The 127,289-nt window shown below is 35.6% G+C and overlaps 2 protein-coding genes, 2 long non-coding RNA genes, 6 other non-coding genes and 2 pseudogenes across 10 annotated transcripts; 4 read left to right on the top strand and 8 right to left on the bottom strand.

Moving 5' to 3' along the window:
- Positions 1 to 33,516: 33,516 nt before the first annotated feature.
- LOC136221539 (uncharacterized) lies at positions 33,517 to 35,230 on the top strand. Its single transcript, XR_010685167.1, has 2 exons — positions 33,517 to 33,726; positions 34,457 to 35,230. It is a non-coding gene; the product is annotated as an uncharacterized lncRNA (long non-coding RNA).
- A 7,749-nt stretch (positions 35,231 to 42,979) lies between these two features.
- LOC136224956 (uncharacterized) lies at positions 42,980 to 44,592 on the top strand. The gene is made up of 2 exons (XR_010686709.1): positions 42,980 to 43,249; positions 43,838 to 44,592. It is a non-coding gene; the product is annotated as an uncharacterized lncRNA (long non-coding RNA).
- Positions 44,593 to 74,040: 29,448 nt separating this feature from the next.
- Positions 74,041 to 74,139, bottom strand: LOC136225138 (U2 spliceosomal RNA; annotated as a pseudogene).
- Positions 74,140 to 75,011: 872 nt separating this feature from the next.
- LOC136225330 (U5 spliceosomal RNA) lies at positions 75,012 to 75,128 on the bottom strand. The gene has a single exon (XR_010687049.1). It is a non-coding gene; the product is annotated as a U5 spliceosomal RNA (small nuclear RNA).
- A 1,299-nt stretch (positions 75,129 to 76,427) lies between these two features.
- LOC136225325 (U4 spliceosomal RNA) lies at positions 76,428 to 76,578 on the bottom strand. Its single transcript, XR_010687045.1, has one exon. It is a non-coding gene; the product is annotated as a U4 spliceosomal RNA (small nuclear RNA).
- Positions 76,579 to 78,186: 1,608 nt separating this feature from the next.
- Positions 78,187 to 78,330, bottom strand: LOC136225270 (U4 spliceosomal RNA). Its single transcript, XR_010686994.1, has one exon. It is a non-coding gene; the product is annotated as a U4 spliceosomal RNA (small nuclear RNA).
- Positions 78,331 to 79,443: 1,113 nt separating this feature from the next.
- Positions 79,444 to 80,067, top strand: LOC136222725 (uncharacterized). Its single transcript, XM_066010456.1, has 2 exons — positions 79,444 to 79,495; positions 79,949 to 80,067. Exons 1-2 carry the CDS (start codon positions 79,444 to 79,446, stop codon positions 80,065 to 80,067), a joined length of 171 nt encoding a protein of 56 aa, XP_065866528.1.
- LOC136225235 (U4 spliceosomal RNA) lies at positions 79,955 to 80,105 on the bottom strand. Its single transcript, XR_010686961.1, has one exon. It is a non-coding gene; the product is annotated as a U4 spliceosomal RNA (small nuclear RNA).
- Positions 80,106 to 81,745: 1,640 nt separating this feature from the next.
- LOC136225224 (U4 spliceosomal RNA) lies at positions 81,746 to 81,896 on the bottom strand. The gene has a single exon (XR_010686950.1). It is a non-coding gene; the product is annotated as a U4 spliceosomal RNA (small nuclear RNA).
- A 1,611-nt stretch (positions 81,897 to 83,507) lies between these two features.
- LOC136225246 (U4 spliceosomal RNA) lies at positions 83,508 to 83,658 on the bottom strand. Its single transcript, XR_010686972.1, has one exon. It is a non-coding gene; the product is annotated as a U4 spliceosomal RNA (small nuclear RNA).
- Positions 83,659 to 85,965: 2,307 nt separating this feature from the next.
- Positions 85,966 to 86,102, bottom strand: LOC136225293 (U4 spliceosomal RNA; annotated as a pseudogene).
- Positions 86,103 to 119,723: 33,621 nt separating this feature from the next.
- LOC136224487 (uncharacterized) lies at positions 119,724 to 122,764 on the top strand. Its single transcript, XM_066012834.1, has 2 exons — positions 119,724 to 119,829; positions 121,934 to 122,764. Exon 2 carries the CDS (start codon positions 122,150 to 122,152, stop codon positions 122,654 to 122,656), a length of 507 nt encoding a protein of 168 aa, XP_065868906.1. The 5' UTR covers positions 119,724 to 119,829; positions 121,934 to 122,149; the 3' UTR covers positions 122,657 to 122,764.
- The last annotated feature ends 4,525 nt before the right edge of the window (positions 122,765 to 127,289 follow it).

Raw genomic sequence — 127,289 nt, 5'->3', positions numbered from 1 at the left:
TGATAATTCAAATTAAATGAATTTTAAAAATAATTGACTATTTTTTTATAGAATTTTAAATAAAAATGAATGATTTATTTATTTTTACAAAATTCAATTATTTATACTTTTTAGGAATTTTAATATATTTTCATATGGGTAAAGTATAAAAAAAACCCTATGGTTTCTGACTTTTGCAAACAAAGTCCCGTGTTTTAAAAGCGTACAAACGGGGGTCTGTGGTACCAGTCATTAACAAAGAAGAGATTTGTTATGGATGCCGTTAAGTTGGGTTGACCTGGCACTTTGACTGAAAATTGCACCAAGGGCAATTTCGTCCTTTCGCATCCCAATTGTGGTATAAAAGGCTTGAGAAATTCCATCCCCCAAATTCGCTCTTCCTCTTCTTTTTTGGTCCATACAGCCTCTGGTTCAAAATTTCCAGGATTGCAGTTCATTGTGGTATGTCTTTAAGTATTTATAATGGTTCTAAGTATTGAGTTGGTAGGCTTTGTTGGATTGCTATTGATGCTTGGAAAAGTTCTTTCTCAATTTTCTGTGCACTGAACTAAATTTGTCAAGTAAAATTTTCCAAGCATGATAGTTGCCCTCGGTGCAATTTTCAGTCAAAGTGACAGGTCAGCCCAACTTAACGGCATTCATAAAAAATACCTTCTTTGTTAACGGCTGGTACCACAGACCCCCGTTTGTACGTTTTTAAAACACGGGACCTTGTTTGCAAAAGTCGGAAACCACAGGGTTTTTTTTATACTTCACCCTTTTCATATTCCAAATATTTTGTGAAACAATAATAATAAAATAGCAGATTAATTAAGAAATATATTAGAATATAATAAAAAAACCAAAAAATGAATTAAACTATAATTAAAATTTAATATTATATTTACGATACAAAAGAATTACAATATAGGTTAAACAAAAATTGAATTAAACTACAATTAAAATTAAATGTTATATCTACGATACAAAAGAATTACAATCTATGTTAAAATGGAAGCAACATCAATATATTATTCTATAAACTATTACAATCAATACTTTTCTAATGTTGCATATGAAGAAACTTTATCAATTCAATATGTTACATATAAAAAAATAAAATTCGTAAGAATTAGTCACAAATTCATCTTGATGACAATTATTTTGGTTAATGGAATTTCATGATCACCAAGTATTCGAATTCAATTATTCATTCTGCTACAATAACCCAATATATCTAATTGAATCAGTTTAAGATGATGATTTCTCCTATTTTCATCTCGTAATATCTCATCAAGACATTCGATCAATTTGTTCTTCATTCTTTCACTATATAGAATATCAGCCATACTCGTAGATATCACTTATTTGACTTCATTAATATTTCCTAATAATTATATATTCTTGAATTTTGTAAGTAAGAAAAACAAATAAAAGAATTGAAAAAAAAATGAAGGGACGAAAAAAGATAATTAGGAGAGAACCATCTTCCTCGTTTTTTTATGTTTTTTAAAAATAAGAGAGAATGTCTAGACATAAGCATATAAAGAGGAGAGTGAAAATATTTTTTGCCCATTAATTAAACATTTTATTTTTTCTTAATAAAGTATTAAGTCCATAAATTAATTTTAGTTAAATAGAATTAAATCGCAGTTGTAACCACTCAGTACAAAAAAACGTTTTATAATTAATATGTGAAATTAATTATATTAATTAGAATCATTATGCTCAACATTTGAGAATTTGAAGAGATTCAAATAATAATATTTTCTTAATTAATATTTTTCAATAATTTTTCCTATGATCATATTTCATTTTCATCTGTTAAAAACTCTTGAAATACTAATTTTGTACGAACCATAATATAATAGTTAAAAATTATATAAGCCAATGTTGCAAAAGCAATTATCTCATAATCCATAATTAATGTACATTTTTAGGGCGTTTTCTTTGTTTGTTTGTTTTTCTTTCATTTCCTACCCAAACAAAATGTACATTTTTAGGATTTTGAGCATCAAAATTTATTTTTATTTACCTTGATTTTGAATTCGTATCTAGCATAATCCACATTCTTCAAGAATAAACATATTATCAAACGTATTAGACACTTACAATCTCCTTGTCTAGAAAATTGGGAAAAAATAACTTCTTGATAATAATAATAATAATAAAACATAATTTATATTGAAATAAACTTCATTGTAAGTATAATATTCCAATATCTCTTTAATATTTTATTTAATATGTCTCAAACTTCAATGAACAACTATCGTGTGAAACTTTATATCTATTTGTACCAAAATGCATAAAAATAAAAAATACAATCCATATCAATTAGCTAAACTCAAACTAAAAAAAATGAGTGGATTTCAACATGGTCCGAATTAGAAAAATTAATCTAACTTCAATTAAAACTAAAAATTGAGTTCATAAAAAGCCGAAAATCTAAATTTTAGTTAGAGTTAACAATCAAAACGATAACACCTAGGAACATATACTAAAAAAGAATGCAAATATACAAAATTTTTATTTTAGTCATTTTGAAAAATAAATAAATAAAAAAGAAAACATGTATAAGGTAGCGAGAGGTATGGAATCTGGATAACGACAGAAATGGAATTTCATATCTGAAAGATGAAACTATAACAACAATTGTTTAATAAAAATAAAACAACAGCACAATTGAGAAAGCCAAAAATTGAGTTCATATAAAGCCGAAAATCTAAATTTTAGTTAAGAGTTAGCAATCGAAACGATAACACTTAGCAACATATACTAAAAAAGAATACAAATTTACAAAATCTTTATTTTAGTCATTTTGAAAAAAAAAATAAATAAATAAAACATGGATAAGGTAGCGAGAGGTATGGAACCTGGGTAACGACAGAAATGGAATTTCATCTCTGAAAAATGAAACTATAACAACTATTGTTTAATAAAAAGAAAACAACACCACAATTGAAAATAAAAATAACTAGAACATATGAAAAAAATCGAATAATTACCTTGAGAAACATAAGAATTTCTTGTACTTTTGACACTTTTGTGTTTTCCGGTTTTAGTTGTTCATGCATCTTCTATTTCTGTTAGATTTCTTCAATTGAAGCTATCAGTTTGCAAAAAAAAGTCAAATAAAAAAGAAAACATGGATAAGATAGCGAGAGGTATAGAACCCGGGTAACAACAGAAATGAATTTGAAAGATGAAACTATAACAACTATTGTTTAATAAAAATAAAACAACAAAAAAATTGAGAACAAAATAACTACAACATATGAAAAAAATCGAATATTTACCTTCAGAAATATAATACTATCTATCGTGACCAATGAATATAATGGTGGAATACTATCTATCATGCTTTATATAGAAGTTTATTTGTGACTTTTGGATTTCCTTTGCTTTGTGTTTTTTCATCTTCCCGTAACTCTTACTTTCTTTTATTATTTTAATTAATAGGCTAGTAATTATTTAATATATTATAAATATAAATTTGTTATTTTTAATTAATTAAATATTTATTTTTAATTAATTAAATATTTTTAATTTGATTTTTTACTACGTTGACAACTCATCAAAAATACCTCTAAAACACTTCTTCTCATTTTCCTATGCTTCCGTAATTATATATAGTATAGATTTTATTAGTTTAATTTCTTTTATTGGAAGCTCGGAGGAAGAAAAAGGCAAAAGAAAGATAACCCAATATAGAATCCGAATCTAGGCCAAACCAATCCACTCCGAGAAGTATATAAAAAAATAAAAAATGAACAAATACAAATAGTTAAAGAAAAAAAACTCAAAAACGCAATCACAAGAAACTAAGAGAACTTATAGGATACCCTATTACAATAATTGTTGGGCTTGGCCCAATTATAATTTATGAAAAGAGCCCATGCTTTTGAGTTTTCAAGATGGAAAGTATCTCACATTTCTTTCAAAACACTTGGTGGAGATACTTATTAAGAAGGTCCTCACACACTTGGGGTGTGCCCCAAGGGGTACCCACTTTTGTGAAAGGGTGAGGACCTACCTCTTGTTTGACCACCACGCGCGCGCCGTCGTCGCCGTCGCCGTCCGTCCGAACCGAGTTGGTGTGGTGTAAAATCTATAATTTTTTTATTGAAAAAACTAATAATATTTTTATTAATTTCGTATTTAATTTTTATTTAATTAAATACTCTGAATTAGTCTTTTCTGAACGTTTTTCTTAACATCTATTTTTCTGAACGTGTCTCTCTCACAAACCCAGTCTCCCCCACCTTCCTGATTTTCCTCCCACCTTCTCCTCCACTGAATCAGAGCTCAACAGCTCTTTTTTCCAGTATAAATAGGTGTCAGAGAGACTGGTTTAAACACACATTAATTTGATTCATTCATTTTTTCGAAACTGAGCAAACTGAGAGTGTAGACAGAAACGCAATTGTACGGTTGCAATAAAATTTCGTATTACAGAGGGCTGTTTTATCCTGGAGGCGACCGGAGTTCATATTGCTTGCAATTTTCCGGCAGTTCCACGAACGTCTTAAAGAAAGCGACATTGTCCGCGACTCTGCCCATTTATTTATTTTTGTTCGGTCTCCTGCTGTTTTTATATTCCAGCTCCAACAATTTTAAGACGCTTTGATTACTACTGGTATGGCTACCAAACAATCAAATGGGATTGCTGAAATCAACAAACCATTCCGGTTTGAAGGAGCTCACTTCCGAAGGTGGAGACAGAAGATGCTATTCTATCTTACCACAACGAAGGTAGCTTCTGTTCTGAGTTCTGAAAAGCCGGTTGTTCCTGAAGATGGTGCTGAGGCAGATGTTCGTGCTGATATTCGTCCTGCTGAAAAATGGACAGAAACTGACTTTCTGTGCAAAAACTATATCCTCAATGGGTTGACAGATGACTTGTATGACTATTACACTACTGAAGAAAAAACTGCCGAAGAAATTTGGGAAGCTCTGCAGAGGAAATATGACATAGAGGAGGCTGGGTCGAAAAAATATGCTGTCAGCCGCTACCTCAAATTCCAGATGACTAATGACAAATCAGTGGAGATTCAATCTCATGAATTGCAAAAAATAGCACATGAAATCATTTCAGAAGGTATGCCTCTAAATGATCAATTTCAAGTTGCTGTAATTATTGACAAATTGCCTCCTTCGTGGAAAGATTTTAAAAATGTTTTAAGGCACAAAACAAAAGAATTTTTGATGGAAAGTCTGATTACACGCCTCCAAATTGAGGAGGAAGCTCGAAAACAAGATTTAAAAGAAGAAGTGCTTATTGTTTCTAATAACACTAAAAGATCCACTGCGGTTCTGAAACCCACTCAAAAATTTTAAGAATCAGAACCGCAAACCAATCCAAAACTGTAGCACCCGAGTTAATTTGAATTGGAACCTTCAAATGAACCAAAATAGGCCACAACAACAGCCACCTAGAAATGATGCTGCTTTCCTATGCTTTAACTATGGGAAACCAGGTCATATGGCACGTAAGTGCCGGAACAGGCCAAACACTACTCCTAGTGTTAACCTGACTGAAGAGCAACATAATTTTGTTGCTATGATTTCTGAGATCAACCTCATAGGTGGATCAGATGGGTGGTGGGTAGACACTGGTGCTTCCCGCCATGTTTGCTATGATAGAAGTATGTTCAAAACATACACTGCTGTTACCGAATATAAGAAAGTGTTGTTGGGTGATTCCCATACCACTATTGTTGCTGGAATTGGTAATGTGGAATTGAACTTCACATCTGGAAAAACATTAACTTTGAAGGATGTGATGCATACTCCATAAATGAGGAAAAATTTGGTTTCGGGCTATCTTCTCAACAAGGCTGGTTTCACTTAGTCTCTAGGAGCAGATTTATTTACTTTGACTAAGAACAATGTGTTTGTAGGAAAAGGTTATACAACTGAAGGCATGTTTAAGTTGAATGTTGAGATTAATAAAGTGAATGCTTCTGTTTACTCCTTGTGTACTTTTAATGTTTGGCATGCTCGTTTTGTCATGTTAATAAGCGTATCATTAAGAACATGAGTAACTTAGGATTAATTCCAAAATTTAATTTAAATGAGTTTCTTAAATGTGATTATTGTAGTCAGGCAAAAATCACAAAAACACCTCATAAATCTGTTGTTATGAATTCTGAGCCTCTAGAATTAATTCATTCTGATATATGTGAATTAGATGAAAAGTTGACTAGAAATGACAAACGGTATTTTATAACCTTTATTGATGACCGTTCTGACTTTACTTTTGTTTATTTGATGAAAAATAAAAGTGAAGCGTTTGATATATTTAAGTTGTTCATAGTTGAAATAGAAAATTAATGCAATAGGAAAGTCAATAGACTTCGTAGTGATAGAGGCACATAATATGGTTCTAGCTTGTTTATTGAATTCTATATATAAATCACATGGTATTATACATGAAACCATAGCACCTTATTCTCTAGAAATGAACGGAAAGGCTAAAATGAAAAATAGGACACTTACCGAGTCTGTAGTAGCTATTATGCTTAGTTCAGGTGCTGCATCACATTGGTGGGGAGAAATCCTATTGACTGTTTGCTATGTGCTAAATAGGGTCCCTAAGTCAAAAAGCAAAATCTCTCCTTATGAGATCTTGAAAAATAAAACACCTAGCCTATCATATTTTAGAACTTGGGGTTGTTTGGCTTATGTTAGGATTCCTGACCCAAAGAGAGTCAAACTTGCTAGTAGGGCTTGTGAATGTGTGTTTATTGGATATGTTGTGAATAGCAAAGCATATATGTTCTATGATTTGAATGCATATGTTATCTTGGAGTCAAATGATGCTGACTTTTATGAAGATAGATTTTCTTTTAAATTGAGAAATAGTGGGGGTGCATCATCTAGTAGCATGCCTGCTGTTAGACTTATAGTGTAAAAAGATATTGAGGAATCTGAACCTAGGAGAAGTAAGAGACCTAAAGTATCTAAAGACTTTGGTTCTGACTTTTATGCATTCACAGTAGAAGAGGGTCCACTTACTATACATGAAGCCTTAACCTCCTTATATGCTGATCTATGGCAAGAAGCCATTAATGATGAAATGGACTCACTTGAGTCAAACCAAACTTGGCACTTAGTAGACTTACCACCAGGTTGTAAACCAATAGGTTGTAAATAGATCCTTAAAAAGAAACTGAAACCTGATGGTTCAGTAGATAAGTATAAGGCTCGTCTTGTAGCTAAAGGCTTTAGACAAAGAGAAAATGTTGATTTCTTTGATACTTATTCACCTGTTACTAGGATTACGTCAATGCGTGTTTTGATTGTTATTGCTTCTGTGCACAATCTAGTGGTGCACCAAATGGATGTTAAAACTGCGTTTTTGAATGGTGAATTAGAAGAAGAGGTTTATATGGATCAACCTAAGGGCTTTGTAGTTTTTGATCAAGCCCATAAGGTATGTAAGTTAGATAAGTCTTTATATGGGCTAAAACAAGCACCTAAGCAATGGCATGCAAAATTTGATAACCTGATTATTTCAAATGGCTTTAAGGTGAATGAAAGTGATAAATGCATCTACTACAAATATGAAAATGGTGTTTCCACCATTATATGCTTATATGTTGATGACTTGCTTATTTTTGGATCTAATATTCATGTTGTGAATTCTGTTAAGTCAATGCTATGTGAAAACTTTGACATGAAAGATCTAGGAGAAGCGAACGTCATTCTAGGCATAAAGATAAATAGGTCTGAAACTGGAATTTCTTTAGATCAATCTCGCTACATTGAGAAGATTCTAAAGAAATATAACTACTTTGATTGTAAACCTGCATGTACACCTTATGACCCTAGTATAAAACTTTTTAAGAACACTGGAGACAGTGTAAGCCAATCAGAGTATGCTAGCATAATTGGCAGCCTTCGTTATGCCACTGATTGTACTAGACCCGACATCGCGTATGTCGTAGGATTGCTATGCAGATTTACTAGTAGACCTAGTGTGGAGCATTGGAATGCTATAGAAAGGGTCATGAGATACCTTAAAAGAACCATGAAACTTGGATTATATCATCAAAAGTTTCAAGCAGTCCTTGAAGGATATAGTGATGCTGACTGGAATACCTTATCAGATGATTCCAATGCTACTAGTGGCTATATTTTCAATATAGCTGGTGGTGCTGTTTCATGGAAGTCTAAGAAATAGACTATTATAGCTCAATCAACTATGGAATCAGAACTGATTGCACTAGCTGTGGCTAGTGAAGAAGCAAGTTGGTTGAGAAGTCTGTTAGCTGAGATTCCCCTATAGGAAAAACCGATTCCAGCTGTATTGATCCACTACGATAGTACTGCGGCTATTGCTAAGATTTATAATCGTTATTACAACGATAAGAAACGACAGATACATCATAAGCACAACACTGTGAGAGAGCTACTCAATAAAGGAGCTGTTAGAGTGGATCACATACGCTCAGAAGAGAATTTAGCCGATCCTTTGACGAAAGGATTAGCTAGAGAGATAGTCCAGAATACGGCAAAGAGTATGGGACTTATGCCCCTACGGTGATGAGTTATACACAATGGTAATCCAGCCTATAGACTGGAGATCCCAAGAAATAAGGTTCAATGGGTACTAACAAGTTGTGATGTAATATGTGTCAGATCATGTTTGAAGCATGAATATCTTGAAGCGATGTGAGGTTGAGATAATAAAAACTTATTATGAAGTCTATACTCCATTTGGAGTGAAGTACATAGCTACATGAGTACTTTTGATAGACTCACCTATATGAATGTGGAAGTGAGGCCGCTTCCTATGAGTTTAAGGCAAAACTCTAGAGCATTCATTATACCGGGATAGACGTGCATGGCCATAAACGCACGGGCTACTAGAACTACACTCTGAAAAGGTTATGGCGTGATATAATGTCAGAGATAAATTTCAAGACTACGAGTCACTCTAGTAAAATATGAACTATACTCACTACGCAAAGGTTCAAATCGAAAGATACCTCTGTTTATGTCTGACCTTATTTAACTGCTTAGTAAAACATTTTTCAAAAATTCTAGTGGGGGATTGTTGGGCTTGGTCCAATTATAATTTATGAAAAGAGCCCATGCTTTTGAGTTTTCAAGATGGAAAGTATCCCACATTGCTTTCAAAGCACTTAGTGGAGATACTTATTAAGGAGGTCCTCACACACTTGGGGTGTGCCCCAAGGGGTACCCACTTTTGTGAAAGGATGAGGACCTACCTCTTGGTTGACCACCACACGCGCACGCGCCGCCGCCGACGTCCGTCCGGGCCGGGTTGAGGTGGTGTGGTGTGAAATCTATAATTTTTTTATTGAAAAAACTAATAATATTTTTTATTATTATTTTTATTAATTTTGTATTTAATTTTTATTTAATTAAATACTCTGAATTAGTCTTTTCTGAACGTTTTTCTTAACGTCTATTTTTTCTGAACGTGTCTCTCTCACAAACCCAGTCTCCCCCACCTTCCTGATTTTCCTCCCACCTTCTTCTCCACTGAATTAGAGCTCAACAGCTCTTTTTTCCAGTATAAATAGGTGTGAGAGAGACTGGTTTAAACACACATTAATTTCATTCATTCATTTTTTCGAAACTGAGCAAACTGAGAGTGTAGACAGAAACGAAATTATACGATTGCAGTACAATTTCGTATTACAGAGGGTTGTTTTATCCTGGAGACGACCGGAGTTCATACTGCTTGTAATTTTTCGGCAGTTCCGCGAACGTCTTAAAGAAAGCGACATTGTCCACGACTCTGCCCATTTATTTTTTTTGTTCGGTCTCTTGCTGTTTTTATGTTCCAGCTCCAACAATAATCATTACTTGATAACTCATTACAAAACTCAGAAGCACCATGCCACCATTTGAAGGAGTCCGTTGAAGATTCATATTTAGCTAGGGCATCCGCCACCCGATTTCCCTCTCTAAAAACATGGGAAATGGAAAACTTTATTTTGGAAACTAATGATAAACAGTGTAACCAATCATATCGGAGACTCCATGGAATCACCATAGATTTAGATTTGAAAAGATTCAACATGTATGTAGAATCGACCTCAAGCTAGAGCTGATGTCAACCTCTATCCCAAACAATAAAAATGGAAAAAATACAAAAATAAACCTTGTGGTTACACCTGTTTTCGATTACAGTCTTGTGGTTTAAAAATTTATAAAATGACACTTTAAGGTTCATTCTGTTAGCAAACACATACCAAATTGACTAACGGTGTTAAAAGTCAAATGGAAAAGAGTTAATTTGGTCCATATATTTATTTATTTTATAAATTAACCCTCATTATTATCTAATATCATAAACGAACCCCAAAATTAAAAATAAAAATCAAATATACATTCTTCTTCTCTATCTCTCTCTAATTTCATATTTTTCTTCTCCTTTATCCATCTTCTCTCTCCTCTTTTTTAATCTCTCCCTTAAAAAATCATTACACAGACAATACGTTAACTATAAAAATAGCAAAGCATATGACGGAAAAGCTTCAAGAATTGGGAAACACTATCGAATGCAACCGTGAACCAAAATTCATCAATTTACATTAAGCAGATGTACAAGGAATTGGGATCAGAATGGTCGGTCAAACTAAGATATAAATATCAGATAAACGCTCCTCCACTTCCAATTTAAATTGACAAAATCAGAAACACCGTACCGGAGGACGCATAGCCATCGGCCTAAAGCTCTGATTAAATGCCGGAATCCCAGCCATAGCCCTCTCTGCAGCATCCATCATTCCGACAAACTGGGTCAGCCGTTCAAGTGCAGCAATCACTGCAGGCGCTGGTGGATTCATCCCATGTGGAACCATCACATTTCTGGAGCTCTAAACCGGAGGATAAGCGATCTGCTGGTGATGTTGGGGTTACTGCAGTATCAATTACATCAGCAATTTGCATTCTTTTAGGGCTTGATTGGATGAAGGTTATGGAAGGGTAAATAAAGAAAGGGTAGAGAATGGTATGGAAGGGTAAATAAAGAAAGGGTAGAGAATGGTAGGGAAGGGTAAAGAAGGGGAAGGAAGTATAATTTCTAACCCTTCAAAACCCACCGAATTGGTGGGTTGAAAATTGGATGGAATTTCTTAAAAAAAAATACCTTCAAAACCCTTACTAACCCTTAATCTTCTAATTTTTTTTTGTGTTCCAAACATGGGTTTGTAAAAACCCTTACTAACCCTTCCCCCTCCCAAACAAGGGTTAGTATCAACCCTTACTAACCCTTCCCTTATTAACCCCTCTAAACCTCCATCCAATCAAGCCCTTAGCGTTTGTTTGTGATAACTAGATAATAATGGGTTAATTAATTGGATGGTTCCGGTCCCGTGTCTCCAAGTAAATCTGCTGGTTCCTGAGGTATTAACAGAGATGCAGGGAAAGGGTAGTAGCAGAGATGCAGGGAAAGGGAAGTAAGGAGAGGAAGAATGAAATTGAGAGGAAGAGGAAGGTATTTGAGAGAGATGACATTGTTTGGTAATTTTGGAACCCTGAAAAATAATTTTTAACTCCAAAACTAGAGAAACATAGTATTCATATTTGACAAAGAAACAGAGGAAATGATAAGTGTCAAATTCAACGTTCAAATGTCCACTTTGGTGCTAGATTACTTAATTAATTTAGTGTTATTTCGGATATTATTGCTTGTTTTGGTATGATTTGTCTCCACAGGACTCAAATGATTAAAAGGAGCAGAATTGGACTTAATTTGAAGAAACTTTGGAGCTGAAACGAAATGGAGTTAGTCTTGCCCAAGATGAACTGAATCAAAGGAGCTGAAACGAACTGGAGTTAGTCTTGCCCAAGACTAAGACTTCCGAACTGATGATGTTTAGATTGATCAGGACTCTTTCCTACTCAAAGAAGAAGGCATAAAATAAGGGATATGAGAAGATTAGAAAAGATTTGTGATGGGGAAAGATATTATTTTGTTAGCTAATTTTTAGGGATATATTTTCTCTACAAAAACATTAGGTTTTAGATTAGATGATCTTCTCTCTTCTTGCCTAGACTGGACGTACATTTTTCTATCGTTCTTCATCCTGGGAAAACGAAAAACACTTATTTTGTTCTTTATGGCTATTCATAGCTAAACTCTTTATTTCGGTTAAGGGATAATTCAAAGGCAGGAATCTTCAAGTATTGTGAGATCGTTTCTCTTCTAGTATTTTCTCTTTATTCATATCATTTGTTTATTCACTGTGTTTAGGGATTTTACCTCAATTGTTAGTTTGCTTTTGAATGATACGGCCGATTGTTCATTTGATTAAACTGGCATATAGCTGTCTGATTAAACTAGATAATCAACGAGTCATTATTTAGTTAAATCTGAGTTAGTAGCAATTGATGCTATAAAGTTGAAATCTAGATTGTATTTGGGGATAATCAGATTGACAAATTGAGAACTCTCCATGTGACATTAATACATCTATTTTCGACTTTATCACATCAAGTGAATGAGTAATTAAGTTTCTGAATCGATATCGCTGAGAATCGGTTGGCTTAGATTAGGTTCTTCTAATTCATAACGCTGTTAACGGGCTGAATCTTAGCCGCTGAGGTAAGGTTATTTGTTAATTAGGAGTTAACTACAGTCTTACTTGGTTAATTCATTATTTAGGAAGAATACACCAAACTAGTCTGATATGTAATTTAGAAGAAACATCATTTCTGTCAATGATCAAGACTAACTAAATTCCTTGCCTGAGAATCCCTTAGCTGAAATTCTAATTAATCATTTTATTCAATTACAACTCAACTTCATTACTTTTGTTAATTTAGCAAACATCTATTCCAATCCCCCTTTTTACTTTTTATTTATTTGCTTGGTTATATTTACAAATTAGATCAGTATTAGTCCTTTGGGTACGACCTTTGTTTACCCTTGTGCAAGCCTGAGGGCTGTGAAGTTATATTTTATTTTTGGTGGATTCGACAATCGTCAGGAAACATAGGAAGTGTATTTTTTACTGTAATTTGCATAATAGGTAGTGTTAGAAAAATGGCTTTGTTGTTGAAGAAAATGGCTTTGAAGTGTGGGGGTATATTTGTCTTTAGGGACTTTGCTGAAGTAGAAACAATGGCTGAACGAACATTGAGGCAACTTCATGCACCTCAAGCTGATCAACAACCATTGTGCGTTACATATCCAAACCTGGATGCGGCATTCGAGCTTAAGTCAGGGCTGATCCATTACTTGCCTAAATTCCATGGGATGGAGAGTGAAAATCCGCACAATCATCTAAAAGAGTTTCATGCCATCTGTTCAAGTATGAGCCCACAAGGAATTACTGAGGAACAAGTGAAATTAAGAGCTTTTCCTTTTTCTTTGCAGGATGCAGCTAAAGATTGGTTTCTCAACCTGCCCTCTGGATCCATCACAACATGGACTGGCATGGCTCAAGCATTCTTAGAAAAGTATTTTCCAGCCTCACGTGCAGCGATGATCCGTAGAGAGATCAGCGGCATCAAGCAAAAGGATGTTGAAACACTCCATGATTATTGGGAGAGGTTCAAAAGGCTGTGTGCAAGCTGCCCCCAACATGGGATAACTGAACATTCCTTGATTCAATATTTTTATGAGGGAATGTTAGGCATGGAAAGAAAGATGATAGATGCTGCTAGTGGGGGAAGCCTCTTTGATAAAACGCCAACTGCAGCTAAAGAGCTGATCAAAAGTATGGCAGCAATTTCCCAACAATTTGGGAAACAACAAGAGCCTCCACGGAAAGCATACGAGGTAAACACCTCATCCATTGAGGAGAAACTTAATGCACTGACATCTCTTGTTCAAAATCTGGTTGTAGGAACAGCAGTTCAAGCTAAGGCGTGTGGGATTTGCACAGTTATTGGACATGCCACAGATGAATGTCCCACATTGCACGAAGGTACACCGGAACAGATCAGTATCGTGCTCGGATATCAGGGACATTCCCCAAGGAAGTATGATCCATACTCGAATACATATAATCCTGGACTGCGGGATCATCCGTACCTCAACAGTACCAAAGACCCCAACAATATAGACCAATTCAAACGGATCCAAGTTCAGGTATGGCGTCTAGTTTTATTGATCAGTCTGTTGTGTCTAACTTGTTGAAATTCCAGGAAGAGCAAAGCAAGGTCAATGCCAACGTTCAAGCGAACTTCCAAAACTTGGAAAAACAAATGAGTCAGATAGCAACCACTTTGAGTGCAATACAGTCCTAAGGGAAGTTACCTTCGCAAACTGAGGCGAATCCGAGGCAAAATGTGAGTGCAATCTCACTTCGCAGCGGAAAAGATTTAGCCTTGCCCAAGACTACATCTGTTCCTGAATCTGAACAAGCTGTGTCGGGAGAGTCCACGAGTAGAGAAGAGGTAATAGAAAAGGAAGATGCAGTAGGTAAGTCGTCTGGAGAGAAAACCATGAATCAACACACGCCTTTGGTGATTAGACCACCCTTCCCTGATCGTTTGACCAAGACTAAAAAGGAAAAAGAAGAAAAAGATATCTTTGAGACGTTCCGCAAGGTCGAGGTAAATAGTCCTTTACTTGATGCTATTAGACAAATCCCTCGATATGCTAAATTTCTCAAAGAATTGTGTGCTAACAAGATAAAACAAATTGGATATGAAAAGATTGTCATGGCTGAGAATGTGTCTGCTGTACTCGAAGGGAAAATGCCCCAAAAGTGTAAGGATAAAGGTATGTTTGCAATTTCTTGTCAAATTGGGAACACTAGTATTAAGAGGGCATTGTGTGATTTAGGAGCTTCTATAAATATCATGCCTATGTCTATTTATTTGTCTTTAAATGCTGGACCTCTTGAGGAAACGAGAGTAGTACTTCAACTTGCTAATCGATCTATTATTTACCCCGAAGGGTTGTTGGAAGATGTTTTAGTGCAGGTTGATGGTTTAATTTTCCCAGCTGATTTCTATGTCATAGACATGGAAGATGAAGATCACCCTTTAGATTCATCTGAAATCCTGTTAGGTAGACCATTCCTAACAACAGCTCGGACAAAAATTGATGTTCACAAAGGAACACTGACTATGGAGTTTGATGGTAAAATTGTTCAATTTGATGTTTATGATACCATAAAATTTCCTAATGAAGTGCATTCTGTTTGTGGTATAGATGTTGTCGAACCAATAACTCAGCAAGTTTTTGAGATTTTTAGGGAAGATAAATTGCAGGTGGTTGTTGAGGAAAGTCTGAATGTGTATGATGAAATAAAGGAGAAGGACGTGGAGCTTAGAGAAGATGTGCAGTAAGTCATGCCAGAAATGGCAGTGCTGAAATCAAAACCGAAAAATTCTGATGTTAAAACAATTTCTCGTGTTAATCAACGCCCATTACCTTCTATTTTGCAGGCACCAAAACCAGAACACAGAGCCTTATAGGCGATTAAGCAGTGTGACATGAATATTGATGGTGCAGTGGAAACTCAGAGCTTGAAGAATGGGAATGCGCAAAAAGTAAATGGCCACCGACTTAAGCCGTTTTATGAGAATATCCCAATTGGAGTCCTCGAAGAAGTGCAATATCTTGATCTAGGAGACTAGCCTTAGAGCTCAAGAACGTCTAGCCAAAGACGCTAACTAGAGGCGCTATTGGGAGGCAGCCCAGTTTTAGTCTTGCCCAAGACTGATGTTCATAATTTCATTTTCATTTGATTTATTTATTTTTATTTGCAACAACTAACTTAACTAACATCATCTTCCCCAAAGGCTTCAATTGTTGAGTTTTGATTTTTAGGTGTGAAGAAAAGAAAAGAATGGAGGAATAAAGGCCCAAAAAGATGAGTTATGAAGTTAATGGAAGCCCAAAAGTGTTTAGTATGAAAAATAGAGAAGTGAGGGGTAAAAAAAAAAGAAAAAAAAACACAATTAAATAAACCTAGCATTACCCTTCCGTCCCACTATCTCACAATCCTCACCTCCTTCAATTTCCAATTTCTTTCGATCCGTCGACGGCACTCATACCACTGCCACTCCACTTTCTTCATTCTCCCTCACAAACTCGCCTCACATCACCACTTCTTTTCCCTTTCTTCTTTTCCTAATTTCTTAAAAACCCACACCATCCACCACCGCCACTTCAATTTTCTTTCTTTCACCCTCACAATTCACCCGCCATTCACTTCACCCACCATCCCACTCATTTTTCTTTTTTCTTCACTCCCTCAATTTTCCACAAATTGGAACACCACAGCCACTTCCTTTAAATTCCCATTTCAATTTCATCTTTCAATCGCATCCTTCAAGCCACAACCTTTAATTCGCGACATCTTGCAACTTCACAGCAGCGTCAATCGGATTTGCAGACTCAATCCACCAAGCCAGGTATGTGTCTCTGAAAACCAAGCCTTTTGAAAGTTCACTTTGTGTAAATGATGCTATTTTGGTTTGGTTGAGTTAAATTTGAAATCTAATTTTGATAAATTTGTTAGTGGAACAGTTTGGGAGAACTTCTTTGCCATGAATTATCCCATCTTTGATGAGATGATACATGAATTTTATAGAATCTTTGAGTTTCAGTATGATTCGTGAAAATTGGATATAGGTTTTGAGTGTTTTCATTTTAGGTTGATAAATCAAGACCATCACTGGTCCATAACCGAGTTTTGCATTGAGATTGGTGTATTCCTGTATTCCTGATTTGTGAAATCTGATGCATATGTGATTTTGATGAACATATATATTTTTTTAAGGATTTTACACTTGAGTCTGCACCCAAGTTCAAGCCATCTAAGACCAAAGCTAGTTTTTTCTCAATCCTGTTGTTTGTTTGATGCATCTTTTCTTGGCCATTAATTACGCAGCTAGAAATAAGGATACGATGACCCAAGTATTTATATTTGGGATATTTGATCACGTCTTTGGCTGTGAATCTTTGTGAATGTTGCACAAACTGATAGACACATAGCCTGTACCACACCACCTCTTGATATAGAAGTTTTGAAAAATATGCATTTGTTACGCCGAAGAGGGCAATCTTTGTTTTTCTGATACAGGAATGTTAAATGAGATCAAGGAAATACGTGCAAATCAAGAGGCTTACTTCGAGTATGTGAACTTTTTTCAAACCTTCCCATAGAAAGATGAGACACGAGGTTCACTCCTCCAAAAAGGGCAGTAAGCACAATTTCTCTTTCACTTTATTTTTCTCCTGTTTGCTGCCCTTCGCCCCTAATTGTGTGAATTCCGCACTGAGACGGTGCGAGGATAAAGTGGGGGAGGGGTTTTTGATATAGAAGTGTGTTTTGTTTGTTTGTTTTGATTTTGTCTAACTTTCATGGAGATATACTGTTTCATTGCCTCATTTATTGCCTGTTCTTTCTAAAATTTCTGTCTATTTTTGTCTGCAATAGTGTGGGGTGTCCACCCTTTGTTTTGTCCCTAGAAATAACAATGCTAGCTCTCAGTTTTGCACTCGGTTGAAACTAGGTTGCCAACTTAGCACTGAAACCCCTTAGTCTTGTTTTGAGTAAAGCTGTCAATTTCAAAATGTCAGGGTTGCACAATTGTCTTGAGCATGCATATGAACCACTTGATTAATTTCCCATTACATGACAGACGTTTTGAATGAAACAACACCAATTTACCCCAATTTTTGGAAATTTTTTGAGCCTGAATGCAAGAACAAAAACATTACACTTTGTTCTATATTTTTCTGAGTGTTGTCCAATTCTAGTTTGAAATTCTAGAACTTGCCATGTTATGCATTTCGAGACCACATTGATGTATTCAAGTATTAAAAATGATAAGGGCAATAGGTTTTTTTTTCTGTTAGCCATTTCAAAATAAACTTTGCACCCTTAGTCTTGTCCAGGACTAATAAAAAATAACAGTACTAGCCCTTAGTTAGCCACATTTGAGCCTTTCCCCATTCTTGACATACCCCTATTCAAATCCCTTGGCCAGGGATGTTCTAGCCATCAGAGTCTGTACATTCTCTTGCTTATTTATGTGTTTAGTTGTTGCTTCAAGCAATCTCCGTATTCGAATTAACCACAAGCTCATCAAAGTATGAGGATTTAGCACAAGCCTGTTGCTTATATGTGGTTGTGCTTCAAAAGGTGTCTAAATGGACATTAGCTTGGAAAGTAGTAGCTTCCTTATTCTAGTTTGAAATATTATCTTTAGAAAAAAAAAGAAACAAAAAAAAGCCTCAAAGAAAAAAAAGAGAAAAAAGAAAAAATCAGAGGCACAAAAAAAAAAGAAAAAAACAAAAGCAAAAAGAAAAAAAAAGAAAAAAAAAATGTTTCGTTAACTTATTCATTTCAGTATGTCTATAGTTGTTTAAGTTTGTCTTAAACATTCATTCATTCTGAAGTTTAAGAATTGTGAGTCATTTGTAAATAATCGTGTCTTGATTCCATTTTGGCCATTTTCAGAGTAAATGTACATTTTTATTACTCTCGATTTCCCTTTCTCCCTCATTTCCTTTCCAAACCTTAACCCCAGCCTACGCTACACCCTATTTTAAGTCCCTTTGATTTAGTGTCTTGAATTCATACTAAGTGGTGGAGATTTGATATATTGGCAAGCTTATGGTAATTTCATTCTAGGTTGCGACTTGAGTGATTTCTTGAAATTAATTATAGCCTAAACACTTGAGTGCAATGAGCGATTTCCGTGAGGGTGTTGTTGATTTTAATTCATACCTTATGTACATGGTCAAAAGCTTGTTTGCTGAGATTTTTCAAGTGGTTACATTGTATGTTTAAACATGAATAATGTCTTGGCTTTAAGAGTTGATGGCTGATAATCTTTACATTATGAGGGGGGTCGGGAAAGGTTGGTAAACACGAAATCATAAGAGTAAAAAACTATTGACATGATCTGATATGCTTAGGGACAAGCATTGGGTAAGTGTGGGGTGTTTGATAAGTGTCAAATTCAACGTTCAAATGTCCACTTTGGTGCTAGATTACTTAATTAATTTAGTGTTATTTCGGATATTATTGCTTGTTTTGGTATGATTTGTCTCCACAGGACTCAAATGATTAAAAGGAGCAGAATTGGACTTAATTTGAAGAAACTTTGGAGCTGAAACGAAATGGAGTTAGTCTTGCCCAAGATGAACTGAATCAAAGGAGCTGAAACGAACTGGAGTTAGTCTTGCCCAAGACTAAGACTTCCGAACTGATGATGTTTAGATTGATCAGGACTCTTTCCTACTCAAAGAAGAAGGCATAAAATAAGGGATATGAGAAGATTAGAAAAGATTTGTGATGGGGAAAGATATTATTTTGTTAGCTAATTTTTAGGGATATATTTTCTCTACAAAAACATTAGGTTTTAGATTAGATGATCTTCTCTCTTCTTGCCTAGACTGGACGTACATTTTTCTATCGTTCTTCATCCTGGGAAAACGAAAAACACTTATTTTGTTCTTTATGGCTATTCATAGCTAAACTCTTTATTTCGGTTAAGGGATAATTCAAAGGCAGGAATCTTCAAGTATTGTGAGATCGTTTCTCTTCTAGTATTTTCTCTTTATTCATATCATTTGTTTATTCACTGTGTTTAGGGATTTTACCTCAATTGTTAGTTTGCTTTTGAATGATACGGCCGATTGTTCATTTGATTAAACTGGCATATAGCTGTCTGATTAAACTAGATAATCAACGAGTCATTATTTAGTTAAATCTGAGTTAGTAGCAATTGATGCTATAAAGTTGAAATCTAGATTGTATTTGGGGATAATCAGATTGACAAATTGAGAACTCTCCATGTGACATTAATACATCTATTTTCGACTTTATCACATCAAGTGAATGAGTAATTAAGTTTCTGAATCGATATCGCTGAGAATCGGTTGGCTTAGATTAGGTTCTATTAATTCATAACGCTGTTAACGGGTTGAATCTTAGCCGCTGAGGTAAGGTTATTCGTTAATTAGGAGTTAACTACAGTCTTACTTGGTTAATTCATTATTTAGGAGGAATACACCAAACTAGTCTGATATGTAATTTAGAAGAAACATCATTTCTGTCAATGATCAAGACTAACTAAATTCCTTGCCTGAGAATCCCTTAGCTGAAATTCTAATTAATCATTTTATTCAATTACAACTCAACTTCATTACTTTTGTTAATTTAGCAAACATCTATTCCAATCCCCCTTTTTACTTTTTATTTATTTGCTTGGTTATATTTACAAATTAGATCAGTATTAGTCCTTTGGGTACGACCTTTGCTTACCCTTGTGCAAGCCTGAGGGCTGTGAAGTTATATTTTATTTTTGGTGGATTCGACAACCGTCAGGAAACATAGGAAGTGTATTTTTTACTGTAATTTGCATAATAGGTAGTGTTAGAAAAATGGCTTTGTTGTTGAAGAAAATGGCTTTGAAGTGTGGGGGTATATTTGTCTTTAGGAACTTTGCTCTCAAGAGCACTTTTACAACCCCACATGGGAAACATACAAACATTTGAGTGGGTATATATAGAGTTCACTACAAGAAAATCAGTATCATTGACCCAATATTTTGTCGGTGATAACCTAAATTCCGTCGGTGATAGCCATCACCGACAGAATTCGACAGAATTGGGTGTGTCGGCGTTAGCCTCGTAGGTAAGCAGTTGCGACAATTAGTTACCGACACAAGAAATTACCAACACAATATCTAGTCGGTGACATGTGTCGGAAACTCCGACTCCTTTTGGTTGGAGACTTCCGTCGGACAGTTCCGACAACATCACCGACTCATATGTCTCGGTGATAAAAATTTTAGAATATATATTTAAATAATGTACCGACATAAATTGTGTCGGAAATTGCATCGGTAATTATGAATTATTTTCAGGATTATTTTTGTATTTTATTTTTCGTAAATTTATTTGGGTTGAAGGGAACTCATATATATATATAATGAGATCTATCTAGCCCCATTCAACAAAAAAAAAACTAGAATTTATAATGTGTTATAATAAACAGAAAAATCTATCTAGCCCCATTAAAAAAAAACTATATCCAAACCCCATCCCACAAAAAAATACAAAGTAAAGATAATAAATAGATATTATACTAATTAGCATCATATTAATATAAATCTTGATTATCTTTATCATTTGCATCTATAGGACTTTGCAACTTGTCAACATGATATAGCTGCATACTGACAATAATGACAATAAAGCACCAATTTGATTTCTTATGTTCACTTTAAGCTGCAATTAATCATGTGCACTTTGATCTCTAATACACACACCACAATGAAATATATGAATTTCACAGAACATGCAAACAGAAAAATTGAAGACAAAGAATTAAATGTTTTCTCTATTATTAGGGAGGTAATTTTTTTTATTTAGCTTTTTGGTCATCTATATCGTGAAGAGGCAAGAAACCAAAATGTAATTCAAAAGCTAAAAGAATTAAATATCACTTGCAGAGTAAGAGCAATTGCTTCTTCATGCATAGACATCATAGCTTGCACGCATTCTTTTTTGACAACTATGGCTATGCATAAAAAACACTTTAAGAGAGCAAAGAGATTTGAGTTGCCATTAATGAAAAAAAAAATCTTATCAAAATATGCTACATTACACACCTGGAAGAATTCTTGAGGTTTTCTTAGCAGCAACTGAGGGCTCTTGGAAAATTACATGTCCCAACTTCTTGTTTTTTATACCTAAACCTCCAAAATTTTCCACCATTACCTTCAACTTACTAGTTAAAATACCATTAATAAATAAGAGCTCGTCATTTGTTAAATATGACTCACTAACATTGTGTCAAAACCAATCAAATGCCTAAAACAGAAACTATAGGCTATAATTTAATTTCATCATCCATCATAGGAAAGACTACTACCTTTTGCGATTGTTAATCCCAGTCTCAAACTGCTCAAGTCACAGCTTCAACTTGAAGCCCTTCCATAGGAATTCATTCTTGAGAAAAAAAAACCAATAGCAATCAATAAAAATTATTGCTAAACAAACATATTTTGTGATATATGCATATTCTTTGAGAAGAGCTTCATTAGAACATTTATAGATATGCACATTGTAAGCAAAAGTACCTATTCATCTTATTTTTGTTTCGCTTGCTACTAGCTTTCTTAGTATTCGTTTGTCTGAGAGAAACAAGACTTTCATGAAAAAAATTAGCTATAAATATTAGAGTTACCACATAGGGCATCTCCATAACTTTGTTAGTCTTCTTTCTCGGATTGTACTACACAAGGTCTGTGCCCTATGTGTAGATATGCACATTATAAGCAAAAGTACCTATTCATCTTATTTTTTTTTCGCTTTCTACTAGCTTTCTTAGTATTCGTTTGTCTGAGAGAAACAAGACTTTCATGAAAAAAAATTAGCTATAAATATTAGAGTTACCACATAGGGCATCTCCATAACTTTGTTAGTCTTCTTTCTCGGATTGTACTACACAAGGTCTGTGCCCTGCCTTCTTATTAGAAATTCATCTGCATTATTCTTGGATAAAGGTGAGCTTCTCACAAAAAAATATATGTACAGAGAGAGAAGGGGGATGATCCTTGAGCTAAAATATACTAATAAAGATTTCCTGTTGCAGAAACATTATCAAAGCAACCTCAACATCATTAGAAATTCATACCTAACAACCAAAAATAGGCGACCAGCAAAAGTTCATGAGCCACCTTTAATGCACAGAATTTGGAACTCCAACTGCCTCTAAATTTCCTCTCTGGCCAGCCTTAGTCCTATTGAACACAAGAATCAAAAGTTAGAAATCAAATTTGAAATAATAGGTACCCATTTGCTAAAATCATAGTACTAGCAATTGAAATTTATAAAAGAAACTATTGTAAAACTCAAGAAGAGTGTGTGGATTATGTCTGTCTGTTTATTGATGCCAGAATCACCTCAGCTCTATATCAATTCGTAACAAGAAAACCACATACTTGTTAGGCCTAATGTTATAATTCCATGGCATATAAGTTTGCAACACAAGTAATAGGGGATATTACATAAACATACTCTGTATTTCCAAAATTCTACCTTCCCAAACAAATTCAAATAAGGTTATAAATTGTTTCACAAAATTCAGCCAAAAGCCAGTTAACAAAAAAGAGAACAAGACAAAAGCATGAAAAAAGAGATATAACCTTTCAAAATTGACAAGCATATCCTAGTATACACTTACCTTAATATCTGAATTGTTCTGCTTGAGAAATTTGCCAGCTCTAGTGACGGTTCCACCAGTTCCTATCCCAGCAACGGGTACATTAACTTTCCCTCCCGAGCCTTCCATATTTCTGGTCCGGTTGTTTGGTAATGAATCTACCTCAAATCACAATTGAAAAAAAAAAGATAATTATTTCTCTAGCATTATCTGATCAGGAATTACAACACGAAACAGATACCTTAGGATTAATAGGATATGCATAATTAGTTATTCACAATTAGAAAAGGATATGCACAACATATGACTGTTTTCAAATGTTCATTTACTTTCTTTTACAACATTTAGTTAAATTGAAACGTCCTTTAAAATTACTGCAGATGTTAATCAGTTCACAGCTAACAATTTCACAAATGATAAGGAAGCAGAGGTCATTATCTAGGGTCTTCACAATAGATCTATTTATTAACCTTGAACTTGGAGATCGAAGAGTCCAAGACGCATTTTAGTATATTTATAAATATATATGAAAGTCTACCATCATGAAGCTAGAACAAAGTGGAATATATCTGGCGGGCAGAGTGCAATCAAAACACTAAGATACCCTTGCCATTTAAATTTCTAATAGTCCTAAAGAAATTACCTTGTACAAATTGAAGAGTCCAAATCCTCAGAGTTTTCAGAATCACAGTTAGGAGATTTTTGCAGCAAATCCTGTCATGAGATATGTTAATAGTAAGTAAAGGTAGAACTAGAACAAATATAGAACAAAATACTTGTGGTTTAACATGCACACCCACCTCTTTCCTCACACTCTAAAACAACCTCTAGGATGCCTTTAAAATATCTGCAATTGATGTATAAATCATAATAACAATTTCCATGCTTTAGGAAGTACTATCATAAATTAAACATTAGCATAAAAGTTGTAACACTGAAGCTGAAGCACATAAGGCTATTTCCTTTGCCCAAAAGGATGAACATTTGAAAATATAAGAAATCTTGTAATTCATGAAATTTGAAAATAAGCTTCACACATACTATTACTCCAATTAACGAATAAGAGGTGGATTAAGGGGACAAAACAGAAGTAGCACATGATAATAATGAAGTTGGAAGTGTGAAAATAGGACTAATTAATTTAATAGTTTAGTCTTAAATAGGGTTAAGCTCCTTGAACATGACATAAAAGAGAGAAAGACATGTGATTATTTGTTTAAATACGAAACTAACACTTTTTATTTTATTTAAATGGGATAAGGTAACAAAATAGATCTATGGTTTTTGGGGAAGTATCAATTTAGGGCCCACGTACAAAATAACACCAATATAGGCTTAACTTTTAAAAATGGTACCAATTTAGGCCTCAATAACGGAACCTGACATGACATTCATATTACTCCGTTAAGTTTTGATTTTTCTCTCCACATACAATAGACACAACTTAACAGAGTAATATAAATGATTTGTCACATTTCGTTATCAAGGTCTAAATTGATACTTTTTTAAAGGTTAAGCCTATATTGATACTATTTTGTAAGTAGAACCTAAATTGATACTTACAGATAGTATTTTCTGAGATTGAAAGTAGGCAGGTCTTTATTACAACATAAACAGTAAATACAAATAATGACATGCATTCTGTTGTAAGTGCTTATAATTCCAATTCATCATGCATCTGAACTGCTTCACCTAGCAAAATGATATATCATCAGAAACATGTATAATTTAAAAATAGATTCATTTTTTCATAGAATAAGCATGACTCTCAAGTCAAGTAGTTCTGTGCAATGTTCTTCCCAGTTTGCAATAGAGCTAGTATGACAACACAATTTACAAGGATAGCCCGCTTCACACGATTATCATTTTTATGTATATAATCATGTAGAATATATAGATCACATAACACACGATTAAGAAACAATAACCCGTTTCAACCTTTTCAAAATCTTCAATATAATATGTGCTTTGTTTTAATGTAATCGTAGAGCAACATCAACAAACCTCAAATTAAAACAAAAACACAAAAGAGGGGATATATACCTGGAAATCAATAGATCGACGGCAACAAAGGAATTTTGGAGCTAAGACCTAGAAGAGGGGAAATAGCCAGACAGTTGGAATTAGAGGTTGGGAATTAAACAAATCTCAAACTAAAACAAAACACAAAGGAGGAAAAGGTATATACCTGGAAATCAGTAGATGGACGGCAACAAAGAAATCTTGGAGCTAAGACCTAGAAGAGGGGAAATAGCCAGACAGTTGGAATTAGAGGTTGGGAATTAAACAAACCTCAAACTAAACAAAAACAGAAAGGAGGAAAAGGTATATAGATCGAGCATAATAAATGCAACATAGAAATCTTGGAGCTCAGACCGAGAGGAAAGGAAATTGCCAGATGATGTGAATCGGAGGCTAGGGGAGCGGAGGAACAAGGACGGTGGTGCCGATGTTGGTGGAAAATGGTGCGGGTGTTGTTGCTAGAAGGAGTAACATCAAGAAGGTGGGCATGTGTTTATCATCAGGAAGAGTTGGGGGAAATTTTAGGGTTTACATTAAGACCCAAGAGAAAAGAAATAAGTGGACCGTATATAATATATTATTATTATTATTTATTTAAATAATATTTTATATTATATATTTTTTATAATATATTGGTTCCTACACAAAATTTGTCGGTCATAAAAATCGATTGTTGGTGACATCACCGACATTGAAAATCACCTACTAAAAATGTCGGTAATGGAGGCGGGAATAGTTCCGCCAAAAATCACCTACACATTCTCAGAATGTGTAGGTCAATGTGTAGGAGACTTCCGACACACAAATTGTGTCGGTGTTCCGTCGGTGATACCGACACAAAAATTTTGGTCGGTCCATTACGTCGGTGATAGCGTTTTTTCTTGTAGTGGTTGGGCTTTAGAAGCTTTTAAATTGTGTTAAGTGGTTTTTAGCAAATATACCACACGCGCTCGCTCGCTCGTTCGTGCGACTCCCGACTAGACTGGGCCCAAATTTTATTTTTATTTTTATCCATTTTGCTCCTTTGAATTTTTCTTCAACAGTTTATTTAGTAAAAAAAACGGAACCTTATTTTTCTCCTATTCTATCTCCACGTTCTAACGTGTCTATGAACGGTCTAACATTCTTATTTCTGAAGCTTATAAATACAGAAGTTTTCCAACTTTGAAAACACAATTTTCTTTTTAATCTTTCCTAATCAAGCTTTCTGGGCAATTAAAACTCTCTTGCTGTTCCATCATCTTCGACTTTGAGTGCACAAGTTTGAAGTCTCTGTGTTAACCTTGGGGAGCGACCGGAATTTCAAATTGCACCTCGGTCTGCCGAAATCACTTTCAAGGCAGTGGCCTCCACCACGGCACAGTTCGTTTCCTGTTCAATTTGCGATTTGTTTTTCTGCTACCCTAATTGTTTTCCTACAGTTTGAAAGCAAATTTCTCTGTTTCGTAATCATGTCTTCTCTGATTGCGAAATCCCTTCCTGACCTCTCCAAACTTGAGCCTCTGGACGATTTTAATTACAAAAGATGGTCGCAGAAAATTCTTATATTCTTTGAACAACTCGAACTGGACTATATTGTTGTACACGGTTCACTATCTGGCCCAAATGGTCCTGCCATGTCTTTGATTGTTCAGCAATACGACACCCAATCTGCAAAATACAAAAAAGACAACAAAACGGTTAGGGGTCATCTGCTGAATCATATGTCGAACCCACTATTTGATATTTTTGTCAATAAAAAATCTGCCAAAGAAATATGAGATACCTTGAAAGAAAATACGGGTCTGATGATGCTGGTAAACGTAAGTATGTGGTTGGAAGATGGTTCAATTATTATATGGTTGATGAAAAACCCATCATTGACGAGATTCATGAATATGGGAATCTTGTTGCTGAAGTTCTGGGTGAAGGCATGACTATGTTTGACCTACTACAAGCCAATGTCCTCCTGGAAAAATTTCCGCCTTCCTGGAGTGATTTCAGAAACCACTTGAAGCACAAGAAAAAAGACTTCAGTCTCTAAGAGCTTGTCAGCCACATGAGAACTAAAGAAGCAAATAGAATGAAAGATAAGCAACTTTCCTCAAAATCTGTTTCAATTAATGCTAATATTGTTGAATCTATTGTGGTGCCAAAAGACAGGACCAAAGGACAATCCAGCAAATTCCAGAAAGGCTCAAACCAAAACAAGCCTTTCAAGAAGAATGGAAGAATTCAGAAGAGGAAGGTGGTGGAATGCTTTGTGTGTGGTAAACCTGGCCACAAGGTATTTCAGTGCTACCAAAGGAAGAACCAACAGAACACCAATCAGAATCCAAACAACAGAGCTGTTCCACAATCCAATCTGGTGGAAAATGAAGAAATTATTGCTGCTGTTGTTGTTGAATCTAATCTGGTGGAAAACAAAATGGATTGGGTACTAGACACTGGAGCTACAAGGCACTAATGCTCAAACAAGGACCTGTTTCATCACTTTGAGGACACTGTTGATAGGGAATGCGTCTACATGGGAAACACCACTACTGCTGGTGCTGTGGGTAAAGGAACAGTTTTAATTAAGTTAACTTCTGGAAAAAGCTTGTCTTTAAATAATGTGCTGTATGTGTCTGCTCTTCGTAGGAATCTTATTTTTGGTAGCTTGCTAAATAAGGCTAGTTTGAGAATTATTTTTTAGGCTGATAAGGTTATTCTCACTAGGAATAAGACTTTTGTGGGAAAAGGGTACCTAGCTGATGGCCTTTTTATTTTGAACACTGTCCATGTGATTTTTTTTGGAATTAATGCAAGTACCCCTACTTCTGTTTACTTGAATGAATCCATTGATCTGTGGCATGGTAGATTAGGACACGTAAATTTTGCTTCCACTAAAAAGTTGGGAAATATGCATGTTATTAATGTTACTAATTCTGAAATTAATTCCAAATGCTCTATATGTGTGGAAGCAAAATTTGCAAAGAAAACCTTTCTTACCTGTTGAGAGTAGAAGTACAGAACTGCTTGGTTTAATTCACTATGATTTGGCTGATTTTAAAAATTCTGTTAGCAAAGATGGTAAAAGGTATTACATTACTTTTGTTGATGACTTTTCTAGATATACCAAAGTGTATTTATTGAAATCAAAAGATGAGGCTGAGCAAATGTTTATTAAGTTTAAATCAGAGGTAGAAAATCAATTAGATAGGAAAATAAAAAGACTTAGGTCCGATAGGGGAGGAGAGTATGGAACTTTTTTCCTTAAGTCCTTTTGTGAGAATAATGGCAGTGTACATGAGACTAGTGCACCGTATACACCTCAACAAAACGGTATAGCTGAAAGAAAAAATAGAACTCTCAAAGAGATGATGGATGCCATGTTAATTAGTTCTGGGTTATCTGATAATATGTGGGGGGAAGCTGTCTTATCTGCATGTTATATTTTGAATAGAGTTCCTCACAAAAAGTTAGACAAGACTCCTTATGGACTTTGGAAGGGGTTTGCACCCAATTTGAATTTTTTGAGAGTTTGGGGTTGTCTTGCTAAAGTTGCATTTCCATCCTTTAGAAAGTCAAACATAGGACCCAAGACCTTTGATTGTGTTTTCATTGGTTATGCCTCAAATAATGCCGCCTATAGGTTTATGAATCTGAATGACTACAGCATATATGAATCTAGAGATGTAGTGCTTTTTGAAAACGTCTTTCCCCTAAAGAAAGACAAACAGTGTGACGCAACTAGTGCTTCTACTTCATTACCTATTCCTACTCCAATTGTGCCTGTTTCATCTCCACCTCAGGATGAGAATGAAAATGATAATGCTTTTCAACCTAGGAGAAGCAAAAGAAGAAGAAGAATAGAAAATAGCTTTGGACCAGATTTTATTTCAGCCTTTCTATTAGAAAATCCAGATATCATTACTGATGAGATTATGTCTGCCTATCTAATAGAAGAAGATCCAAAAACGTATAAAGAAGTTGTTACTTCTATAGATGTTGACTTTTGGAAAGAAGCTATTAAGAGTGAAATAGATTCCATTATGGCCAACCATACATGGGAACTAGTTGATCTGCCAAAAGGATCTAGACCTATAAGGTGTAAATGGATATTTAAATGAAAATTGAGGCCTGACGGATCCATTGAAAAATTTAAGGCTAGATTAGTTGTAGTGGGTTATAGTCAAAAGAAAGGAATTGACTATTTTGATACTTATTCTACTGTTACTAAAATCTCTACTATTAGAGTTCTGATTGCAATTGCAGCAATTCATAACCTTGTGATACATCAAATGGATGTAAAGACGTCATTTCTAAATGGGGATTTAGAAGAGGAGATCTATGTACACCAACCAGAAGGACACATCATACCTGGACACGAGGACAAAGTGTCCAAATTGAGAAAGTCACTCTATGGGTTGAAACAAGCACCCAAGCAATGGTATGAAAAATTTAACAGTGTTTTACTTTCCAATGGGTATGTGGTTAATGGATCGGATACATGTGTCTATTCTAAGTCTTGTGATTCGAATTATGTGATTATATGCCTATATGTAGATGACATGCTTATCCTAGGGACAAGCTTAGATATGGTTAATGACACAAAATCCTTTCTATCTTCTCACTTTGACATGAAAGACATGGGAGAAGCGGATGTAATTCTTGGCATCAAAATTACTAATACAGAAAATGGGTTCTCATTAGGACAGTCACATTATGTTGAAAACCTGTTGAAAAAGTTTAACAGTTTTGATGTAGTTCCAGCTAGAACTCCTTATGATCCTAGTGTAAATTTAACAAGTAATAAGGGAGGAAATGGTGTCTCCCAAGAGGAATACGCTAAGAGCATAGGTAGTGTAATGTTCCTAATGAACCATACTAGACCTAGCATAGCCTATGCTGTTAGTAGATTGAGTAGATATACTCATTGTCCAAATAATGAACACTGGAGTGCACTTTATCACTTACTGAAATACTTAAGAGGTACATGAATTATTGTTTGCACTTTACTAAATTTCCTGCTGTTTTAGAAGGATATACTGATGCAAATTAAGTATCTAACAATGATAATGTGAGTTCCACCAGTGGCTATGTGTTTGTTCTAGGTGGTGGTACAGTGTCTTGGAAATCATCCAAGCAAACTTGTATTGCTCGATCAACCATGGAATAAGAATTTATAGCTCTTGAGCTAGCTAGTTAAGAAGCAGAATGGTTGAGGGCTCTAATAGCAGATGTTCCGTTGTGGGATAATTCTTCTGCACCTATTTCAATGCATTGTGATTCACAGGCAGCTATCGGTACTACAAAGAATAGTGTCTACAATGGAAAGAGAAGACCTATTCGTGTTAGACATGGAATTTTGAAACAACTCTTGAAGAATGGGGTAATTACCTTAGACTATGTGAGGTCAGAAAAGAATCTAGCAGATCCTTTTACCAAAGGTTACTTAGAAAAGTTGTACTTGAGTCGTCGAGGGGAATTGGTCTAAAGCCCGTTGAGTAAAGGAAATATGGTGGACACCACTCGTGGTCAAACGAAGCCATATTGTCCTCGGTATGCACTATACCTCTCCCATTCCTATAGCAAATAATAGTGCGTGTGTAATCCATAGCCCGTTAAGTGGTGGTTGATGATCATGGACTTGATGGATGGTTTTTAAGGTTGAGTTACGAGAAATTCTTAATGATCTCATTTTGAGATCACCTACTTGAGTGTGGAGGTGGGCCGCCTTCTATGAAAGACTTGGACAGTCTTTCTAGAGCACTCATGAGACCCAAGGTGTACGCATGACCTTTAAAAGCGTTGTAATCTTTTATCGCGAAACAACAAAAGTTTTTAAGGTTATTTACGTGTTGTGGGTGTCTCGGATGAAGTTTTAGAAGTTCAAGAGCAATTCACTTCTAAAACGTCACTCTGTTGCCTCATCTCACTACGTATCAATTCAATCGAAAGACATTGATACTTAAGTTTTTCATAACCTTATCATATTCCTTTTATTTGCCTAGAAAATTATCTTCTTTGTACTATTTTAAAAAATATTTTTTTTTATAAAGCCACTTGTGGGGGATTGTTAGAAAAATGGCTTTGTTGTTGAAGAAAATGGCTTTGAAATGTGGGGGTATATTTATCTTTAGAGACTTTGCTCTCAAGAGCACTTTTACAATCCCACATGGGAAACTTACAAACATTTGAGTGGGTATATATAGAGTTGGGCTTTAAAAGCCTTTAAATTGTGTTAAGTGGTTTTTAACAAATATACCACACGCGCGCGCTCGTTCGTTCGCGCGACGTTCGTCCGTCCCGACTGGACTAGGCCTGAATTTTATTTTTATTTTTATCCGTTTTGCTCCTTTGAATTTTTCTTCAACAGTTTATTTAGTCAAAAAACGGAACCTTATTTTTCTCATGTTCTAGCTCCACGTTCTAACGTGTATATGAACGTTCTAACGTTCTTATTTCTGAAGCTTATAAATACAGAAGTTTTCCAACTTTGAAAACACAGTTTTCTTTTTAATCTTTCCTAATCAAACTTTCTGGGCAATTAAAACTCCCTTGATGTTCCATCATCTTCGACTTTGAGTGCACAAGTTTGAAGTCTCTGTGTTAACCTTGGGGAGCGATCGAAATTTCAGATTGCACCTCGGTCTGCCGAAATCGCTTTCAAGGCAGTGGCCTCCGCCACGACACAGTTCGTTTCCTGTTCAATTTGCGATTTGTTTTTCTGCTACCCTAATTGTTTTTCCTATAGGTAGGTTACTTTTTGTAATTGTTTTTTTTTTTTTTTGAGTTAGAACAATACAATATAATTGTTTATTGGCATAAACACTTATTTGGTCCATTTTTTTTGTGGCCGCTCTAAATCTAAATTTCTAATTTTTTTTTGTCTGTTTGGTTTTCTTAAATCCAAATTTCTAATTTTGTTTGGCCTGTTAGACTCTCATTAAATCTGAATTATTAATTTTTTTACTTGTTTGGCCCTTCTAAATCCAATTTTTTTAACATGTTAGAAATCTTAAACAAAATCTAGCTTAATTTTGAGAAATGGTATATTAATACTTAAAAATTGGTTCTTAACCACTCAAATTATAACATGCATATACACCAAAAAAAATTGAGCAAGTTCGATTTAGCAAAAAAATAATTTCCGAACATACCTGTAAAATCGGCCCTCCCAACCGAATAGTCTTATATTCGCCATTGGGACCAACTTAACTCTTTTTCCTTTGATTTTTAACACCGTTAGTCAATTTGGTATGTGTTTGCTAACGGCATAAACCTCAAGGTACCATTTTGTAATTTTTTAACCACAATTGAATCAAATCGAAAATAAGATTAACCAAACCAAAATCGAAAAACCAAACCGAAAAACCAAACCGAAATCAAATCTAAACTAAGATTAACCGAAACCGATGGACTGGTCTACGGTTTTTAATTTTCAAAATAATGGTTAATGGTTACGGTTTCTTTATTCTAAAAACCGCGGTTAACCGAAACCGACCGAATCTTAATTAAATATAAAAATAAATTTATTTATATGGATAAACAATTATTTAGTCTCTATAGTTTTTCATAACTCATTAATCAATCCACTATTTAATTATAAGGTCTCTAAATTTTTTCGCTTTTAATGGTTTAGTCCTTCTATCAAATATTGACATCAAAATACAGTATGTAAATAACTCTCAGTTAATTTGTTACTATCTCTCTAATCTCAGTTTTTTGCGGTTTTTTTTTTCTTTTATGTTTCTGGATGTAGAAACAAGGATAAAATTTTAGTATTGTTTTTCAAAACTTTAAAGCCTGAAGTTTTATTAGGGGTGTATTTTGTGTTTTTTTAATCTGTTTAATTGTTCTTTAACACATTTTTAGACGAAGATTTGATATAGAGACTAAACAATTTAAAAGAATTAAAACCGAAGGATCATAATATACATACATCTCCTCTCCGCAGTTGATCTCTTCAACTCGCCACTAACCCGCCGTCTCCCTCACAATAAAAATTAGAATTCTTTTATTATTTTTATTTTAATTTACTAATGGTTAGAAAACGAAATAAAAGGTTAACCGACCGAAATAATTGATTAACAGATTAGTGGTTAACCGAATTTAATGGATTAAGATATGGTTAATGTTTTTAAAAAACTAATTAAATGATTAACTGATCAAATTAATCTTAATAGACTAATTGACCGACCATTTGCATCTCTAATTTTAATGCAAAAGATCACTTGTCAATACGAAATTAAAAAACTTTGAAGCTGAAGAAACAAAAAAGAAAAAGAAAAGAAAAGAGAGCATAATAGTACGGTGATTATCTAGGATTAGAAGAAGTGTCCGGCAGCCTAGCTTCACGTGTTTGGCTAAAAGCGGAGGGCTTGTAGACTTATCCAAATCTATAGGCGCGGTCATTCGCAGCCTCTAATCTATCAGTAGGCCACGTGTCACCATTTTCCAATTACAAAAATAACCTTATTTTCCACAGCTTTCCACTTACACGTCAGCCCTACTACCATTTCAAAATCTCCGCCGTCTGCCCTCTTGTTCTGCTTCGCTATTTAAACTCATCTTTGAGTTTGTTTTTCACTGTGACCATCTCTTCAGATCGCCCCCCTCTTTCTATTCACTGGTATGTTTTTCTATTCGATCCGCTTAGCTTCTTTTCTACTTTGGATTTCAACTTTGAAATTGATATAGTTCTGTATGGATCTGTAAATTCTTTGATCTAAAATGTCTATTCAATTATTCTGTTGGTAGTCGTAGAAACTCTGCTATCTGCAACACATAAGTCGAATCTTTCATAGTTGAATTGATTGTCATATCATATCAGGAAGTTAATTATTTTATTTTCTGTGTTTGTTCATATATTTCAAAGAATTGATTTATTTTACTTTGGAATACAAGTAGACAATACATAATTTGCCATCTGATTAAGCATATATATTGATGCTAGCGTGTAAATGTTCAATTTTGGAGAAGATTACCAGTTTTGGACGGATATTTACAGGTTTAGGGCAGTTCCTATACGATTTACAGCCTTGAGGTAATCAAGGATCTGTCCAGGAGTCAGAGTAGCAGATGGGATCTGTCCGCTACTTTCACTCGTGGACACACCTTTTGACTACCTCAAATCTATAAATAATTTACAAAATACACCAAAATGGTAAATATTTGATTAACTACCATAAACTTATATTTTACTCTTTTGTGTGCTTTGAAAATAACATTAGTATAGGCATTAGATATAATCTGGATGCTCAATTGAAATTGTGTCTGCATTTTGCTATAACAGATTTTGATGAGTGAATAACTTCTGTTGATAGAAATATTCATCTAATATGGATCTTCAATTTTAACAGGTGAAAATGGTGGATATTAATGGTATTTGATGTGATCTGCTGCAACCTGACCATTATCTGTCCCTAAAGCACAATTCCAGAGGGTGATAAACTACAAAGAACTGTCAAAATATTCTCTGAGTTGAGATATGAGATATAGTGTTTACTAATTTGATTAAATTGGGTTATATAGAGAGAGTTAAATTGTTGAACTTGTAGGTTTGTTTAGGAATATGGCGGTCTATGGTTATAAACCATGCTTGTACATTTATAATGTGATTGTCCAATGGTCATCATAATGAAGGCGGAAGAGGACAACGGCCAATTCTTTCAAGGAAAAGGAGTTAGGCCATTGGCAATTACATTATATCTGTACATATAGAGTTTATAATTCATAGCTGCTATTTAATCATGCAAATTTACTATTTTGGCAATCTTACCTTCTCTATATAACTCATTAATTAAAGTAGTGAATATTATAATTTCAAGCTGAAACCCAATTTTGAAAGTTTTTGGCGAGAATAGAAAATCCAAAATACACAGCTATCAAATGGGAAAATCAATAATAGATGTGTATTATGGATTTTCTATCTCGCCAAAAACTGTTAAACTTGGTTTTCACCTTGACATTACAATTTTTGTTACTTTGATTAGTTGGTTATATATATATAGATATTGTATATAGATTCTTGTATATCTAGTCACATTTTGTAAAAAGATGTTCCTTAAATCATGAATCATTTGTATCCAATACTCTAGTAAAGTTTATATACTGAATTAAGTTTTGGTTTTCAATTTGTATTGTTAATTATTTTCTTGTTCGTCCTTACTCATGCAAAATCAAGTGTGTATGTGAACAACTTGATACGCAATGCAAAGCCGCTTTATGCAAGAAGGTGTTGCCACAATTTCCTGGCAGTTTGTCATTTAGATTTAAATTTAATAATCATTTTGAAATTTAGTTATTTAACAAAGGCTTTTAATTTGTATAAAATGTTCAGTTAGTTCCTAAATTTGTAAAAAATGGTAATTAATTGATCATTCGGTTTTAAAAAAGTAAATTAAATGTGCATGATGTATTTCACGTATCTGAGAATGTTATTGTATAATTTAAAAATAGATTAAAAATAAAGTTATTACTTATTCAATTATAAAACTTTTTTTCTCTAATATTAGAACCGTATACCCCGATTTTGGTTGTTTTACTTTTTTTGTTTTTAAGATTCATGCAATACATCTTCCACATTTAACTTCCAATAAATTTTGTAACCAATGAATTCATGGCATGTCATATCCATTTGTTTTGATTTGTATACAAATTACGTATTTTTTTTAGGTTTAATACATATTTACATTCTTAAATTTATTAAGTTTTGTTGAAATAACTTATTATATATCTATAGTTCGTTTTAAAAATTTATTACACATTTATATTTTAGCTTATTTGGATTTCATGTACATAAAATTGTTATCGGTTTATTGTTTTTTTTTTTTTTTTTTGCGTTCTATAGAAAAAGAAAAGTATGTGATATTTGGCGCCTTATTGTTTTCTCTTTTGTAAAGATCTGATTTTACTATGATGATTGGTAGTGAATTCTTGATCGGCGTTCTTTCTTGTGGGGCGTCGTTGGGATCGGCGGGGGAAGCTCCAATGTTAAAGTTAGTAAAATATAGAAGAATAAACTATAAGCACGAAGTAGGGGCGTGGATGTGTACCTCAATAGCTTGAGATGCAAGCTATTTATACCCATATAGTTGTGATAACTGGCGATGAACTTTCGATCGGATTCCTTCGCTGCGGGAGGCGTCGTTGGGTTCGACGGGGGAAGCTCCGATCCCAAAGTCAGTATAAGTGTAGAGAATAAACTGTAATGACAAATGAGGGTTTAGGAGAGCGAGAATGTGTACCTCAATAGCTTGGGATGCAAGCTATTTATAGTTATGTAATTGTAACTCTCAGTAACCAGAAAGTCTCCATTAATGGCGGTTACTGATCTCATTCAAGTATGACCGTTAGCCCATTAATGGATCATTATTTGCCTTTATTGGGAATCGGCTCAACCGTTCGACGGGCGGATCGAGGCATGATGGCGGGTCTCCCGTAGGTTTAACTACGGATAGCGTGTGGTGGAATCTAGGTGATCTGCCACTCGGATGGCTTGCTTGATACGCCATTGCTTTCCGGATCGTCCGTATACGCGGTCGTTTTGGTAAATATCCTCTTTGATCCCGTAAATAATATCTTGATGTTATCAAGTTGTAACTTATGGTAACTAGAAAGTCTCCATTAATGTCTCATTAATGGCAGTTACTGATCTTATTCAAGTATGACCGTTAGCTCATTAATGAGTTATTAGTTGCCTTTATGGGGAATCGGCTCAGGCGCTCAGGGGGCGTATCGAGGCGAAATGGCGGGTCTCCCAAGTGTTTGACTATTGATGGCGTATTGAGGAATATATGTAATCCGCCATCCTGGTGGCTTACTTGATACGCCATAGCTTTCACGATCATCTTTATACGCGGTCGTTCGGTTAATTACCCTTTTGGTCCCGTAAATTATATCTGGATGTTATCATACTATAAGGCATACAGAATAAATTCACGTTTTTTTTTCTATAACATGTAGAAGTTTGGATGAGCTAACGATTTATGTATATGAGGTCCGAATGAGTTAACTACAGATGTGTGATAAGTTCTTAAACCCAATAATAAGTGTGTGATAAGTTATTTTAAAAATTCAAGATTCTTAATAGATAAAACTTATCTGATTTAATAATGTAAATATATATTAAGCTTTTAGTTTATAGTATTCATAAATAGATAAACATTTAATCATGTATTATTTCACATTTATTTTTTATATAATATAATTATCAATATTATTGAATTTCAATTTTGATTATGTGAGTAAATATTTTCATGATAATTTTATAATCTATTTTTTTAAATTTACCTTTAAATTCACTATTAATTGAAGAACAGAACGATAATTTTATTAATTTGAAGAATAAAAATAATAAAATTATAAGAAACTTGATATAATAATTTGAGGCATATTGAGACCAGTGCCCTTAATATAGATTGTGCTACAATATATAGTCTTTGATGATACAACAAAAGTGTAAGTTGAATTCTAAACGTTTATGAAATTATCAACAAAAACTAAAAAATAAGACGAATGAATTGAATCAAAATCTGAGAAAATCTTAAATGAACTGTTTATTTGTTATGAATAGGCAAAAAAGTCTTTAATTTTGCAAATGTGGTGCAAATTTTTAGAGAAAAAAATCATAAATACTGATCTGCGAAAATGTGAAACCTTGGACGCCGAAGAAATATGCTTGGTCTGAGCAACTTCAACTTCAAGGCCTAAGGGACCTTCGGTTGATGGTTCCATGCTCGGTCCTTAAGTAGGCAAAGAGGAAGCAATAACTTCTTGAGGCACTAAAGTCTTCTTTGCTTCAGTCAACTTTCGGCTATGATTTGAGAACGAAGAGATATATCATCTGAATCACTTGCATGCAACAAAATCATAAAACAAATAAGAAAGAGATGAAGTAAGGTCACTTTTTTTTAAATATTTCGAGTCTTTATAGACAATTTTCCTTTTTTTTTTTGTTACAAAGACCAAAGGCATGTTACTTTGGATCAGGCCAAGCATTTCATTGTAAGACCACTTCTTGCTATAAGATTGAATTAGAGGAGCTCCTTTTTCCCTAGAGTTCAATGCGCTGGCACATTTCCATAAGTCAGAATTACAAGGGGTTTTGTTCCATATAGTGGCAAAGTGAAATCCATGGGTGTATGGAATTTCTGCATTTGAGGTGTTTGATTTTATCCAAAACCATTCCAGTTTAAAATTCTTTACGATTTGTACTTTATTATTTAAGAAAAGGCAGGGTTGCGGATTAACTAACTAATAAACCATGTCTTTGTGACATTCTTGTTCAAGCACACCCAAATCCAAGCACACCTTTTATAAAGGGAGCAATTCAAGCTAAACATTTAGAGTAAATTCGTAAGGACTTAGGTAGAATTCATTTAAGGCAACAATGACTCCTCAGTGAAAGGGAAACGACATATATATTGAAAATAGCGGGTGAGAAGCTCTTTCATTTTCAAAAGGGAAACTTACGGACATCTGTTCTAACTAAGGGTACAAAGCAATAGTCTCAGCCATGTTTTTTTGGGTTAAGGTAGAAGGTTGGGAAAACACGTTTAGGTTCACCTTTCTTGGTTTGGTAGGAGCCTTTTTAGGTTTTTTTACAAGAGCAGATAAAGAAACCTTTTATGGTTTAGAAGAGTTAGCTTTTCGCGGTTTAAGAGCCATAATAGGAAATAGAAAAAATCTTCTACAAATTTCTCGAAAAAATTATGTAGAAATAAAGAAAAACCAAAAGAACTTACATGAGTTGCAGAGAAGAAGGTGCTAGTAGAAATCTTCACACATTTTCAAATTTATAAAGGTAAGTTAGAGGGATATCAAAAAACGAGAGGTTTTGTAATTATGGCCTACTTCGTAGGTCTTCTCGAGGACCGAAATCTACCTATTAAAATGACAGCAGTCAGACAAAAACTTCATTATAAAGGATAGGCTTTCAGGAGGAAACAATTGAGCCCATCATTGAAGGAAATCAATAATTAAAGCCCTAAAGAGCTTTGACACAAGCCAGGGGGACATCTGATATCATATGGAATTAAAGCCTAGACAAGTGTACTAATAAGGAACTTTAGACTTAAAGCATAATTACTTATACACGTGTACTAATAATAAAGTCGGATTCCAAACCTAATCCCGATGTCACGGCGTAAAACGCATAAAAGGGGAAGACACATGAAGCATAAGCCATATACACGTGGAAGGCTACTCAATGATAGGGACATTCACTCTTGAGATACCACAAGCTACGTAGCCACATATAACTAAATTCTACTTTCAAGTCTATTTACTTTCTTTAAGTAACATATTAACTTAAGCATTAGAGAAGAGACGTCGTACTCCGGTCGCTCTCTGACCTTTTGTTCATTCTGTTCGGGTACTTCAAGTTCAACCCGATCGTTGCATTCTGTAGATTTACAGACATCATTCGATATAAATATACAAATATAAAATAATAGAGTAACATGATAATTTGTATCGCACTATTAATGTCCTGAAAGCTAAGATATGCTTGGCATAAAATCTAAAAAATAAACAAAATGACAAAAAGTTAACAAAAGATAAAAACCTTACAATATAAGAAAACTAAAACGTAAAAGGTTGAGGATTTTATCCTAAAGTAATACTATGGTTGAATTTGGCAAATAACTATTATTTGTTAGTAATTAATTTATTATATTATTTGTTAACGGATTGTCTTTTTGATTAACTGATTTGACTAATTAATTTTATAAGTTTTTTTGATAAAATTTAGCTGATTTTTAATAATTGTCTATATAAAACCATAAATAAGAAAATGGTGAAACATTTATTTAAGTTTAAATTGTAGTAATTATGGGTAAAAATATTCTTAAAAAAAGATGAAGTAATAGACTAATTTAAAAAACCTCATAAAATCAGTTTTTCAAAATTAATTTTTTAGATTTAATAATCTTTTTTAAACATCTATTTATCAGACACCGTTATTAAAAATTGGGTAAATAATTATAAAATCCTTATGTTTTTGCTTAACATATCCATCCTATTATTATAAGGTCCTTAAGTTTTATTTTAATCAACTTTTTAGTCCTTCCATGTGTTTTTGTATATGAAAGTCCAAATTGTCCCTAGTTATTTACATAAAAAAAACTTACTTTTAATTTCAAATTTAATCGAAATAGTTTTAATAAAGTTTATGAAGTATATATATACCGAAATTTATGTAATTGTATATACTAATCATTAAAGATGTATTTTTATTCTCTTAAATTTTTATTTTTTTTAATAGAATGTCTTTAAACTAGCATTAAATATTAATAAATTTTTTAAAAAATCATATTTTTTTTTCATTTATAAAATTTATTAGAGATAAATAAAGATTATTTTTTACAATTTATATAGTTTTGCTTTTATTTTGATAATTTTTGAAATATTTTTCATTCATTTTTTTAGTCAATAAAATTTAGGCTACTAAATTAAATTTTTATAATTATATAAAATTTAATAAATTAATTACTCAATATTGTAGAGATTATGTAGGAAAAAAAATATTGTAAAGACTATGTAGGAAAAAAGGAGAAAAAAACATAAAATAAGAAAAATAGATGTTTTATTATTAGAAGGGAAAAGTACAAAAATAAACCTTGTGGTTACGCCTGATTTCGATTGCAGTCTTGTGGTTTAAAAATTTACAAAATGGTATCTTGAGTTTTATTCTGTTAGCAAACACATACAAAATTGACTAATGGTGTTAAAAGTCAAACGGAAAAGAGTTAATTTGGTCCTTATATTTATTTATTTTATAAATTAACTCCCCTTATTATCTAATTATCACAAACAAATTCCAAAATTAAAAATAAAAATCAAATACACCTTCTTCTATCTCTCTCTAATTTCTTATTTTTCTTCTCCTTTCTCTCTCTTCTATCTCTCCTCTTTGTTAATTTATCTCTCTCAAATCAATTGAATTTTCATCTCTTTCTAAATCTAATATTTAATTAGCTTACTATCTAATTGATTAAATTAACAAAGATGAACAATCAGCTTTCTCCTTTGATCCAACCCTTCACTTTCTCTCTCTAAAAATTCCTCTGCTTTCTCTTTTGATCACTTTCTCTCTCTAAAAATTCCTCTATTTTTCCTTTCTTCTTCAAGCAACGGAGACATACCCTTTTCGACTTTATCCCGTTCATCTCAAACCCTAAATTTTCTCTAGAGTTTAGTTGTTGAAATCCATTCATATTACCTATTCAATTTCAAAACCAGAAAAATAAGAAAGAGATGAAATTTTTCTGCCTTCTCTTTAATCTTATCTTTTCTTCCTTTTCTCCATTCCTTGAGCTTTTCCACTATTCCTTTCCAACTTTTCACCCATTCTCTAGATAAGAACTGCATCTTCCTCCTATGTAACGGTCTCCTTGTTTTCTTCGCTAAATTTTCTGGTTCAGTTACCTCCTCTTCTTCACCAAATAGTAATTCTAGCAGCATTGATGAATCTGTGAAGCAATATAATTATAATTACTATGATGCCCCTCTGCCTAATTCAGTTTTGGAGGAGAAAGAGATTGAACTTCAGCATACGAGTAAAGAAGAAGAAGATGAAGAAACTCATATAAATGCAGATGAAATTGAAGAAATTGACAATGAATTGTCGGTGCTTAGGTCACCAATTTAAGTTTTGACATATTTTATGTTACAATTTATTTGGGTAGTTTAATTTCTTATCAACCTTGTCATATGAAGATATTAAAAAATTGGCATCAAAATCAAAATATATTGGGTAAACATTTACAAGATGGATGTGTTTTTACGTTCCATCATATATATAAATATATTTATGTTTTGATAATCTTTAAAATATTTTACAGTTGAAATCCATTCGTATTACCTAAATTTTCTCTATCGTTTAGTTGTTGAAAGAGATGAAAATTCAATTGATTTTAGAGAGATAAGTTAATAAAGAGGAGAGAGAGAAGAGAGAGAAAGAAGAAGAAAAATAAGAAATTGGAGAAAGATGGAGAAGAAAGTGTATTTGTTTTTTATTTTTAATTTTGAGTTTGTTTTGTGATAATTAGATAATAAAGAGGGTTAATTTATAAAAATAAATAAATATAAGGACCAAATTAACTCTTTTTCCTTTGACTTTTAACACCGTTAGTCAATTTGGTATGTGTTTGCTAACGGAATGAACTCAAGGTAGCATTTTGTAAATTTTTAAACCACAAGGCTGCAATCGAAAACAGGTGTAACCACAAGGTTTATTTTTGTACTTTTCCCTCATTAAAATATAGAATAAAGGGTAAATTTGGTATTTTAAAATTTATTTGGTATAGTTTGACCATTGACTCAAACATAAGGACTAAGGAGTTGATGAAACTAAAAACTAAGAGACTATATAATTATTTCTAAAAATAAAGAGCTAACTAATATGTTAAGTAAAAACTTAAGGACTTTATAATTATTTACCCTTAAAAATTTAACTAGTTAAATCCATTAAATTGTTTCAAATCTCATCTTTTATTAAAAAAAAAAAAATTTACCAAACAGCCTCTATTTTTTCTTCTAAAAATTAATACTCCATTAACAGATAAATAACGTAAATTTAGAACGTGCATAAAAATCCCCAAACGACGTCATCAAGTTTGAAGCATGAAACCGTAAGTTGGACCCGATTTGACAGCTAATTCAGAAAAAATAGTGTGGTGCTTATCTCTCCGGTGGCATAGTCTAATAGGACTCAAATTCATATGTTTTGCCTAAAATGGCAAAACAAAAGACACGTGTCCACTCCAACCACAATGTAAACTACGCGGTCATGCGCAGTTACCACGTGTTACTTTACATTTTTTTTTACACACACTTTCTGTCTGTACTCTGTGAGCCAAAGTCTTTCAATATGACAGAAATACCCTAATCAGGAACTCCACTTTGGATATGCAACCAACGTTACATATTGTAACTGGGTAATTTGGTAATTCACTAAATTGCTAACTTTTGTAGAATTACAGCTTTTTCCTTACACGTCAGCCCTACTACTATTACCAAACTATCGCCGCCGCTTGCCCCCTTACTCTTCTTCACTATTTATACTCGTATTTGCCTTGGATCTTATCAATATTCTCCCCCTTCCTAATCCTTTTGCCCTTCTCTTCAGATCGGCCGCTTTCTCTTCAATTGTAAGCTTTTCTTCTTATCTTTTTAAGTTTTGTTTAGATCCTTGTTTGTTTTCTTTTTTGAATTTGAAGTTTCAAATCGGTACGCTTTCTCTGCTAGATCTGCAAGTTTGCTGCTTATAGCTATAGAAACTATGAGATCTGTAAGCTACCAATTGTTTCTTTGGTTGCTCATTTTGAAATTTTATTAATATGTATTATCATTGGATCCATGGAAGTTGTAGAAGGAAATTTTGCATTCTTCTGCACTTCCGATCTGTATTGGAGAATTGTTTTATTTTACTTGCAAAATATAAATAGAGAATGCAGAGTCTCCAAATAAAAAGTTGGGGATCTGTTTGGATAAGGAACTGTAGCCATCTTATTATGCATATATAGTCTGAGACATATCACTATTACGATGTAAATATATGTTTATTTGCTTTGGGAAAAGCATTAAATATTGAGTTTAGCATATAATCTGGATTCTCTTATTTAAAATTAGTTTATGCATTGCTACACCAGATTTAAATGAGCTGATTTTGCTTGTGTTTTTTGTTTGAATAACTTTATTTCTTACTTTTGTCATCTAATTTTTGTCTTCTGCCACAGGTAATACAGATGGAATTTCAAGGTACATAATGTATATGGATCACTATGTATGCCTAAAAGCACAACGCCATGTGAAGGTTGAAGTTTTTATACAGCAGAGGAACTTGGAAATTCTCTCTTATTTGAGATATAGTGTTTTGTTAATTTGATTAATGAGGTTATATAGAGAGAGTGAAATTGTTGAACTTGTAGACTTGTTTGAGCAAAATGGTGGTCTATGGATGTAAACCATAACTGTATATTTATAATGTGATTGTCCAATGGTCATCTTACTGAAGACGCAGAGGATGATGGCTAATTTTCAAGCACAAGGAGTTGTTGGGCCATTGACAATTACATTATATTTTTACAGATTGAGTTTACAATTCATGGCTGCTATCTAATCAAGCAATTTTACTATTTTGGCAATCTTACCTTCTCTATATAACTTATTAATTAAAGTAGTGAACATTATAATTTCAAGCTGAAAACCAATTTTGAAAATTTTTTGGCGAGAACAGAAAATCCAAAATACACATCTATTATTGATTTTCCCATGTAGTAATGTGTATTTTGGATTTTCTGTTTCGCCAAAAAATTTCAAACTTGGTTTTCACCTTGACATTACAATTTTTGCTACTTTGATTAGTTGGTTATATATACATATTGTATAAATAGTCGCAAGTTTTGTAAATCATGTAATAAGATAGTCTCGTAAATCATGTATCATTTGTAACCATAGTAAGTTTATATACTGAATTAAATTTTGGTTCTCATTCTATATTATGAATAAGACCAAGTGTGTCGCAATGGAAAGCCGCTTTATGCTATAAATGTTTTGCCACAATTTCGTTGCAGTTTGTTTCTTAGATCTCATTTTAATAATCACTAGTGTGGAATGCATAGGATGTATAAAAATTTCTATTCTATTCTTTTTTCCATTTTAAGAAAAATTCGTAAAAATTATAAAAACATTTAAAATTTTAATGGACATTTAACTAAATTTAACAAATTAAATTAATTATACTAAAATAAATTATATATCACGTAGAAAACTAATTAAATATATATAGTATCATTGCATAGCTAGCTTTCTTATTTTAGGTAAATTTGATATATTTCTTATTATATTTAATCTGAATTTCTTATTATTAACAAAATAAAACATTTAATATTAATTCTATTGTAAAGAAAAATCATGTAGTTATGTAGTTAAGATTAATTCTCCATAGAATATTTGCAATATGTTTTGAGGAGACTCTGCAACAAAAAAAAAAAAAAAAAAGTGAAATGAAACTATTAACAGAAAAAACTAAATTATCAAATCTATGAGATAAAATAAAACCTATTAATATACTAACATATAATTTTGAGTAGTATACTGAATGGACAAAAGGAGAAGGGTTTTGGCCATTCAGGGGGTCGTCTATGAGAAGGGGGGAATTGTTTTTAGGGTAAATTTGATATTTCAGCTAAACCTCTATAAATTAATAATGTTGGACCATAAAATTTTATTAATTTATAGAGATTAATTTATCGAATATAAAATTAGTGATCTGGTCCTTCATAAATTAATACTCGATAACTTAATAACCTCTTTAAAATAATACCCTTAATATTTACGCGTGGCTGTCTTCCTCTACTTCGCAGAAGTTAACATATGCGAAATCTGCGAAACTAATGTTTGGTTTAGCTGATGATTTTAATTAGTATATATGAATACAACAAAATGAATATGATTCTAATACATGAACTTAGTCGAAGTTGGATTAAAGAGGCAACATATCAAAGTAAAAAAAATACCTTTTTATAGAAAAACAGGTCCACATGACGTGCGGATCTAAAATTCGACATCAGAGACTTAACACCAAACCTACACGCCATGTGGGAATCCAACATGCCGTGTGGACTTTCGAAATGAATCGCACATGCTGTGAAAACTCCTTAAAAAGCCTTGCTCCTTTAATTATTTATGTAATTGTGTTGAAATAATAAACTTATAATTAATAGTTTTTAATTTGGTTCATTGTATTGTTCAAGAGTCATTTCTGTATTTATCAAGAGTTGTATTGTTTCACAAAGAGTCATCTGTATTTACAGAAAATTATTGTGTTTACCAATAGTCATGTCTGTAATGTATAAATACATATGAATTAAAGTAGTAAGGCAATGGAATTTTCTTCCAATAATTTTACTCTTCCTCTATTACCTTAAAGTTTATTTATTTGATCCAACAAATTGTTCTCTAGGATTTGAGATGATATAAATTCATCTATTTCATTTGTAATGTTTAACTTTTTATATTATATTTCTCTTTGAGAGCTTGTTCAGGGTCATCTTTTTAACAATGAGGATTTTACAATTTCTATAGGTTTAGCTCGTGAAATATTGGGATTAATTCCTTCTAGTTTAGTTAGAGAAGAAACTTCTTTGTTGATTTACAATTAAAATCAATTCGTTCGTTATTAATCTGTATCAGTTGGTATCAGAGTCAATATTATATGTCATGTTTTTTTTATATTATATATCATATTATATGATCAATATATATTAAGTCACATTCTGTGTGCTATAAAACATGAGTTTATGGAGATTAATTAAAATAATGGACTTATTATAAAATAAATAAATAGTGGAATAAATAAATAAGGGACAATAAAATCTTTTTCCTAATATTCTTAATTTCAATGCAAGTATCTAAAAAGACATGTAATATGAAACAGAGAGTACTTGTGGTTTCCGACATCAATAATTTCTTTTTTAGAAATATTATAAAGTTGGGCCATATTTTTCTTCAATGACTCTTCTACAAAGTATATTCTATTTCATTATTTCTACAAATAATCCAAATCATTTCAAGACGTCAATTTTACTGAAAAATTATCGACTGAGAACTTACAATAAGTTTTATCAGTTGCCCTTGAACTTGTCTGTTACATGTCTCATTAGCCCCCTAAACTTGCTTAAAATATCATGATTAAGATATTGTTTGATAAAACTTAAAATTAAGTGCAAGTACTGAATTTTAAGTGCTGAATATTATAAATACTGAAAGTGTTAAATGATATATCTGTTTAATAAATATTAAAAATAAGTACTGAATTTAAAAATATTAATTGATAATGTTCAACTTAAAATTTTTAAGTTAAATCGTTTGACTTATAAGAATAAATGATTTTGTGCCTTAATTGAATTATTTAAGTTGTGTTATCAAATAAGCTTACAACCAATAAACACTCAACATATCAATTTTAAGGGATAACGTGCAAAAATGCCTCTAATGTAGACAATCAAAAGCAATAATACCCCAAAAGTTAAAAATGGTATAATTAAGGACCCAACGTTAACAACTTGGTCCAATTTTAACCAAACTAACAAATCTTCTTTGACACTGTTAAAATTTATGTTTACCTGTAATAATTGTTCTTTATAGCTTCATCCTTTGATTCTGTTAAAATTTATGTTTACCTGTAATAATTGTTCTTTATAGCTTCATCCTTTTCATCCATCTATGAAAGCGTACAAAAATCCAAAATCTAATTGTGTCCATGATATTTTTCAAATATGTTAATTCATCCCATCCTCTTGTCGATTTAACTTAATATTTTTCCAATTTGATTCATTTCCTTTTCATACAGTTCCCTTTTTTCCAATCTGCTAATTCGACCTTCAGCTACCTGATTACAGGTCTTTACGTTATGGTTAGTGATGATCTTCAACCACAAGGGTTCAATACAAAATGGGCATGGTAATTGACAAAAAGTGTCCAATTGAAGGCTCATACATAAAAGGAAATCTTGATTGTAAAAAAAGCAATAAGGATCTTTCATTTTTATCAAGAACATTGATGTAAATAATTTTCTTGGGTTGAAACTAGACCTCGGCATGGGCCGGGCCTGTCGGGCTTTTGGTCAAATCTGATAAGGCCAAGCCCAGCTCAATCCAAGCCTACACTAATATAGTCGGGCTCAGGCCTAAAAAAGGAATGTCAAGCCCGCCCATCCAAGCCCATATCTAAATTAAAAAAAAAATCAATTAAAATAAAATAAAAGGGAGGCGTTGTTGGAGGGTTTTTAGGCAAATTAATTGTAAATTGTAAATACTGATTACTTATTAATTATCTATAAATTTATATATGTAGGATTTTTATGGACTCATTTAATTTATATAATTATATATATATATATATATGGGGTTGTTTTCAATGGTGATCACTAAATTATCTTCATGGGTGGTGAGTGTTTAGTATCCATTTGATCAAGATCTAAAGATCCATAATTTAAGTTGGAATTTAATATTAAAAAGACTTTTACCTGCTGACATGTAGGTTGTAATTTAAAACTTTGTGCATTTTAAAAAACGAATTCTCTTTCATCAATTAATAACCAACTTCCAAGAAATAATTTTTTTTCCATATGTTTTTATTTTACATAAGAAGACGTCTTCTTTTAAGTAATTTTGTATCCGTCTAATCAATGTTATATGCATTAAATCTTAATAAATGATTATTCATTGGAAACACGAAAAGCTTGACATTGAGAATATACAACATTATTTATGATAACCAAATACAACATTAATGATGTTCTAATTAATTGTGTTGTCCCCCTATTTATTACCTTAGAATTGTAAGCTCAATTTATAAATTTCTAAGATTGTAAGCTCAATTTGTAAATCCTTAGGATTCCAATATCAATTTGTAAATCCTTAATTTTTTTTATTTCTTTAAACATTCATTTATTTATAAATAATCATTAAACTTACAATCTCTATAGGTCATATATTCTAATGCCACACTAATGACAACAATAAATGTCTAATGTCATCCATTTAGATGTCGTATTAAATACTACCCCCTTCATGCAATTGATTTATATCCTCACACAAACGTAATGTAACGTAACGTAAATATCACTGAACAGAAAACTTTACGGAACTCAAACATTACTACACAAAAACATTACTAAATTGAAACATTAGTAAAATGAAACATCACTGAACTGAAATATTTTGAATTGAAATATCACTCAACTAAAACATCACTCAACTGAAACATTACTGAACTGAAACATTACTGAACTAAAATATCATTGAACTTAAACATTACTGAACTGAAACATCACTAAACAGAAATATTACTGAACTCAAATATTACTGAGCTGAAACATCACGAAACTGAAACATCACTGATCTGAAAGATTACTGAACTCCAACATTACTGAATTGAAACGTTACTAAACTAAAACATTACTGAACTGAAACATCACTCAACTGAAATATTACTGAACTGAAATATCACTCAACTGAAACATTACTGAACTGAAATATTATTAAAATAAACATTACTAAACTAAAACATCATTTAACTGAAATATTACTGAACTGAAATATTACTGAACTGAAACGCCACTGAACTGAAGCACCACTGAACTGAAATATTACAAAACTGAAATATTACTGAACTGAAATGTCACTAAAATGAAATATTACTAAATTGAATATCACTGAACCGAAACATCACTCAACTGAAACATTAATGAACAAGAATATTACTGAACCGAAACATTACTGAACTGAAACATCATTGAACTGAAATACTACTAAACTGAAATATTACTGAACTGAAACCTCACTAAACTAAAACATTATCGAATTGAAACATTACTAAACAGAAAACATTACTAAACTGAAACACTACTGAACTGAAATATTACTGAACTAAAACATCATTGAACTGAAATATTACTGAACTGAAACATCACTAAACTGAAACATCACTGCACTGAAACATCACTGCACTAAAACATCACTGAACTGAAATATTACTAAACTGAATATCACTGAACCAAAACATCACTGAACCGAAACATCACTGAACTAAAAATCACTAAACTAAAATATTACTAAACTGAAACCTTACTCAACTAAAACATTACTGAACTGAAACATCATTGAACTGAAATATTACCGAATTGAAACATTACTAAACTGAAATATTAATAAACTAAAATATTACTGAACTAAAAATCACCGAACTAAAATATTACCGAATTGAAACATCACTAAACTGAAACATCACTGAACTGAAATATTACAAAACCGAAACATCACTAAATTGAAACATTACTGAACTAAAAGATTACTAAACCGAAATATTACTGAGCTGAAACATCACTGAACTGAAACTTTATTGAACCGAAATATTATTGAACTAAAACATCACTGAACTAAAATATTATTGAACTGAAACATCACTCAACTGAAACATCACTGAACTAAAATATTACTGAACTGAAACATCACTGAACTGAAATAGTACTAAACTGAAACATCACTCAACTGAAACATTACTGAACTCAAAGATTACTAAACTGAAACATTATTGAACTAAAACATTACTAAACTCAAATATTACTGAACTGAAATATTACTGACTTCAAACATAACTGAACTAAAACATCACTAAATTGAAACATTACTGAAATATTACTGAACTAAAACATCACAGAACTGAAATATTACTGAACTAAAACATCACTGAACTGAAACATCACTGAACTGAAACATTACTGAACTCAAAGATTACTAAACTGAAACATTACTAAACTCAAATATTACTGAGCTGAAATATTACTGAACTCAAACATAACTGAACTCAAACATCACTCAACTGAAATATTACTGAACTGAAACATTACTAAAGTGAAACATCATTCAACTAAAACATTAATGAACTGAAACATTACTGAAATGAACGTTACTGAACTGAAACATCACTGAACTGAAATATTACTAAACTGAAACATTAATGAACTAGAACATCACTGAACTGAAATACTACTAAACTGAAACATCACTTAACTGAAATATTACTGAACTGAAATATTACTGAACTGAAACTCCGCTGAACTAAAACACCACTGAATTGAAATATTACTAAGCTGAAATATTACTGAAGTGAAACATCACGAAACTGAAACATCACTGAACTGAAACATCATTGAACTGAAACATCACTTAACTGAAACATCACTAAATTGAAACATTACTGAACTGAAATATTACTAAACTGAAACATCACTAAACTAAAATATAACTAAACTGCAAGATTAGTCAACTAAAACATAACTGAACTGAAACATCACTAAAATGAAATATTACTAAACTGAAACATCATTGAATTGAAACATTACTGAAATTGAACATTACTAAACTAAAACATTATTGAACTGAAACACCACTGAACTGAAACATTGCTGAACTCAAACATTACTGAATTGAAATATTACTAAGCTGAAACATTACTAAATTGAATCATCAGTCAACTGAAACATTACTAAACTGAAACATCACTCAACTGAAATATTACTGAACTAAAACATTACCGAACTAAAACATTAATGAACTCAAACATTACTGAACTCAAACATCACTGAACTCAAACATTACTGAATTGAAATATTACTGAACAAAAATATTACTGAACTGAAACCTCACTCAACTGAAACATCACTCAACTGAAATATTACTGAACTGAAACATTACTGAACTCCTACACCACTGAACGGAAAAATTACTGAACTGAAACATCACTAAACTGAAACATTACTAAACTGAATCATTACTGAAATGAAACATCACTCAACTGAAATATTACTGAACTAAAACATAATTGAACTGAAATATTACTGAACTGAAGCACACTAAAATGAAACATCACTAAACTGAAACATCACTCAAATGAAATATTACTGAACTGAAACATTACTAAACTGAAACATCACTGAACTGAAACATCACTAATTGAAATATTATTAAACTGAATATCACTCAACCGAAACATCACTGAACTGAAACATCACAAAATTGAAATATTACTCAACTCAAATATTACTCCACTTAAACATTATGAGCTGAAATATTAACATAAAGTAACGTGACATAGAGTAACGTAACGTAACGTAGTGTACCATAATGTAACGTAGCATAATGTAACGTAGTTTAATATAACGTAACGTAACGTAATGTAACGTAACGTAAAGTAACGTAATGTAACGTAACGTAACGTAACGTAACATAACGTAACGTAAAGTAACGTAACACAATATAACGTAACGTAACGTAGCATAGCGTAACGTAACGTAACGTAACGTAACATAACGTAACGTAGTGTAACATAATGTAACGTAACATAACGTAACATAACGTAACGTAACCTAACATAATGTAACTTCATGCAACATAACGTAACTTCACGCAACGTGATGTAACTTCACGTAACGTAACGTAACTTAAGGTAACGTAACGTAACCTAACCTAACATAACGTAACTTCATGCAACGTAACGTAACTTCACGCAACATGACGTAACTTCACGTAACGTAACTTAAGGTAACGTAACATAACGTAACGTGACGTAACGTAACGTGACGTGATATAATGTAACGTAACGTGACATAACATAAAAAAAATTTATTTCATATATACATATAGGCCATACTATATAATTTTATCACTATTTATACTAAAAAAAAATTAAATTTCATATATACATATAAAGCTAAAAAAAAAATTTGGGCCCCCTCCAGCCCTGGGCCCTAGGTCGGCGCACCCCCGGCCTAAGCCCAGGACCGGCCCTGACAGAAGCAAACACGGAACAAAAATAAAAAAGTAAAAACGAGAAAAATGTTAAGTGCAAAAAATGCGAAAACATGAAAAACAAAATATAGCATTATATACTTTAAGTTAGTGATAGAAAAGTATTTTATATGACAAACAAACATCGTAAAATATTTTCTAGTATCGTTGTCAAACAATGAAAAAGAAAAATATACAAAACCAAATTAAAACTAAAATAAAATCAAAACTAACGAAACAGTGCATAATACTATAAATAATAGTAATCAATACAGTTAATGGAATATATAATAATTTTTCTTAATTTTTTCAATTGAATTCTTTCTCAGCACTCAAATTCGTGTGTATAGTACTAATTACTTGCAAATACAAAGCTTAAGTATTTGAATAGATTAATAAAAAAAAAACAACATTATATTTTTGGTCGGATATCCAAATAGATTTATTGACAATTTTATGTATCAATTATTTTTATGATGAATTTATTATGGAGAGAGTAAGTATTTTTGAAAAATGTGATCAATCATTTATTATAGAGAGATAAACTTTCTTAAAAAAAAGAAAATAAATTTATTAAGGAGAGAGAAATATGTTTTTAGTAACCTGATAACCTTTTAGTAACCTTCTATAGCAGGTCATTTAATCAGATTTTATTAGTCTCCATCCATGGAGAGTTACCATTGAGAACTCTTCCATATATATATAACGGGCCAGGCCCACCAGGTATTTATATAGCCCAGGCCCGCCCATTTACTAGACGGGCTTAATCAGGCTTGGGCCGGGCCAGACACTAATTTTATGTGTCCAGGTCCGGCTAAATGGGTATGGGCTCGGGCCGGCCGGCCGGGCTCATCGCCCATGGCGAGGTCTAGTTGAAACTAAATCAGCACTCATGATATCAGAGAATACCATAACTTTCTGAAGCACATGCACTGGATGCACTTCATTGCAGCCTCCACGATATCTCTGTTACTACTTCCGATAAATATTTCGCCATAGCCATTGCCTAAAGACCAACAATTATACAAATATGGACGAAATCAAAGTGAATTTCATGGAAAGAAAAGGAATCAAAGTCATAAAATAAATGGAGTGAAATCGACAAATGATGAGATGGGATGAAAGAATGAATAAGAGATTTGGGAAAAAAAAATTTACACATTGGATTTGGGATGCTTTACGTGTGAACAGAAGATGATTATATAAAGGACAATTAGTTTTTTTTAATTACATTGAATTTTTTAAACTGAAAAACAATTATTAGTGTCAACGAAGTTCTGTTAGTTTGTTTAAACTTGGACCAAACTGTTAATGTTGGGCTGTTAATTGTATAATTTTTAATGTTAGAGATATTATTGTTTTTGATTGTCTACGTTAGGGGTATTTTTATACTTTATTCCTAATTTTAAGTGTTAAAAGTTATTATCAAACATGGTCTAAGTCTTTAAATATATAAAAACGTTGTAAATATGTAAAAAATATAAAGTTAATTTGTTTTACAAATTTAAAATTATTAATTAGACCTTTTTTTTCTTGAAAAGATTATTAATTAGACCTTTATTTTTTATGTTTGGATTTTTTTATAAATTTAGTTAAATTGAAATGTATATCAATTTAAACAATTTCAATAAATAAATAGATGATTGTAAGTTTATGAAATTAATAGGCTATTTTAAATTCTTAAAAGAAAATAGACTATTTTAAATAAATTTATATGGTAAATAAGTTATTTTAAAAAAAATTATCGAGATTTTAAAAAAACAATTTATAAATTTAGAGCCAATCAAACTTTTTTCTAGAAAACTTTTAATTTATTTGGTTTATGGGATGGTAGCTGTCAATAGGACAAAACCACGTACTTTCCTTTTCACCCTTTCCCTAAAACAAATTGGTCAACTTAATTTGAAACTTGATCCCAAAATACGTGGTGCCCAAGTTGTGAATTAAAGAAAAAAAACTTGAAGCTCAAGAAAAAGATGCAAATTCAAAAGATAGTACGGTGATTAGTAGTCTTCTTCGGCACACAAATCGAAAGTCCCGTGATTATCTATGCTTCACGTGTTTCACTAAAACCGGACAAACTGCAAGAGAATCCAAATCTAAAGTCACGTGCCACCATCTTCCAATTACAAAAATAACCTTATTTTCCGCTGCTTTCCCCTTACACGTCAGCCCTACTACCATACCATTACAATATCTCCGCCGCAGCCCTCTTACTCTCCTTCTTTATTTAAATTCCTCTGTGCGTTTGTTTTTTAGTATATGCAGTGCCCATCTCTTCAGATCATCGCCTCCTTTCTACTCACTGGTACGTTTTTCTTTTCGATCTAATTAGTTTCTATTTTTAGATTTCAACTTTGAAATTGTTACAGTTTCTGTATGGATCTACATATCAATCGAATCTTTCATAGCTCAAGTGATTGTTCGACCAATTTTGTTCTAGTCATATCATATCATTCGACAGAAGTTGTAGAAGGAATTTGTGCCTTTTTTCTCTTTATTCTGTGCTTGTTCATGTATGTCGTAGAATTGTTTTACCTTTGAATATCATTAGACAAAGTTGAAAGTTTAAGAACAAAGTGATTTGGGCTGTTTGGGTAAGGAACTGCACTGCACACAACACAGTCATCTGATTTCGTGCTTTGAAAAAAGCATTAGTATTGACGTTAACATATAATCTGGATACTCTATTAACTAAAAACAGTGTACTCATTAGATGAGCCTATTTTCAGGAGTTACAATTTTTTATAATCGGGGTTAAGATAGTGCTATTTACGATTATATGTGATTATAAATGTAAGGGAAATATTAATAGTGCCGATTATGTTATGTCACTCAATTTGTTTGTATAAATTGTGTCAATAATTGGCATATGTAGCCTATTTTGTCATCTATTATTCGTGTTCAATTTTGACAGGTAAAACTGATGAAATTTGGTGGGTACTTGATGTGCTTTATTGCAACCTTGACAAAGTAGGCCATTTTCATCACGTGGGATGACCAGAGAGGTGTACCTAAAATCACAATGTCAGACTGATATTAATGACGTCAAGGTGGAAGTTTTTGGACCACTGAGACTGTCAAACTATTCTCTAACTTAAGATATAGTGTTTATTAATTTGATTAATTAGGTTATGCAGAGAGCGTGAAATTGTTGAACTTGTAGATTTGTTCGACGAAAAATAGTTGTCTATGGTTATAAACCATGCTTATACATTTATAATGTGATTGTCCAATGGTCATCTTACTCAAGACGATGAAGACGGCGAGCAGATTCTTTCCAAGGCAGGAGGAGTTAGGCCATTGACAATTAGATTATATTTGTACATATAAAGTTTATAGTTCATGGCTGCTATCTAATCAAGCAAATTTACTATTTTGGCAACTTTACCTTCTCTATATAACTCATCAATCAAACTAGTAAACATTGTGGTTTCAAGCTGAAAACCAAGCTTGAAAGTTTTTGGCTAATACAGAGAATCCAAAATACACATTGATTAAATGGAAAAATCAATTCAATTTGGTTTTTCTTTTTACTAAATTTGTATTTTGGATTCTCTGTTTGGGCAAAAACTTCAACTTTGGTTTTCAGCTTGACATTACAATTTTTACTATTTTGATTAGTTGGTTATATACCTACATTGTATATATTGTGCAAGATCAGCCATAAGTCATGTACTGGGTTTTCAGCTTGACATTATTTTTACTATTTAGATTAGCTGGTTATGTATATATATTTATATTGTGCATGATTTTCCATATATCATGTATCTTTTGTACTGGGTTTTCAGCTCGACGTTACTAATAAATGTTATTACTTGATTAAATAATGTTTTGGTTCTTTATAATTATTTTGTTGTTTGTCCTATTAATTGAAAATCAATATGTGGAACTGTTGGCGAACAAGCATGAAGGAAGTGATTACAAGCTGCTTGCTTAAAATTGAGTCAAATTGAAATTACAATCCATATGGGAAAAAGATGTAGTGACTGCATGTTTCTTGTTTAATTATTTTGTTGAAAAAATATTTTTCATGAAATTAATGAGTATTGAATTAATTGTTTTATTAGTATAAGTAATATTATTTTGGCCAGAATTTGAATTTAGAATTTGATTAATTTTTCTTGGTGCTTATAAGAAAGCAAAGAAACAAAACAAAGAAAGACCAGCTTAGAATCATTCTTGGAAAATGGCTGACACAATCATCAGGCAATCGGGACGTTTTAGTAACTTAAAAGTTTAAAATAAATTTTTTAACCCATTTTAAATTTAAAACAGATTAAAACAAGGATAGTAAAAAAAACAAATATTAAAATTCAATAGAGAGATTTAGGATGAATCTGGAAGAAGTAACAATAACAAAGTCTTAGTCCTGAAATTATTCGGGGTCGGCTAACATGAACCATCGTATAAATCAGTGAGATTTTTTTTTTTTTTGGAGTTAACAAACGCAGGAGAAAAACAGCAAATAAGAAAAGAAACAGCAGCAACAAAAGAAAGAAAAACAAGAAAAGAAAAACAGAGAATAGAATAACATGTTATAATCCAGTAGAATAGAGAGATTTAAGATGAATTTGAAGACAAAAAAATTTTAAAAATCCAAACTAAAAAAAAGAATTAAAGAAGAACACTATAGGTATTCAAAAACCAAAAAACTGGAAAATCGTGAATATAGGGAAAAAACAATTAACTGTGTAATTTGATAAATCTAGAATAAAATATGAGTTATTGACAAGACTCAAAGAAATAATATTTAACTGTAATATTTATTTAAAACTTGATTTTATATGTAATTTTCTTCTTAAAATATATTGATATTATAACTATATTTATAATAAAAAAAAAGTTACTATATGTTTAGGAAGCCATCAGTAACTGCTCAATCTTGACAGTGAGAAACACAGAAAGGATACTCTTGGTACTCTCAAGAAGAAAAAGGGATGGGATGGGATGGACCTCCTTAGTTCTAAACAAGCTCTTCACCACTTTCACATCGTTAAATTCTACTAAGACCACGAGCAGTGGACGAATGCGAATTATATCTCAAAAAACCCATTTTTTAAAAAAAAAAATCTAATACACTCAACCACTTTTCTATTACACTCATTTGTTTTTTTATGTAGGACCCACTTATCATAAAACTCTTATAAATTTCAAATAAATTATTATTTCTTTCCACCAAACAATTAATTTAATTATTTCATCATTCAATCTAAATAATTCCATTAATCTATAAATTAGTTAAAAAATAAATATCTTTTTTTGGTAAGAAGTTAAAAAATAAATATCAATTATATCTATAATTATTTTGAACCGAAATAGTTAATTAAAAAAATATAATTAATTGCAAAAATAACATATATCACAAACGATATTTTTTATTCAAATAAAACACGAGAATACGAAACGGAATAAAATACAAGATTTAAAAACGAAAAAATTACATTAAAAGCACAAAACAAGGGACGATAAAAAACAATGACATTAGAACACGCAACATATTAAGCAACTCAATCGCTAGGTCTTTGGTTGAGATCTCTCGTTCCATGACGTCGTCATATATGCTTAACTAGATCATCAGTTAGCACGGTATGTGTCGCTCTATAGCAAATTGCCAACTCCTGTCTAACTAAGTTTTCGAAAACAATCGGAGGGTTTTCTCGTGCAGCGCCTTCAATGACTTCTGCTTCAAAAATCTCAGGAGGATAGTCCCTACAATACGTGTTTCGCTCGTCTTCAACAATCATACTATGTAGTATAATGCAAGCTTCCATTATATCATGAAGTTTTCTTTCTTCCCACAGCCTGGCAGGTCCACGAACAATGTTAAAACATGCTTGAAGTACACCGAAAGCCCATTCCACATCCTTCCTAGCAGAGTTATGCATTGTCGTAAATAGAATTTGTTTCGGATTAATAGCATGTGGAAAGTTTTTCACAAATGTAGCCCATTCTGGATATATGACATCAATGAGGTAGTACCCCATTTTGTACATCTTACCATTAACCATGTAATCCTCTGGTGGAGATTTTCCTTCTATCTTGTCCTGAAACAAAGGTGATCTGTTAAGGACAGTAAGGTCGTTGTTCGACCCAGCAACACCAAAGAATGCATGCCATATCCAAAGATCTTGTGAAGCAACAGCTTCAAGCATAATTGTAGGCACGCCTTGATCCCATCGGGTGTATTTTCCTTGCCACCCAATAGGACAATTCTTCCAAGGCCAGTGCATGCAATCAAGACTCCCAAGCATACCTGGAAACCCATGGATATCCTCGTGCATAGAGAATAAGCGTTTAACGTCATCAGCATTTGGCCTACGCATATATACTTCTCCGAAAACCTCAATGATGGCCCGACAGAATTTTGATAGACATTCTAATGCTGTGGTTTCAACAATCCTGATGTACTCATCTTCACAATCAGCGACCTCTCCATAAGCTAGCATACGTAACGCTGCAGTGCATTTTTAATGGGTGTGAATCTCATCCTCCCTAATGCATCAACCCTTTGTGTAAAATAGACTGTGTGGTTCTCCAATGATTGGACTATACGCATGAAAAATGCTCTACTCATCCGAAATCTTCTTCGAAACATTTGGTCGTTGTATACTGGTGCATCAACAAAGTAATCTTTATATAAACGTTCAGCTCCTTCTTCACGATTACGGTTGATATGTCTTCTACGACGAATTGGTGCCAATGGTTCGACAATTTCTTGTGTGATAGCTTGCTCAATAAGATCATCTCCTTCATCCCACAAATTTGCAAAAGTTGCTTGTTGGCTCTGAAAGAAGTCATCGTAATTGAAATTGGACATTTTATAAGGTGTTTGTTAAGAAATAGATGAGTATTTTGTATTGAGAAAGTTCATATGACTTGTTGCAATTTATAGATGTAATAATTCTGTAGATAGCACATGGGATAGTGGGTTATGTAATGATTCCCAAGGATAGCACATGAGATAGTGGGTTCTGTAATAATTCTATAATATCACATGGGATAGTGGGTTCTGTAATGATTCCCAAGGATAGCACATGTGATAGTGGGTTCTGTAATAATTCTGTAGATAGCACATGGGATAGTGGGTTCTGTAATAATTCTGTAGATAGCACATGTGATAGTGGGATTTATTCTTTCTATAAGACCCACCCATCTCAGCCTCCATTATCACCCACTTGTGAAAATGGATCCATCAAACTTCCCCATGGAATATAGCATCATCACAACCCTCAATCAGTCTGAGTGTACTCAAAAGATGATTGAATATCAATATGATGTTGTTTGCTCTTACGGACAAATATTTATTCAACCGGAAATGTTTCATCCCGATTTCCCGTTTATGTCTTGTTTCAAACTTCTAATAAGGGGAGAGTTCCCTAGGAGCTCAATGCACATGTGGTGGTTCTTATGCTACATGCATTACATACCAATGGAATTTTCTTTATCTGAATGGTGTGACGGTCTATGTGGGGGTACTATGTTGAAACACCTTTCCACATAATTTTGATTTGACAAAATTGTTTAAGTATAATTAAAAACATATTCTAAACACACTAAGTTTAAATGCTTTGATTTATTCTACTAATGTGTTTGTTCAATGTTGAGTTAAATTGTTTATAAGATAAAAAGTTTAAAAGGCCCAAAGCCCAAGTCAAACAATTTATGGCAACTCGGCCCGCGTATGTCAAAACGCTGTCGTTATGGATAAAACGCAGCTCAGCGGAAGAAGGATCTAGAAGACCTTCGTGGAACAACTTCGGGACGAAGCTGCTGAGTTGATTCGACAAAGAGTATAAGACAGCAGCTGGCTAAGAACAACTTCCAGACAAAGTGTTTCCACTTTGGGTAAAGTTCAGACGACATAGTATGCTATCTAGTTGACATTACCATAAATGGAGAGACATTCTGCCGAGCTGACCAAAAGCTGACCGAGGACAGAAGATACTCTAATCTGATTGGCCGAGAGCTCTGAGCAAGACAGGATGACAACGACAGGAAGCCGTTTCCCTCCAACGGTTATTTCGAAATTCGAAATGACCGATGCCTCAGACGTCTCTATAAATAGAGCCCTTCAGATGCTTCATTCTACACAGAACTTGATCAAGCCATTACGATGACCAAATCTCTACGCAAAGTTCTGCAAGAAAAAGCAAAGCAATCTTACACTAAATTTCATATCTTTTGTGTAAAAGTCTAGAGTGATTATTCAATCATCTAAGGTGTCTTAGCAATCATTGTTTAGGACAAACACTTATCATTTCTAGAGATTAGAAAGGAGAGACTGAGTACTCGGTTATAGTACTCAACGAGAGATTAGGATTGAGTAGAGGTATAGAGGAAGGTACTCTTGTTATACTCAGTTGCTAAGATTGTAAAAGGTTTGATGCTCTACCGTTAAAGAGCTCAGTAGAGAATTCGAAATCTCGGAACGTGTTCCGGGGACAGGACGTAGGCTTGGAGGCCGAACCTGGATAAATCTGCTGAGTAATATATTTCTAACCTTAAACTCCTTTATATATTTATTGCTTGCTTAAACAAAAACTGACCAAGTAAAGAGGTCAAGCTGAGTTGTGCGCATTGAATATCTGAGCTCAGGAATAGACTTTAAGTGCTATCTCCTGACTCAAGTAAAAAAACTAACCTAGTCACTAGTTGACTAAGCTAGTATCTTACTATTAACTCAGCGCCACTGTCCAAACCTTTTTCTCATGAAAAAGAAGTCTGCCCTAGCTTAATTTTTTTTAAATAGTTCCTAACCCCCCTTGGAACTATACTTGTAACGTTATAAGGGACCAATAAGTGGTATCAGAGCTTAAAAGCTCACTGTAAAAGGTTTAACCACCTTGAGCTGATCCCCACTATGGGCGAAAACAGCACTCGATTTCTCCCAAGAAACCAAACAACTCAGATCTTACCTGAGGGGATGTCCATTACTCGGCCTCCCCTATTCTTCGGGTCTAACTATACCTTCTGGAAGAATAGGATGAAAAATTTCATTCAGGCTACAAATATGAGTGCATGGCTATCCATAGTCCAAGGCCCATTTGTACCTGTCGAAGTTGTGGCTGGCCAAACAGTTGTTAAAACTGAGGCCAAATGGACAGAGGATGATCTCAAGAAGCTACAAAATCATGCTTCGGCTATCAATATGCTTCACTGTGTGCTCGATGCTGCAGAATATAATAAAATCTCAGGTTGTGAGTCGGCGCAAGAGATCTGGAAGAAGCTGGAAGTCACCTACGAAGGAACCAATAAAGTAAAGGAGTCCAAGGTGAACCAGCAGATGAGACTGTACGAGCTGTTCGAAATGAACAATGATGAGGGAATATCTGACATGAATGCAAGGTTTACCAACATCATCAATGAGCTCAAGAGACTTGGGAAGATCTTCACTGAGGAAGAACAAGTCAAAAAGATACTCAGGAGTCTTCCTAAAGACTGGCAAGCAAAGAAGACCGCTGTTGAGGAAGCTCAGGACTTAAGCACCTACAAATATGACGAACTCATCGGCTCGCTACTGACCCATGAGATATCAATGAAAAACTTCGAGGTGAAGGAAAAGTCTGAAGACAAGAAGCAGAAGTCTCTTGTCATGAAAGCTGACTCCACTGATGGGAGCTCAACAGATGATGAAGAGATGGCTATGTTCACAAGGAAGATGAAAAGGCTGTTCAGGAAGAATGACAAATATTCTAAGAAACCTTACAGAAAGTTTGACAAGTATAAAGCTGAGTCCAGCGACAGCAAATACAAGAAAGACAACTCAAAGCCCATTACATGCTTTGAATGTCATCAAACTGGCCATATCAAGTCAAGCTGCCCCATGCTGAGGAAAGATAAGAAGAACGACAAAAAGGCAATGGTGGCAATATGGAGCGATAGTGATGAGTCTTCATCAACAGAAGCTGAGGCCACCGAGTCAGCAAAGATATGCTTTATGGCTGACGAACTTGCTGAGCCGTGCGTCTCTGAGCATGCTGACCCCTCCATTGCATCTGATGATGAGGAGCAATCAAATGAGGTAATATCACTTTCTCAGCTCAGAAACGAAATGGGTAATGCCCTGAGTGACCTCTATACACTTGTCAAAAAGTGTAATAAGAAAATTAGAGCACTCAGCAGGCGCTGTGACGAGGTTGAAGAGGTCAAGCTAAGTGACCTCAGATACCTTCTTCAGGACAACTCAACTTTGCATGATAACATGGAAATCATACACAAGTCTGTCTCTGAAGTCCAATCAGATTCAAAGAAACTGAGAAAGGACGTCACAAATATCCAGAACCAACTAAAGGTTCAAAACAAAAGGAATATTCCTCTGAATGCTCAGTACCGAAGTACTGCTCAGCAGAGATGGAATCCCCAGCGGAATGTCCAGTGTGACTTCTGTGGGAAGAAAAGACACACCACTAAGGTGTGCTGGCACGCTCAGCACTGGGGTGCTGACCAGTCAGTGAAAAATCCTAAACGGAAGGTCAGTTGTGACTTCTGTGGAAAGAATGGCCATACTGTCCAAGTATCCGCCATAAAATAAAATATGATGCTTTACCTGTTGAACCTAACAAGCAAGGACCCAAAAAGAATTGGGTACCTAAAAGTAACTAGTTACAATGCAGGTAAGCCTGAGGTGTGCTGAGAAGTCAAAGATGTGGTATATTGACAGCGCATGCTCGAGGCACATGACTGGTGATGAAACTCAGTTCATCACGTTTGAGCGTAAACGAGGAGGAAGCGTAAGTTTTGGAGACAACAAAAAGGGTAAGATAGTAGGGCCAGGAACCATCGGAGGTAATCCTACTATTGAGTCAGTCTCCCTAGTCAGCGGACTTAAATATAACTTACTCAGCGTAGCTCAGCTATGTGACAATGGGAGAAAAGTTATATTTGATGCTGCTGGATGTAAAATATATGAGGGAAAAACAAATGAGTTAATTTTAACTGCCCCTATGATTGATAATGTCTTTATGCTAGACTTAGAGAAAAAGTTTTCAAAAACAGTATGCTTAGTTTCAAAGGAAGAAAATTCCTGGCTATGGCACAGGAGACTTGGTCATGTAAGCATGGACCTCCTGGCCAAATTAGCAAGAAAGCAATTGGTTGAGGGACTGCCTGAACTTAGATTTGAAAAAGATCAATTATGCCACACTTGCCAAGCTGGAAAACATACCAAACAATCTTTTCATAGCAAAAACATTGTCTCAACTAAGCGACCGTTAGAATTACTACACTTGGATCTCTTCGGTCCAGTCCAGCCGCTGAGTCTGGGTGGAAGAAGATTTTCCTTGGTCATTGTAGATGACTTCTCTCGGTACACTTGGGTCATCTTGCTGAGTAGCAAGGATGAGACCTTTGAGACATTTTCAAATTTGGTTAAGAAACTTGAAAATGACAAAGACCTAAAATTGGCTCACATCCGAAGTGATAATGGTGGAGAATTCAAAAACCAACAGTTTATTGAATTCTGTGAAGCCAGCGACATTGACCATAATTTTTCTGCTCCTAGAATGCCTCAACAAAATGGGGTTGTTGAAAGGAAGAACAGAACCTTGGTTGAAATAGCCAGGACAATGTTGTGTGAGCATAGGCTTCCAAAGTATTTTTGGGGAGAGGCTATTAACACAGCGTGCTATATTCTTAATATGGCTCTTGTTAGACCTATACTAAAGAAAACCCCCTACGAACTTTGGAAAGGACGAAAGCCTAACATTGGATACTTTCATGCCTTTGGCTGTAAATGTTTTATTTTAAACACTAAAGATAGCCTAGCTAAATTTGACTCAAAAGCTGATGAAGCTATCTTTTTAGGCTACTCAACAAACAGCAAAGCATACATAGTTTTCAATAAACGAACTCAAGTTTTAGAAGAGTCAGTACATGTTGAGTTCGACGAAACTAACGCTGCAGGAAGATATCTCCCGCTGACCGAGGATGATCCACACTCAGCACCCGCTGATCAAGATACAGCCGCTGAGTCATTCCCTCAAGGGCTGACCAAAGGTAAAAGTGAACCAAATATTGTTTTCACTGACCAGTCTTCGCCTGCAGAGATTGTTGAAACACAGACAGCACAAGACATCAATCTACCCAAAGAGATAAGGATTCCAAGAGGGCACTCAAAGAGTGCAATCCTTGATGCCGCTGAGAATACCCTAATGACGAGAAACCAACTCAGGAGGTACCTCAGCAATGTAGCCTTCGTATCAGTTCAGGAACCTAAGAACTTCGCTGATGCTGAGGAAGATGAATTCTGGATGAGTGCAATGCAAGAGGAACTTGACCAATTCAGAAGAAACGATGTATGGGAGCTAGTGCCATATCCAAGGAGTCAGAAGACCATTGGAACAAGATGGGTCTTCCGCAACAAGCTGGATGAGCAAGGAAACGTAGTCAGGAACAAAGCAAGGCTTGTAGCTCAGGGCTACAGTCAACAAGAAGGTATTGACTACGGTGAGACCTTTGCCCCAGTGGCAAGGCTAGAGGCTATTAGGATTTTATGTGCATATGCATCTTACATGAACTTTAAACTGTTTCAAATGGATGTTAAGAGTGCATTCCTTAATGGAGTTATAAACGAGGAAGTTTATGTTAATCAACCTCTAGGGTTTGAGGATCCTAAATTCCCAAACCACGTTTATAAACTAAAAAAGGCTCTGTACGGCCTCAAGCAAGCACCACATGCTTTGTATGAGAGGCTGGCTAGTTTCCTGCTGACTAGAAACTATGTCAGGGGCAAAGCTGATACAACCTTATTCATTAAGAGAAAGGGTAAAGATACCATGCTGGCTCAAATATATGTTGATGATATTATTTTCGGTGCTACTAATGAGTCAATGTGCAAGGAATTTAGCAAGCAAATGCAGACTGAGTTTGAAATGTCTATGATGGGAGAACTCAACTTCTTCCTTGGACTTCAAATCAAACAAGGAAAGAATGGAATCTTCATCAGTCAAGCTAAATATGCCAAGGAGATATTGAAGAAATATGATCTTAAAAATTGTAAGCCAATATCCACTCCTATGGGCACTGACACTGTCCTCTGCACTGATGAGAATGGTAAGTCGGTAGACAGCAAATTGTATCGAGGTATGATAGGCTCTCTACTTTACTTAACAGCCAGTAGACTGGACATTCAGTTCTCAGTATGCTACTGTGCTAGATATCAATCTAACCCTAAGGAATCTCATTACATAGCTGTAAAAAGAATCCTTAGATATTTGCAAAGCTCAGTGAACGCAGGTTTATGGTATCCCAACACTCATGGCTTTACACTCGTTGGATACACTGACGCTGACTATGGTCGAGACAAGCTAGAATGGAAAAGCACCTCTAGAGGATGTCATTTCTTAGGAAGCTGTCTTGTATCCTGGTTCAGCAAGAAGCAGGCTTCAGTAGCCCTGTCTACCACTAAAGCTGAGTACATTGCTGCTGGTCACTGTGTTGCTCAAGTCCTATGGATTAAGCAACAACTTGAAGACTATGGTGTTCAAACAAAGACAATTGAGGTCAAATGCGACAACAAAAGTGCAATTGATCTATCAAAGAACCCAATTCAACACAGTAGGATGAAGCATGTCAGCATAAGACATCACTTCATTAGAGACCATGTACTCAAGGGTGAGATAAAGCTGACCTATGTCCCAACGGATGAGCAGCTTGTGGATATCTTCACAAAGCCACTGGCTCGTGAACAGTTCAGCATACTGAGAGAAGCCATTGGTATGTTTAATCCTCTTTAGTAAATTCCTGTTCTAAAATGAAAATTTATGCTGAGTGAATTACTATGCTGAATGATTTATGCAAATGCATGCTGAGTGATTGTTATGCTGAGTACTTAACGCAAAATAAATATCAATACTGAGTTAATATGCACACCGAGTAGTAATCTCAAACTGAGAAATCATCCTTTCATATACTACTGACCACTCAGAATATAAAACGCTTATTATTCTAAACGCTGTGTGTCAGATCCGTTGCATTAAATGCAAAAGCACGCGAATAGCCACCTAGGATGACGTATGAGCCGAATGTGTCATTAAAGCCAGGATCTTTGTCGGTTGACAATCCCAAGGCAAAACTGACACATGGATTCGATAAGATCCACTCTTCACCGCTATAAATAATGGGTAAATCTCCATTTTTATTTTCTTTACACTTACCGAATTCTCTGGCAAAGCACTCTCTCTCTCTCAAAACTCTCAAAGCTTCCAAATCTGTTTCTGAAACTCTGACTAGAGTTTCCGTCAACATCTCCGGTGCCGGTCACCCTAAGACCAGCTCCGATGAACCCTCCAGGCAAACTACTGTGCCTGAAACCACCAAGGTCACTACGCCGAGCAAAGGCAAAACTGGGCAAGCTACCTCCTCCAAAGGAAAACCGACCAAAATCAGAACCTATACCAAGGTATTTGATAACATTAGCGAATGAAAAGTAGACTTCTCACGATGGGTTTCTGAGGCCTTCGTGACATCCGAACAACCCTTCTGCGAATGGATATCGAAGAATGGCTGGACAGAGCTATTCTCCATTAGAGACCACACCTATCCTGACCTAGTAAGGGAGTTCTACCACAATCTCTTAGTCGCTGACAATAACCAGGACTACTTAACAACAGTGGTAAGGGAGAAAACGATTTTCATCAATCCCACCTATTTGGCGAATTTGCTAAAGTTGAAAAATGAGGGAGCAAAACTGAGAAGAACTGGAGATCAGGATGACACTAACTACGAAGTCAAATTTTGCAAGCCCCCTGGTCATTCTGGAGAAATCTCAAGTTCATCCATGGGTCAGCACCAAAAGATGGCTCATTACCTGCTGACCTACTTTATTTACCCAAAGATAAACTGCACCAGCTCAGTGACAAATTTCGAGCAATGCTTTATATGGCATATGCTGACATACACGCCTATCAACATGCCAGTATTCTTGATTGCTAGGTTTCTAAGAAGCACTGGAACTCTCAGGCTGGGCTCGCTCATCACCAGGATCCTCATTGATCATCAAATAGACCTAACTGATGAAGTTAAAGCTAGAGGATCTGAAATAATAGCTGCTTCGCTGAGGGTTTTGAAGTTCAATCAGCCACTAAAGAAAGGAAAAGCTGCTGCTGAACAACAAGCTGAGGAAACAGCTCCAAAGCAAAGCTAAAGGACAAAGGCTCTAGCTGCCCGCAAGAGGAAAGCTGTTGGGACTCCTTCAAAGAAGGCTGAGCCTCAGGCCAAGAAGTCGAAGTCCGTTGCTGAACCAGGTCAGGAGAGACCTAAGTCAGCTGAGAAAAGGAGCAGGCAAAAAGAGCCTGAAATTGAGGAAAGAATAAATGCTGATGAGCAACCTCAAAAGAAGCAGAAGTCTTCTACACTGACTCCTATTGATGCTATTCCTACTGACGTCGTTGTTCCTGGTGATTCTCACTACACACAGTGTCTAGGAACTATAGCTGAGCATCAAGAAGATGATGTGCATCTGGACGATCAGTTCATTGCACAAGTTGAGGAAGAGTTAGATGGTGATAGTGAAGAAGATGAAGAACAAGAAGAAGCAAGCGGTCAGGATGACGCTGAGGACACTGAGGAGACAGTTAGTGAGATTGGAGCTGAGCCAATCAATACTGGGTTGGCTGCTGGAGATGAACAAGAACCTGACCAACACAATGTTGATCAAGAACAAGCTGACCAGCTTAATGTTGATCAAGAAGAAACTTCTCCATCTCACTCAAGAGAGTCTATTCAAGCTGACACTCCTCCTCGCAGAAGAAGATTAGTTAAGGCAAGTCAGAAGTCAGTCATTGACATTCCTGTTCAACAACCAACTGTCCCTGACTTTGTTATCCAGAAGCTGACCCAAGACCCTTCTAAACTCAAGCTGAAATTTTTCAGAAAACAACCAACTTCTAATCCATCGGCTTCCCTTGAAAAGCAAGCCTCTATTTCTTCACCAAAGGAACACGCCGACTTGAATGCTTCCGCCAACTCAACAAGTCAAGTTGAGCCAATTCCTGTCAATGCTGTTACTACAAGCATTATGCTGACTAAGGATATTCCCGCTCCAGTCAGCACAGACAGCATTCGAATTACTTCTTCTCCAATCAACACTTCTGCCGATCAATCAGCTTTACCTGAGACTCAAGTGCAGATTGGAAACACACTTCCAGTCACTGACCGTGTTATTCCTCTGACTCCTCCTCCAACCGGTCATACTGAGGAAACAAGACAAGTTCATGAAGGCTCTCTCAACTACTTGCATGCCACCGAGTCTGGAAAAAGAATCATCGACTCGGTGCAAACACTAATCAAAGACCTTCATCAAACCACTCAACCTGCTGTTGGGTCTTCTACTGCTGAGACAACTCAGCTCTCCCATGTAACTTAGCTTCTCAATGAAGTTAAGGGATTCAAGGACTTGCTGAGTGTCATCGTTACCTTTCAAGCACAACAAGCTAAGCAGGATTCCATCGCAAAGCTGGCTGAGATCCAGCTGACAATAGTTCAACATCTCAACACTCTTCAAGAACAAGTTTAGACTTTGTCAGTTGTGAACACGCGCTATGCAACTTCTAATGAAGTCAAAATGCTTTTTGCTCAGCTTCACACTGAGCAAATCAAAACCAACGAGCAAATGGTCTCCTATTCTCAGTGCTCAGTAGAGCAAATTGGTGAGGCCGTTCGTTTGCTGAACTTGAACAAGCAAGAGATGGACACTGACGCTATGAAGCAAAATGAAATGCTATCTATCACCAGACAAACGTTCAACCACATACATCACAGTAATATTCAGCGTCAATACTACGACACATCCTTACTAAAGACATTCCATCAAGTCGTTGCTGGCCTATCCGAAGCACTTACATGGATAGGTAAATCTCAAGCTTTCATAGTCAGCATGATCAGCGCTGCTGAACTTAATATACCCGCCGAGGTCTCAGATGATGGAGTTGCTATTTTTGATGGTGTCAATGAAAGCGCTGATAGACTTAAGGCGCTGTCCACGGAACTGACCAGAGCCGTCTTAACCGACGCCTTTAGAATTCCTCCTCCCGATGATGACAAAACGGGGGAGAAAGAACAAGCTAGAACACAGCATGAGCATAGTCAGTCCAAGCAAAAGAAAAAGAAATAGAAATTAGGCTAGCTTAGTTATGCTAAGTTTGTAGTCTATATGTTTATGCTTATCTTTTGTTGTACATGCTGACCATTTCTAGTAATATCAATACTTGCATCTTTTTATCCTAAAACTGAGTTATGAGTTATTTTATACGATGCTGAGTATTAAGTTATTATGTATCTTCAATTACATCAACTATGTTTAATGCTTATAAAACTTGTTGATCGTACCCAATGCTCATAACATGTTTGACATTGACTTGTATGTTTATAAAACATTGTCTTATAAGACTCATTGAACAACAAATTACTCAGCGCTCTCTGAATGCTATAACTTCCGCTTAAACACTGAGTAAAATAGAATATGTTCCATGAGCTGACCTATATCTGAAAACTGACCTTAGACTTACTCGATTAAACCTTCAAATGTTTAGAGTAAAACTAAGTCAGTGGCTCAACCCTGACGGGGGAGTTTGCTAAGTTATATTAGGTCAACTATCATGGGGGAGCTCAATACTGAGTTCTTCGCTGAATAGTTTTGCCAACATCAAAATGGGGGAGTTTGTTGAAACACCTTTCCACATAATTTTGATTTGACAAAATTGTTTAAGTATAATTAAAAACATATTCTAAACACACTAAGTTTAAATGCTTTGATTTATTCTACTAATGTGTTTGTTCAATGTTGAGTTAAATTGTTTATAAGATAAAAAGTTTAAAAGGCCCAAAGCCCAATACGGAAGTCAAAGCCCAAGTCAAACAGTTTATGGCAACTCGACCCGCGTATGTCAAAATGCTGTCGTTATGGACAAAACGCAGCTCAGCGGAAGAAGGATCTAGAAGACCTTCGTGGAACAACTTCGGGACGAAGCTGCTGAGTTTATTCGACAAATAGTACAAGACAGGAGCTGTCTAAGAACAACTTCCAGACAAAGTGTTTCCACTTTGGGTAAAGTTCAGACGACACAGTATGATGTCTAGTTGACATTACCATAAATGGAGAGACATTCTGCCGAGCTGACCAAAAGCTGACCGAGGACAGAAGATACTCTAATCTGATTGGCCGAGAGCTCTGAGCAAGACAGGATGACAACGACAGGAAGCCGTTTCCCTCCAACGGTTATTTCGAAATTCGAAATGACCGATGCCTCAGACGTCTCTATAAATAGAGCCCTTCAGTTGCTTCATTCTACACAGAACTTGATCAAGCCATTACGCTGACCAAATCTCTACGCAAATTTCTGCAAGAAAAAGCAAAGCAATCTTACACTAAATTTCATATCTTTTATGTAAAAGTCTAGAGTGATTATTCAATCATCTAAGGTGTCTTAGCAATCATTGTTTAGGACAAACACTTATCATTTCTAGAGATTAGAAAGGAGATGCTGAGTACTCGGTTATAGTACTCAGCGAGAGATTAGGATTGAGTAGAGGTATAGAGGAAGGTACTCTTGTTATACTCAGTTGCTAAGATTGTAAAAGGTTTGATGCTCTACCGTTAAAGAGCTCAGTAGAGAATTCGAAATCTCGGAATGTGTTCCGGGGACAGGACGTAGGCTTGGAGGCCGAACCTGGATAAATCTGCTGAGTAACATATTTCTAACCTTAAACTCCTTTATATATGTATTGCTTACTTAAACAAAAACTGACCAAGTAAAGAGGTCAAGCTGAGTTGTGCGCATTGAATATCTGAGCTCAGGAATAGACTCTAAGTGCTATCTCCTGACTCAAGTAAAGAAACTGACCTAGTCACTAGTTGACTAAGCCAGTATCTTGCTATTAACTCAGCGCCGTTGTCCAAACCTTTTTCTCATGAAAAAGAAGTCTGCCCTAGCTTAAAAAATTTTAAATAGTTCCTAACCCCCCTTGGAACTATACTTGTAACGTTATAAGGGACCAACATACTATTCCTGCAAACGTACAAACATTTATGAAATGGTTTATGCCATTTGATGCATGGAATGCGTATTTTTCTTGATTGTTGTTTGAAAATACGAGGGGTTTTAGAGCAAACTATACACAAAGGAAAAATATTTCTGTAATATTTTTTCTAACGTCTACTGCATTTCATGAGCTTCATAATACTTATCCAACTTCTTTATGTGAAAATTGGCAATCTCTTCGTGGTGCATCTATTTCTCTCCAACGAGCAAGTGCGTAGAAAAACAATTGCAGTGAAGTATGGGGACGTGCTGAATCACCATGGGCAAGTCTTCCATCTGATTATATCGACACAATCCATGAAGCTGTAGAGATTTTTGAGACCGAGCAGTCCGTTGGGATTAATATGAGGGATTAATATAGTTTTTAGTTTATGTGTTGTTGTATTGAAATAATATGTTTTTTAATTTATGTGTTGTTGTATTGAAATAATACTAAAATACAATTTTAAAAAAAATACAATTAAAAGAGATGTTACCACTAAAAACTAATAATACAATGTAAAGAGATGTTACCATTAAAAACTAAAAGTACAATTAGTCCACTAATAATTAAAAAAACACAATTAAAAAAAATACAATGCAAACTAACAAGATTAAGGGAATACATCTGGGTATTTCTTCATGAGGTAAGAGCACATAATATCATATATTTTTTCTGCTCTTCATCCATTCCGACTGAACCCTTATTGATAAAATCAAAATCTCGTTGCATCATAACATAGTAATTTTGCCGTGCCACTTCCTTCGCCGCTAGCATTTTTTCTTCATGCATTTTTTCAACACGAGATAGATCATCACTGATGGCGGACGATGTTGGCTTCTGTTTGCCTTTGTCTTTAGCCGCCGCCTTCGCCGCCTTGATTCCTGGTGGTCGTTCACGTCTCTCTTCTGTTTCGGCAACCTCTTCACCTCCAACGGTTCCACGATTTGACAGAATATAGTTTCGCCATTTAGGTTCGTTGCATAAAATCCACCAACAATGGATATAGTTGAATGTCGTGTTCCACTTTGCTCGGTATAGAGTTCGAGCATGTTCAACGCGTTCATTATCCCCTTTTCCACTTAATTCTAAATTCTGCACTTTCATAAATGAACCAACAAATCTATTGGTTTCTCTACGGATTCGTAAAAATTTATTCTTACCCTTAACGCCTGTGAGTGCTTCCGAATTTCTGGGCCTCCCTTCATTGAACATATTGCTTATTCGAGTCCAGAATTGTCTTTCCTTCTGAGCCGTACCAACAACATTATCTGTAGTTATTGATAAAAAACATTTACATAATACGTCTTCTAGTTCATACGTCTATTTATACTGTTTTTGCTTCTTTTTTGGCTCGGCAACAGGTTCACCGAGAAGTGATTCGTCAATCTCTTCTTGTTCTTCTTCTTCGTCTTCATCATCAAGATCGACAGCACCCCGATTTGGCGGGTCAAGATTTGGCGACTGTGATCCGAAAAATGAACTTCTTGAACTATTGAATGAAAGATACGGATCAGTATAATCCGAATTTTGGAGGTGATTGTTCATCGGTTGACTATCGTTATATTGGGTCATATTGGCGTACTGAACATCGGGATGGTAGAAGTTTTGAGGGTTTGGTACAAAATTACCGTAATTTTGAGGAAATTCGGGTTGCGGAGATCTCCTCATGGGAGATATTTGCATATTCGAAGTATTTCGGTTTGGCATTTGGAAAGGATTAGGGTGTTGCGAATCAGAATATCGATTTTTCTCCGAGGAATTTTTCTTGCCTTAGACGTTTATCCATACCTCTAAAAATGCAACATGTAGTATTTAGATGTATTTTTTGGTTGTGTAAATATTTGGCATCATATGCAAAATGTAAATGGATTGGGTATTTATAATGAAATTTTTAAAAAAATGTGCAACGGATATAAACGGATAGAAAACGGTTATATTTTAATTCAAAAGCTGTATAATTTCAAACAAAATTAAAAGGATAGATGGATGGGTTCATCGGATACATGTTTTTAGTTTTATATTTAATATATATCGCCTGCTTCCACCGCCTGCTTTTTCGAATTTAAAAGAAAATAATAATAAAAGGTCACAGTCCACTTTTGCAGCTGGACGCGCCTCAAGCGCGCGTGTAACACACGTGCCAGCTGAGCCTCGATCTCAGCCGCAGGATGTTGCATGGACCACATATGCATTTTACCCTTTTTTTTGACCGTTTATATTACAATTGTGATATAAAAACCATCTCTCCTCCAATGATGCAAACCCCTACAATCCAAAGATACAATAAATTGTATCACTTTTAGCAAAGTGATACACCCACTGGTGCATCTAGGGTGCTCTAAGAAGTGAGTAATACCAAAATCTTTATAGCCATCATAGCGCAAGAGTGGACACCCCAAAGACCAGCTTCAAAATGTTAATGATAATTATGTTTACTTATAATTAGTTGTAACTAGATCAATTCAATCTGGTCAAATCAGCTAAGTTTAAACTTCAAAATTAGATTTTTTTTTAATCTTGTATAACAACTATGTATTTATAGTCCCTATTATTAGTAACAATACAATTAGTATACCTCATTTCTCTCTATCCTATGTATCAAATATTAAACTGATAAAAACAAATACTACACTTATCTTAGCCAAAAGGGCAGAGAAAGATATACCTTCTATAACATCTAATTTCTTTATGTATATTGCAACCCTCCTCTTCCTCTTTATGATGTTAGCGGATGTGGGATTGTAAAAGCCAAAATATAAACTTAGAGCCAAGCCAACTCAAGGAGATGGTGAAGATGTTTGTTCATATATCTACCTTCAAACAGAAAAATGAGGATTCCCATGCTGACTAATTGCTCCAACTGAAAATGGGAGATTATTTTAAAAATTATCCATTTTAAAAGTCAATCGAACTCATATGATATGAGAACATTTATCCAAAAGCCGAGAAAGGTATGGCTTGTATAACAACTAATTTGCTTATTTATATTGCACCCCTCCTTCTCCTCTCTATGATGTTGCCAATGTGGGATTGGACAAAAAGAATAAACTTAAATTTAAGAGCCAAACCAACTCAAGGAGATACTAAAGATAAAAGATGTTTGTTTATATATCTCACATCCTAATCAATCAGAAAAATGAGGATTGCAATGCTGGGACTGCTCCAATCCTGGTAATGGCGAACTGAAAAATAAGAGTAGATTGTGGATTTTGAGTCTAATAATTCAGATTAAAGTCAATCTCATTTATCCAAAATTAGCCATTCATAAGTCATCTCATGTTTGAAGAAAGATTCAATTTTAAATTACAATTACAGCATCTACAGATTTAATTTAGTAGTATGATCTGTAATGAACTTATTTCAGCTGTATTCTATTATTCTCTATTGATACTTCATTTTTTCAGAAAGAAAACGCAGCTATTCACTTCTTCCTTATATATTTATAAATCTGCAAACTTCTCTTCTTCATTACGGAGAAATTGGCTTAATGTTTTCAAGAGCTAACATAAGATTCAACACTACAATTGACAAAGTCACACTCAATAAGAGCGAAACTTCCAAAAATAAGGGTATGCCACTAAATAGCGGCAAGCACACGGTATTCTTTAGTAAAAGGCGAAAGAATAGTTCGCTTTGTGCTTACCGCATGGCTCCGTGAATTTTAACTTCAAATTGGCTTTCCAGTTATATATGCAAGCTAAAATCAAGAGCTGCTTCCCCTTAAGCGGTGTGGGATATATATATGTATACTTGCTGCATCTGTTCTCTGATCAGAATACTGCTATAGATATTGATTCTTCTCCTTTTCCTTTTTAGTATATACTCCAACTCTGCTATATTTCATTCATTAATTATTGGTATAAAAATGTTTCAATTGGAAAAAGTTCTAATCAATCAAATATTATGCACTTTTAATCTCTTCGAGGTGGCTCCTCCATCAATTAAGGTTTTTTTTTTACATTATCGGATATCTAACTTAAGACATTAGAGGTTCTTACCACTCAAGACAACCTTAATGGCTCATATTTGTATATACTTTTTTTAATTTTTTTTCACGTGTCTTCATATGTTGGGCAAAAAAAAAAATACAAATATTTTGTCAATTTTACAGGTATTCTTAAATCAGAAAAAGCCCAAATCAATTTCATAGAACAAATTGATATGTAACCGGTGTAGTACGGTGTAGTACACGAGAACAATATATTAGTATTTTTTAAAGATGATGTGAATGAATTCTTAGAGAGATCACATGACCATAGTAGATGATATTCAATATTGAGACTCAGACTATAGGACTCTTTTCTTGTAATTCTATGTAATAATGAAAAGAAAGATCGTCTACTTAAACAGTTCAACAACTGATATGAACACAGGAAATAGGCAATAAAATTCAAATAAAATGCCAACATTGTCTTCCTTCTTGGATAAACAGAAATTGGAGGATTTCTCCTTCTATTGGTAGACAAACACTCTCTAATCCATCACAAGCCAAAGAGACAGATCAATCATTCCCGCAAAGGCCTAAATTGCAATGATGTTCCAAATGCCTACATTAAAGCATGACAAACTCACATATTTGAACCTTGGGATTATTGTAACGAGTTGCTGACAAGTAAAGTAAAGAAACAAAAAATGGATACAACAGATTTTCTCTCAATTTTTGAATTGTTGCAATTTTCATTAGAACATAATAGAAGAAAGATCCATAGAAATCACATCAATAAGAAAAAGAATATAAAAAATATATGTATAAATACCTCAATTGATCGAATAAAACATGTCTAATTGATAAATTAAAGATGCAGGTATAACAGAACCTTGACATTATTATAACTTATACTAATTGTTATTTTACAATAAACAATTAACCAAATCTAGGAGTTGTCAATGGAAAGAACTGTGCACAGATCCACTACCCTTACAATATTTCAAGTTTATACTGAGATTGTAGGGCTTTACCCCAAAGAGAGCCCTTCCAGAAATTCTCCGAGGCCTAAGGTGAACCTAGGCCAAGGAGGGGGTTTGGAAATAGTTTTCAACCAACAATTGACAAACCTCGGTTAGAACCTCACTAGCTGCGTCATTGCCCCAAGAGCAAAGATACTACTTCACTTCTTCTAATCTGCTTTTATAAGCTGCCTGAAGGCCTCTATTTTAATTCCTTTCCAATGTGGGAATTGATAATGGTTTACACCCAAACAAAAGCCCCAAAAATCAAACACTATAATCCAACTTCTCCAATCATAATTTTCACCTCTTATACTTTTAATTCTAACATAGAAAGAAATGTTACAGATAACATCTGTACAATTAAAAGTGATACTCTGCATACAAGGCTTGTTCCTAACCATCCAAATATGATAAACGGTAACCAGTTGTTTTCCTGCATAGCCAACTCACAATGAGTCTCAAATGCATCTGCCTAACTGCAGGCAAACATCTATCTCCTATGCCCGCAACCACATAGATCTTGTACCCAGAACAATGGAAAATATATATGATCAATAGACTACAATGCATTATATTCCTTTTAAACAAAGAAGTTTTATCAAGCAATAGGACATAGCGGACTGTCTCTATGGATTCCCACTATCAAAATATAAAGTGGCGCATTCCTCACTTCCACATAACTAGACGTGCAATGTACGGATTGTATGTCTTTATTAGACAAATATTAACCCAAGTTATAAATATACAGATGCCGTTGATTGTGTTCTTCTTGAGCTTGTGAGGAATTTTCCATAATCGAAAATTTTTTATTGTACTTTTTGAGTTACGTTTAGCACTAATTTCTTCAATGTAGTCATACGCTGAAGACATATTTTTACTAATTTTATGAGTGTTAAAAATAATAAGAATATAAACTTGTGGTGGACTGTTACATAAATGAGATTCTACTTATTCTCTTTTGGGTTAAGATGCAAAAATACTCCTAAAATTTTAGGTCACGAGCAATTTTACCCATAACGTTAGAAGCCAAAAGCAATTTTACCCCTAACATTGATAAATTGGGTCAATTTGAAAAATAATTCATCAAACTGTCTTCTCAATCATGAAACTGACACAATTTGCCAATTTTATGGGTGAAATCGCACCATTTATGACTTTACTCTTAACTGCACGTGTCATTTTTTAAACTTATCCATTTTAGCACTACTCTAGTATCAAAAATTAACAATGCATTATTCCCAATTTTTGGGTAGAAAATATGATATCCTCTTACATGTCTTTCACTCAATTTCTAACATTTAGACTCATTATACTACTTCGACCAAAGTTGACTAAAGTTAACCCAAATTAACCAAAATTAATAGAATTAAAGTAAGATAGTTAAGTCAAGTGTGAAATTGAGTATAGAAACAAAAAATGGATACAACAGATTTTCTCTCAATTTTTAAGTTGTTACAATGTGCATTAGAACATAATAGAAGAAAGATCCATAGAAATCATATCAATAAGAAAAGGAATATATCAGAATGAGATGAATTTAAGGCATATATCTAGAGTAGAAAATATATGTAGAAATACCTCAATTGATCGAATAAAACATGTCTAATTGATAAATTAAAGATGCAGGAATAACAGAACCTTGGCATTATTGTAACTTATAGTAATTGTCATTTTACAATAAACAATTAACCAAATCTAGGAGTTGACAGATCCATTACCCTTCCAATATTTCAAGTTTATACTGAGATTGTAGGGCTTTACCCCAAAGGGAGCCCTTCCAGAAATTCTCTGAGGCCTAAGGTGAACCTAGGCCAAGGAGGGGGTTTGGAAATAGTTTTCAACCAACAATTGACGCGCCTCGGTTAGAACCTCACTAGCTGCGTCATTGCCCCAAGCGCAAAGATACTACTTCACTTCTTCTAATCTGCTTTTATAAGCTGCCTGAAAATCTCTATTTTAATTCATTTCCAATGTGGGAATTGATAATGGTTTACACCCAACCAAAAGCCCCAAAAATCAAACACTATAATCCAACTTCTCCAGTCATAGTTCCCACCTCTTATACAAGGAACTTTTCATTCTAACATAGAAAGAAATGTTACAGATAACATCTGTACAATTAAAAGTGATACTCTGCATACAAGGCTTGTTCCTAACCATCCAAATATGATTTACGGTAACCAGTTGTTTTCCTGCATAGCCAACTCACAATGCGTCTGAAATGCATCTCCCTAACTGCAGGCAAACATCTATCTCCAATGCCCGCAACCACATAGATCTTGTACCTATAACAATGGAAAATATATATGATCAAATAGACTACAATGCATTGTATTCCTTTTAAGCAAAGAAGTTTTATCAAGCAATAGGACATAGCGGACTGTCTCTATGGATTCCCACTATCAAAATATAAAGTAGCGCATTCCTCACTTCCACATAACTAGACGTGAAATGTACGGATTGTATGTCTTTATTAGACAAATATTAACCCAAGTTATAAATATACAGATGCCATTGATTGTGTTCTTCTTGGGCTTGTGAGAAATTTTCCATAATCGAATACTTTTTATTGTAATTTTTGAGTTACGTTTAGCACTAATTTCTTCAATGTAGTCATACGCTGAAGACATATTTTACTAATTTTATGAGTGTTAAAAATAATAAGAATATAAACTTGTGGCGGATTGTTACATAAATGAGATTCTACTTATTCTCTTTTGGGTTAAGATGCAAAAATACTCCTAAAATATTAGGTCACGAGCAATTTTACCCATAACGTTAGAAGTCAAGAGCAATTTTACCCCTAACATTGATAAATTGGGTCAATTTGAGAAATAATTCATCAAACTGTCTTCTCAATCATGAAATTGACACAATTTGCCAATTTTATGGGTGAAATCGCACCATTTATGACTTTACTCTTAACTGCACGTGTCATTTTTTAACCTTATCCATTTTAGCACTACTCTAGTATCAAAAATTAACAATGCATTATTCCCAATTTTTGGGTAGAAAATATGATGTCCTCTTACATGTCTTTCACTCAATTTCTAACATTTAGACTCATTATACTACTTCGACCAAAGTTGACCAAAGTTAACCCAAGTTAACCAAAATTAATAGAATTAAAGTAAGATAGTTAAGTCAAGTGTGAAATTGAGTTGCTGACAAGTAAAGTAAAGAAACAAAAAATGGATACAACAGATTTTCTCTCAATTTTTAAGTTGTTGCAATGTGCATTAGAACACAATAGAAGAAAGATCCATAGAAATCACATCAATAAGAAAAGGAATATATCAGAATGAGATGAATTTAAGTCATATATCTAGAGTAGAAAATATATGTAGAAATACCTCAATTGATCGAATAAAACATGTCTAATTGATAAATTAAAGATGCAGGAATAACAGAACCTTGGCATTATTGTAACTTATACTAATTGTCATTTTACAATAAACAATTAACCAAATCTAGGAGTTGACAGATCCATTACCCTTCCAATATTTCAAGTTTATACTGATTTTGTAGGGCTTTACCCCAAAGGGAGCCCTTCCAGAAATTCTCCGAGGCCTAAGGTGAACCTAGGCCAAGGAGGGGGTTTGGAAATAGTTTTCAACCAGCAATTGACGCGCCTCGGTTAGAACCTCACTAGCTGCGTCATTACCCCAAGCGCAAAGATACTACTTCACTTCTTCTAATCTGCTTTTATAAGCTGCCTGAAGGCCTCTATTTTAATTCCTTTCCAATGTGGGAATTGATAATGGTTTACACCCAACCAAAAGCCCCAAAAATCAAACACTATCATCCAACTTCTCCAGTCATAATTCCCACCTCTTATACAAGGAACTTTTCATTCTAACATAGAAAGAAATGTTACAGATAACATTTGTACAATTAAAAGTGATACTCTGCATACAAGGCTTGTTCCTAACCATCCAAATATGATTTACGGTAACCAGTTGTTTCCTGCATAGCCAACTCACAATGAGTCTCAAATGCATCTCCCTAACTGCAGGCAAACATCTATCTCCTATGCCCGCAACCACATAGATCTTGTACCCAGAACAATGGAAAATATATATAATCAATAGACTATAATGCATTATATTCCTTTTAAACAAAGAAGTTTTATCAAGCAATAGGACATAGCGGACTGTCTCTATGGATTTCCACTATCAAAATATAAAGTTGCGCATTCCTCACTTCCACATACTAGACGTGCAATGTACGGATTGTATGTCTTTATTAGACAAATATTAACCCAAGTTATAAATATACAGATGCCATTGATTGTGTTCTTCTTCGGCTTGTGAGGAATTTTCCATAATCGAATAATTTTTATTGTAATTTTTGAGTTACGTTTAGCACTAATTTCTTCAATGTAGCCATACGCTGAAGACATATTTTACTAATTTTATGAGTGTTAAAAATAATAAGAATATAAACTTGTGGTGGATTGTTACATAAATGAGATTCTACTTATTCTCTTTTAGGTTAAGATGCAAAAATACTCCTAAAATTTTAAGTCACGAGCAATTTTACCCATAACGTTAGAAGCTAAGAGCAATTTTACCCCTAACATTGATAAATTGGGTCAATTTGAGAAATAATTCATCAAACTGTCTTCTCAATCATGAAATTGACACAATTTGCCAATTTTATGGGTGAAATCGCACCATTTATGACTTTACTCTTAACTGCACGTGTCATTTTTTAACCTTATCCATTTTAGCACTACTCTAGTATCAAAAATTAACAATGCATTATTCCCAATTTTTGTGTATAAAATATGATGTCCTCTTACATGTCTTTCACTCCATTTCTAACATTTATACTCATTATACTGCTTCGACCAAAGTTGACCAAAGTTAACCCAAGTTAACCAAAATTAATAGAATTAAAGTAAGATAGTTAAGTCAAGTGTGAAATTGAGTTGCTAGCAAGTAAAGTAAACAAACAAAAAATGGATACAACAGATTTTCTCTCAATTTTTGAGTTGTTGTAATGTTCATTAGAACATAATAGAAGAAAGATCCATAGAAATCACATCAATAAGAAAAGGAATATATCAGAATGAGATGAATTTAAGGCATATATCTGGAGTAGAAAATATATGTAGAAATACCTCAATTGATCGAATAAAACATGTCTAATTGATAAATTAAAGATGCAGGAATAACATAACCTTGGCATTATTCTAACCTATACTAATTGTCATTTTACAATAAACAACTAACCAAATATAGGAGTTGTCAATGGAAAGAACTGTGTACATATCCATTACCCTTCTAATATTTCAAGTTTATACTGAGATTGTAGGGCTTTACCCCAAAGGCAGCCCTTCCAAAAATTCTCCGAGGCCTAAGGTGAACCTAGGCCAAGGAGGGGGTTTGGAAATAGTTTTCAACCAGCAATTGACGCGCCTCGGTTAGAACCTCACTAGCTGCGTCATTGCCCCAAGCGCAAAGATACTACTTCACTTCTTCTAATCTGCTTTTATAAGCTGCCTGAAGGCCTCTATTTTAATTCCTTTCCAATGTGGGAATTGATAATGGTTTACACCCAACCAAAAGCCCCAAAAATCAAACACTATAATCCAACTTCTCCAGTCATAGTTCCCACCTCTTATACAAGGAACTTTTCATTCTAACATAGAAAGAAATGTTACAGATAACATCTGTACAATTAAAAGTGGTACTCTGCATACAAGGCTTGTTCCTAACCATCCAAATATGATTTACGGTAACCAGTTGTTTTCCTGCATAGCCAACTCACAATGCGTCTGAAATGCATCTCCCTAACTGCAGGCAAACATCTATCTCCAATGCCCGCAACCACATAAATCTTGTACCCAGAACAATGGAAAATATATATGATCAATAGACTACAATGCATTATATTCCTTTTAAACAAAGAAGTTTTATCAAGCAATATGACATAGCGGATTGTCTCTATGGATTCCCACTATCAAAATATAAAGTAGCGCATTCCTCACTTCCACATAACTAGACGTGCAATGTACAGATTGTATGTCTTTATTAGAAAAATATTAACCCAAGTTATAAATATACAGATGCCATTGATTGTGTTCTTCTTGGGCTTGTGAGGAATTTTCCATAATCGAATAATTTTTATTGTAATTTTTGAGTTACGTTTAGCACTAATTTCTTTAATGTAGTCATACGCTGAAAACATATTTTACTAATTTTATGAGTGTTAAAAATAATAAGAATATAAACTTGTGGTGGACTGTTACATAAATGAGATTCTACTTATTCTCTTTTAGGTTAAGATGCAAAAATACTCCTAAAATTTTAAGTCACGAGCAATTTTACCCCTAACATTGATAAATTGGGTCAATTTGAGAAATAATTTATCAAACTGTGTTCTCAATCATGAAATTGACACAATTTGCCAATTTTATTGGTGAAATCGCACCATTTATGACTTTACTCTTAACTGCACGTGTCATTTTTCAATCTTATCCATTTTAGCATTACTCTAGTATCAAAAATTAACAATGCATTATTCCCAATTTTTGGGTAGAAAATATGATATCCTCTTACATGTCTTTCACTCAATTTCTAACATTTAGACTCATTATACTACTTCGACCAAAGTTGACTAAAGTTAACCCAAATTAACCAAAATTAATAGAATTAAAGTAAGATAGTTAAGTCAAGTGTGAAATTGAGTTGCTGACAAGTAAAGTATAGAAACAAAAAATGGATACAACAGATTTTCTCTCAATTTTTGAGTTGTTGCAAGGTTCATTAGAACATAATAGAAGAAAGATCCATAGAAATCACATCAATAAGAGAAGGAATATATCAGAATGAGATGAATTTAAGGCATATATCTAGAGTAGGAAATATATGTAGAAATACCTCAATTGATCGAATAAAACATGTCTAATTGATAAATTAAAGATGCAGGAATAACAGAACCTTGGCATTATTGTAACTTATACTAATTGTCATTTTACAATAAACAATTAACCAAATCTAGGAGTTGTCAATGGAAAGAACTGTGTACAGATCCACTACCCTTCCAATATTTCAAGTTTATACTGAGATTGTAGGGCTTTACCCCAAAGGGAGCCCTTCCAGAAATTCTCCGAGGCCTAAGGTGAACCTAGGCCAAGGAGGGGGTTTGGAAATAGTTTTCAACCAGCAATTGACGCACCTCGGTTAGAACCTCACTAGCTGCGTCATTGCCCCAAGCGCAAAGATACTATTTCACTTCTTCTAATCTGCTTTTATAAGCTGCCTGAAGGCCTCTATTTTAATTCCTTTCCAATGTGGGAATTGATAATGGTTTACACCCAACCAAAAGCCCCAAAAATCAAACACTATAATCCAACTTCTCCAATCATAATTCACACCTCTTATACAAGGAATTTTTCATTCTAACATAGAAAGAAATGTTACAGATAACACATGTATAATTAAAAGTGATACTCTGCATACAAGGCTTGTTCCTAACCATCCAAATACGATAAACGGTAACCAGTTGTTTTCCTGCATAGCCAATTCACAATGCGTCTCAAATGCATCTCCCTAATTGCAAGCAAACATATATCTCCTATGCCCGCAACCACATTGATCTTGTACCCAGAACAATGCATTATATTCATTTTAAACAAAGCTATTTTTACTGAGACAAGCAATTAATCACTGACGACCGTTGAAAAAGAATATATTCCTTTCGGATTTTCTAACTGGACATTTTCTCTCATTGCCTTACTATTGCCTAGGATGTCCTTTCGGATTTTCAACCTAGCAGGCGACTCGACTCTTTTTGGTCATTGTTTTTCAGCCTTTTGTGGGTTTACATCCTAACAGACCTTATTTTCTCCCATCATTTTTTTGTGTGTGTAGGGCTTCCGTTTTCAGGAAATAAGATGTTTCGGGCAATCTTGGTTGACCAGATCCATGAATTCAACTCTAACCATGTCTGTCATTCTTGACTGATTCTTTAAGCTACACTAGTGTGAGTTTGATTGAAGCTGCTTTGAGCTCTCTTTGTTATTTTCAAAGGAATCTTCAGGTGTATGACTCTCTCTTGTCATGAACTTTGTTCATTTGATGTATTTTTAACTCATCTACGGGTTGGTGCTTCTTGTTATCAGGCGTGGTCATCTATTCATTCTCAAACAAATCCATTCTACCTCCAGATGGTTAATTGTTCATTCTCAAACATACCCAATTCTGCCTCTAGTGTTTTGGCTTTTATTAACCAACATTCTATTTTAATTTATTTGCTTATGGGATCAGCTAGATGACCACCTTGTAATTTCTGATCAGCTGGGATGACCTTTTTGTAGCTTGTATCAGTTGGATAAACACCTTGTGTTATGAGGAGCACCTTTAATATTATGTGTACAATCCTAGGGCAAATCATACGAATATTATGCACCTGTAATCTCTTTCAGGTGGGTCCTCTCTCAATTAAGGTTTTTTTTTTACTTATACTATTCGAGATGTAACTTAAGCCACTAGAGATCCTTACCACTCAAGACAACCTTAATTGCTCATATTTGTATATACTTGTATATACGTTTCTTTCATTGTGTAACTTCAGAATATATTTGGATATTGAATATTTTTAAGCTCCACGAAATATTTTAATTTTAATTTTTTTATAACATGTGAATAGTACGAGATAGTTTTTAATTTTTTTCACGTGTATTCATATGTTGGACAAAAAAAACAGATATTTTATGCAGCTTACATGTATTCTTAAATTAGAAAAAGCGCAAATCAATTTTACAGAACAAACTGATATATAACTGGTGTAGTACACGAGAACAATTATATTAGTATTTTTTTTAAAATGTCTCAAATTGGCACAATTTGCCAATTTTATGGGTGAAACCGCACCATCTATGACTTTACTCTTAACTGCACGTAGCATTTTTTAACCTTGTCCATTTTAGCACTACTCTAGTATCAAAACTTAATAATGCATTATTCCCAATTTTTGGGTAGAAAATATGATGTCCTCTTACATGTCTTTCACTCAATTTCTAACATTTAGACTCATTATACTACTTCGACCAAAGTTGACCAAAGTTAACCCAAGTTGACCAAAATTAATAGAATTAAAGTAAGATAGTTAAGTCAAGTGTGAAATTAAGTTTCTGACAAGTTAACTAAAGAAACAAAAAATGGATACAACAGATTTTCTCTCAATTTTTGAGTTGTTGCAATGTTCATTAGAACATAATAGAAGAAAGATCCATAGAAATCACATCAATAAGAAAAGGAATATATCAGAATGAGATGAATTTAAGGCATATATCTGGAGTAGAAAATATATGTAGAAATACCTCAATTGATCGAATAAAACATGTCTAATTGATAAATTAAAGATGCAGGAATAACAGAACCTTGGCATTATTCTAACCTATACTAATTGTCATTTTACAATAAACAACTAACCAAATATAGGAGTTGTCAATGGAAAGAACTGTGTACATATCCATTACCCTTCTAATATTTCAAGTTTATACTGAGATTGTAGGGCTTTACCCCAAAGGCAGCCCTTCCAAAAATTCTCCGAGGCCTAAGGTGAACCTAGGCCAAGGAGGGGGTTTGGAAATAGTTTTCAACCAGCAATTGACGCGCCTCGGTTAGAAACTCACTAGCTGCGTCATTGCCCCAAGCGCAAAGATACTACTTCACTTCTTCTAATCTGCTTTTATAAGCTGCCTGAAGGCCTCTATTTTAATTCCTTTCCAATGTGGGAATTGATAATGGTTTACACCCAACCAAAAGCCCCAAAAATCAAACACTATAATCCAACTTCTCCAATCATAGTTCCCACCTATTATACAAGGAACTTTTCATTCTAACATAGAAAGAAATGTTGCAGATAACATCTGTACAATTAAAAGTGATACTCTGCATACAAGGCTTGTTCCTAACTATCCAAATATGATAAACGGTAACCAGTTGTTTTCCTGCATAGCCAACTCACAATGAGTCTCAAATGCATCTCCCTAACTGCAGGCAAACATCTATCTCCTATGCCCGCAACCACATAGATCTTGTACCCAGAACAATGGAAAATATATATGATCAATAGACTACAATGCATTATATTCCTTTTAAACAAAGAAGTTTTTAGGACATAGTGGATTGTCTCTATGGATTCCCACTATGAAAATATAAAGGAGCGCATTCCTCACTTCCACATAAGTAGACGTGCAATGTACGGATTGTATGTCTTTATTAGACAAATATTATCCCAAGTTATAAATATACAGATGCCATCTATTGTGTTCTTCTTGGGCTTGTGAGGAAATTTCCATAATCGAATAATTTTTATTGTAATTTTTGAGTTACGTTTAGCACTAATTTCTTTAATGTAGTCATACGCTGAAGACATATTTTACTAATTTCATGAGTGTTAAAAATAATAAGAATATAAACTTGTGGTGGACTGTTACATAACTGAGATTCTACTTATTCTCTTTTGGGTTAAGATGCAAAAATACTCCTAAAATTTTAGGTCATAAAATGGTGCAATTTTACCCATAACGTTAGAAGCCAAGGGCAATTTTACCCCTAACGTTGATAAATTGGGCCAATTTGAGAAATAATTCATCAAACTGTCTTCTCGGTCATGAATCTTGTTATCTACACTTCACATGTACGTCATTTTATCAGTAACAATCACAAACATATGTTGGGATGTGAAAAAAATAAAAAAAATATATACTATCTTTTGTACGAATTAGACAAAAAAAATCAAAAAATTCATTGTATTTATAAATATTAATTTCCAATTCTATTATTAAATTATAAAAAACATGAAATCTATTTTTAGAATGAATTGATATACAATTAGTGTAAAATAAAGAACAAAAATGCCTGTATTTTATAATAATTTCTGAAATTGACCCAAATTATTAACGTCAAGGGTGAAATTGTACCATTTTAAATGTTCCGGATAAATTTTCTCCTCACCCAAAACGATATGAGTATCTTTTACTTTAACCCTTCTTTTCTAACATGTGATATGCGGGTTCAACTAAAAAAAAGCTAGATTGGTATTATTTCTGAAAATTATACAAATTTTAATGGAATCAATAGTTTCTCATTTTTTTTTTTTTTGCTGGATGAATAATATTTTAAAAAGCTTGGTGAATTAATCCCTTTTAATGTATTTCTGAAGGAGTTTATTTTATAACTCTTGACTTGTCTTTTGCCGTTATTAAATCAATTACTACTTTTCCGTCCTTATCCTTTAAAGAGTTTTTAGGTTGCGGCCTTGCCATTCTCATTCTGCCGTGGTTCTATCTCACTCTCATTTTTTCAAATTATTTATCTCACCTTCACATTTTTTAATGTTCAAATCACGAGTTCAATTTGAACTCTCTAACACAAAACAATATGCACCCTTTAAAAAATCTACTATAAATTTGAATCAAATCAATTTCAAATGTAATTTGAATAAAATTAATGATTAGGAATACTTTGAAACCCCTTTCAAAAAAAAATACTTTGAAACCAATTCAAATAATTTGCACTTAATTTGTATATAAAATATTAGAATGAAAAAAATTATGGTAGTGTTAATCACATGAGATTTCGTTATAAACATAATATTAAATTACTTTGTATGATATGTTTGATCCAAAAGAATTATGGTGGCGTTAATCATATGAGATTTTGTTATAAACATAATATTAAATTACTTTGTATGATATGTTTGATCCAAAAGAATTATGGTGGCGTTAATCATTCTGGCCAGATTGCGTGTTCTTCGTCGATTCCTGAGATTTCGGTGGGTAAGGCTTATGTTGCTCCTTCTGCTGGTCATAAATTTTCTTATGCGAAGGTTATTTCGGCCAAGGCTGATACGGTTCCGAGTTCTATGGCTGTGGTTACTGAAATTGGAGGGTTGAAATCAATTAGAATTCTCAACATGCATATGATAAAAGGGTTGAACTTTGTTCATATTCTCTAATTAGGCATTTGACTCTCAGTAAAGGGGATTCCCCTTGGAAAGTTGCAGCTCTTAAGGATGCTTTGTCAAAAATTTGGGGGTTTCAGGATAATTGGAGACTTATATCTATTGGGTGCGGGTTCTTTCATGTGGTGCTTAACTCTCAGAAGGCTAGAAATTATTTTTTCTCAAAGGGAATTGTGAATGTTAAGCCAGGTACGTTTCGTTTACAATCATGGGTTCCTGATTTGATCCGTATGCTGAGAAGTCTACTAATGCACAAGTTTGGGTTAGACTATATTCGCATCCGTGGGAATATTGGGATCCATAAATTTTGTCAGACATTGCAACTGGTGTTGGAGTTCTGATTAGGCTTGATAAGGCTACTATTGAAGGTGATTATGGGCATTATGCTCGAATGTTGGTTGATGTTGATTTGAGTTCCGATCTTCCAATTAAACTTGGAATTGAAAGAGCAGGGAAACAGATATGGATTGATCTTGTTTATGAGAGATTGCCAAGCTTTTGTAAAGTGTGTTCTAATATTAGTCACATGGCTTATGATTGTAGGAAAAATAAGAGACCGACTGAAGGGAAAAAGATTGAGAAACCTCTAGAAGTGGTTGTTAATGCTAAACAAAATCTTAATTTGGTCAAAGTGCATAAGGAATCATAGGTTGTGCAGGTTCAACAGGTTAATGCAAGGTTGCTTAATGATCTTGGGGTTCATGATGGGCCTCCGGGTTTTATTGAGGATCAGCATGAGGGTGACTTGGTTGTGTTTTTGTCTGGCAGCCCGCTTGGGTATCAGGAGGATGGTTCTGATGTTTCTCGTCCTCCTTCTCCGGGGATGGCAAATATTTTTGGGGCTTTGGAAACGGGTAATTCTTCAGCTTCTGATCCTGTATCTCAGGGTTCAAAATCTTGGGCAGATTTAGTTGAGGAGGATGATATTGGTTGGAGTACTATGAATAGTAAAAAAGTGAAGCAACGTGAAAGGATTATGACTACTACTGAGAACATTTCATCTCGTGTGAAACGGGCCAGTAAGCCTCCGGTTCGTTTTAAATGAGTGTTTTATATTGGAATTGCAGGGGTATTCTCAATAGAGATACCCAGAATGATTTGTTTCGTTTGTGTTCGGTTCATAAACCTGATTTGTTATGCCTTGCTGAGCCAATGGGTAGTTTTGATTCAGTTAGGTTTTCTTTTTTTTGGAGAAGTTTGGGTTTTTCTTTGATTGCTGTTAATGATAGGTCTTTGCCGACTCTTTGGGTTTTTTCTTCTGTTCGTTTTTCTTCTGTTTCTGTGTGTTTCCGTCATGAGCAGTTTGTTTTGTTGCATTTAAGATCAATTAATACTTATGTTTGTGTGGTGTATGGTAGTGTTTGGGCTAATCGAAGAACTTCTATGTTTGATAGTATTCTGGATCAGAAAAGTAGGATGGGTGGGCAGTGGATTATTATGGGGGATTTTAATGCGGTTTTAGGTGCTCATGAGAAGCTTGGCAGAGTTCCTGCTGCTAAGCCTTGCAATGATTTTCGTAATTTTATTGATAATGGTTTGTTGATGGATTGTCCCTCTCGGGGTAATTTTTTTACTTGGTCTAATGGTAGGGTTGGTTCTGCTAGAGTGGAGTCTCGCTTGGATAGGGTTTTAGTTTCATATAATTTTTCAGATTTCTGGAATACTGTTAGTTGCACGGCTTTGTTGCGGCATCATTCTGATCATTGTCCTTTGTTTTTTACTTTTTCTAATGGGCCGCGGAAGTTTTCTCGCTTTCATTTTCAAGCTATGTGGGTTCTTCATCCGGGCCTTAGGGATGTGGTTGTGGAGTATTGGAATGGTTCTCATCCTAGATTACCTCTTATGCAAAGTTTGTGTGACAAGCTTAGGCGTCTTCGCCTGATCCTTGATATATTGGTGCAATATTGGAATGGTTCTCATCCTAGAAATTGGAATAAGAATTTTTTTGGTAATGTTGACATTGCAATTTCTGAGTCTGAGGAGAGTTTAGCTAAAGTGCAACATGATATCTTGGTGTTTTATTTTTCTGATTCTCTTTATCTTGAGGAGATTGCGGCTCATTCTAATCTGGATGCGGCTCTTCGTAGGAAAGAAGTTTTTTTACGGGAAAAAACAGGGTGAAATGGTTAAAAGATGGTGATAGGAATTCATCGTTCTTTCTAGAATGGCTTCAAATCGTGCTGCTATGCCTGGAATTTCGGCTCTTAGGATTGATGATCAGTTGGTTACTAATACTATGCTGATTAACTCTCATATTGAGGATTTTTATTCAACTTTGTTTAAAAATGATTTGGGCAGCCCCGGTAATTTTGATTTGGTTTATGAGGTCGTGTCAAGATTGGTTACTAATGCTGAGAATGATTTGTTTATTCATTGTCCGGATATCTTTGAAGTCAGAAAGGCTGTTTTTGAGATGGATGGTTCTAGCTCTCCTGGTCCTGATGGGTTCACATGGATCTTTTTTCAACATTTTTGGGACGTTGTTGGTAAGGATGTTTATGAGGTTGTGAGGAGCTTTTTTCTGAATGGGATGGTTCTTCCTGGTTTATGCTCTAGTATGATGGCTTTAATTCCAAAAGTTGATGGTGCCATTACACTTGATCAGTATAGACCGATTGCTATGAGCAATTTTTGTTATAAATTAATTTCCAAGATTTTGGCTGATAGGCTTGCTTCTGTTACTTCAAATATTGTTTCTGCTAACCAGTTTGGTTTATTCCTAAGCGAAGTATTCATCAGTGCATTGCTATGGATTTGGAGGGCACTAATATGCTTCGGAAAAAGTGTTTTGGTGGTAATATGGCTTTAAAGGTGGATATTAAGAAGGCGTTTGATACTTTGGAATGGAATTTTCTTTTAGCGGTTTTAGATGCTTTTGGTTTCTCCTTGCAACTTCGGGATTGGATTTTGAATATTTTGTCGGCTTCTAGAATTTCTATTCTAAATGATGGGATAATTAGTGGCTATTTTAAATGTTCGAGAGGGGTTAGACAGGGGGATCCTCTTTCTCCTGTTTTGTTTGGGATTGTTGAAGACTTTCTTAGTCGTTGGTTGCTTTGTCTCAGAGATTCGGGGAGGTTAGCTCCGATTCAGTACACGGGTTTGGAGGTATTTCCTACTCATTTACTTTATGCGGATGATATCTTGCTTTTTTGTAAAGCTTCGTCTGCTAATTTGGAGGTTATTAGGGATGTTTGTAATATGTATGGTTCTTTGTCGGGCCAGAGGGTTAATTGGAATAAGTCGGAATTATTTTTGGGTAGCTCGATTGTTTTTCATCGTGGTACTCGTTTGGCGGCAATCATTGGTATTAGGCTTGGGGAGGTCCCATTTCGTTATATGGGTGTTCCTCTTAAGAACTTTGACGTGGGAGTTTTTAAACTAGGTGAGCTAATGCAGTGTAATTACACAAAAATTTTGACAAAAAATTTTAGAAACCGAAATTTTAAGAATCAGTCCCACTGAGTGTGCCATAAATTGTTGGTGTTAGCTAACAAATTCTGGTGATAGTGAAGTGAGAGGAAAAATGAGTGTGCACAAAAAAAAGTTAAAGAAAAATGTTTTTAAATTTTTTGGAAAGCTTAAGAAACCGTAGTTTTGGTACTAATACCAAAAAACGTTTTTTAATCGGTCCCACTGGGCGTGTCTGAAATTATTGGCGATATTTTTGAGTAACAAAAATATTCCTTTTACAACCTTGACTTGTGCGGGAAAATGCGGGCGTGCCAGAGAGAATTATGTTCTCAACCTACGTTTAAGAAAACAGTTTTTATAGATATGCGCCTATATCTAATGGAAAAAATGACTAATAATCAAACAATTGTACGGGAAAAGCAAGGATTGTGAAAATGTTTCCCTGGATTCCTAGTTGCCGTCAACACAACTTTAACTAGAATTGGACCAATAGTTTTCAGTTATTAAAAATCTAAATATAATGAAGCAAATACCAGAGTTTTGGAATTTTTTCTTTTATATTTACTTTAAAATGAGAGTTTTGGGCTACAATCAACCGAATGGAAATAATTACAACCAAGACAATAGCAAATTAATATCCATGATGTCAAAAGCAATAATAATAATTGAAATTGAAATGAACAGTTGAAATGAATTAACCGAAGCGGTAAGCCATTGTGTCGAAGCGTCGCGTTGAAACGTTGTATCTGCCCTGAGGTCGTTATCCTGAGACCGATGTTTGACTTGAGTAAGATGCGTGTTTAGTGGGCTTAATTGATTGGACTTGAGTATAGGTAAATCGGAATTGACGTGATAAAAACTGATATTTTGGCTAGGAAGTTGAGTCTTTGGATGTGAATTTGAGTAGAAAAATTAATCGGATTTGTGTTTGATCAGAAAAGAGCAAATTATACCGAATCAGGGACCTAGAGGGACGATTTTAGTGGCTAAAATCGGACAAAGGGGGCTGCTGAAAATTGGTGTTCAAATTGATGAACATGAGTTGGAAATTGTAGAGATTGTAGCTAAAATTGATGATAAGAATGAAGGATTAATGATTGGAATTAGCTCGGAAGCTTGAAAATTGTATTTAGTGATGAATTTGGATCGAAAAGGGACCGGATTTGGCTAGAAAGATATGAATAGACTGAATATATTTGAGAATTGGATTGATATGTGTTGTGTATTTGTTGTATTTGATTTGTTGATTGATTATTTTTGTTGTTGATTTGGTTGGGGTGTTGAATGAAGATGAAGAATGTTATTTATATGTGAGATTTGTGCCCACTAAGCACACACTTACCCACTACTAATTCCATGATTTCACTTTGAACAAAATGTAGTTGTGCTCCCTTAATTATAGGCCTCAACTTGGTTTATGTAGCTTTGATCCGAAATTGCATTGTGTTTCTGCAACTAACTTTGCAAAATTCCTGCTCTCTCTGTGTTCGTCCTATGATGATGCTGAAGATGGATCCAAAAAGCTGGGGACGTCTATTTTCTGGATCCGAGCTCACTTCTAATGATCTTGAACGTTTAGCTCCCCGAATAATTTAATCAAAAGTGGCCAGTGAGCTATTTCGGATTTTCCTGCAGACTTAAGTTAGTTTAATGCCATTTTTCCACTTTGTCACCCACTAAGAGCATCTTCAATAGAGGTGCCTAAAAGAGTGCCAAAACTTACTAAAATATAGTATTTTATTGTCTCTTTCATCCACATCATTTTTTGCAACTTTTACTTAAAAAATGCTCCAATAGAGGTTGCTTAAAAAGTTGCCACTATAATCCTACAAATTATTGTTTTATTATAAATAAAATGTTCCAAATTTATTATTTCTAGGAGAATATATTAAAAAATTATTAAATAAGGTTGCCAAGAGGTTGCCAAAAATTGGCAACTTTCCTTGGCACCCACAATCACTCCAATAGTGGGCACCCTTTAAAAGTTGCCAAACCTGATGCCACATCAGCTGGCACTCTTTTGGGCACCCTCTATTGGAGATGCTCTAACAAAATGTTTTCCTCTTCTTTTGACTATTTCTTTTTTTATTTTTTATTTTTTATTTCTTTTCTTTTATATTCTTTTGTTTTTCTTTTGTTTTTCTTTATTCTTACACCAAAAAATAATAAAGATGACAAACAATAGGTTATAATTATAACCTATAGTTTGAATGTGAATAAATGTAAAAATTATGAATTATAGGTTATCATTAAAACCTATGGTAAAAATGTAAATAAATGTAAAAATTACATTTACCCCCAACAATATGTTTTTTTCATTTTGTAACTTGAGAGTATATTTAGATTTTGAATATCTTTATTAAGCTCCATGAAATATTTTAATTTTAATTTTAGTTTTCGTTTATAACATGTGTATAGTACAAGATAGTTTTTTTTTTTGTTTTTTTAGGGAAAATTATAAAACTGGATCAAATAGGAGGCTCATTTACTCAACCTATTACATATCCAGACTTCCTCAAAATACTCTAATCTTTCATCTTCCCCTTCCTCTTTCAAATGCACAATTTCCCCTCCCCTTCCCAGTCTTCCTCTTCCCCTGCACCAAATTCAATTCTCTAAGGATTGAATTTGGAGCTTTAACGATTGAATCTCGCTAATTAATGAGTCCCACTAGCGAAGTCACCGATGTTCTTCCCGGAGCCATCGTTGCTCCTTGCATAAATGTGAGGATTAAGGAAGAGTGGGAATGAAGACATGAGAGAGTGATTCAATGAGGCAGACGGAAGTAGAGAGAAAGAGTTAACTAAAGTTGGGAGTGTGAGTGTGAGAGAGGCGACGAAGGAAGGTTGAGGTGGAAGGATATTTTGGAAGTTCAACCGTAAGATCGATTGTTATGATTTGAATGTTGCATCTCACTTTGCATATTATGCAATATGCGAATTAGCATATTGGGAATTTGCGAAGTAAAAGTCATTCGGCTAATTAACATATTGCGTGTATTCAGTTATATATCAGTAATAACATGATGCATATATGTTGTAGAGATAACAAAAATCAACATAACTGTTAAACCCGTTTAATCAATGATATCTAAAATTGACCAAATTTGAAAAAAAAAAATTTTAAAAATAACATTTCCTAAATTTTTTTCTAACTTAATTTATATAAAAGTAGCAATTTGAGATTATTTTTGCGAAAAAACATGTGGAAACATATTAAAAACGCATAAAAAGAAATAAAGAAGTCCGAGCAGTCGTGACGGCTTTGTTCCTTATGTACAAATCTAGAGCAACTATGTTCTTCTCAAACAAAGTTGTTACGGTTTTAGTTGTTACTAATAGAGTCGCATGGTTTTTTTTCTTTGCAAAGAACATAGTCGTGGTTCTTTAGTTCGTAAAAAAATATCTTCAAAACAAATATCAAAATCACATCAAAGAAAACCAAATCACATCAAAGAAAACCGAAAAACATAAAAAAAAATTCAGTAGAATAAACTAAAGAATGAATTTTCGCTAAAGTTTGTTCGAATTTACCCATTAAACATGCCTTCAATGTAATGTCTTTTGACCTGTTGAGACTATTTTTCTTGCTTCCATTCGGCTCCAAAAGCCTTCCAAAGCACCAAGGTTTAGTGTAAAGTTGTTAATATTAATTAGCTAGCCACTTAAACCAAACCAAACACGGAAATGAAACTTTATAGAGATAAAAGCTCCTTTTTATTTAAAAAAAAAAACTCCAATTTTCACTCTTATAAGTGTTTTTCAATCCTTATAACTTTAAATAAAAAATTCCATTATAATTGTTATATACCATAAAAATTTATATAGGTAAGATGGGTATCGCCCGAATAGATCAGTGATGCTCTCTTTCAGAGGAACGGAGTCGTGCGGCTATATTCAGAACAATGACAGGATAAAAATAACAGTTTTCTGGCACGGTGCGCTTTATTCCTCGATGTGCACCAAAGATATGACAAAGGAGCGCTAGGCTGATCTCTTTTTGCTCGAATAGAGCTGTGCGAGTCCTTTCGACCCGACAAACGTACAACGCAATCTTAACCAATTATGGCACGTCTATGGATTTGTTGACGCATTATAAAAGGCGCAAAAAGAAAGAGCCAAGAGGTAGCATAGTGAGGCAGGGAAGAATTGGACAAAGCGAAAGTTAGCACATTGAGGTACAAAAGAAATGACAATGCGTGAGAGACATAGAATCATTAGTTGTTGGGTTTCTTGCTTGGTGGTTTGGCAAGTGCTTCAAGAAGAAGCACTGTTCACCCGTAAATCTTGAGAGCAAAGATATGACAAACGAGCGCTAGACGGATCTCTTTTTGCTCGAATAGAGCTGTGCGAGTTCTTTCGACCCGACAAATGTACAACACAATCTTAACCAATTCTGACACATCTATGGATTTGTTGGCACACTATAAAAGGCGCAAAAAGAAAGAGCCAAGCGGTAGCATGGTGAGGTAGGGAAGAATTGGACCAAGCGAAAGTTAGCACATTGAGGTACGAAAGAAATGACAATGCGTGAGAGACATAGAATCATTAGTTGTTGGGTTTCTTGCTTCGTGGTATGGCGAGTGCTTCAAGAAGAAGCACCATTCACCTGTAAATCTTGAGAGCAACCTCCAATACGCTTCACGTATACAAATAGTTGTAAAGTGATGTGTAGATGCAACTAGTGTGAACTTTTGTGGGGACCTAAATCCTAGAGATTTCGGGTTTTTTTTTTACGTTTGTTCCTTAACTTTGAAACCTAACAAGGGGTGTACCATGAGTTCATATCAAATGGTAATAATTTTTAGCCCGAAGGAAAACTAAGCAATATATTTAGGTTCAAATAGGTCCGAGTACTATTTGGAATTTGTTTTATTTTACCCAACACTTGCAGAATATGATATAGTAATTTTTTATTTTAATTTTTTCACATGTATGCACATGTCTTTAATATGTTACTCTCTCCGTTCCATAATATTTGTCTTTCTAGAAAAAAAGAAAAATTTGTTCCATAATATTTGACTTTTTGATTCAATCAATGTACATTAATTGATGTTTACTAAATATACCCTTATTTAAGTTTCCTTTTATTTTAGAAATAAATAAAAGTTAATTAGTGAATACAATTAATATAAGAACAGTAAAATCTTTTAGTTAAAATTAATTAGGAAAAAGTACAAAAATAAACCTTGTGGTTATACCCATTTTCGAATAACACTCATGTGGTTTAAAAGTTTGCAAAGTGGTACTATGTATTTCATTCCGTTAGCAAATACATACCAAATTGACTAACGGTGTTAAAAGTCAAAGGGAAAAGAATTAATTTGGTTCTTATATTTATTTATTTTTATAAATTGACCCCCTTATTATCTAATAATCACAAATAAACCCCAACATAAAAAATAAAAATCAAATATATCATCTTTTCCATCTCTCTTTAATTTCTTTTTTCTTTCTTCTTTCTCTCTCCTCTCTTTTAATTTCTCTTAATTTCTCTCTCTAAAATAAAACTATCCCCATCAACACTTTCAAAATTATGTATATATATACATTTATTAATCTCCCCTTCAAACACTTACATACATTTAGTCTATAATCAAACCCTTGTCCTCTCTAACTCTCTCTAATCACGCAAAGAAGACGATTATGGTTTATGATCCAATGGGCCTGAAAGAAACGGTGAGTTTTCAACGATTTAATTTTACTGATTCAAGTTTTTCAGATTCGCTGATTTGAGTTCATCTTCTGTTTTTTATCCAGAAATCCATTAATGCCGACGATGAGATTACAAATGTTGAGATTAAGAAATGTTGTTCTGATTGCAAGGCTACAAAAACCCCCTTGTTCCGATTGCAAGGCTACAAGAAATGTTGTTCCGATCGCAAGGCTACAAAATTCCGAATACATTCAATTTGGGTTTTTTTTTTTTCTGTGTTAAATTTTGAATCAATACTTGTTTATCACACCCATTTGAATTTTAATCAATACCCAGTTGATAATTTTAGTGTTTGGTTTTTTTCCGGTCTCTCTACAATGCTTGTGGGATTAGATATAGAAAGAACAGAAGATGTATTTTGGGTTCAGAGAATAAAAAGGAAAGAATCCATGGAGATGACGACCGGAAGGTGGAAAATTCCGGTAGTGAGAATGAGGAATGGAAGATGAAATTGAAAATTGTGTTTCAGAGATCATTCAATCAATGTAATTTGTACTACAATGAACTGAATTCTTTGTAAGGAGATTGAGAAGTTTGTTAAATTTGGGTTGAATTTATTTTTCATTATCTGAATGATCAAAGGGAGTTGAATTTGTTTTTGTTTAAATTGTGAATAGGAAAAGTGATGATTCATTTGTAGTCCAGTTTGATTATGGACTAAATGAATGTATTTAAGTGTTTGAAGGGGAGATTAATAAAGGTATATATATAGAAATTTTGAAAGTGTTGATGGGGATAGCTTTATTTTAGAGAGAGAAATTAAGAGAGAGATGAGAGAGAAAGAAGAAAAAAAAAGAAATTAAAGAGAGATGAAGAAGATGGTATATTTGATTTTTATTTTTTATTTTAAGGTTTATTTGTGATTATTAGATAATAAGGGGGTCAATTTATAAAAATAAATAAATGTAAGGACCAAATTAACTCTTTTTTCTTTGACTTTTAACACCGTTAGTCAATTTGGTATGTGTTTGCTAACGGAATGAAGTACATGGTACCACTTTGCAAACTTTTAAACCACATGAGTGTTGTTCGAAAATTGGTGTAACCACAAGGTTTATTTTTATACTTTTTCCCAATTAATTATATTTCGTAATTATTATGTCTTAATCTTAAAGGTAAATATTATAGAACAGGTGGACGTATGTTATACACTAGGGCAACACATGAAAGACACTTAAGGATCCGAATAAGAGGCTATTGTAATGGACCTTCTCCCTAAAAGAATTAATTTAATATTGTGTGGGCTTGACTAATTCAAGAATTCTGATAAAATTATATATATAAAAGTCTTGTTTGAGAATTAGCTGTCAGCTGTTAGCTGATTACATTAGCAATCAGCTGTTAGCTGATTACATTAGCTGTTAGCTGTTAGCTGATTACATTAGCTGATTTGATTAGCTGTTTGTGTAGACTTGTTTGGTAAAAATTAGCTGATTGATAATAGCGGTTTGTGCAAAAAGACGAATAAGGACATTAATTTTGGCGCAGGAGAAGAGTGAGTCTATTTATTAGGGTTAAAGAAGTCCATTAATTTTAATATTGCAAAACGCTAATTGAAGAACCTCTTTTAAGAGCTTTTTCTAAATTAGCGTTTTCATCCCAAAACTCTCTCTCAAACCTCTCTCTACCAAACACTTCAATTAACGATTTCAGTGGTCAAACCTCTAAAGTTGATCAAAACCGCTCTTTTTATCTTAAAACGCTATTTACCAAACAGGACCAAAGTGTTTTCTCAAACTCTTTATTTTTCTTTGCTCTCAATTGATATTAAATCACAAATTACAATCGTATTTATGACTTAAAGTAATAATGGAAACGCAAAACTCATTCAAAAATACCATGCTTTCCCACACTATCAAAGATTAAGCTTTCTCAAACTATTTAAACATCAAAGGTTGCACATAGGACTAATTAATTTGAGGAGAAAATCTGATTTCCCCATTTTGGTGTTCCATTCCATGTCCCTCCCATAAAAAGTGGTCATTTTTAATTAAAATAATATATTTTATGAGCCAATGAGACCCACATGATTAAAAGGGACCACTTTTTGTGAGAGGGGTATGGAATGGGACACCGAAATGGGAACAACAGATTTTCTCTCATTAGTAAACACAATGCTGGTGCTTCGGATGTAAATTAAAAGTGAAAAGTATAAAAATAAATCTTGTGATTACATATGTTTTCAAACAACACTCATGTGGTTTAAAAGTTTGGAATATCGTAACATGTACTTCATTCCGTTAGTAAACACATACCAAATTAATTAACAGAGTTAAAAGTCAAAGAAAAAAGAGTTAATTTGGTCCTTATATGTATTTATTTTATAAATTAACCCCCTTATTATCTAATTATCATAAATAAACCCCAAAATAAAAAATAAAAATCAAATATATCATCTTATTCATCTCTTTAATTTCTTATTTTTGTTCTTCTTTCTCTCTCTTCTCTTTCTTCTCTTTGTTAATTTCTCTATTTGATTAATTTCTCTTTTTAAAATCAAATGTGGTTAAAAATAGGAAATTAAATTGCTGATGCAACGGTGTTAACTGAGGCAAGTCTATTTCATATTAGATAATGAATCTCTGAAAGTAGCTCACTGGTTCTGGTGCCATTTGTCATTTGTCTGATAATGTCGCTTTATAAATCATGGGTTTTAGTGTTAATGTCTGATACTGAAAAACTAGAAATTAGTTTTATAACCTGTTTACAAAATATATATATGGAATTTCCTTGTTTCCAGTCCAGTATAAACAATGGATTGGGTGCCAAGGCATGGGAACACATAAGATGTTGAGTCAATATTGTATAAATTACTCACAATAATACTTTGCATTTGTCTTCTTATTGTCGTTCCTTGTTCTTTTGCACTCAAATTATCTATATTTTCACTCATATTTTAGAGAGAAATTAAAAAAGAGGCGAGAGAAGAGAGAGAAAGAAGAATAAAAATAAGAAATTAAAGAGAGGAAAAAAATTGTATATTTGATTTTTAGTTTTTATTTTGTGGTTTATTTATGATAATTAGATAATAAGGGGAGTTAATTTTATAAAATAAATAAATATAAGGACAAACATAACTTTTTTCTCTTTGACTTTTAACACGTTAGTCAATTTGGTATGTTTGTGTTAGCGATATTTTACGAATATGCTAATTTCAACCTTGTCACGTGTGGTTAGGGTGCGGGCGCCAGAGGAATTATTCCTCAATTATGAAAAACGGTTACGTTTGTGAAATTGTGCGTCGAAAACATGAATTCTAAATCGAAGCGATTGGCGAGGGACGCAAGGATTGAAAAAGTCCCTCGTGGGTCTCTAGCGCCGTTATAAAAACTTTGCTAGATAAATTGTTTTATTTAAGCTAATGCGGGTAAATTAAAGACGAGAAAATAAAGGAATTTAAAGTGCGAAATTGACACAAGATTTGGTGAAAATTGGTATTTTATTGATGAATAAAGGTTTGAATACATAAAATTGGAAATGGATTACAATTGAGAAATCTCTATATTAAACATATAGGTAATCAATTGAATTAGAACGAACAAATCAATACGAAGAATTGAAATGCAATAAAACAAATTGGAATTCAATAACAAACTCAGAGCCACAATAGCTATCTCGGATTGATATTGAATTTTGGTGTCGACGTGAGGTCCTTGGAGAGCTGCAACCGGTCGGGCCCGTACGGTATGTGCCTTGTGCAATGACTAAGTTGGTAGGCAAATGGGGTAGATTTAATCTTGACGTTGGGGAGCTTGGTTGGAGTGCTTAAGAACACGGAATTGGGCAAATAAATAGTGTGAATTGAACTTCGGGACGTCAGGAACAACTTTGTATAAGGGATCGAAGGCTAAAACGAAGGGTAAGCAGACGAAATTGAAGATTGAATATGACTAGTCGAATTTGGAAAAATCTGGGCAGAATAGCTCAAAGAATTTGGGGTATAAAGATCAGCTTGTAAACGGAGATTCTGGACACGGAATTGAGTGAATCAAAAGGCTAAATCGAAATACAGGACGTTAGGAACAACTTTGTCGAAAGGATCGAAAGCAAAAAATGACGTTAAATGGACGAAAACGGGCTTTGAAAATGATTGGACGAATCTGGAAAATTACTTTGGAAAATGGAATTCTAATTGAAAATTGAGCAGAGTAACAGATTAAAAATACTAATTTGATTTGAGAAACTTGAAAAGAAGCTTTGGAATGCTAAATTGAATTGGAAAGGACTTGAAAAGAGGCTTTAGAACTTGAATTGAAGCGAAAGGAAGCTAAATGAGAGATTAAAACTAAGAAAAACGAAGAACGAAAGAAAGAACTTTGAAGAACTTGAAGAACTTAGGAGCTAAGAACTAAACTAGAAAGAGAGCATTGGAAGAGACCTTTAGAGAGGGGTTTTATTGTGTGTTTGAGTGTGATTTTTTATGAAGGGGAGGGGTCTATTTATAGTATTTTGGAGTGGCATTTTGGTAATTATTCAGTGGTATTTTGGTAATTATTAACCAACTAACACAACTACCTTCATGCCACATCACCCCACTACCTCAACTTCCATTGACTGCTTCCAACTGTTACCGGAAGAGGCGATACGCCCCGCGTATCGTTGGTTACGCCCTGCGTACTGGAGGTCCTGAAGCTTGTGCGTTTCGTTGATGGTATCTGCGCGTGGCGCCTCTGGTGTTACGTCCCGCGTAGGAAAGAGTACGCCCTGCGTATAGGTGGATACGCCCTGCGTATTGGAGCTTCTGATATTGGAACACTCTGCGGATGCGTCTTACGCATGACGTATTAGCAAGTACGTCCCGCGTAAGAAAGTACGCCCCACGTAACGGGAAGGACGCGCTGCGTATTTGAGTTTCTGACGTTTGATTTCTCCGGACGCCTTGTTTACGCGCTGCGTATGGAGGACACGCCCCGCGTGGTGCCGGGCTCTCTCATGGGTTGCAGGTCAGCTTACACGTGCATTATTTTCTAGAAAATATAAACTATATCCTAAAAACATAACCCAAGCTTTTTATATACATAAAAATAATTATTTTATTTTTTGGGCCAACAATTGCCCCCCTCTTTTGTGCATAAATGAATTAGTAATAATAAAATTTATGTACAAAAGAAGTTTTATTAAATACTTTTTTTTAAGATAATAGAGAGAAGAATCCTGCAGGATTTTAGAATTTGAATTCCTTGGAACTCTCTATCTTAATCAATCTACAACTCTTCTTTTTCTTTTTTCTTTTTGTTATCTTTGTTTCTGCCATTTTCTTTTCCCCAAGCTCAAGAATACTCAGAATCAAGCTTTCAGTCTCTCAAGCATAGGTATGCAATCTATTTTTCTTCTTTATTTCTTTCTTTTTGATTTTTCTTTTGCTTTTGTGTGTGTAGAATCACATTTTATGAGAAAATAAATTGAATTGGAATAAAACATAAGAATTTTAGAGCTATTACGTGGAGATGGAATTGTATTGCTGAAATTTGCATCTGTCTGTCACAGCTGCGGACTTATATTCTGACACCATTTGCGCTGATTCTCGCCTAGGCATAACCCTTGGCTTGCAGGAGGTAATTTTTGTAATTTCATGATCATGTATTTGAAGGTAGCATCCATAGGCTTTGATTGATTGTGTTTATACTTCAATTTCAGGATAGTGTCTTTACTATTAGCCCTGTTGCTGCGAGTAATTCCCCTTTACCCCCGTATCCCATGACCAGTTCTACCGAATTGGCCCTCCATAGAAAAACTTATCAATTCCCTGCAAGTAAGAAAGGACTGATATTTCCTCGCTGTTACGTTGGATGGAATGACCTTGTAAATCGCCTAGAGCCGAGATACGCGAGTGTTTAGAACCAAGTTGGCATTAGGGATTTTATTCGTCTGACCCGTCATGAAATTACTCCTTGTGTGAATGTACTGGAGGGGGTGCTGAATTATTGGTCGCCGGTGTGTAATTCGTTGATCCTTCCGCTGGGTCCCATGTCTATCACCTTACGTGATGTAGTGGCTTTGACGGGGTTGCCTATTATCGGAGAGGAGGTCCCGAGTTGTGTTGAGACGAATGCGTTTCCTGAAGTGAAGGCTATCTTATCCAAAGAGGCCGGGACTTATGTCCAAATGATCAGAAGGAAATTGGACAAGAGGGAATTGGATGATGAGGATCATGTGCATTTTCTGTGGATGATGCTTAGCAATTATATTTTTGAGCCGTTAGGCCTCAGACCTACTGCATAAATATTGATCATTGCTAAGGCTCTGGCTTCGGGCCGTCGTTTAGCTCTTGGCACCATGTTGTTGGCCTCAACATTCCACCGTCTAGCTCTTACTATTGAGGGTAGACCATTCATAAAACCTAGAGGCGGTTTGTGGCTGCTGCAGCTGTGGCTTTTTATTTATTTCCCTCATCTGGCCACCGCCTCGTCAATGGAGACTTCGGGACATCTTGGCGTGGACCTTTGCTACAGTTCTTCGAGTTTGGCTGTTAGTGTAGTTGTGAGATTTCTTCGTACTTTGGTGTCATCTACTCATAACAAGCTGTTTCTTTTTTGGGAAAAAGATAACTCGTGTCTACCATCTTGGGCTCTCTCTTACTTGTTCGCTGCCCCCCATGAAGGTGCTGAATGGTGGATGACAGTATGTGCGACACGTCGGTTACATCATGGAGTGAACCGAACTAGAATCTCTCGCTCATCAAACCCTGGTTTGACCTTATATGCACCCTGTCTTGGGGCACGTTAGTTAGGCTTTTTCCAATCTATCCCGGGGCAACTCCCATTTCCTACCCCTTCACAGCGGTGTGGGGCTAGTGATGAAGACATAGTGGCTGCGGTTCTGGATGCGGGATATGATCAGGGGCTACTTCTGCTTGGATCGGATCAACCTTCGTTTGATGCTTGGTGGGAGACTGTTTTTCAGCATTGTATCCCTCCTGTTGGTAAGCTCTTTTATTTATTGTTTTTATATATATATATATATATATTTTTTATATTTTTTTATCTCTTTTTGTAGACTCAAGCGGTAGCTCAGGGAAAGACAACAATCCGAATTCCCTAGCTCCGAATGAGCTTGACGCCAATGACAAGGGGAAAGGAAAGGCAATCATGATGGATGAAGGAGAGCGGGTGGCTATTGCTGCAGGGCCTTCCGCGAGACAAATGGAAGAAGAAGACGACTCCGACGAGGGCCTATACTTCGGTTTTGAGGATGAGACGCTGGATCAACTGGGGGCACGTTGGAACCTGACGTCTTCGCTCGGCACTTTGTCTCTGGACGAGGACTCGACTGAGGTGGCTATGACTCCATTGTCAACTTCCGGCACGAACCCATCTTCCTTCCGCGTCTTCTCTGAACCGACTGGTGTAGACACCAAGGTCGGAGGACCGATGAAGAAAAATTATAAAAAGGAATCCAAATCAGTCGATTAAAATAAATGACGAGTCAATACAAATAATAAATATAAAAAAACGTTGTTCAAAGGAACCGTGGAGACCGGTTTGATCGAATTCGGAAATCGAATCGAGATGACGGGTGAATCGGTTCCGCGAATGAAATCTTAAATCATTTCGCCAAATTCGGAGTATTTCATTATTAATAAAATCTCGGGTCGATAGGGGTTTTGTTTTAGAATTTGAACAATAAAAAAATAGTTTTGTAATAAGATCGATTTTATAAAAGCTAATTTTATAAAATCGGTTTTGACAAAAATCATTTTTGATAAAAATCATTTTTTGTATTTGGATTAATTTTAGGTTTTTTTTAAAATATTTTTATATACAAACGCGGTTCCATCGGGGGCCGCGAGGTTCGTCACGGGCCGTTAGACGGCCCGTGACAGGGGCTGGGCCACCTAGGCCCAGCCCCATGGCACTTGGCTTTGGCCAAGTGCAATTTCGCTGCACTTGGCCAAAGCCAAGTGCTTTTACATTTTTTTTTATTTATTATTATTTTTTATTTTATTTTTTTTTTCTTATTTCATTTTTTTTTTATTTTTTTTTGTTTTATTATTTTATTAAAAAGAAATAATATAAAAATAAATAAAGTAAAACAAAAATAAAAAGGAAAAGAGGAGGAAGTTTCCTAGGCTAATTTGGCTAATCTTTGGCTCCAAGTTGGCTTGGAGCCAAAAATAAACTAAGCTTAGGACTCCATTTGCCTATAAATATGATGGAGTCCAAAGCATGAAGGGGAGAAAAAAATTAGACCCGAACCCCTGAAAAAATTTGGCGAGACCCGAACCAAAGGAAAAACACCAAAAAGCGACTCAACAACACAATCAATCGACTTGATTTGGGATTTCTATTACCGATTGAAGAGGTAATAATCCGAGGAACTAGACCCATTTAATTCTTTTATTGCATTTTTTTTGTTATTTAGATCTCTTCATTTACTCTTTTATTGTTTAGATTCGTGAAATTAATTTTCTGTTTTGATTCTACTAATATTTGGGTTTGGATCCAAAATAAAAACCTCGTTTCAATATCCCAATACGAACTGTGATCCGCTTAAGGATAGTTCGGGTATTAGAAGCGTTGTAAATATTAGTTTTAGCAAAGATATTTCCGAATAACGTTTTAAACTAGAAAACGTCGTTTTAGGAAACTCCGTTAAAGACTATGATCCGTTTCGGGTAGTTCGGAGATCCAAAATGATTGAATTAGACTTAATTTAAAGCTTTTGAACTAATCTGGAAAGTTTTGTAGTGCTGTTGTAATTTACCGATTTCTGTCAGTAAAGGCTGTTTACGGACGGATTTTCCATCGGTAAAGCGGCTGAAACGTAAAAAATGCCATTTTGATCCCTTTTTCTCAACTTTTAAGTTTTTGGTCCTTCATCCATACTTACATATTTATGTAATATATATTTTCTAGTCATTTTTGGATCTTTGGTATATATGATTACGTAGAAAGTGTATATATTATTTTTCATTATTTAGATTTAATAAAAGTATATATATAGCATAATAATTATTTTCCTATTTAAATACCATTTATGTTAAGTTGGCTTTGTAAAATTCTATATATATAGTTTTGGGCTATTCGGGTTATATTAGTTATTATTAAATGAAATTATTTTGGGAATAAAAGTTATTTTCTTATTTAAAAGCTCTACCTATTATTTTCACATATTTAGAATGAAAATGTATTACACTTAGTATTTTCATTATTATTTTCTATACATTCAATACATAGTATCTTTTCACTTATTCTTATTTTATCTATAAATATATTCTCTTCCTTAATTTTTGACATCCGGTTCGGTTCAATTTGATGAATTTTGGGTTTAATTTGCTAATTGTTGTAATTATGTTCAAGTAAGGGTTAGTTGAGTGAAAAAGGGGAAAATAAATCACAAAAAAAGAGAGTTTAATTGGTTGTTTTAAATTAAAGCTTTTCTAGATGTTCCTAAAGTGCAAATAACGTTTTCTTGTCGTTTTAAAATTTTTCCAAAATATCACGTTTTAAAACCTTAATCCGTTCCAACGACGGATTAGGCGAACCTCGTAATTAAAATCGCTTTCATTGTAAATAATAGAGTTTTGAATCGTTTTCTTAAACGTTTTGTACAAAATAAATTGACTTGTATGCCTAACCACGTTTCTAGATACAAATTCTTCATTCCACATCTTCAAAACACTCGAGTCGTTCCAACGGCGATTCGAGTCGATGCCATGTAAATCAACGGGGTTACGACGATTAAGGTACGAACCATGTAAATAAACTCGTTTTGAGGAAATAAGTTAGTGTAGAATAAACACATAACACGACATGTAAATCAAGTTGGAAATAAATCACTTCTTTCTTCCCCCCTTCTCTGTGTATGTATAATGTAAATGGGTGATTCTTTACTAAAGTGGCTTTTCAATAATATATGCTCAAAACGGTTTCCCAAAATGAGAAAGAAAAGGTTTCAAATGAATTTTAAACTTAAAGAAGTATACGATTAGTCCGTTATCGCCTAACATGCTGAGTAGGAGGCCGGTGGTTCATAACCGGGCGATGTCGGGGTGCCTAGTAGCCTTTCTCCGGAAAGGAGCTAGCCTTCTCGGCTCGTACCTAAGTTTCCCGAACCCACACCGGTCTCCCGCAAGGGATCGGTGTTCATTTTCCCATTCGTGGGTGGCGACTCTTCCATATCTCCGAGCTCCGGTCCTGCCGAGCAACTTGATTCCACGATTGGTTGCTTTCGGCGCCAATCACCGCTGACGTCGCCATGAGGTTGTCCATCCCCCGATCCGCCCGGGAGATTAGGCCGCGGCACCTCGTCTAACAAGTGGCGACTCTGCTGGGGAAGCGAGAAATTTGATTCCGGAAGGCGTGTATTAAGCCCTTAACGGGGACGGATCGTTTTACTTCTTTTCGTATGAATTCATATGCATTATTGCAAACCCTTTGGGTAATTTCCGCGAAACCTCTAGCGAGAGTCCATTCGTCGCTCGAAAGAGGCTAGCGTAAGTTCCCCCTTACAGTAAGGCGCCAGAGGGTCCCCATCCATTCGTTAGGGGCGAATCTGTGCGGTCCTGTGAGGTCCCGCGGTCAGCCATGTCAGCATATAGTAGCCTTAGAAGTTTCCATAGGATTACCCGTTACTATTTTTGATGTGATAAATGAATCAGTTCGTGTTTTCAAATCGCCATGATACGTGTCTAATCCTAAATTATGTAAAGAAAATGAGACGATGCGTTAATATATACTCATGAATCAACATACTAATTACCCTAAAACATCGAAACGATTTGAACTAAAGACGACTTAGTCATCTCATATGAATGAACATGTGCGACCCGCCTTGTCCCTTTCGGTGTCCCGACGAAGGCACGTGTTCAGGAAATGTGTTATGACGTAAGCACGTATTAAGTATGAATCGGTTTAATGTTAAGGATAATTACATTTCGATACAAAATACTATATTAACAATAGCCGTTATTCACATTCTTTAAATAAATTGGGATAAAACGAGATCAAGACGAAACAAAAACGAAGAACATTTCTGTCCTGAACGACCCTGTCATAACGCGAAAAGTTTCGCACAAGTAGCCCGTCCCTTCCGAATGAAAGATGAGCTTTTACGTTATGCCTCGTGTCGTTCTTAAGAGAAATGGATGTGTCCGTACAGATGACTAAGAAAATAAAGAAGAGAAAAATGAACTAAACGACCAAAATCATTCCGAATCTACGATATATATCAATCCCGAGAGTAGTTAAAGAAAATAAACCAATGCCGTTGAATACGTGCCTCGAACGAGTGTATACCCCGTTTAAAATCTCAAAGCCAAAATTAAGCCAAACCATGTAATTGCGCCATATGGACGAGACTGCGGGTTTTGACTAACGACTCGATCATTTCGACCGTTACCAAAACTGTAAGAAATATGGCCCGATATACGTGTTTGCTTAAATCGCGCCTAAAGGAAAGAAAACGGTGATATCCTCGCTTCGAACAAACACGTGATTCAACGAAACGTTGATTTTCTATAACCATGCTAAGATGATATATCCCGTGGATTAGAAGAACAACGAATTGTTGCTAGCCGAAAGATTACCGTACGCTCAAAATAAGACTCGCCGTCTTTCCACGTAGCTAAAATGAGCAAACGGGTCCTCGACGCTAAGAACAAACGCGTTATGCGACGAGTCCGTTCCCTAAAATAAAATCCAAAAGTGATTTCATCACTAAATAAACACGTGGCTGCGTCTCTCGAGAGATCCAAAAGATCCTGTTGTAATCCAAAAATTGAGGCACGAACCCACGTGAATAAAAGGGAACGAGTCATTGTCAATAACGAACGATTGGACTAAAAGAATAACTCGTATCACGTCTAAAAATCGAGATGCGAGTCAAAACCCGAACTAATGTGTCTCGCGAAAGGACAAAAGACAAGTTATTCCGAAGGAACAATCTCACTTGGTCGATATCTTAGTCACTGGATGTTGATACGTCAAAATGAACTGTATTGTCTGATGGATGATTTACTTTTTCCTTAATAATCGACGGCATCACACGTCCTCTAGACCATGATGTGAGCCCAGACCAAAATCCTAGGAAAGAGACTTGGACCAACGAGTGTGTGGAGGAATAAGGATGGAAGAGAGATGATGTGATGATTGTGATTGTTATCTAACGTTTTCTTTCTCTTATTGCGATCTACTTACGCATTATGTACGATCTTCGCTAACTAGTTTGTTTGTATAGATTTATATCTTATTGTACATCAGTCGAGTCAGATTTAAGTTATAATGCGTTCTATGCTTAACGAATCATTGCAATCATACCATATAGAGCGTTGCATGCTAACCGCATTGCGTGCAGCCATTCTAGGTTTCATAGATTTAGGACGTGTTTATTAGGAAAGTGAGAAAGAGTCGACCCCAGCGTCGCGTGTCATTCAGGAGGCATACTAGTTATGTCGTGATGTATCCCATACGTCTTTGCCTTGTTATACCTATGTGTTGGGACGCATCCTATGCGACCTTAGCATGTCTCGCGCGTCTTCACCGTGTCGTTTGTATGCTAGCTAGGAGGCATGTCCATTATGTCGTGACATATCCTATGCGTCTTCGCCTTAGCATACTATGTGTATGGTAGCGTACCTCGTACATTTTTCCAGTATCGTAGGCACCAGTCAGAAGGTACAACCATTATGTCATAGCGTATCCCCTATGCCTTGGTTTTGGCATACCCCGTATGTCACGGCACCTCCAATATGTCCTTACCCTGTCAAGAGGCGTACTATTCTCTCGTGACGTATCCCCTATGTCTTTGTTGTGTCGTGTCATCACGTGTCCACCCGTCAGGAGTCCCACCTGTCATGTGGTGACGTATTCCTTGCATCTTTACTTTGTCGTACCCCTGAGGACGTAACGCACCCCCCATGCACTTTCTAGTAAACATTCAGACACTGATCAAGGGGTGTACCCGTTATCCTATGACGTATACCACATGTCCTTTCCCTGTCGTGCCTCGTATATTATGATCCATCCCTTGTGTCTTTACCACGTCATTACACACCGGCCAGAAGGGGTACCATGTGTGTCATAACGCATCATGTACATCTTCGCCTCATTCCTTGCGCCAAGCAAGGGGCATGAGTTGCATACCCCATATGTCAGGGCATATCCGGTGCTTGTTCACCATGTTATGTATGTTAGATGGAAGGCATACCATTTGAGCTGTGGCGTAGCCCAGACATCCTTACCCCATCCCATCTTCCATATCGTGGAATGTCCTATGCGTCTCCATCACGTCAGCTATACGCTAGTCAAGACGTGTACTCGATGCGCCACCGTGCACCGTGTACATTCAGGCATTGTTAAGGTCGCACATCGTGATAGGTCACAAATGCATCGTCCATATCAGATACACTAGTCCAGAGCCATACCCCACATGTCACGACTTGAGTTCTCACCTTGTTAGGTGCCTAATGAAAGACATACCCCGTATGTCATGATGAATCTCGCACGTCTTTACCAGGTCTTGCATACCCGTCAAGTGGTCTACCTCTAGACCCCGAGGTGTTCTCTACGTCTTCGCCAGGTTATACTTTGCGTGGGATGGGTCGGACATATCTTTATCGTCCCGTTCATACCATTCGGGGGTATACCGCCTGCATCGTGACCTGCCACACGCACCTTCGCCATCGTGTTTAAGTCATCCGGAGACATATCCCATATGTCGTGACGTACTCCGCCTCCCTCTGTCATGGTTAACAATACCAAACTGCTTGGTGGTCGTACCTTGTTGTCCTAACATTCACATCGTGGGGAAAATTCCGTTCACTTTCCGCATGGTCGACTCGAGACATACTATGTGTGTCGCCACGTCCCTTACAACTTATCGATAGTTCAAAAAAAAAAGAAACATTGTCATGGCATCGGTTCCCCCCGAGACTCGAATTAACCATTCGTCACATGTCTCACACACGTCCTACTTACGCCACAAGACATACCATGTATGTCGCTACGCCTTAGCCAACACATATCAAGATTATGACTGGTACCTTGATCTCAAATGGAACCATAATCTCACGGGTCGTCGTCACCTCCCTTTCGTATCTCAAGACATACCCACGGATGTCGCCGCGCTATACATAATGCCCAGGTGATTCCAAATTACATTGTTGTATTATCCATGCCCCTCACCTCGTAGGTTGCCATCATGACCTTCGTACGCTAAGACATGCCACGTGTGTCGGTGCGCCATGAACCTATACTCCAAAATTACGTGGTTGTAGGATCGAAACCTTAGGGTCGAGTGAACTGTTTCCTATGAATCTCGTTTACCCATCGCCATTCGCATCTGAGGAGGTAACCCATACGTAGCACCTCCATATTTCAGAACTATGGGCAATACCCTGAACTTCGAAATGAACCCTTGGCTGGTGTGTTGTCCATGCTTCCCATTTGTACCTTTAGGTGCGGCATGTGGGTCGTCATAGCGTCCCCTCGTATTTACGTCATCCCACTGTCCGGACCCCAGGTTCACATTGACCCTCTGATGCACGCTTCACACGAAGTCGCGGCGTCACATTCGCGCTTTAAGTGGCGCCTTATATGTCGCCTCGTCACATCTAATGAATCTGTGCGTTATTATACTAACCGCTTGGCTAGTAGGTCATCACCACACCCCATTGGTACTCTCAGTCGTACCTTGTATATCGACATGTCATTGTACTGAGGTAACCCACGCATCCTTGGCGTTCTTGAGACATCCTGTCGCATCTTCAAAATAGGCAAATTGATATGAGACATACCAGGTGTGTCATCATATATCGTAACACGTCAGTATTCCAAAACATGTGACACTAGTGCTTTGAACACGTATCAACTTTCGGTGTGTCACCGCTTGCGCTTTAGTCATACGTTGGGCCTTGTCGAAACGTGCCCCACATGTTGCCTTATCATCGGCAATATTTGTAGTCCACGAATATGTCATTAGGCTATCCAATTCTAGACTGACCTTTGACGCACGTCATCCCTCGCACCTTACTCACATATCAAAGACTGAGTCATTTATACCATCCAGGAAGGGTTAAGCTTGTGGCACACACACCCATACGCGGTTTGGTACGTCTTGTTCGCAGGTCAAAGGTCGAGTCATTCATGTCATTGAGTTTAAGTCGAATCTGGGGCAAGTTCATATATGACATCACGTGCGTCTCGCTTACATCTCCAATGACGAGTCATTTGTATTGTCAAGTTTGAGTTGAACTTTTGGCACGTACCTGTCATATAGAGTGATTCATGTCGTCGAGTCCAAGTCATACCCTTAGGCATGTGCCCTATGGGCCGTCTCGAGGATCCTGCTCATACCTTGACACACTGAGTCATTCATGTCATGAGGCTCCTATCAAACTCTTGACGTACGCCCTATAAATCGTCACTCATGTTTTGAGTACGCCTCAAACAGCGGTTTGTTTATATTGTCAAATCCTCGACACGCTCCCCCTACATCATTGGTACCGTTGTCCATGCGCCCCCAAACTCCGAATTGCCTTATTCACGAGTCTGAGACATATGCCCTATGTGTCGCTATTTGGGTCTCACTCGTATCAGTAGTATCGAGTTGTTCGTACCGCGTCTAAGTCCAACGTTTGGCACTTAACTCTAAGGTCTTGGTTTGCACCTTCGGTGCTCCTGAAATTGTTCATTAGTGATAGGTTCCAGTCGAACTATCGACGTCTACCCTGTGTGTCATTGCTGGTATCTCAAATATCAGTGATGGACCGAATACGTCATAAATATCCATGTAAGACCTTTAGGGATTCTCATAAAACATATTGTCATCGGGTTTGTGCTATGAAACAAATTGACCTTAGACACATCCCAGGTAAGTCATCATTTCCATCTCTTTGGTACCTCGATAGGATTAGGACACCTCTCATTCTACCAGATGCACCGATGTTCGTGAATTCATCGAGGTATGTGTGTCTCTATCTTGAGTTAATCCTTGGACCACACCTTGCGTGTTGGTATTGTATCTAGCTGACACCTCCAATGTTGTTAGGATGTGTGCTTCATCTATACCCAAAGTTGGTCAGATAATACGTGTGTCGTATGCGTACCATGTTCGTGTATCGTACCTAGCATGTTGGATTTCCCCCGCGACGGTCAAAATCCTAAAATCAAGCCATCACATCGTTCGTGAGTTGTGTATAAGTCAATCGTGGGGGCACATCAAGTGTGACTCCCATCATGCCTTTTGGCTACCTCTAAGGCATACCATATACGTCACCGTACTTCCTAAATGCACCATGTTTCAAAACACTCTGTCGTGATACTAGTGATCCAAGTAGGAGTTAATAATTGGCACATACCTCGTATGTTGACATATGCATCCAATTCGGACCTCGAGTATCTGGTATGCCACGTTCGTTATCCCGTTAGATAATACCCATCATTGTAATAGTTGCTTTCCAAGAGAAGCTGACAATTGGCGCACATCACGTATGTCACTCGCGTCTTCCTTATGCCTTAACCTGTTTGGGGCACACCCCGTGTGTTACCGCTTTCTGCATGGCACGCCAAGGTTCTGTTGGTATGTCTACGTATTTGTATCTTGGGTTTAAACTAACCATTGACCCACGCCCCATGGGTGTTGGTCACATCCCGCTTGCTTCTAGTTTAGGACACGCCCTCTACGTCGGCCCTGTTTCAGGAAGCTTGTGTTTCCCAGAAAGGCGGTTCCCTGCTATCAGTATTGTTACCAGGTAAACTATGGACACATACCCCACATGTCTCCATCATGGTCTATTTAAGTCTCAGACGTACCATGAGTGTCACATCAGCCCGGGAACGCCCTATATGTTCGAGGTACAACCGACGGTGACAATACCTTACATACACCTCATGCATAGTCGCTTAGGTTGTTCTTTTTAGATCGTGAGTCGTATCGATGTACCAAGTATGTCATTCCCACCACTCATGTCGCTACCCCTCCAATGTATCTACACGTCACGGATATCATCGGGGTACGCCCTCATTTACCTAGCGTCCTAGGGAATTTTACTTATCATGAGGGTCGTCTCAATCTCACAAGCGTCAGTCGTGTCAAGCGTCATTCAACATTGTACATCTCGTAAAGTATTACGAGGTAAACTCGTAGGGTTCATACGAATGTGTGCATAATAGTTGAAATGGTTTCAGGCATTCGCACTTCCAAACAGGTAAGTTAGCACAGACGACTGAAGTGCTACTGACGAATCTGGTAAAAAAGGAAAAAGAAAAAAGAAGGGGTTTAGCTCCAGTCAAATCGTGTTTATGTTGTAAGAAATAAAGCGCAGACCACGAATCATGCATAAATCATACGTCCATTTATAGGAGGCACAAGTAGATAGCTTTAGCATTCGCATCGCACGTGCATTGCATCATCAAAATTCATAATGCCTAAAAAACTCCACTCACCGATCTTTTGTCTTTCCTTGTTAGAAACCCAACTCATGGCCCAGTCCAGTAATTCAAACCACAATCTTGAGAGCCGTGTGTAAGGGGCTTTAGCCAAATACATCTTTTCTGATGAGTTCAAACGTGCTCTTAATGATCCGGAGAATACTAAGCATGAGGGGGTTGAAAATTCCCAAGAGATAATAGGAGATTTCAATCTCAGAGCAGAAATCGAGCGAGTTCTTCCTGATATCCTTGCTTCAGATGAATTCAAGATAGAGCTGAAAAGGTTGGTCAGGGAGGTCCTGAGCGAGTCACTAGTTGCGGAGATCCCGAAAGCTGCTATGGAGAAACCTATGTTCCAGCTCACGTCACAAGTTAATCCACAAACATTCACTCCACCAAGGGTAGTCTCACACCATATTTCACGAACACAACAAGATCCACACCATCGGGGACATGAGATTACCAGGGTTGTTCGCCCTCCATCGCCCACTCAGTATAGGAGAGAGGGAAGGGAATTCTCCACTTTCACTCAACCCTTGTTTGAAGTGTTGGAGGGTCTACGAATGCATGACATACTTCACCCTCTACCAGCCACGGGAGGTCAAACCACTGAATTAGTCAAATGCAGGGGCTACTGCCACTTCCACCAGAAATATGGTCACGAAACAAGCGCTTGCATGAGGTTGAAGCATGAAATCCAAGATCTAATCGAAGCTGGAAAGATAAGTGATCCAGATTCTTCTCAACAGATGAAGCCTTCGACTTGTTCCTTGAATGGCGAAGTCTACAACGGATCCGGATAATCTAAAGAAGAAGTTCTCGAGATTGAGGACACTTATGAAGTGGGAGAATCTGAAGCTTCTTGAAGTAGCATGAGAGAGAGGAGTGCACTTGTAGTCTTTATCCTTGTCTTTTATTTTATCTTCTATTCCACAAGATGTTATTAACCTCCTTTTGAATTCAATAGAATTTCGTTTCCGCAAATTTATCCTAAACATACGTACTTACATTTGATATCTACTCAATTGAGATATTCCCGCTCCTATCATGGTACAGACGTAAGCTTTAGAATATACTTACTGCTCAGTACTTAACCACTGAAGAGAGAAAATTAAGAGAGTAAAAAAAAAGAGCAAAATAAATCATGAGAAGTGATTCCCTGACTCTACGATGATAAGTCGGGCGTAGACCCATCAAACGAAGGATTCTCACCGGCTTTTGCCAGAAAGAAGATTGAGTGACAATCAATAAAGTCCAAAAGAACAAGTGCATGACTGCACCATTCAGAATAAGACGAAGGCAACTAACCTATCAACGATGAAGGACCCTGCTCCAGGATCGACGAAAAGGTTCAGATCTATGATGACTCAAAGTAAAAAAAAAGGCAATGCTGAAAAGGCTCAGGGGCAAAGTCAAGCCAATCAGAAGTAAGAGACAATTATCAAGTAGACGTAACTAGCCGATAGGCGTCAAGGGGACAAGATCGGTTGACATTGCCTAGCAAATGGGTGATCAAATGTATGAGAAAATCTCATTTTAACGAAGAAAGATCAAATGCGTAGGCGAATGAAGCTAAAGGCGGCGACAAAGTTTAGAACTTTAATCAATCTCGAGGGAACCGAGGAATCCTTCTTATAAAAAAAAAAAAGAAAGGAAATCCCGATAGGTTGAAAATCCGCAAAGGACGACCTATGCAACAATAAGGGACACCCCAATAAGTGAAAATCCCACGGGGAGCTTATTTGAAAATTCCGGGGATAAAAGGAGAGAGTCAAAATAACTGAGATATGAAAACCCGAAAGGGCATACTTTGGTGACAGTGGTTAATGAACTGAGCGATGAACAATTCAATTCATGCTTGCTAAGCGCTTTATTTAAGCTAGACGGTTGCATTTGCGATGAAAACACCTGCATCAATAGACACCCCATCTCAACTAAAGTCGCCTTGACACCCATAAACCGATCCAAAATCTAAAAAAAAAGACTATTCCTCTCTCTCATGCTCCATGAAGTCTGGTTCCTCTGCTCCTATGTTGTCCTCTCAAAGGTCAAATTTCGACCAAAGCGTCTCTCTTCCACAGCTACTCCCAACGACAACATCCCTAGTCTGGCGTACATGAAATCTCGCCTCGAGTTGGCAGGGGCATACGCCCACATCAACTTCTAACCTACACCAAGACGGTAACTTTAATCGGGGGCACGGCCCTACAATCAGATCAACGTCCATCTCACTCCGGAAGCTTCCCCATTAACGAAGGCATCGGGCATGAACCCATCATCAAATGATTAGCATAGAAATGGCCCGTGGATATAAACCCTCTGTGCTATCCGGTATCATTCACAATCAAAAAAAAAATTGAACAAAAAAGAGTTGGGTTGAAAACCTCAAAAGAGGCGATCTAAGCAAAAGGAGAGATAGAGAAAATCAGTGAGATATAGAAAAGATGAATTGAAAACCCCTAGGGGCGATTCATGCAAAAGGAGAGATAGAGAATATCGGAGAGACCCCGTTGAGTTGAAAACCCGAAAAGGGCGGCTCAAGCAAAAATTAGGGAAAAATGAATACGTCAATCTCTGGTTAAAGGCGAGAGCCCCTTGACGCAAGCTCATCAAAACCAAATCCCCATCCTTATAACCATTGGCTTCAAACCTATACTCGCCCTCATCCTCGCCCTGAAACATCATTTCTCGATCTAAAGCTACCGAAATCCTCTAGCCTATGAAAAGGGTATTCGCCCGACCACCTCATCCATACATACGTAGTCTGCACACGCACGTACATCCACATAAAGCTAACCACATAGGTCACGCATACGCGCATACATAGTTTGCATACACACATACATCCACGCATCTACGTAAAACAAAACACATAGGTCACGCATACACACAGTCAGACACATGCACGGTCACCTGCATACACACACCTAGGTGTTTACACACATCCATAGATTAGGCTACATCCACTCATCTATATATACATCACTACACACCTGCGGTCGATTTAGGGACTAGGGTTGCTATTGAGCCTTTTTACCCACGGTCGATTTAGAGACCAGGGTTGCTATTGAGCCTTTTTACCCACGGTCGATTTAGAGACCAGGGTTGCTTTTGAGCCATTTTACCCGCGGTCGTGGACTAGGGTTGCTATTGAGCCATTTTGCCTGCGGTCGATTTAGAGACCAGGGTTGCTTTTGAGCCATTTTGCCTGCGTTCGATTTAGAGACCAGGGTTGCTTTTGAGCCATTTTACCCGCGGTCGTGGACCTGGGTTGCTTTTGAGCCATCTTACTCTCGGTCGCAGACCAGGGTTGCTATTGAGCCATTTTGCCTGCGGTCGATTTAGAGACCAGGGTCGCTTTTGAGCCATTTTGCCTGCGGTCGATTTAGAGACCAAGGTCGCTTTTGAGCCATTTTACCCGCGGTCGTGGACCAGGGTTGCTTTTGAGCCATTTTGCCTGCGGTCGATTTAGAGACCAGGGTTGCTTTTGAGCCATTTTGCATGTGGTCGATTTAGAGACCAGGGTTGCTTTTGAGCCATTTTACCCGCGGTCGTGGACCAGGGTTGCTATTGAGCCATTTTGCCTGCGGTCGATTTAGAGACCAGGATTGCTTTTGAGCCATTTTGCCTGCGGTCGATTTAGAGACCAGGGTTGCTTTTGAGCCATTTTATCCACGGTCGTGGACCAGGGTTGCTATTGAGCCATTTTATATGCAGTCGATTTAGAGACTATGGTCCCTAGAATGAGCGTCTGTCGATAGCTGATTCAGAGGCGAGGACGGGACATCCAAAGTGATGATTGAAGACAAGATAGGAACTTGCGACATGGAGATCAGGTATTTCTCCTCCCACTCTATAGGTGTCTTTTACTTTAATATATTTCGCATTGCATGTGTTGAATTCACGAAAAGAGGTTTTCGAAAAAGCACACACGTCACTGCCAAAAATAGAAAGTAGGGGCAACTGTAGACACCAGGGTCGGAGGACCGATGAAGAAAAATTATAAAAAGGAATCCAAATCAGTCGATTAAAATAAATGACGAGTCAATACAAATAATAAATATAAAAAAAACGTTGTTCAAAGGAACCGTGGAGACCGGTTTGATCGAATTCGGAAATCGAATCGAGATGACGGGTGAATCGGTTCCGCGAATGAAATCTTAAATCATTTCGCCAAATTCGGAGTATTTCATTATTAATAAAATCTCGGGTCGATAGGGGTTTTGTTTTAGAATTTCAACAATAAAAAAATAGTTTTGTAATAAGATCGATTTTATAAAAGCTAATTTTATAAAATCGGTTTTGACAAAAATCATTTTTGATAAAAATCATTTTTTGTATTTGGATTAATTTTAGGTTTTTTTTAAAATATTTTTATATACAAACACGGTTCCGTCGGGGACCGCGAGGTTCGTCACGGGCCGTTAGACGGCCCGTGACAGGGGCTGGGCCACCTAGGCCCAGCCCCATGGCACTTGGCTTTGGCCAAGTGCAATTTCGCTGCACTTGGCCAAAGCCAAGTGCTTTTACATTTTTTTTTTTTTATTATTATTTTTTATTTTATTTTTTTTTTTCTTATTTCATTTATTTTTTTATTTTTTTTTGTTTTATTATTTTATTAAAAAGAAATAATATAAAAATAAATAAAGTAAAACAAAAATAAAAAGGAAAAGAGGAGGAAGTTTCCTAGGCTAATTTGGCTAATCTTTGGCTCCAAGTTGGCTTGGAGCCAAAAATAAACTAAGCTTAGGACTCCATTTGCCTATAAATAGGATGGAGTCCAAAGCATGAAGGGGAGAAAAAAATTAGACCCGAACCCCTGAAAAAATTTGGCGAGACCCGAACCAAAGGAAAAACACCAAAAAGCGACTCAACAACACAATCAATCGACTTGATTTGGGATTTCTATTACCGATTGAAGAGGTAATAATCCGAGGAACTAGACCCGTTTAATTCTTTTATTGCATTTTTTTTGTTATTTAGATCTCTTCATTTACTCTTTTATTGTTTAGATTCGTGAAATTAATTTTCTGTTTTGATTCTACTAATATTTGGGTTTGGATCCAAAATAAAAACCTCGTTTCAATATCCCAATACGAACTGTGATCCGCTTAAGGATAGTTCGGGTATTAGAAGCGTTGTAAATATTAGTTTTAGCAAAGATATTTCCGAATAACGTTTTAAACTAGAAAACGTCGTTTTAGGAAACTCCGTTAAAGACTATGATCCGTTTCGGGTAGTTCGGAGATCCAAAATGATTGAATTAGACTTAATTTAAAGCTTTTGAACTAATCTGGAAAGTTTTGTAGTGCTGTTGTAATTTACCGATTTCTGTCACTAAAGGCTGTTTACCGACGGATTTTCCGTCGGTAAAGCGGCTGAAACGTAAAAAATGCCATTTTGATCCCTTTTTCTCAACTTTTAAGTTTTTGGTCCTTCATCCATACTTACATATTTATGTAATATATATTTTCTAGTCATTTTTGGATCTTTGGTATATATGATTATGTAGAAAGTGTATATATTATTTTTCATTATTTAGATTTAATAAAAGTATATATATAGCATAATAATTATTTTCCTATTTAAATACCATTTATATTAAGTTGGCTTTGTAAAATTCTATATATATAGTTTTGGGCTATTCGGGTTATATTAGTTATTATTAAATGAAATTATTTTGGGAATAAAAGTTATTTTCTTATTTAAAAGCTCTACCTATTATTTTCACATATTTAGAATGAAAATTTATTACACTTAGTATTTTCATTATTATTTTCTATACATTCAATACATAGTATCTTTTCACTTATTCTTATTTTATCTATAAATATATCATTATTTTTGGCTAAAATTATATATGTATATATATTCTCTTCCTTAATTTTTGACATCCGGTTCGGTTCAATTTGATGAATTTTGGGTTTAATTTGCTAATTGTTGTAATTATGTTCAAGTAAGGGTTAGTTGAGTGAAAAAGGGGAAAATAAATCACAAAAAAGAGAGTTTAATTGGTTGTTTTAAATTAAAGCTTTTCTAGATGTTCCTAAAGTGCAAATAACGTTTTCTTGTCGTTTTAAAATTTTTCCAAAATATCACGTTTTAAAACCTTAATCCGTTCCAACGACGGATTAGGCGAACCTCGTAATTAAAATCGCTTTCATTGTAAATAATAGAGTTTTGAATCGTTTTCTTAAACGTTTTGTACAAAATAAATTGACTTGTATGCCTAACCACGTTTCTAGATACAAATTCTTCATTCCACATCTTCAAAACACTCGAGTCGTTCCAACGGCGATTCGAGTCGATGCCATGTAAATCAACGGGGTTACGACGATTAAGGTACGAACCATGTAAATAAACTCGTTTTGAGGAAATAAGTTAGTGTAGAATAAACATATAACACGACATGTAAATCAAGTTGGAAATAAATCACTTCTTTCTTCCCCCCTTCTCTGTGTATGTATAATGTAAATGGGTGATTCTTTACTAAAGTGGCTTTTAAATAATATATGCTCAAAACGGTTTCCCAAAATGAGAAAGAAAAGGTTTCAAATGAATTTTAAACTTAAAGAAGTATACGATTAGTCCGTTATCGCCTAACATCCTGAGTAGGAGGCCGGTGGTTCATAACCGGGCGATGTCGGGGTGCCTAGTAGCCTTTCTCCGGAAAGGAGCTAGCCTTCTCGGCTCGTACCTAAGTTTCCCGAACCCACACCGGTCTCCCGCAAGGGATCGGTGTTCATATTCCCATTCGTGGGTGGCGACTCTTCCGTATCTCCGAGCTCCGGTCCTGCCGAGCAGCTTGATTCCACGATTGGTTACTTTCGGCGCCAATCACCGCTTACGTCGCCATGAGGTTGTCCACCCCCCGGTCCGCCCGGGAGATTAGGTCGCGGCACCTCGTCTAACAACTGGTCCTTGCGCCATTGTCTCAAGTTTGTATGATCTTGCTAATCTGTTACTTATGAGTCCTGCTTGAGATAAATTGTTTAGATTGATTGATTGAATTGCTGAAATATGGCAGGAATCAGCTCTTGTGCATCCTTTGTTGGTCCCTGTCGGTCTTAAAGCTGATAATCCTTTTTCCGGTTTGGATTTTTCATTTTTGAAAGGACCGTCTACTGCTGCAGCTGACTCATCCTTGCCTAGTGATGACTCGTTGAGTGACGCTCGTGCCAATCTTAGCAAGCTCGTTGCTTCACCTCTTGATTCCTGGACTCCCACCCGTATTGCAAGGGCAATGACTGATTTTGATCTAATGATGGGTGCGTGTGCTCATCCTTTCAAGACTGAGCCGTTGAAATCCGCCAAGAACCATGTGTTGTTTTGCTATCAGTCCTATGTTACTGAGAAAAACGTGGCAGTGGGTCTTGCAGCTCGGATTAGATCAAACATGGCGGAGCTCGAGTCCTATAGCAAGAAATTTAATGCTTTGGTTGACGCTGAAGAAGCGGATAGGCAACGGTTAGCCAAAATTGCAGCTGTAGAGGAGCGTCTTTTGGTGTTGGAGAAGGAGGTGGCTGAAGCTCGAGCGTCTAAAGTGGAAATGGTTAGAGCCAGTTCCGGTTTTAGAGCTTGTTTCCCGCGGATGGAGGAAGAGCTGGCCCGTGAGAAAGATCGATTGGCCAATCATTATGATGAGATGCTGGCATGGCACCGACAGAGCGAGCAACACAAAGAGGCTGCATCCAAACTTTGTGAATCTTGGGCAAAATACCCGAAGCCTGATTTTTGTTTGTTTCCGTGAGGTATGTTCACGGGTTGCCCGTACTTTCCCTCTTTGTTTTGAGTTTGTACGCTCATTCTTTTACTTATTTATTTGTGTAGCACCAATGGACATTATTTTGTGAGTTGATTGCCGCTTGAACATTTGCTAGGTCATCTATATTTTTTATTATTTATTTGTGGCCATGGCACACTTATTCTTTTATTGATGAACCTTTATAGCACTTGCGAAGACAATATACAAATGCTTTGAAAAATTGTAAATGCCCAGAAAAAGAGCGCATACGCCCTGCGTGTACCTGGATACGCCCCGCGTATTTGTGCTTCTGACCCTGAAGCGCTTTCTTGATGATGAATACGCGTGGCGTCTTTGATTTTACGCCCCGCGTATTCTCGCTCCTGGAGTACATCTTCTATGCACGTCCGGTACACGCCCTGCGTCTTTGGGGTACGCCCCGCGTATTGTCAAACACGCCCTGCGTATTAGTGTTCCTGAACTTGGAGCATCTAAATAAGAAATTTACGCGTGGCGTCTTTGGCATTACGCGGCGCGTAAATGAGCCTTTGGGGTGTGACTTTCGTGTGTGCCTGAGTCACGCCCTGCGTGAAATAAAGACGCCCCGCGTATTTGGCTTTTTGAGCTGTCCTTCGGGATGTGCTTCCTCTACGCCTTGTTGGCTGGCACTTCGCACATTACATATCACGTGTTGTGCGTGAAGCTCCCATCGGTTCATGTGTTAATTACGTCCCACATACTCTGGAAATATTTCTTCAAGTATTTGCCGTTAATGTATCTCCTGTGTGGTTCTCCGCCCAAGCTCTTCAACTAATACGCGTTCCCGGGAAGCACCTTGTGGATTTGAAATGGTCCTTCCCAGTTGGGCGACCACTTCCCAAGCTCACGGTCTTTCATCCCGATTGGAAGAATTAGCTTCCACACTAGCTCGCCTTCTTTGAAGCTTTTCTTTTTTACTTTCTTGTTGTACACGTCTTCCACTTTCTTCTTTTGGATCATCATGCAATCGAGCGCTTTCTGCCTTTCGTAGTCCAGATCTTCTAGTTCCATGGTCATGGCTTGTACATAATTGTCCGGCTCCAAGTCATTCTGACGTATTACTCGTAATGAAGGCACAATGACTTCCAATGGTATTACTACATCATGACCAAACGTTAGGAAAAATGGACTCACTCCGGTCGCTCGTGTCTTAGACGTTCGCATAGCCCAGAGCGTTTCTGAGAGAACTTTATGCCACTCCCTAGGATTGTCTTCTAGCATCTTCTCCAAGATTTGGATCAGGATCTTGTTGGACGCCTCAGCTTGACCATTTGCTTGTGCGTAAAACGGAGTGGAATGTATCAATTTAATTCCGTACTCTTCTACGAACTCGCTCATATCTTCGCCTGTGAACATGGTCCCTTGACCCGTGGTGATGGATTTTGGGATTCCGAATCTATGAATCAAATTCTCTTTGATGAATTGGATTACTTGCGTTTGGCCGACTTGCTTCATTGGTGCTGCTTCCACCCATTTGGAAAAGTAATCTGTGGCGACTATGATGAAACAATGACCTTTTGATGAAGGTGGGAATATTTTCCATATTAGATCAATAGCCCATCCTCTAAAAGGCCACGGCTTCACCACTGAGTGTAATTCCTCTGAGGGGACCCGTTGGATTTGGCCATACAGTTGACACTTCTTGCAACCCTTCGCATATGTGATGCAATCGCGTAGGATTGTTGGCCAGAAGTATCCATGGCGATTGATAAGCCACCGCATTCTCCTTCCGGATTGGTGAGCTCCGCACATGCCTTCATGGACTTGCTTCATGACTTCCATTGCTTTTGGGAAGCCGAGACATTTGAGTAGCATTCCGTCGTAGCTCTTACGGTACAAATCACCTGCCATCAACATGTAATTTCGAGATTGAATGCTCAATGAATATTTTACTTTTTTGGAAGGATCATTGAGGTAATCGATGAATGGTTTCCACCAATCTTGAGCTAAGTTAATATCGATGTCGAATGATGCGAACTGGACGCCTCTATCCGCCACGGAAGGATGGCCCTGTCTTCTGATGATAACGACTTTGTATGCTGCTTCTTTAGAGATCTTTATTCCAGAAGCGATTTGGGCTAACTCGTTAGCTTCCCAGTTGTCATTTCTTGGAATATGCTCCAAACTGACCTCATCAAACATTTCCAAAAGTTGAATTGCAAACGCGAAATAAGGTAGCAAAGATAAACTTGAGCATTTATATTCTCATGTTAGGTGCCGGATAACCAATTGTGAATCACCGAAAATCTTGACCTCTTTCGCTCCTAGGTCTATCAAGATTTCTAAGCCGATGATTAGAGCTTCATATTCAGCCTGGTTGTTCGTGCATTCAAAATCCAAGTTTACCGCTAATATTGTCTTAGTCCCGGATGGGGCTGTGATGATCACTCCTGCCCCGTTGGAATTGTCTGTGCTTGAACCATCGAACTTCAACTGCCACGGCTCTTTGTGCGTCAGATAAATTGGCAGCTCTGCTTCTTCGGGATATTGAAAGTTGGTTGGGTGGTCGGCCACAAAATCTGCAATTGCTTTCCCTTTTATCGGGGATTGCGGGAGATACACCAACGTGAACTCGGCCAGTGCTAGTGACCATTTTCCTATTCTTCCTGAGAGGATAGGCTGGTTGAGCATGTATTTGATCAAGTCGGTTCTAGCAATCACATAAACTCTCGCTTTAAGCAAGTAATGCCTCAACTTTGTGCAAGCGAAGTAGAGGGCTAAGCACGTCTTCTCAACTGGGCTGTACCTCGTTTCTACCGATAGCAATGTTCGACTTAGATAATAGATGGCTTGTTCATGACGGTTTACATTATCTTGGGCGAGTAGACACCCAATTGACTCCTCGGTTGCTGATATGTAAAGTTTGAGTGGAGTGCCCTCTCTTGGTGGCATCAAAACAGGTGGGTTACTCAAGTAAGTTTTGATCTCCTCAAACGCCGTTTGATGCTTGTCGTCCCACTTGAAGATTTCTTCGTCTTTGAGTCTCAATAGATTTGAGAATGCTCTGGACTTCCCAGCCAAGTTGGATATGAACCGTCTCAAATAGTTTACTTGGCCCAAGAATCGTTGTAACTCTTTTTTATTCTTCGAAGGTTGTGCTTCTTTGATTGCTTTCGCCTTGTTGTCGTCGATCTCGATTCCTCTTTGATGGACCAAGAATCCGAGAAAGTTCCCTGCTTTGACCCCGAAGGCGCACTTCAGAGGGTTGAGCTTTAGGTTATACTTACGCATTCGTTCAAAGCTTTTCCTCAAATGGCCGACGTGTTCCATTTCTCGCTTGGACTTGATAACGATGTCGTCCACGTATACTTCTATAGAGGTGCCGAGTAAATTGTGAAAAATGGCATTCATTGCTCTTTGGTATGTGGCGCCGGCATTCTTTAAACCGAATGGCATGACGACCCATTCGAACGTACCAATTGACCCCAGTCATCGAAATGTCGTTTTTGCAATGTCTTCTTCGGCAATGGGGATTTGGTTATATCCCGCATAGCAATCGCAAAGAGATATTAATTCATTTTTAGACACGGCATCTACTAGCATATCGGCAATAGGCATCACATAGATGTCTTTTGGCGTAGATAGATTTAGATCGCGGAAATCTACGCATACGCGTAATTTACCGTTCTTTTTTACTACAGGCACGACGTTAGATAGCCATACCGCGTACTTTGCTGGTCTGATGAATTTAGCCTTGAACAGCTTTTCTATTTCTTCCTTCACCTTGCCTTCAACCTCTTTGCTCATCCTTCTTGTTGGTTGTTTGAAGGGTTTGAACTCCGGTTTGATTGGCAATCTATGTTCCACTACGTCCTTGTTCAACCCGGGCATTTCATCATAATTCCAAGCGAAACAGTCTTTGAACTCCTGAAGCAAAACGATGATGGCTTCCTTTAACGTTGGTCGTAGTAGGCTTACTGACGAATGTAACCCGAGGTTCCTCTTCTGTCCCTAGGTTCACTTCGTCTAGAGGGTCGACTGCCATGGAACCTTCATCTTCTAACTTCGGGTTCGCACTTTTTAGATCTTGTAATTGGATTTCTTCTCCTTGAGGATCTAGTTCTGTTATTCCTTTGGGTGTTTCGATTTCTGAGACCCTCATGTCGTTTTCTCGATACAGTTTCTCCGCTAGTTGTTGCGCATTCAGTTTTGATATAGCGGCTGAAGCTACCGCTTCTTTTCCAGATGTTGTCTTAATCATGGAATTTCTTCGATTATCGGCTCATCACGGAATGGCCTTCGATGGGGCACGATTGCCGTTGGCCTTAGGATATTCTTAATCTCTTCGCCGCATGATTGCTCTATTGGACCCAACTCGGATTGGGCCAACAGATTCCTCGTAGAGTCTGGCTTCGACAACATCGGAGTAAGCTTCGAATGGCTTCTCGTTTGCCCGAACAACTTCCACCTCGTCTCCTTTCCAAAATAGAAGGAATTGGTGTAATGACGAGGGGATGCATGAGTTGGAATGAATCCAATCCCTCCCTAAAAGCGCCTGATAGCTCGCAGTTGAATTAACCACGAAGAAAGCAACCATGGCGTTGTGAGAGCCAACGGTGAGCTCCAAAGGCAGGACACCATATGTCTTTGCAATTTCTCC

Source organism: Euphorbia lathyris, chromosome 3 (genome assembly GCF_963576675.1).
Source record: "Euphorbia lathyris chromosome 3, ddEupLath1.1, whole genome shotgun sequence".
Lineage (NCBI taxonomy): Eukaryota > Viridiplantae > Streptophyta > Magnoliopsida > Malpighiales > Euphorbiaceae > Euphorbia > Euphorbia lathyris.
Note: the sequence above shows the minus strand (reverse complement) of the source record. Positions and strands in the feature narration are given on the sequence as shown.

Bases quoted from the DNA above. Each gene is read 5' to 3' on its own strand.
- LOC136224487 (XM_066012834.1), top strand. From the start codon at position 122,150: ATGACTGATTTTGATCTAATGATGGGTGCGTGTGCTCATCCTTTCAAG.
- LOC136222725 (XM_066010456.1), top strand. From the start codon at position 79,444: ATGATGTCCTCTTACATGTCTTTCACTCAATTTCTAACATTTAGACTC. The intron at 79,496-79,948 runs TACTACTTCGAC...TTTATACTGATT, and splicing joins TCTAACATTTAGACTCATTA to TTGTAGGGCTTTACCCCAAA.